The sequence below is a fragment of the Barbatula barbatula genome (assembly GCF_947034865.1).
Source record: "Barbatula barbatula genome assembly, chromosome: 1".
NCBI lineage: Eukaryota > Metazoa > Chordata > Actinopteri > Cypriniformes > Nemacheilidae > Barbatula > Barbatula barbatula.
In genome coordinates this window covers 6,759,973-6,904,151 of record NC_136766.1, presented here as the reverse complement: position 1 = coordinate 6,904,151, position 144,179 = coordinate 6,759,973, and the positions used below count along the sequence as shown (strand labels likewise).

The 144,179-nt window shown below is 38.7% G+C and overlaps 4 protein-coding genes across 7 annotated transcripts in view; 1 reads left to right on the top strand and 3 right to left on the bottom strand.

Annotated features, from left to right (window-relative positions):
- btbd10b (BTB (POZ) domain containing 10b) overlaps window positions 1-3,441 on the bottom strand; it is a 6,526-nt gene extending 3,085 nt beyond the window's left edge. The window contains exons 1-3 of one of the 3 annotated variants that reach the window (XM_079464118.1): window positions 3,267-3,441; window positions 278-474; window positions 1-85 (exon numbers count right to left, since the gene is read on the bottom strand). The exon at window positions 1-85 is cut by the window's left edge and continues 195 nt beyond it. In XM_079464118.1, coding sequence (XP_079320244.1) covers window positions 1-85; window positions 278-431 — 239 coding nt within the window. In that variant the 5' untranslated portion in view covers window positions 432-474; window positions 3,267-3,441. Of the gene's footprint in view, window positions 86-277; window positions 559-3,266 lie in introns of those variants that run through there. The other 2 variants (XM_079464119.1, XM_079464120.1) reach the window with 2 other exon arrangements.
- A 572-nt stretch (window positions 3,442-4,013) lies between these two features.
- Window positions 4,014-4,398, bottom strand: pth1b (parathyroid hormone 1b; the record flags this gene model as incomplete). Its single annotated transcript, XM_079463386.1, has 2 exons — window positions 4,014-4,215; window positions 4,307-4,398. 2 exons carry the CDS (start codon window positions 4,396-4,398, stop codon window positions 4,014-4,016), a joined length of 294 nt encoding a protein of 97 aa, XP_079319512.1.
- A 35,037-nt stretch (window positions 4,399-39,435) lies between these two features.
- On the bottom strand, window positions 39,436-119,527 carry galnt18b (UDP-N-acetyl-alpha-D-galactosamine:polypeptide N-acetylgalactosaminyltransferase 18b). 2 transcript variants are annotated; one of them, XM_079473023.1, is made up of 11 exons: window positions 119,414-119,527; window positions 75,874-76,069; window positions 74,283-74,449; window positions 68,731-68,914; window positions 67,991-68,188; window positions 67,267-67,381; window positions 58,578-58,763; window positions 55,588-55,725; window positions 53,586-53,681; window positions 43,719-43,883; window positions 39,436-40,067 (listed from the first exon to the last, which is right to left on the bottom strand). In XM_079473023.1, exons 1-11 carry the CDS (start codon window positions 119,493-119,495, stop codon window positions 39,921-39,923), a joined length of 1,674 nt encoding a protein of 557 aa, XP_079329149.1. In that variant the 5' UTR covers window positions 119,496-119,527; the 3' UTR covers window positions 39,436-39,920. The 2 variants fall into 2 exon arrangements, with proteins under 2 accessions (XP_079329149.1, XP_079329148.1); XM_079473022.1 differs by lacking the exon at window positions 119,414-119,527 and adding an exon at window positions 104,522-105,043.
- Window positions 119,528-134,776: 15,249 nt separating this feature from the next.
- LOC306902454 (uncharacterized protein) lies at window positions 134,777-138,533 on the top strand. Its single transcript, XM_079471017.1, has 7 exons — window positions 134,777-134,905; window positions 135,149-135,323; window positions 135,544-135,657; window positions 135,750-135,806; window positions 135,915-136,079; window positions 136,821-136,928; window positions 137,037-138,533. The coding sequence occupies exons 2-7, from the start codon at window positions 135,150-135,152 to the stop codon at window positions 137,094-137,096; spliced, it is 678 nt and encodes a 225-aa protein (XP_079327143.1). The 5' UTR covers window positions 134,777-134,905; window position 135,149; the 3' UTR covers window positions 137,097-138,533.
- The last annotated feature ends 5,646 nt before the right edge of the window (window positions 138,534-144,179 follow it).

Here is a 144,179-nt window from a genome sequence, read left to right as displayed (position 1 = left end):
CGACTGCTAGCAACCCCACTGCTACTGCTGGGAGAAACCCTCTGAGGCCTAGGGCTGCTGGGCCGCGATGAGCAGCCTCCACGATCTGTCAAACATGAAGAACATAATGGCAAACCTCAGAGAGCTGTGTTTAAAATTCATTCAGACTAGGCATATCAATTCTGAACACCTATAATGTACACATAGTCTACTTTATAACAATAATTTACTTCAAGTATACTTTAAGTATAACTGATTGTAGTTGTTATTATCTGACTTGAGTAATGTTCTTTCTCACCACCGTTCTGTTGACGTGTTGGTGAAGTCACGTTGCGAATGCAGGGCGTGAGCTGTCCTTCTACACGCTCATGAGAGGAGTCTCTAGAGCGGTCGCTAGAGCGTCGTCGATCTCTGGATCGGTCACATCCTCCGCTGGCACCGTGCATGTTCATTTTCACCTAGTCAGACTTAAGTCCAGACTAACACATCTGGATACTGCAGAGAACAAAAACGAGAGATCTAAAGTAACATTAGAAAGCAGCTTTGAATCAGCATTCAAAATCAGGCATATACTGTAACACACACTCTCAGTGTAAATTAAAGAAACACGCTTCCCAAGACACCACAGAGAGCTAATGTCAGGACTGTTCATATGTCTGAATAGGAAAATTAAAACAAGACACTTTAAGGTTAAAAGCGAACTAACGTGGTTACCTTGTTTTCTGCAGTCAATATTTTCAATTAAAAGCAGTTTCAACTTTTTGCCTTTGGTTTCAGTCTTAGGAAATGTTATATTAATATCTAGATACTGTATATTGGCCAATACATCGGTCATCGGCTTCCAATGTTAAAGAATCATCGGTTAAGATTTCAGCCAAAATGTACATCGGTACATACCACATTTTTTCTGCTATAGTGGTCAATGGTAGGGCTGGGCAAAAAAAATCTATCAATCGTTTTTAAAACTATTGAACTGTCGGTTCAATATCGATTCTCGAAAGCTCTATATTGAAACAGCGGAAGTGAGCACACTGATGACATATGATGTCTGCGTGGACTGGGTGCGCAATGGGATGCAAAAGACGTTGGATTAATATGTAAACAGGACCAGTCTCAACCAATGGCTATCGTCAAAACGTTCGGCCAGAATGTTTTCATTGGTCGAAAGAATTTTGGTCGTACGTCTTTCACAGACGACACACAAATCCAAAAAAGCATTTGACCACTAAACTTCTTGATTGCTATCAGGTTGTGAAGAGATTTCCAACCAGCATGACTAAAAACATTTCTGAACAGAATCATTCATTCTGCCTTTAATAAACATGGTGGATGTAGAATGTAACATCACCTTCACACAAAGGCAGCGGTTCATATGATTACAGCAAGTTTTGTGAACAGTGTTTCATTTTTGGGATGAAATCCAATATAAAGAAGAGCTTACACAATAAAGCGTTATGTTTTTAATACTATAGAATGGGGAGGGGTGGATTGAGTGGTTGGTTGCACTTCACAACCTTGCCACTAGATGTTACCGACTGGACCTTTAAATGTTAAACAACCTGTTCTCTTCAATATACCCAAGTGTGTTTAAAATTTGATATACAGGTTCTTGGCTCTTAATTTCATTTTTTAATTCACCACTGTAATGTGATATTCACTGATCCTTTTTAGAAATATCTATTTTGTACTAAATCTATAATCATTTATTCAAATCGAGCGCTTGTGAATCGGAGTCGAATCGGAACATCAGAATCGATACCTAGTCCTAGTCAATTGGGGGGCAAAATCTGTCTGGTCATAAGCGTTCTTCCAAAAATATTTCTCTGCGTTCACCAGAAAAAAGAAATGTATACAGATTTGCAACAACTCAAGAGGATGACAGAATTGTCATTTTGGCTGAAGTATTCCTTTAAGTAAAGTGAATATATGGGGCAGTAGAGTAGACTGGAATGATGCGAGGTGTGTCGGATTCAGTTCCAGTAAATCAGGAAGTGCCCGGGGTAAAATCAGCTTGATGTCATGAGTGTTATGCACAAAGACACGGGCTGTGGCCTCATGTTGTGTCTTTATACCCTTATACTCCATCCAAAAGAAACTAGCAAAGTCATACAATGATATTCTTGGGGTAGGGTATTCCAAGTACCTTGGGAAGACAACGTAAACAACAGGACCTGTGAATATAATCAAACAATACCACGGTGCACACATCACCTATGATCAAATGTCTTACGAACTACTAGAAAACCTTCAGATTGATCAATTGGATTTGAATAAAACATTTGTCTACCACCACAACTCCCTCTATGGGCCGATATTACGCGCTCAGTTTTTTTCGGAAAGCTCTGGAAATTCCAAAGATAGTTGTCCATTTAGACCAACTCCTTAAAATAACACAACAAATACAGAAAGAGCCCACCACTTCCTCTCAACCCCCCCCCCCTCTCTCCCGCACACACAATAAAATAACTCAAATTTTCGTGTTTTGACTATGAAAACTCACTTCTATCATGCAAATGACCAACTGCCAACAAATGAAAAAGAGCCATTCCCATATAATTTGTAAAACATGTAAATTATCCTAGTTTTATACACCCACATAATTTAATACATGAAATAACTACATAACTGCAAATAAGTTTGAGTGCAGCTTTTAGTTCAAAACTGGACTTTTGGAGCGTGTAAAAAGACTCAGGGGGTGATAAATGGTTCATTTGGTAAACAAGGAAGTGAATTGCTACATCTCTCATCCTGTGTAAGTAATCTGCAGTGTTTACACATGAAGAGTTACACAAAACACTCGCACTATGCCCGCATAACACAACATCAATTCAAGCGACATCATTGCTTTTATTCCAGTTTAAACTATTTGCATAAAACCCCAACTCACGTATCGGTTCACTGCTTTTAAACAGTGCGTGTGCGCCATTGTGTTTCATAACATAGATCATTTAATATGCTTCGAGATCTTCTCTCAATCTGACGTTTTAAATTAGGGCTTGACATCCATCTAGCCGATCAATGACTCCTTAAAGTCAAGCAGATGGCGTGTCGTCCCGGCAGCCAGCCTCGACACAATAGGCAAAGAAAAAATATTATTCACTTATGAATTATTAACGCTGCACGTAAAGAGGGACTCTTTAAATAAACGTGTGTAGTAAACCAAGCTCGCGTCTGTACACACACACACCCTAAGCGAACGTTACAAAATGATTAGCTAAGTTAAGTTAGCCACCGAGGCTAAACAACACAACAACAAACGTTTGAACCGAAATAAACCAAATTCTTACCTTTTTACAACGTGATGAGCATTGTTCGTGAAATAATGAGTGCTCTGTATTAACCCGTGTGGCTCACAACAACCGAGACACGTCCAAATTGAAAATCAACCTCAGCCTTTTCTGAAAAAGCAAATTTGAGTGCCAACGGCTGATGGGAAACGAGACTTTCGCGTCTGTTCGCAGTATCGCGAGAGTTGCGGTATGCCGCGTATAACGCACGGGTTGAGTCACGAACCACAAAATTATAGTAAAAATGGACACGAGAAGGAAAGGAAGAAAGAAAGAAGTCTGCACAAAGTGAAACAGATACGTTGGTCCACATTTTAGTATTTTAGTACAATTGTTGGTTGTCCAAAAATGTAATTAAAAAAGGTACATTATTTAAAATACATTTTAAGTTTCTGAAAATCTGAAACTGGATCTCATGAAAATACATTTTGAGAAAGAATGCTCAAGTACGTTGTCCACACAAAAGAAAATGAGTGACAAGGCAACTACAAGGTTAAGACACTGTCCTTTTTACAGTATGTCCTAAACATGATTTGCACATAGAATATTTTTATATTAAAATAAATAATTGAGAAAATAAATAAAATGTTGAAAATAAATAGAAAAGACAGCGTGCTTTCCGAATACAGCACTATTTTTAATTGACACTTACTGTGTCCTCTTCCTGCACTGACGTTGAACACGTTTCATAATTTACTTTTAATTATAATAATAATTATTTGACGTTTTTTAAAGTGCACGGTTCCGTTAGATCCACGAGGCACTGTCCCCCTTTCTTAAATGTCTGATGGATGAGCCGTCGTTTTTTCCTTTTTGCTCCTTTTGGGAGTCGTTCAGCGAAGGTATGAGAATGTTGTTGAGTTTCAGCTGAAGCCAGTCTTGTCTGTTTAACACCTGCTTGTGCTCACGAACATTGTGCATGAGCTGAACTTCACTGATTGACCTCTTGCTGTTACAGATAGAGAAATAGGGGTATCAACGATCATATCATAAAGCCAAAAGGAATACCAGTGTATTGTGTAAAATTGACTATCTCTTACCTTAATGGCAAACCCTCCAGATATATCAAGCTGCAAAGCCCCCACAGCACAAAGATCAGAATCATTTTCTCCAAAAAACGTATGGGTGACATAATGATACCTGTAGGAATAGTAAAATAATGTTTTTTAAGCTTTTATACATACATTCTTGGTGACAGAGAGTCAACGGTTACTAATGCATCAACTTACCAAGTCGTGTTGTCTTTCAGTTGATCAGTTTGATATTTTGTAGCGAGTGGGTCCATGTGTTTTTCAGTGGTGTATTTGCGCTTTGGGGCTATTCTTCTTCTCTTTATACGCACAAGCCCCCTCCTGTTGGTCATTGATGAGCTATCTTCATTATTGATGGTGATGTCATCCAAGCTTTGATGGAGACTGGCATGCACAAGATGACACATGACTACCAACACCCCCCACTAACTTTGTTTTCAACACCTTGGTCAAGACCCCTGTGATCAGAGTGCTGTAGAACCAGTGCCATGTACGGCAATGATGTCTAACAGCTTTAACAATGCCAATGCTTATTGTATTATATTATCTTTAGAGACTCATTGCATAGTATCACAAATTTAAAGATATATAATATCATAACATGCTATATTATTCCAAGGTATACAGATTGAAATTATTATACCAAAAACAACTAATCGTGTTTTATTTTTTAAAAGCAGTATTTGAAGTATAGTTTTTTGATAAATAAACGGTCTAGAACTGACCCATAGAAAGGCACTGTTAAGAAAAGCCAAATAAACAAAACTGTCCAATGAAGAAATGTATAACCACAGTTTCTTGCATGTGCAACATTTCAGAAAACAGAATAGGAGACCTTAAAGTTAATTCTGTAACTCATAATACCATCCCAGGATGTCAGATCACACGCCAAATGTTTTTTTGTTTTATGTTTAACTGCACTGTTATATGAGATTTGTTCCTGCAGTTATACCAGTTCAGTTCACCCGAGGCATAAAGAGTGCAGTTCTGTGCCAAACATCGTGGCGCAAACAAGGTCCACCTGAAGCTTTTGTGATCTACGGGAAGAATATAACCTTGTCATTGTCTCATGGGACACATTAGGTAACCATGAGAGAAGTTTTCTAAATGCGGACGAGGAATGGCTGTCACGACACATGCAGTAAGTCCTAGTAAGGAACCAAAATGATGTGTGGTGACAAATCTCTGTTATAGCGGTCAGAAACTTCATTAGGGATGTTATACTGCTCAGCAAACGCTTATTATCCAAAGTTCCTCGCTGATAGACTATATGGGATTTCAATAAATCCCCACTATCTACACCATCATAATTCATAAACTTAATAAACCACAAATGATCAAACCAAAATAATTATATTGATAATAACAATTTGTATGATTATTATTATTGTATTTAAATACCACATTTTAAGAAGTATAATTCAAAGTGCTTTACACAACCTTATGTACAGTAATTAACAGATGCATATAAATAAAAAATAAAACTACAAAAGAAATGATAGTGTTGTATATTCTAAATTTAGGCAATGCCAAAGACAATTATATGTACAGTTTACTGGATATGATATTTTAGAGTAGCCTACCATATGTTCCCTATGTGATCTTTAGGACTTTTCTTTTGCAGTTCTATAGAGAGCATGAAACAGAGAGCAGTTCATCCAAGAGGTTCCGTTGTTTGGTGATATAAACTATTCAAACATTTTTCAATGATTTGTATATTTAAAAATGTATTAATTCATTACACAACTTTAAATAGCAAATAGTATAAAGTAATGTGACCTAAGAGCTTTGTTACTATGAGGCAATTTTTATTATAAAATTTAAAATGAGATGTAAAAGCATGAAGTTTTATCTATTTTTACTGTACTCGGCGCAATTTTAACCTCAGCTTTGATTAATGTCCCATTTCCTTCACTGGGTACTTAAAAGCATGATAAACCAAGAGTTATATGCAGATCTTATATTTATATGTTTTTGCATTGCAGTAATTTGTAATGACATTTTTCAACTAAATTACTTGTTTATATAGAAAAAACTTTGATATATCAAATTTTTTTTAAATTTACTATTGAAAATGTGATTTTGAGTAAGCAGTTGGTGGGAAGATATTTTTCTTCAAACCTACATTTTGAGCAATCTGACCTCAAACATCATCTGAGCACTGTAAAAGGAATAGAAAAACCTTTATTTTATACTTTTATCATCAAATTGCTTCATCTTTAATAAAATATCATTAAAGCGCATATCTATTTGGGTTTAATTTAAAAGCACATTACATATGAAGCCTGGTTTTGTTCAGAGAAGGCTTGTGATCTCAGAAACTTGACAGGTGTGATGGATGAAATGTAGGCTACTGTTGAAAAACGTACCATTATGTAAGCTGTTTTATTCTATGAAAATATAGAAATATGAGCTGTACGAACACAGGATTAATTGTAGCACACCAATGACTTAATTAAACTTAAGGCTTTATTAAGACATGTCTGACATTTAAAAATCTGACTTACTAGATCCGTTGCATGCTGATACAAATGGTTCAACGCATTAAAATGGCAACAAGCATAAACAACTTACCTCATGTCATGCATTAATAAGTTATGTGTTTGTGCACCTGAGAGAGGATCGGTATGAAGCACAGCCTTAACTCACTGCTGTGCATGTTGAGTCAACCCAAGCAAGCTGTTCTCATTACCTCATGTGGTCACAATGTTTGTCATGTCACCAATGGCATGTTGCAGCAGCAGCGTGCAGGGGAACCGCTTAGAATTAAGGTGAAGAATTGCTTACAAACCATTTCCAGGGGTCACCCCCATGTAACAATGTCAGACATGCCCCATGAAAACAATACAGGTCTTCTTTAAAATGGGGTTTAGACAGACGTTTAACCTTTGGCTGGAGCCAGTGCTTTGTTCAGCATGTCAATAATTGGGGAGTTATTTTTAGCCTGGCATGTGTGAGAAATTGAAATGATGAATACGCAACCTTGCATGCATTTCAGCTATTCCTTAAAAGACATAAATAATGAACGGCTGGAGATGAAACGTATTGCTCTGTGTGTGCTTCATACAGCTTAAAGAGATTTTACGACCTTGTACTGCTCCACGGGAGCAAGTACAACGGTAAAATATGAAGCCCTCCACCTGTTTCTATATGAATGAACTATCATCTGGATGGATAGTTTATGTCTGTTTTGATCAAAGATCTCTTATTGCATTAACAACTCAAAAGAAACATCTCGGAGCGCTGCTTGCTGAAAGGACCTCCATTTTTTTGTCACATGCTCTTTGGTCGGGTTCAAAATGAAATAAAATTAAGTTCCAAAATGTTAAAAAGCCTTTATTCAAACATGGCGCATGTATTATATTTACACCTGTGACTCATTTTGTACTTGACACACTCTGCATGATCATGGCAGAAATGCATCAGTGTTTTAGTCATTTTTTTATGTTCTAGAATGAGCCATGTTTGAATAAAGGCTTTTTAACATTTTGGAACTGGAAGAAGTACCTTGGATTAGCATTGTATTTTTATAATCTTTATTATTTATCTTAAATTTATAACAGCACCCCTAAAAAGGTGAAAAGATGCTACATCAGGTTCAGAATAAAATAGTTTGGTTCCCCAAATCACCTTCACTCAAGGACCATTTATATAACTTACAAGAACTGTTTCTTTCCCACCTTTTATAGTCTAAACTTTTTTAACTTTTGTGGTTCTTTCGATGTTATAGGTTCTTTATGAAATCAATATAGAGATATGTTGTTTAAAGATGAATACCACTTTAAATACTTATATCTCAGATAACAAATCATTTTAAAGGGTGACAGTAGGAATAAGATCTTCACATGTGCAAATAAACAAGCAAGTAACTTGTGTCATGAAGTGTTGTCATGCCATTTTTTCATATATTCCTGTCTTTTAATATTTTTTAATGCTGCTGTGTAATGTAGAGATAAAATATATACAGCTGCAGAAAACATCAAGAGACCATTTTTTTGATCCAAATCTTAAAATATTTATATTTGCATTTATTTGCAGAAAATGAAAACTGAAGAAACAGGTCAGAATAACAGAAAAGATTCTTTGACTTCAGATACTACAAAGAAAACATAAAAAAATCACATTCAAGAAAACAGTTCATATTAATGACCAATACAACAGCAATATTTGTACATGTATTTAGGAAAATATCCAATGTCACTCCTGAGGTTCGATTTTGTTGAAATTCAACAGACACTGGACTGGAATGGCCACAAAACATCAGGAAATGTTGATTATTTGGAATGATCTCTTATTTTGTTCTGCAGCTGCCTATAAAAAATGCCACAAGGTGTCAGTATGATATGTAAAAAATGTCCGCCCTACAAGTGAATTTCAGTGCAAAGATTTAACCAGTGGTGATATGTGTGTTTCTCATCTCTTCCTTTTAAAATATTGTGTGTGATGAGGACAAACATAAAATCATGTCGAAAGTCAAATCCAGCGTCTTTCATTCTAAAACAGGAGCCTGTCAGACACAAAATCACAAAATCTTCCACTTACACTTTTCTGACTACTGAGCATGACCTGTTCTGCTACAGAGCCGGACTGTGTCCATGCATATGGTATTAAACAGATTCCTGAGGCAGTCGAGCTCCACGCTCTGTCCACTAATCCCCAGGCAGAAATGGAGAATGTCTACAACCCTTCATGCTTTCCCCCTCAAAGAACGCAGTGTCTACAGCGTAATGCTTAGACTTCAGATAATGAGCCGTTGCAGCCAGGCATTTTACTTGAAGTAAAAACGAGTCCTGGATACTGTAACTGGATTAAACTCAACACAGGCACTCGGATTAAGGCATGGAACGGAAGGGAGAGGAAACTCTCCGTCTTTAATACATCTGCTCTTATTCAATTTCCTCCGTTCATAAAATAATTATGCATACGCTGCTCATTTTACGCACATGCATTTGTATTACCTCTTTGTCATAAAGCAGGCTTATGACTAATCACATCCAGTGCTGCCACTTGAAGAGATCTGTCTGAATACCAACAATGAGAGTTACAAGTCCCCTGACATCGCTTTCATTTTCACATATGTATTAGTTAAATCAGCCTAGAACAAATCCTCATCAGCATTTCGTCTTTTGGCGGTGGGTTGTAATAACTTGAAGAGATTATGTTGTACTAGATTCCGTACAGATGGAAAACAGAGGAAAGTGTGTGTAATGAGGCAACAGTTTGGTTGCATTGACAGGAACTAGCCACCATTCCAGTCGCTTTCACAGTCGAGAGGTTTTTACTGTGGGGAAAATATATTTCTATTCTTTTGAAGCTCATTATATTGTCACGTGAGATTGCGCTGAGCTCTTACTTTTGATCACAACAAAGCAAAGAAAAATCACAAAAGAGTTTTCTAAAACATCTCCGTTGTTTCTCCCCAGACGGCAATGGGATTGAATGAAGAGCGAACAGACTCTTGTAAGAGTCTTCTGTGTCTCAGGTATTTAAGATGGAAAAATGGTAATCTCACATGTGTCCTCGAGAGGTTTAGAGGAGACATCAAGAATGTTGCAAACTGTTATTTGATTTGCCAAGATATCAAAGTGTGCAGTCAAAGTTTCACAATGTAATATGTAAAATATAAGGCAATGCACATTTATTTAATGACATTTATACTTAAATAACTCACCGTAAGAGCTACTACTGAGCAACTGAACCTTTCTCTGGGAATTTTTGCTTTTTAATATGTTTGTAAATAATGTTACACAAGATCATTAGACGTTGTTGTTTCAACTCTCTTACAGTCTTGCTCTTTGCTTAACTTTCATAAAAGAAGCCACATTAAGATAAATTACATACAAATTTAGCTTCATGAAGGGTGAAGAGCCACACGTGCAGTGTTTGAAGAGAAGATACTAACTCGATGTTGTTACTACAGGGATTTTGGAGATGTAGATCAGCCCCATCAAACATTTTATCTGTTAGCCTGCAGGTAACTTTAAGAGAGAGAAATCATTTTCACTTATATTAGATCAATGAAAAGATCATTACATGGCAACCAGCAGTGAGCAATTCATGCAATAAAAAAATGGGATACTGCGTGCTGATATTAAATAGGCGCGTCAAATAATTTTCAAAAATATTCGGAAGTGGCATTCAGATTATAGTGCTGCAATTTCATGCACAAAAACAAGCATCTTTCAAATATACACTGTCAAATTTGTGCTTCACAGGGTGGGACCCTTAAGGGCTCATTTTTGACTGTTGTACATTTCTGGGTACATGATTGAACCCCTAAGGACCTATGGGTACAGTTACCTGCAGAGGTACAAACAAAAACTCTTAATGGAACACTTAAAGGGAAAGGTCACCTGGTTGAACACAAAGAAAGACATCAGGAAGAATGACTATAGTGAAAAAATGTAAATGGTAGTCAAAGGTGCCAAAGAACCCTTTCCTTTCCTAAATTCCTCAAAGAATCTTCTGTTGTTTTTAACAGAACAAAAATGTATAAATACAATTACTTTTCCTACTATGGTAGTCAATGGTGCCCCAGAAATGGTATTTGCTAACATTTTCCCATACATCTTTCTTTGTGTTCAACAGAACAAAGGAATTAATACAGGCTTGGAACAGCTTGAGGGAAAGTAATTCATGACAGAATATTTGGGTCCCTTTTAAGGGTCCCAACCCAGTGACGATGGCACTAAAGACCCCCCACTAAAGACCCCCAAAACCTGCAGAAATACAATAAATCCCAATTCCACATACTCGTATTTCACAACAAGCCATTTTAACACCCAGAAATGTATGATATTAGGAATTACAATAATCTAATAACAGTAAATTACATGTTATTATGCAACACAAGTACAATATGTTGGGGTTTTATTGTTGTGACACCCAAAATTAAAGCACAAAGGGACTAGTAACATGAAGCAGCTTCACACCACATAAAATGCCTTAGAGCCCAGACAAACTCAAACACAGTTCTGCCACAGCCTGTACAAATCAACAACAGATTTTGTGCAATACATGACCTCTAATTTCCTCTCTGGGGTATCAGTATTTGCTAGCATCTCTGAGTTTCCTGACTGTCCCTGCATCACCGACTAATCATCACCATGGCACCAGCACGCCATGTTCCATCATTCAGTGATGTTCCACAGATTTAATCAAATGCAGCGTGATTTCTAGTGGAAATTAGGACATGCTCACCAAAGGGTCTGTGACAAACAAAGCATTAATGTTTAAACACTGATTCCTCTGTGTGAGTCTTATTTATGTCGTTGTCCTATTTTAAATTCTCATGGAACATAGTTGAATATTTATAGATATGTTTCCTCAAAAAAATTATATAAATCTAACACCTCGTATACCGGTGAACAGATTGTGTGAACGTGTGTAGAAGTGTGTGTCACTGAGTGGGTGATAAAAGAGAGTGTGAGCGGCGTGTTACTTCTCCTCGCAGCAAACTTGTGAAGTATACACACTGCAGTCTGATGTGACAGGCTTCCTTAATCAGCACCTTATGTGTTGTACTACACCAAACCATTGTAAATACTATCCCACACGCAGAATACTCCAATGCGTTTTGCTTCAAAACTCTAGTATTATTAATGTGAGCACGGTGAATCTGGCAAATTTACAGAGATTATGAAAGATATTTCTATATCTGTTTGTGTATCCTTCTTTTGTTGCTATTTCTACATCTGTTTGTGTATCATTCTTGTTGCTATTTCTTTATCCGTATCATTCAACTAACTCAACCTATGGTGTGATGTTGTGGCGGAGCTAGGAAGGATTTTGGGGAATCATTATTTCTGTGAGCGTGTTTGGTGCTGCTAGTGACCTTGACACACAAGACTTGAATCTTTACTGCCATGAAGCTATGTTTGGATGTAACTGGACCTGACAGTGTTTCCAGAAGGGTGTAGCTTCATCCTTCTTCCGAAAGATGTCACTTTAGCTCTAAATGCTCTTCATTTCAAAATTCTTATTGCCGTTTCTTTTTTTAATAGATCATCAATCACACTTTGCTTGTTGTATTGTTCACTGTTTATAATCCGAGTCAACAGGAATATATCATAATTGACTCTTTAAGTTTAAGTTCATCCATTTGACATCATTGATGCGTTTTGCAAACATCAATAGTTTTCATGGTTATCATTGATAAATTCTGCTCAGGCGCAAAATAATCAGTCACTCTTTACTAGTTGTATTGTATCACTGTTTATAATCCAAGTCAACAGGCATATCATAATGTGTAATAGTACATCTTATTCATGCATTTGACATCATTCATGCATTTTGCACAGCCTACATCAATCGTTTTTATAATTATCATTGATCAATTTTGTCAGCTATAGCCAATCAGGCTAAATGATATGTGTTTACGTAGATAAATAATTTTTAGCACAGTTAGGCCTGTTTTCTTACACTGCATGCAAACTGTACCGTTATTAAATATTTATACTGTATACACTATATACACTGTGTGCATTACTGGCAACCTCTTTGTAATGACAACAAAGAAACATAGATCCTTAAAGGATTTAGTGGAATTTGAGATGCAGAGCAACAGTTTGCCTGTCAAAGCACCGTCCAGTTGAGACATGCAGAGCACAATGGAAATACCAAAGGACAGGAAAATAATAGCGAGGGGAGCAAGCCTCAGAAATGAATAAATCTCCTTTGCGTATGCGCTTGCAGGATGTTTTCTGTGCAGTGAGCCATGCAAGAATCCAGCAAGTAAAGAAAGAACGAGGAGGCACTAACTAACTCGCTGCAGGATTTTTATCTGTCTGACAGTTGACTGATGGAAAGCGTGACTGACAGCAATGTCGCATCAACAGTATTTGTCCATTCATTCAAAGCTCATAATAAACCTGACCTTTGAATTTGAAATGCTGTTAGAAATCAAAACAGACGAGAAACCGATGAATCATGAACACTACACTACATGTGTAAATTCATGCATGCATATGCGTTCGCACACTAACATTTGCGTACACGTCTACACACACCAGCAGATGCTCAGGAGAATTTAAATTCAGCGCTCAGACAAATCTATTAAGCAAAGAATGCAAAAAAGGTCGAAAGAAATCCTTTGAATGCAAATTTAATTGAGAAAACATGCAGCCTGAGTAAAATAAATTAGAGTTGGTACAAAGGTTAGCGGACTTGAATTATTCATTCCCATTAGCTTGCTGAACCAAAATAAACCTGACTCTGATCTCTCGCGATAAAGCAAATTCACTCTGACGGAAATATCCTCAGCCTTACCAAATATTAATTTTTGTCTTTCACCAAACACTTCAGATATATCTGAATTAAACCTCAGACCCCATTTTATTTAATTGCGCTGACTTACTGTACATGTTCAGACTTGTACTACTTTTGTTAAGAACAAAGCTGACTGTATTTAAAAGGAAGATATTAATGAAGATAGATAATGTACTGTAGATCAAATCACAAAAGCAGCTTTATTTGACCACTATAGCTTAATTCATTGTGCCGGGTCTCCTATTTGAATTATAGATATGTGGATATGAGGACACAGCACAGCAGCAATAACGTTTTAAAACTTTGTTTCTATGTGAGGTCTCGACTTCGACAAACAGCAGAAAGTGGGCTTTACAAATTGGGAAAGCGATATGGGACTATTTAAATAATTTCTTGACATTATTTGCATATATACTTGTATAGACCCCTTTACGCTGATCGTCCAACAAATGGCAAATCTTTGTATATAATACATTAGATTATACATACACTGTGGTTTTTAAAACAACTCAATTGCTATGCATGCTAATGTCAACAGCATCACTGCACAGACACTTTAATCACATCAAGTACATTTCAATAAGTCGCTGATCCTAATATGCAAAAGTAACATTTGTCCCTGTGAAGCTGAAGCGTAAAGGTCACCATCAGTCCAGTCTGTGATTAATTATGAGCGGTCTCTAGCAGGTTTATTCGCCAGAGCCTCGCGCAGCCAAAGTAAATAAAGCACAACTCACATCTGACGTCCCATCAGACTTTTAAATAGCATTGTGATCAATAGCAGCGGTCCTCAAGGGCCATCTTCAAGGGCCCCACCTGACATCCCACCCCACTGGGGAATGCAGAATACAGAGGTGGTAGCAGTGACTGATCGTCCTCATCTTTATTCATGTGTTTTTATAATAAAACTGATTTTTCAGCTCAGCATTCAATTATTGATATTGACTGAAAAGCTGGACCGCAGTACAAACGTTTCCCAAATCAAATATCACAGCGTTAAAGGTTTGAGCAGTGAGGGACTTTAGTTCTTTTATCTATTTATAAAGACAAAAACTGTCTAGACGGTGTAGCTCACAGGGGTGTGTAACATCTGTTGTTTTTCACAGATCACAATACTATAAATCTTTTCCAAAATCTACTGAGCTGTTTTGCATCTTTAGAGGAAAACTCCATTGTACATCTATTGTCGTGTTTTAACCCAGATGGTTCTTGTGAGGTGGAAATGTTTTACACCAACAGCAATTTTACACCACACAGGTGACTATCCATAAAAAGTGCATGCATGGGACACTCGACTTTAACATGTGGCTAATAATATGTTATTCTCATAAAAAACTGTTAAATAATTTAATTAGAGGGTAGTACACTTCATTTGATAAACTATAAATATAATGTGTACATATACTTGTAAATATACTTTCATATATTCATAATTTATTCACAGTTATGTCATTGCAGACCTGTAACACTTTCTTTCTTCCGTGGAACACAAAAATAGATATTTTGAAGAACGTCTCAGTGGTTTTGTGCCCATACAATGTTGTTTGGTTATCAACGTTGTTCAGGAACATCTTCTTTTGTGTTCTGCAAAAAAAGTCATACAGGTTTGGAATGACACGAGTAAAAAATTGTATCCTTTTAATTTTTGTATGAACTATATCCTTTTATCATTGCCTTTAAATAGGTTGCTAGGTTTTGGAGCAGATCTGGCCCTTGTCAGCTAATGAAAGCAAGCAGCTCAGCTCGCCTGAAAGCCTTCTTTCTAAGCCAGGTATCCAGTTCTGTTAAAAAGACAAACAAGCTGATTTGTACTGTACTATCTTACCCTTCCAAAACAGCAGGAACATAATGAAGCCATTTGTCAAATCCACTCTTTGGGAACAGCAACAAAATACAAATCCTACACAGCTGGCCAACGTTCCCAGAACAAAGCAATAGAGGAAATAGAAGTGTCCTTCTAAATGTTATGAAATAAATTGTTATTGCTTTCAGCTATTATTCCCTGAGCATTCCTGGAGTGTTATCAAAAGCATTCGGACAAATAGACAAAACAAAGCTTTTCTTTCAAGATGAGTTTGGAATGCAACAGCTTTTCAGATGGTGTTTTGTGTTTGGGCTCCCGGTGCACTTGGTGATTGAATATGATATGCCAAGGGGTTACATTGGGTTTTGGATAAACCCCTAAAGGATAATTAACTGTTGATAGATTATACAAAAAATACGATTCATTTTGATCTCACAAATTAACTAAATACAAGCCATTTATGCATAAAATAACTAAATAATAAAAATATAATAGAAGCATGCACCACCTGTGATACTTTTACAGTCAAGGGTTCAAAAAGAGTTACAGATTGGGCACTTTGACATTGAATGCATTGTCTTCCAAACATTTTTAACTGCCAATGTTTTATTTCTGCTTGAACGCAACCCAACTCAATTTGATTCACAATTGGGTGCTGTCACCACAATTAACGTAAATGCGCTTTAGGTATGCGTGCACCATAACGCTTTTAAATCATTTAAGCTAACTCTCTCCGTGCTGCGTTGTAATTCATGCACCACGATTCTAACCATTCAACATTGACAGTGTGATAATGAAATAGCACGGCACACTCTGTAGCACTCAGCAAATAAACCAACCAGCAGGTGTTTCCAAATCTCTTCCAACACTTTGTCAGACACCTAACGGTGTCGTTGGATGATAATGTGCAAATGAAGTTTGTTAAGCACCCATTATATTGAAATTAATGCCGTTGCTCTGGGGAAGAACCAATTCAAAGTTGGTTAATTATCAAAGTCATCTCTGAGACAATGACACAAGTACTTATGAGAACAACCCCCACGTATTTTACCCATCCGTGCTTTTTGCAGAACACACCTCTGGGTTATTCCTCTTGATGAACGAGCTCTCTGAGGAGAGTCAGCAATATCCTCTGAAGCCAATCGATCGGCATGCTTTCTCTAGTGGAAAGCAAGACGTTCCGTGTTTCCTGACGATTATATCGTACTGGGGTTTATGGCAAGTCAAGCTGAACTAATCTATATTGGCCTGTAGTTTTTCATCTGCAATGGAAATATTTTTTCCTCATACCTTTGGTAGCAAACTCTTGCATTTCTTCAGACTGTATATACTACACTCATCTCATGATACGTTATATATAATACCGGGTTAACTATTAAGATTGTTTCACTATATTTCGAACAAAATGTAAAAAATAAAACTGGACAGAATTATTTTCAATAAAATTTGTTGTTTTGTTAAAGAATCAACAATATTCAAGGACTAATTGAACCGTATGTAAATTAACTTAAATATGGTCATATTTTAAAATAAAACTGCCTAATTCTTTGACATATTTATAACTTTTCTTCATATCTGCCTGCATCCAATACTTCCGTATAAAGACTCATGGACTGATTAAAATGATCTCATTATGCACAGACATATTAAGAACATTTGAATGGCCAGCCTCTCAAAATCTGAGTTCAGTATTGGTGCCCAACACCATCAATTTCTGTAATGAGCTACAATCCCTTCGCAGACACCTTTCCCCGAACCAAATTACTGTAAATTAAAGACCGACCCCTCGGGGTAACCTGACGTGTTACACTCAAGGGCACAATGTTGGCGCAGCGAGTGTGATCACAGTTATTGTGCCATTGTGCCAATTCCCGGACCTCGGAAATCAGACTTGCACTCTTTGTCTGCAACCCAGATTTCTTGAGACCAAAAATAAAAACAGAGGGAAAGGCACAGGGTAAACAAATTGATATTACATTTATGCATTCGGCACATGTTTTTATTCTAAGCAACATTTTTATCAGTGGGTGCATTCCCCGGGAATCAAACCCGCTGCGTTGCTAATTTAACCCCATTACCAACTGATCTACATGATGATGATGAAATAATAATTCTCATATTTATTATTCTTGTATACAATGATGATGAAAAGAGGATGAAATACTTTTAATTTGAGCAAACTGTGTCTTTAGTCATTAAGCTAAAGTTTAATTATTTCACACAGATTGCATCCAGGAATATGTGTCTAAGAGATTTTCTTTTCTTGACAATGCAAAAACTCTGAGTGCAAGATAGCGCAGGCGAAGCTTTTCCTCCTGTTTGCCATAAATCATTCTCAGCCGTCTCATTCATAATGTCACACTGTCTCCGTGCAGTCCTAACATGTGACCCTCACCGTTGTTCATCAAAAAGTAATCACCACATTACAGAACCGAGTGTGTTATGTGACCATGTCTTCTCTTTTTTGCTTTTCAAGTCGTTTACGTACAATGACAACAGTACTCGAATGGCCATATCCAAGGTTTATTTCCAAAGTACATGCTGTGACACATGTCATACAGCATCACTAGAGACGCAAGCCACTTTCAGTAGTGAGAAGTGCTACACCATTTGACCGCTTGCTTGTGTAACGCAACAAAGATCTGCCCCGCTCTGAATGGGAGGAGTCACCTCGTGTTAGTCTTCAGCTCACTGCTGAAGTGGAGGCCGGGCCCAATCCTGTAGTGTGTCGGCAGACATCAGGCTCACAGCTGACAGCAGACTCACTCAAGCACCAGCTGACTGCAGCCTTGCAGGGATCGCCTGCCTGCTGCACATTAGTCTAGTCAAGTCTGTTTCACGTCCACTGAGCCACTGGTGAAATGACAGAGATGCCTGGTGAAAGATGGGGCGTTTTTGGCAGGATTGTTTCATTTTTGCTGTGGTAGAGTTGAGACCCACGCCACATAATGATTATTTGCTACATCCTTGCAGTTAGCTCATGGAAAAGTATTGTTAATGGTAGGTAGATTTACGCATCTGGCCTAAAATTTACTCCAAGTGATTTTTTTAAAATCAGTTTGTGTTCTCTGGTGATCAAAGCCACCAACCTCACCAAACGAACTCCAAGAACATTAACACCAGCAACATTTTCAGTTATTGAGATTCAGTTAGCTGTAATTTTACTGTTATTTTTTATATATACGTATAGTGTAAAAAACATTTTACATTAAAAAATAAAAGATGTATTTTTTAAATACAGTAAATTACAAAAAAAGACTGCAAATTTACAATAAAAACATGAATGACGTGTCATTTTCTGTGAACTTTTCTGGAGCCCCAGCTGCCAGAATTTTTTACGGGATTGTTTACCTTGAAATATGGAAAAAATAATGTCAAATTACAAAAAGACTGCAAGTTTACAGGTAAACCGTGTAATTTTAAGTAAAAAATATTTTACATTTAGTCATTTAGCAGGAGCTTTCTTCCAAAGCGACTTACAGAGAGTTCAGGGAGCAATAAGCGATATGTCATACAGGAGCAATAATACAAAAGGTGCTAATACAAAGTTACTAGTTTCAACAAAAGCTAGACCACTACCTGTTGAGAGAGAGAGGGTTCGTTTTTTTTTCATTTGTCTGTCAAGTATTCGCCGAAGAGGTGGGTTTTAAGTAGTGCTTTGAAGGTTGTGAGAGATGTGGTTGACCGGACCGAGTTAGGAAGAATGTTCCACCAGGAAGGAGTTGTGAAGGAGAATGAGCGAGAAAGGGATTTAGTGCCCTTATGAGAAGGCAATACAACGCTCGTTTGCTGAAAGCAGGGTTCTTGATGGGGTGTAGGAGGGTGTGAAAGTATACCGCCGCAGATCCAGTGATAGTCCTGTAGGCAAACATCAGTGACTTGAATCTGATACGGGCATCAACCAGCAACCAGTTGAGATTTATTAGAAGGGGTGTCACATGAGCCCTTTTGGGCACTTGGAAAATGAGGCTTGCTGCTGCATTCTGAACCAGCTGGAGTGGTTTGATAGCCTTTGTAGGAAGACCAGCAAGGAGAGCATTGCACCTTGGTATTTTGTAGTAAAACTATGGTAATACATATGGTAATTGATATATGCCAAATTATCAGGTTTCCCTTAAAAAATGACTTGCCGACAAACACTTCGGTGAAAAACTTTGGCTAATTTAAATGAAAGTAGAATGAAATAAAAAGTGCACTGAAAATCAAAGCTCTCTGGCTGGTTGTGTGTAATGCCACAATGTAAATGAGTTTTGAGCTGATAATTCCCCATCATGTAGACAATGCCAGCATTGTACCAACTCACAGTCCATCTTAATCAGATGGCTAAAGCTTCAGGGCCAGATGCACTGAGCATATGGGATGTAATCAGAAAGTCAGGGTGGCTCTGAAAATCATTGAAACCTGTCCACATACATTCTTTTATATCTGATGAGACCTATAAGTAGGATGAATGGACGACCTCATAATACCACAACTAAATGTAGCAGGGTGACGCAGGGCCCTGGTGGCTCATTGGCCGAGGTCATGGGGATTGGTGAGCCAATCAGAGCACTGGTCACCGTGTTTAAAAGACTGGTGTTGTAGTATCGGGAAGCGTCATTTACGGGGACCGCCCCTTTCTGCAGGGCAACAGTGTTGTGAATGAGTGGTGAGTGTTTGGCCGCATTGTCGTTATATCTGCCTTTAATATGAGTAACTGAGGTGATCGTATGTGTTGACACAGGATGGGTTTAACGGATTGATGTTCGGGCTGCTGTGCATTGCAGGGCTTCTAAACAGGTGGGTTTTGTGGTGATGCGGAAAAGCAGTTATTATTAAAGGAGCGACTGACTGTTTGCGTTGTTTTAGTGGCACTCGTATGTGATTAGGACCTCCCGGGACGAGTGACGTTATTTAGGATGACTCTGTGACTTGTTCACGGTAGGTATTAGGAATTATTTTAATTAAGTAGCTTACCGTTTCTCGTATTTAATTCTGTGTCATGTCTGGCAGGTCCAAGGGTTTCAGCACTTGGAGTTCTGTTGCGGGAGACGTGAAAACGCGTTGATATGATTATACTGCTGCTTTGCCCAGGCTTTATTTCAACGATTTAAATATGTTTATTTAAAAAGACGCTTGCTACGCATTTTATGCCTGTTTCGTTCCCTCGCTCGGGAAGTCTGCAGCCGAGAGCAAGTTTGCTGTTCTCAGCAGCGTGGCATATTGCTTATTGTCATTTTCCCTTTTTTTGTTTGATTATTGTTTTGTGTATTTATTTTCTGGTTGTCTACATTTGTATTCTTTGGTTTATGTCTGCATGCCCTAGTTCCACTCCTTCCGCGGGTTTGCCAACGGAAGCGCGGATTACCCGAAGTTTGGTGATTTAAAAGGAGTGCGGAAATCTCATTGTTACAAATACACTTTTGTCTAAACTATCTTATGGTTACTGGTTTGTGTCTTTTATTTTCTTTGATTTCTTTCTGTAAGTTGAGTTGTATTTTGTTATTATCTGTATCGGTGTGGAGAGACGCTGGCTGGTGGTGAATGTTCCCTAATCACGTTGTGTGAAATATTGCCGTGGTCTACGAGAGGTGTGTATTGAGTGGGGTGTGAAGAACTAGCGGCCCTTGCTGGCATTCTCTCTCCAGCCCGGTCTTATGTAATGTTTGTTTCATTGTTCATTGTTTCGATCTTATTCAGGTTTGCTTTTTAGACCTGGAGTAATTTATTTGTGTCTATTGTAATAAATGATTATATTTTTCTATTTAAATTTTCTCTATTCATTACTTGCTCACTCCACTACGATCACGAACCTGTGTGCTTATTTTTGTTTTCCCGGCATGTACCGGGTGGCGTAGTCGAGCAATTCTATTCATAAGTCTCATAACACCCTTGCTAAGAGCTCTCCTTGCCACATTTGGCGTAGTCGGCAGGGTCGTAGTATTTTGGAGTGAGCTTAGTTTTTTTTGTTTGTTTGTTTTTCTTTTCTCTTATTTTTTTCATTAAGGGGCAAAGCAGCAGTGTGTCAGTTTGGATAAATCTCCCGGTTGGTGTTTCCCCCCCCTTCCTCGGTGAGTGGTTGTAGAAATGGAGGGTGAGTTACAAGAATTAAGGGATTTGGTGGCACAGCTGAAAGCTGATAATGAGAAATTACGCCAAGAGTTTACATCTGCACCGTCTACTGCTAGGGCGGATTCTAGAAGTATTGCAGAGAATTCTACGTCTTTACCCATAGGGGCAGGTACCACCCCGGCCGAACGGTTTGTGTTTATACCACGAGACAGGCGTTGTCCAAAATTTAATGGCCGGGCGGGTATCAGCATTGACGAGTGGGTTGAGGAAGTACAAGCGTGTATGCAGGTGCGGCACCTTTCTATTGTAGATCAAGCCTTCTTTATATTTGACCACTTGGAGGGGGAAGCTCGGGAGGAGATCCGTTATCGTCCTACTGTAGAAAGGGGAGATCCTGATAAAATTTTTGCAGCTTTACGTGAATTGTATGGCTGCTCTCAGTCGTATGTTGCTCTGCAGGAGGCATTTTTCTCCCGTAAGCAGCGGGAGGGAGAGACCTTGCTGGAGTTTTCGCTTTCATTGATGGGTCTTTGGGAGCGTGTTGCACAACGTTTGCCTTATGCCATGCCAAATTCTGAAACCCTCGTACGTGATCAGTTTGTTGAACATGTAGCCGATAGCTCTTTACGCCGTGAATTAAAACAATTAGTACGTCGTTTGCCCTCTTCAACTTTGTTGGATGTTCGTAGCGAGGCCCTTAGATGGGAGCGGGAAGGGTTGCCAGGGGGTGCTCGGGGTCGAAGTCAATCTGTTCCCCTAGTTCCTGCCCTGCAATATGGTGTACAAGGTGGCCAATTGTCAGAGCCAGTGGGTAGGACTTCAACTTCTGAATTAAACGTGATTAAAGATCTATTAAAATCCCAACAAGTTCAACTAGATCAGCTTGCTAAAAATGTCGCTCAACTACAAGTGATTCCAGAACGTGGCCTAGCTCCTCGGGCACGGAGTCATTCCCCATACCCAAGAAACCCACCCCCTCGGGGTAACATTGTTATTTGTAGAAGATGCCAACGGCCTGGCCATTTTGCCAGGGACTGTGAGGGGGAGCGCGTTTACCCTCATCCTTCTAATACGGTACCTCTTGTGACTGGTGGCAGGCAGCCATTTGCACAGCAACCGGAAAACTAATACCCACCGGGCTGCAGAGCCACAGCTCGGTTGGGGTAGAGGAAGGCTCTGAAATTTCTCAGGGAGGTAATTCGGTTTCATCGTTGATGTCGTCGTGCCCATATTTGGTAGTCGGTATAGGGGGGGTTCGGGTACCCTGTCTTATAGACACTGGGTCTATGGTTTCCACCATAACTGAAAGTTGTTTTCTGCAGAATTTTGAACCCTGGGATCAGGATCGTCTAAGGTCGTGCCAATGGTTGCAGTTGCGGGCTGCCAACGGCTTGGACATCCCTTATATTGGCTATATGGAGCTGGATGTCGAGCTTGGTGGCAGGTTAGTAGCGAACTGTGGTGTGCTTGTTGTCCGAGACCCTCCTGGTGGCATACGGTCCCAGGTGCCAGGAGTGTTGGGAATGAATGTTTTGCGCCGTTGCTACCAGGAGCTTTTTGGGCAGCATGGTAACGCTCTTTTTGAATCTCCCTCGTTGCTTAAGGTTCCAGATATTATAACACAGGCACTTCAACATTGTCACGAGGCGAGTTCTCAATCTTATTCCAATTGTGGGTATTCTGTAAAAGTCCGCGGTCGAAGGGTGTGGTGTGTCCCAGGCGGCACTTTACAATTAATAACAGCTACTTGCTCTGAGCAGTTTTTGCATGACACAGTGCTTTTTGAGCCTCCTGATTCTGGCCTGCCCGCTGGATTGCTGGCATCACCGGCATTGGTGCGTGTCAGTAGAGGCACAGTTTTGGTGCCAGTGGTGAATGTTGGTACTACTGATATTGTGTTGTACCCACGGACACAGCTGGGAACTTTAACTAGCGTACACGTTGTTAGTTTACCCTCAGGGGTTACAGAGGTTAAAACTGTAGCAGCTACTGTTAGTGCACAGGTATCACAAGTGGCACCTTCGGTTGCAGAGCAGGTGAAGGCTATAGATTTGTCTCAGCTATCGCTGGAAGAACAAGAGCAGGCTAGGGTACTATTGGGTCAGTATCAAACAGTGTTTTCTGCATACGAGGGAGATCTGGGATGTACCAGTTTAATTTCGCATGAAATACCATTGTTGGACGACATCCCGGTTAGACAGCGACATCGTCGAATTCCTCCGTCGGAATATGAGGTAGTGAAGGCCCATATTAATACTCTGTTAGAGGCTAAAGTTATACGTGAAAGTTGTAGCCCTTTTGCATCCCCCATAGTTCTTGTTAAGAAGAAGGATGGTAGTCTGCGTATGTGTGTAGACTATCGTCGATTGAATGCAAAAACTAGGAAGGATGCCTTTCCGCTTCCCCGTATAGAGGAGTCATTGGATTCACTGACGGGGGCCCGTTGGTTTTCAACGTTGGATTTAACCAGCGGGTACAATCAGGTCCCAGTCAGTGAACCGGATCGATCAAAAACGGCTTTTTGCACACCATTTGGGCTGTTTGAATGGAACCGCATGCCATTTGGTTTATGTAATGCACCTAGCACATTCCAGCGGCTAATGCAGCGTCTGTTTGGTGATCAGCAGGGCCAATCATTATTGTTGTATCTCGATGATATAGTAATCTTTTCATCCTCAGTGGCACAACATTTGCAACGTCTCGAACTGGTTCTGAATCGATTGCACCGTGAGGGGCTTAAGGCAAAGTTAGGAAAGTGCGACTTCTTTCAGACCAAGGTGTCTTACTTGGGGCATGTGATCTCAGCAGAGGGGGTCTCCACTGACCCGAGAAAGATAGAGGCAGTTGCTCAATGGCCCCAGCCTAACAGCGTATCTGCATTGCGCTCATTTCTCGGTTTTGCAAGTTATTATCGCCGTTTTGTAGAGGGGTTTGCAAAGTTGGCAGCCCCTCTGCATCGGTTGGTTGCACAACTAGGAGCTGTAAAGTTTAGGCAGCGAACAGACTTGAGCGTTGCTAACGGTTGGACTGCAGAATGTCAGGGAAGCTTTGAGGCCCTGAAAGGTAAGCTTACTACTGCGCCTGTGCTTGCATATGCAGACTTTAGCCTTCCTTTTATTCTTGAGGTAGATGCCAGTTTTGGCGGACTAGGAGCAGTCCTCTCACAGAATCAGGCTGGGCGAGTGAGACCTGTTGCTTATGCGAGTCGTGGCCTTAGGCCTACGGAACGCAATATGACGAACTACAGTTCCATGAAATTGGAGTTTTTAGCGTTAAAATGGGCAATGGCAGAGAAGTTCAGAGAATACCTGTTAGGCCAAAAGTGTGTGGTATATACTGATAATAATCCCCTCAGCCACTTGACCTCAGCTAAATTGGGCGCTACGGAACAGCGTTGGGCATCTCAGTTGTCTAGCTTTGATTTTGAAATCAAGTATCGACCCGGGAGGGGTAATAGAAATGCAGATTCATTATCTCGACAAGGTTCCTTTAGGCCAGAGGAAGAAAATGGCCTGTTCCCAGGCACTGCAGTACCAGCGGCTGTACAGCAGGCTGTGGATGCAGTACCGGTTCCCTTGGCCGTTCAGGCAATTACCACTGTTTTGCCTGGTTGTTCTGTTGTAGATTTGGGATGCCTACAGGAAGCTGACCCAGTTATTGGGGAGATTTTGGGGTTCTGGAAAAAGCAAGACTTTCCCGACCCTCAGATAAGGCGTAAGCTCTCGAAGTCAGCATTAATTCTTTTACGGCAGTGGGATCGTTTAGTGGAACAACAGGGGGTTATATATCGCCGCATCCAGCGCCCCGACGGGGGTGATGAGGTGTTACAGGTTGTTTTACCCTTTGTGTTGCGGTCTGATATTATGAAGGGACTGCACCAAGAACATGGGCATCAGGGCATTGAACGCACCACCGAGTTGGTGCGTCAGCGATGCTACTGGCCAGGAATGACGGCAGAGGTGGCTCGATGGTGCCAGGAGTGTGAGCGGTGCCAGAGGGCCAAGAACACGGAACCAGCGGCCAGTAGTTTCATGGGGCACCTATTGGCATCTCGTCCAAATGAAATTTTGGCGGTAGACTTTACGCTGCTAGAAGCTTCCCGGTCAGGGTTAGAGAATGTCCTAGTAATGACAGATGTCTTCACCAAGTTCACCCTTGCTGTTCCCACTCGAGATCAGCGGGCAGAAACGGTAGCACAAGTGCTTGTGAACGAATGGTTTTATAAGTTTGGTGTCCCTGGAAGGGTCCACTCTGATCAGGGCCGTAATTTTGAGTCCTTGCTAATCCAACAACTTTGCCTGCTTTATGGGGTAGAGAAGTCCCGCACCACGCCATACCATCCAGCTGGAAATGGTCAGTGTGAGCGTTTTAATAGAACCTTACATAATCTGCTTCGTACCTTGCCAGTTTCTAAGAAAAGGGATTGGGTCTCGTGTCTCCCTCAGGTGCTATTTTCGTACAACACCACTCCGCATCAGGCTACAGGAGAATCACCCCATTTTCTGATGTTTGGTCAGGAGCCACGGCTCCCTGTAGACTTCTTGTTAGGTAAAGTCTCGAACCCAACCCAAGGGGAAGTGCACGATTGGATTGTGGAACATCAGTTAAGGCTGCAGGTAGCATTCGATGGTGCACAAGAGCGATTGAGAACAGTGGCTGAACGGCGGAAGGGATATTTTGATTCCAGAGTCCGTGATGTACCACTTGAGGTCAACCAGGTAGTTTTACTGCGGGAATGTGGTCTGAGGGGTCGCCAGAAGATTCAGGACGCTTGGAGTTCGGTACTCTATAAAGTAATTGGGACCCCAAATCTAGGCGGCTCAGTATACACTATTGCACCAGTAGATGATGCGTCTAAAGTAAAGCGGGTCCATCGCTCCCTTTTAAAGCCAAAGGTTTTGGGCAATCAAGTTGTTGGCCCCTGTACAGGACTGGTAACGGGTACAGAGTCTGTGGTAGGGAGCGAAGGGGGGCCTTCGAGAGACTCTGAAATAGGAGTAGAAGATAGTATGGAAGAGGTAGACTTGTGTCTCGTTCAGTTAGAGCCAGGACATGAGACGAGCATTTCTGCCCCCATAATTGAGCTGGCCCCACGTACAGTGGAGAGTGTTAGTCATTCTTCTAACCGGGAGGTAAACCTGAGACAACACCTAGAGTCTTTGAGTAGTTGGCCACAAGAAAATGAGTCATTACTTCGGCGGTCCAGACGGCCTACTGCCGGCCAACATTCAAATGTGCATCGGTTGCCAAGACCAGTTGGGGAGGCTGTAGAGGAGGTTCAACTAGTTCCTGAGGTGAGGTCTAATACCATAAGGGCTAGCTTTAGGCCTTGGACTTAATATTTGAGGTCTTATCGTCGGGACGACGATATATAAAGTGGGGTGAAATGTAGCAGGGTGACGCAGGGCCCTGGTGGCTCATTGGCCGAGGTCATGGGGATTGGTGAGCCAATCAGAGCACTGGTCACCGTGTTTAAAAGACTGGTGTTGTAGTATCGGGAAAGCGTCATTTACGGGGACCGCCCCTTTCTGCAGGGCAACAGTGTTGTGAATGAGTGGTGAGTGTTTGGCCGCATTGTCGTTATATCTGCCTTTAATATGAGTAACTGAGGTGATCGTATGTGTTGACACAGGATGGGTTTAACGGATTGATGTTCGGGCTGCTGTGCATTGCAGGGCTTCTAAACAGGTGGGTTTTGTGGTGATGCGGAAAAGCAGTTATTATTAAAGGAGCGACTGACTGTTTGCGTTGTTTTAGTGGCACTCGTATGTGATTAGGACCTCCCGGGACGAGTGACGTTATTTAGGATGACTCTGTGACTTGTTCACGGTATGTATTAGGAATTATTTTAATTAAGTAGCTTACCGTTTCTCGTATTTAATTCTGTGTCATGTCTGGCAGGTCCAAGGGTTTCAGCACTTGGAGTTCTGTTGCGGGAGACGTGAAAACGCGTTGATATGATTATACTGCTGCTTTGCCCAGGCTTTATTTCAACGATTTAAATATGTTTATTTAAAAAGACGCTTGCTACGCATTTTATGCCTGTTTCGTTCCCTCGCTCGGGAAGTCTGCAGCCGAGAGCAAGTTTGCTGTTCTCAGCAGCGTGGCATATTGCTTATTGTCATTTTCCCTTTTTTTGTTTGATTATTGTTTTGTGTATTTATTTTCTGGTTGTCTACATTTGTATTCTTTGGTTTATGTCTGCATGCCCTAGTTCCACTCCTTCCGCGGGTTTGCCAACGGAAGCGCGGATTACCCGAAGTTTGGTGATTTAAAAGGAGTGCGGAAATCTCATTGTTACAAATACACTTTTGTCTAAACTATCTTATGGTTACTGGTTTGTGTCTTTTATTTTCTTTGATTTCTTTCTGTAAGTTGAGTTGTATTTTGTTATTATCTGTATCGGTGTGGAGAGACGCTGGCTGGTGGTGAATGTTCCCTAATCACGTTGTGTGAAATATTGCCGTGGTCTACGAGAGGTGTGTATTGAGTGGGGTGTGAAGAACTAGCGGCCCTTGCTGGCATTCTCTCTCCAGCCCGGTCTTATGTAATGTTTGTTTCATTGTTCATTGTTTCGATCTTATTCAGGTTTGCTTTTTAGACCTGGAGTAATTTATTTGTGTCTATTGTAATAAATGATTATATTTTTCTATTTAAATTTTCTCTATTCATTACTTGCTCACTCCACTACGATCACGAACCTGTGTGCTTATTTTTGTTTTCCCGGCATGTACCGGGTGGCGTAGTCGAGCAATTCTATTCATAAGTCTCATAACACCCTTGCTAAGAGCTCTCCTTGCCACATAAAGATAACCGAAAAAACAATCGAAGTTAATTTTTAGTCGTCATTTTAATGCAGAACAGAAGTTCGCAAGAAGTTGACCGTGAGGCACGTTTAATTGTTTCTGTGGGATTTCTCGAATGTCACTCAGCAGGAGACCGGTGGAGATGGATCTCTAATGAGACTGCAGATCGCTCGTGCCCCTCCATTTTGTCAGACGCCCACAGTGACAACTTCCTCTGCTCGTTGGACATGCATCTTTTTTTGCTGAAAATATGTTTCTCACAACCCATAGAGATTAACTGCAAGAAATATATTGGTGCATGCTATATTGAAATGCAAGGAGTTTTAAGGAATAATGGATTTGTATTATTCTTATTTATTATTTGCTATTTCTGTTCATATGTGGGTTACATGCTCTGAATGAACACTAACCTCATGAGTTTCATGTTAAGCCGAACAATCAATCAGGAACGCCACTGTTGAGTGAAAAAGTAAAAAAAACTGTTTAAAACAGTAAAAAACAGTGCTGCCTGGTAATGGACGGGTAACTGAGAAAACCAAACATAATCGATATTAGAAAGATGCACAACTGCCATTACTGTTGATCCACCGACAGACAGAGCTAGGAACAGAGAGCTGGGTTAGTTTGGTCTGGAGGAGAGTTGGGGCGATGGTGCTAAAGGATGAAATGAAGTCCACAAAGAGGATCCTTGCATAATTCCCTGGTCTGTCCAGATGTTGTAGGATATAACGCAGTCCCATGTTGACTGCATCATAACCCGTTTGCTCAGTAAGAAAACTGCAGGGGGTCCACTAAAGATCTCGTGATGTCTGTAGGCATCCTATTCTCCCTCTGCTTCGTTGGTCCATCTCTTTAAAGTCCTAACTACTTTACAGTCCTTTTAGCACACTTTAAGCTTAGAAGAAAGCTATGGTTGAGTGATGCCAAGTTTAATTATTGATCTGCAATGTGCTTATTTAATTGTGATTTTTGTCAGTGATTTCAGAAATTTCTGTCTTCCACCATTTAAGATAGGACTTGCCATGACTGAAATATGCAAACATTTACATCTGTAAACAGACATTGGATAATATTAGGCTGGGCATGTCATCTTAACAGGGTAAGCACTATGATCGGGGCCCTCCTATACTGTACATACAAAGCCCTTTTCCAGGCCTCTGACCGACATGTTCGTTTAAAGATTTTTGTTGAAAGTACTGTTTACTTTTGTAGTTATAAAACTTTTCAAATGGAAATAAGCTTTTCGTTGAAGTGGAATTAGCATCTCCATTTATCAAACTCAACAGCACAGAAGGCCCGATCCTTTGAGATCGAAACTCTGGCTATGTTCCCAAAGCCGAAAGGGAAAGTGAATTGATCGGGTGCAGACAATTTATTTGGCTGTTACATTGGGAATGTTTCTCTTTTTGAACAATACATTTTTTTTCTGAGCACTGAGCCAGCGCTTCTTAAAAGTCATTAAGAATGTTGTCCATCGACTTTATTTTGACGTTTGGAGGTTGGTGGGTCATGTGGAAAAGTTTGGAAAGTTTCTGGACTTCAATTTTCCAGTGGGATGTTTCTTTGCCTTTTTACGTGATTTTGTTCAGTCACTGTATAATTGATTTTGCTGTGTCTTTGCTCCAGGAAACAATTAACAGCAGATTAAGGCCTTTCCTCTGTGCAATTTCTCCCGAGTCATTATAAAATCCATCAAAACAGAAAAGGCATGTAAACACTGACATGAAAAATACAGTTTTGGGGAGGAAGAAGGAAGATAAGAGTAAATTGAATGCATGGTGAAATATCGGTCGATCTGCTCCAATTTACTTTTAATAAGCGTTGCAGACAAAGGTAATGCTGAATGTCACGTTAATATTTCCCTGAAAATAAAGCAGAAAAGACACACACCAGCTGGCATTTAGAGATAATGTCTTTGTGGAGATAGTCTCTCCGTCATGTGTGACTTAATACATCAAATTGTTATGTTACTCATGTGACCTTCACCGCAGGTATCTCCAAATGCTCTTGCAGATGTTTTGGTTTTCACACACCCCCAAAGACGTTAAAATGGCACATGGAATTGACACACTTCAAGTCTCATTCTAAGGCTGAATCTGTGTGCTTTGATTCCTCAGACAGGCAGAGTGGGAGGTGTGAGAGATCCTTAGAGAACTCTGACTGTCTACAGACAAGCAAACAGTAGAATAGAGCAAGGCCAACAATGCTTATCAGATCCTCGAACGCTGAAAACAGCCAGAGGCATTTATAAAAACAACGAGAGGGAAGAAAACATTTACACAGATATGTAACAAATTTGTGGGTGTTTCTTTCACTCGGTACACTTTTGACCTTGTGAACTTTTAGAAAATACTTGAAGAATTAAAGTATGTCCAACAGATGATATCCACAAAAAAAACTATTTTATGATGTGGCAAATTTTGGCAAATTCGTATTAATTCACCCAAGTGACCAGGGGTATGGCTTCAGTATTGCTTTTTTTCTAGAAATCATAAATTTTTGTACGATTCACAGCAAACAAATTAATTCGAATAACCCACCTCGTAAAATAGTTACAAATTCTATTTTAGTTAAATGTAAAAGGTAAATGTACTTAAGGTAAAATACACGCACATTTTGTTCTATCATCATCATCATCATCAAAAAAGATTTACAGTTATCGGCTATAGGAAATGTCTCAGTGGTTTTGTTTCCATCCAGTGAAAGTCAATGGGTTCCAATGTCGTTTGGTTATCAACATTCTTCAAAATATCTTCATTTGTGTTCTGCTGAAGAAAAAAGTCATACAGGTCTTGATGACATGCAGGTGAATTACACGTAAATGATGAAAGAATTTTCTTTTTTGGGGGAGAAATAAGCCTTTTAGTAATATTTTAACACATTATAAGTTCTAGTTTGTAAATTGCGTGAAACAGGAAGTATTGAAATGTCTTAAGGTCTTTGATGTTTAGAATTTTACAGTGTTCAATATTCAAATCAGTGCTGTCAGGTGATTCAGGTTAATCCAAGAATAGGTTTGTGTTTCCACAAGAAATATCTGTGTACTGTTCATATCATTTTTTTATTTATGAACACAAAAACATACACATACATGTTTATACATTTAGGAAATATTCTGAGGTATTTATTTATATTCACCAATAATTGAAATGATATGTGAATGTTTATTAGTTTTTGTATGTTGTATTTTTCTTAAATATATGCATGTATGTGTTTGTTTTTAATGTGGCCAAAATGAATATGTGCAGTGCACAGACATATACTATGTAAACACAAACCTTTATCCTGGATGCGTTCAATCGCGATTAATCGTTCGACAGCCCTTATTCAAATATGTACTGTATTTTTTTATATAGTTGTTATAGTTTAGAATTGAAAGTCTGGGTCTATGTAAAAATATATGGTCTGTATAGAAAAATACATACTATAATGCGAACAAGGCATTTAAGAAGTATAAAAAAATAAGACATTATATATTTACAGATATGAAATGTTACCTTCATCTAACTTAAAACATTTAAATCTGTTAGTTTTAATTGAATTGAAAAGTGCCTGAAGTTGAAGAAACGCTCATGTATAAGTGTATTTGATCATATGCAGTACACTTACAGAACCCCACACTGACTTCCTTTGCTCCAACAGATGTGATTAGCACTTCAAAAGGACTCAACATCTGTCACAGCTCTTTCTTGAGACATTCACAGGCTAACCCTTCATATTTTATGCTATTTGGGTCACTCCAGTGTTGTTCTCAGAGGAAGGTGGCATCACAGACTTGGGAGTCAGATAAAAGTTGACATAGTTGGCGGAGATCGTGCTTTTGATGGACAAAGTTGTAAATCGTGATGAGCTTGAAGAACACAATCCACACATCAACATCTGTGACAAGAAAGTGAAGAAATAGACTATGTCTTGTGTTCTTAGCAAAAGGTTCTGAATGATGTTACATCCTCGGGTTGCAATTTTAATAAATGTTACTTCTTTATGTGTGATGGGAAAATGTCTATTGTTTGTTCAGAATGTAGTGGTGTATTTTGTGTGTATTTTAAGTGAATTTAATACTGTATCAGTTCAACAAATAATTGTTTAATGGTTTTATATATTACAAACAGTTAGAAAGTTATACTGCATTTATATTTTATAAAGAGCGAGAGAAAGACACCATATACTGTATGTTGGTGGGGTGGTGGAGTGTGCTGTGTGGGACTTCATTGCTGCGGGCGTACACAGAAATGTAAGCCGAAACTGAGCTTAAGCTGAGATTTGTGTTTGGAAGAATACCAATCTCTCTTGCTGTGTGCATACGGACTCCAGATATGTCATTTATAAGACTTACATCGCACATAATATAATGCGGCTGCATTTGTCCTCCCACATGCAGCATGAGTGTTTTTGTAGGGATGTGTATAGCTGGCAGGCAGGAGAAAGCGATCAGAGACAGCAATCCGGCGACGGGACAGATCCGCAGGCATTGTAACTCCTACCAGAGCCCTGTCAAATCACAGGCGAGAAGATAAGGACTGCAATGCAGGGGCTTATATCATCATAGAGCTTATGAGCTGCATTCACACAGATCTACCGGTATGGAAACGCACCGGGAATATTTACCTTAATTTACGTGCGGTTTCATTTGAATAATACACTCAAGTGTTCAGACTTCAATAAATTAAGGAAAGGTTCCACAAAATGTACACACGTACACAAAAGCACTCGTTTCAATAGATTTTGATCTACAGAATTTAGCAGTATGTGCCAACACACAAACAACCAAGTGTTTCGAGAGTGTATTACTATCAAAATCGCTAAATCGGAAAAAATATTATTTTATTTAAGTGTAGTCTGTTTTTTAAACAGTTTTATTGGACGTACGCGAGTGGCCCGAAGTTAACTTCCAGTCTGTGTTTGGTTATCGGTGTGGCAAGCAATACACCAATTTTTATATTTGATTTGTTATAATATTCATTTATATAACCATTTTATTGTATATTAATTTTTTTAAATTAAGTTTAAACCACTCAACAGTTATACATTTTTTGCGGAGGTCTACAGGAAATTAAGTTTCGGCCATATGACGTTTGTTTATGTTGTTGCTGCCAAAAGCATCCTTTGGTCAGACAGAGTCAAGCAAAAACTCATGTTATTGATTTACATAAAGAAATATCCTCAAGCTTTATGTAAATATACCCTATTATTATTACTAAATATACCCTAAGATATACCCTTAACACCATGAGACCAACCCTCAAATTTGTCATATGTGGTCTATTCTGGTAAATGGACGTCACATGCACACCTGATTTCCTGCAGTCCAAGTGCAAATCATCGTTTTACAAATCTAAATGGATTGAATACAATGAAATTACATGGTGACAAGAATATTCATTCACTCTAGCATGAAACAAAGATGAAACTTGGCAGGTTAAACCAGCAGTGCTCCAATCACCCTCCTATTTCAGGATTGTTAGAAAGGATCGTACAATTACATTAGAGAAATTGAGAGCCAAAAACTTTTCCTGATACATTCAACTTTTTTTTAGCATTGAAGGCCCCACGGCTGTTGTGCGGCGTAATGGAGATGGAGTCTGACTTTCAGCAATGTGAGACTGAGGCCCATCAGTGTTGAAGATCTACCAGGATCCTCTGGAAACGTTGCAGTCTTTGTCTGTTAATGATGCTCTCAGCCATTCTCTGTCAATATGATGAAGCTATATGACACACCCAATGGACCCGTTTTCAAGCCATTTGTCTAGCCATGGCTTGGTTTTGTTTATTGAAGGCAGCATATACCAAAATATACTAACTTCATTTCAGAAAAACTAAGCCTTATTAATCAGAGATTTGAAAACAGTCAAACCTTTCCATGACTCGAGGTAATGGAAATAATTGTCTTATTTGTGAGTGTCTCGTGCTGTTTTAATGTGTAGCATTCTTGGTGCTGATTTCCCTATGCCCAAGAGACTTCGTGTGTTTCCAATATTAATGAATCTAGACAAAAAAGATAAACAACTTATGCTTATGAAACAGCTTTTTTTGTCAAATATGATAATACAACTCATCACATAGCCGGGTTCCTCAAAACAAACAAAACCCAAACAGGGTAAAACTTGCATTCACATCCAGCATATTAATAAACCCACAACATTTCTGAAAGATATTCAACGTGTTTTTGTTGTTACAACCATCACTAGCTTCTAATATGTAGAAAGAATGACTGTTCCATAATTAATATTAAAATAGTCTAATATAATCAAATGTATGCTGAAATGCAGGAGATATAAAGAAATAATTTAATTGATTAATATAGTTTTATTTTTATGTGTATAATTTCAGTTTATTTTAAGATTTAGTTAATTTTAGTAACATTTATGTGTTTAGGTTTCTATTTATTCCTAGTTAATAATTACAACTAATAGTTACTATAGTTAACTTAGTTCACTTTATTGCTAAGGCAACATTTCTAATTTCCATTTAGTTAACATTTTTAATCAAATGATTAATTTCAGTATTTTATTTGATTTTGACATCCAGAAATCTTTTAATACTTTTAGTTTTAGTCAATATGTTTTAAGTAAATTCAGTCAGTTCAGGCCATAAAAACAACCTCAAACTCTTAGAAAGAATCTAGCAAATTAAAAGGTCTGTACCTTCTTAGGAAACCATAAAACGAAATGACCGCATCCACGTGGTTTAAAACACATTTTGTATCAGACAAGCCTGAGAGTTTGTGTTAAAACAGTTTTCCCTAGTCTCAAGAGCGTTGAGAGTGTTTTCTATAGCCAGACAGGACGTGACTCCCTCACAAGATAAACTCAGGTGATTGAAGAAAACCTAGTGAAATGTCCTCCTGAAGTGAAGACTTTTAAATTACGGAGGGAAAGTAAGATTAATGTGCCAGTCTGTTTTAAATGTCTTATCTCCCCAGAGCATGTTTGGGCAGACTGTGTACTCAGACCCAAACTTGTAATATGTTTTTTAATTATCACCTGATGATGATAATGAAGCTCGACAAGAGTCCCTGTAAAATAACAGGATGATTAATGAGATGAATTCTGCGGGGAGAAATATTGTTGCTGTGGTTGCCGAGCTGTGGTGTTCATGTGGATGACATGAGTCTTCATTACTCGAACCCGGGTTCTTGCGACCCAACAGCTCAAACACTGTACATGGCTTGAGCATGTGAACCGACTTCTATGCCAAAGCTCCAACTATTATAAAAAATGTAGCATACACTCTAAAATATTTTGTTTTCCCAACCCAGCTTTTGGTCAAGAAGGGACAACCCCAGCTGTTTGGGTTAAATTAACCTATTAACATTTGACCCAACAATGGGTTAAAACATCTCAGCATTTTGAGTAGGAACAACACAGAGGTCAATTTACAACTGGATGGTTGGGTCTGTCCCTTTTTGACCGAAGGGTGAGTTGAACATAACCCCCAGTTTCTACAATATACGTTAGGCTAAATTTAAGTTTCATATCAGGGAAATGAAAGAAAACATGAATCAGAAATAAAATAAACAGTGTACTTACCTTTATATAGCTGTATATGCTGGAATCTGTGGAGCACAAAGGTAGAAATTTCAACAACAAAATATGTTTTTAATTGACATGCTTGCAATTAATATGACAGAATCTTCATGTTTGGGTGAACTTTGCAATGACTTACACTTTTTGTGATAAATACGGTTAGTGACTAATCCAGAGTATGTTAAGACTCTCCCCTGATCTTAATCTTAAATCAATGCATTTAATAACACTCTGTATGCATCCCGAGTCTATCCTCTTCAAACCACACAGAGCTCTGCAGCTGCAGCATCTCAACTCTCTCATAGCAACAGCATATGTTTTTGCACTGCAGTTTATACTTGAACACATTTGTGAAGTGTGATTATGGACTGTGAGTTTGCTCATAAAACTAAGACAACTAAATCCAGCTCTGCGCGGATTTTGTAGGAATACATCATATCTTATTGATAACTGTGCTTTGATAGAGGGAAAAGTGTCAGTGTGACCATTTTACTAATGCTGGACTCAGTAATATATATATATATATATTTCTGCTCTTATATTTTATTTATTATGTGATATTTCTGCTTGCGGGAGGGGGGCTGTCTGAAAGTTGGTGAAAGGACATTCCTGTTTTTACCTTATCATTATCCACTGTAGGGCATGGAGGCACATATTAAGCACAAGATACATCACTGTACAATATCAAACGCTATCTAATGTATATTCATGTGTTACATTTTAAGCCCTGAGCCTCCACTATTCAGTACTTGGCTAAACATCAGAACCGCAAGCCTGTAATTTATCCTGCTGACTTACATAACAATTGAAATGCAAATGAGGGTACAGGAACATACAATAATAAAGCAACGATGTAAGTATAAAAGTAAATTGTGTAACATTTAAATGTTAAAGGTTCAAAATGAAAAAAGCATCAGACTGTAACAGAGCGAGGGAAAACAGAGACAGGTGCTGTTGAAGCAGGTAAAAAGTAAACGCATATATAATCCTAAAGGTCAGTGCTCAATAAGAAAGGTAAATTAGGTTTTATCTAGTTTGATAAAGAGCTATTGCATTCCCTGGGATATTTACAAATCTACAAAATGAGTAGCCAGGAGCATATTTTACACCAGTCCTCACCTCCACCTGCCAGTGGAGCACAATACAGTTCACATTTCATTTACGCATTTGGCAGCCGCTTAATCCAAAGCAATTTACAGTGCATTTAAGGTATATATTTCATCATGTGCGTTCCCTGATTTAAACCCTCAACCTCTGGGATGCCAACGAAATGCTTATTGAGCTAAAGAAACATGGTACACATTTGCACCTTTGCACCTATAGGTGCATAACCAACAGCCATGTGAAAGACTGACAGCACGACAAGACTAATATTTAAATGTAATAAACTAATAAAAGGTCATAAGCAATATGAATATCAATATAATATTTAAATAACATCAAAATAAAAGATTTTTTAAATTGCAGTAATGATAATGCTATTTTTATTTAATAATAAAGATTATTGCATCATTTTCTCTATATAAAAATGATTTTCTTTTCAAACACGGGGTACCCGAACATGTGACCCTGCTGTTTTGCAGGTTTTCTGACCCTGTGCCTACATAATGGTTTAAAACAAATTGAGACCCTAAACTGTTAGTGCTGCAATATTGTGATGTTTTTCACTGAGCATATGTTTACCTCCTTAAAGCTGTAGTCTCAGGTGCACTCAGACTCGAACCTGGCCCACAGCTCCCCGCCGCACCTGTGACATACCTGCAGAACGAAAAACAAAGACCGTCTCTTGTGCCCCCGTGGCTTTGACATCCACCGGGAATGATGCCAGTTCTCAGCTCAGATTATTCCCTGATTCTCTCCCTATGTTAACCTCAACTCTCTTATTCCCTGTTGTCACATTGCACTAATTCCATGCCAGAAACATCTCTTCACCTTTTTCTCCTTTTATCTAGGAGCTAGTACTGTATGTGTGTGTGTCTGATTACAAACATCCACTGTTGTTTTATTGGTCTCGCCCCCAAGAAGAGATACCTGAATAATAGATATGGGCAAGGGCAGTAAAACTGTTTCCCTTAGCGGATTTGAGAAAAGCTGCTCGCAGTATTGCTGAAAGCAAACCCCACAAATTTTCTAAGAAATGTAAGTGTACAGGACCTCCCATGAGTTAAAAATATATAAATACTTCATGATACTCACCCACGCTGACCTCTCACCCACACAAATCACACTACCTCCAGAAAATTCACAACTGGGGTTCATCTTTCCAAGACACGTCTCCTGAGTCCTGAGAGTGAGCACAGAGCTAGTAAGAGGATGAGAAAAGTTTCTCACAGTGGTAAAACTCATAGTTTTTCGTTTATTTGGCCAAAGCAGGTGCTCTTATCTAAAGCGGGTGGTGCTCAAATGTGATACTAAAAATCAAAATTGCATCTTTATCAAAATATGCAAAAACACTGCAATAAATGTCCAACTATGCAGTGGATGCTTTAAGCAACAGTTCAGTGGCTTTGCGCACTTTGGGAAGTTCAAGTAACTTCATTGCTTTTGTCCTCATGAAAGACAATGGGTTTAAATGTCGATCAACTGCAAATGAGGACGAGGACACATTCAGGCAGAACACTTAAAGCTCAAGGGCTGAACGAAATATTGATCCGCCAGTCTTCTAATAAACCATTAGATATAAGAGGACTATGAATTTTGTGCTCCGTCGCCCCGTATTTACAATGAAAGTGCATGCATGAATCTTTCACCAGGATGCCTAAGTGGGCATGAATGTGGCGTTCTTGACTTTTCTCTAACAAGGTATCAAGTGGTATGTTTTAAAAGCTTGCAGGTGGCATTTTCCTGCATAATTTACAATACACGGATTTGAACCTTTCAGGTTGTATTTAAACTTGTGTTCATATATGCAAAAATGTTGAAGACTTTTGAGTTAATGTGAGGGGGGTTAAAGCGGATGTGCATTTATATTTAATGGCAAACATCCCTGTGGCTCAGCAGGACTAGATGCTAATGAGGACTGGCAAGCTGAGAACAAAAAGTGCCACTCTGCTGTTCCCTTGATACACGAGGATGAGGGGGGATTTTGTCCAAAAAAAGATATCCATGGTGCTTCAAAAGCAGTCAGTGACCAGGAGCTGTCAAGTAACAGTATGTTTTGCACCAGGTCTGACATTCGTGATGTACAAAACTTGCTTTTAATGTACCTCTTGAACAGTCATAATGAGCCAAGCTTGAATATAAGGATGCACACATGGCATTTAAAGAGGAATGCATTATTCTGTTCTTCATGCAAATCATATGAACCATATAAACTACTGCTGTGATAGTGATAGATGATACTGTCTGTTTTGTTTTATAGAAACGCAGCTTTAACATTTGGCAACTTCTTTTGAGCATACGATGACAAGATTTTTACCAAACCCTTGATGTCAAAGCAGTTTGACAGTTCACTTTTCAATTCGTATATGTTCCTACAAAATACAGTGTGAAATTCCAACCATATGTCATGTTCCTGAAGCTGCAAACAATGTAGAGAGAGAGAGAGTATCTGCTAAACCAAAGCCCTGAAGGAATTATCCAACCTGTCATAACAGCTACACCTCTGCCTCAGTTTACACAAGGATTACAGTAAAAGCGAAGTCACAGGTAGTCAAATCAGAACAGCAGAGCCCACATTTTCTTAACAGTTGTCCTTTTACTTCCATGAGTTATAAATATTGAGAATATTCACTATACATGTAGCTATAAAACAGTTGAATGTATCTAGATAGGTTTCACCATACTGGCATGTCCCAAAAATGTACAGTGTTATTTCAAAATAATCTCAACCTACAAACCTGAGACACTAGATTGAAAGAAATACAGCAAGAACATTGCCAAAGCTTTGCTACACAGTAGCAATTACATCCCCAGCGTGTGCACTGGAGTCCATACAACCTTCAATTCAAGACGCGGCCAAGTATACCTCGCACATAATAAATCTTGTTACAGTGTAGAACCTCATAATACACAACGCAATATCTGCCAAATGTTGCTGATCAATATGCACAGGTACAGTAGAAATGTTTAACATTTATCATACGATGTCATCGTCAAAAAAAGACATCCTGGTGCTTAGGCTTAAAGGTCCCCAAGTTCCTTTCTCATTGCTGTTCCTGGATGTACCATCATAAGGTGCTAGCATGCAACAGATTGGTGACGGTCCATGTCTGGCCCGTGCATTTTTGGAGGGTCAGCTGATATCCAAACTCATTGTCGTTGTTCTCCATGAGTTCAAGGCATCGCTTTGACTTGGTGTTCTGGATGGAGCCTCCCTGGAGAAAGGAAAAAAAATTGTATATCAGACATTCAAACAAAATGAATTGAATGAATGAAAGTATAAATTTGTTGTAAAGGAGGTAAAAACGTTGGTATTGATCATATTTTAAATGCATTGCAGTTTAACAAAGTAAAACAATGATTTACATAATTTAATAAAATATTTTTAATATTGCAATATTACTTAATTTTTAGTACGACACATTTTTACAATATCCAGCATAGTAAAAGTAAATAGCAAACAAGTGACGTTTTCTAAAGATTTCTAATAATAGGCTTAATTTTCATTAAGCAAAATATATTTTTTCAGTTTCTTCTGTCATGATATCAAATTATTATTATTGAATAACAATACTATTGCAAAATCTGTGTTTTTTTTTAAACAAATAAATAAAATATTTGTATTTATATTTATAAATTGTTAAAGTGTAATAATCATATTTTGTATTAATACATGTTTATTATAAAGAAATACAAATGTTATTTAGTTAATTTGTGGGGGATTTCCGCCAATAAACGTCAGGCAAAATTTGAAATGTGTGCTAAATAATTATGATGTTATCATACCTGTACTATAGTATTAGCACAATATCAATAATCATGCATTTTTATGATAATCATTTAAATATCATGGTTATTGTCAATAGCTATGAGGAAGAAAAAGAAAGATAAAGTAGTGGATCTTTGCAGTCTGGGTCAAAATATTCATAACAAGAGAGACAAATCGAAACCACTTTCATCAACTCGTCTAGACGGGTCTGGAAGAACCCCAGCTGGTGTATCTGTAAGAAACAGCAGCGCTTCAGGCTTAGACATGATGAGCTAGGGGGAGAGAGTCCACACTGATCTCAAGTCAAGGAGGAAAGGACTGCAGGAATGAGATAGGGTGGCTGATTTTGTTCCTGCCAGGAACGGCTTCCCAGAGACAGAATGCCTGTGGCTTTAAGATCCGGGTTTATGAAGCCTCAGTACAACCTCATGCTCTTTCTTTGAGAGGCGCTCAAGCCATCCCACAGATGGTCTACACACATACTGTTCCTTTAAGAAAGGTGTTATCTGCAGGCTGTAATGTGCACTGTACCGCACTGAAGTTTTGAGAACCGCAGAAGACACAGCATCGAGAATCACATTTTAACAGGTGTCACACCTGCACGTTTCAACAATGTTTTACAGTATAATCTTTTATACGATGTTTACCGATCACTCAAGTGTGAATGATATCAAACATTTGTCTTTGTGTTTGGTGTAAATAATATTACACAAGTTATAATTAATGTTATTAGAGCCACTGTCTTTTGCCAAAGCAATTTATGTCTTTTGCCAAACCAATATAATCTCTGTGAACAGAAGGATGCGACAAGGATGTATTTTATGCGATATACTTGAAGGTTGAAATATAATTGATCATAAAGTGTTACTAAAGAATTATTATGTTGCTTTGACAAAGCCTCTTTACTGAATCATACATAACTACATTAACATATACCTTCAGAGCCTCGTATGCCAAGTATTCCCATTGGATTGGGTTCTCTGAAATGGATTTGTCAGAAAGAAGATGTTATCTGTGGGCGGATATACCAATTAAATGGCTGAATCTGTTTGAATAGGTTGACATTATGATATTGTTTGCTTCAGCTTAAGTTCACGTTTAAATTCTGTGCAAGACTTTCACTTTGAAGTGTCAAAATGCTTTTCCTTTTGAAGAGTGCCAACAGCTTAGTTATTTCTTTTGTACTTTTCTATTATAATGTTTTACAATGCAATTAACACTGGTAAGATAAAACCCGAGAAACTTCAATGTCAGCGTCAATTCCTGCGCCTGTCTTCTGACTAGTCTTTACAGTCACAGTGTCTTTTGATTAAACATTTGCAGGACTACGAATAATTCATAAATCTTGACATGAAGCGTCTGACTATAATAACAAAAGTTTCTCTTCCGACTTTATTGATGCTGCTGACTCTTCCTGAGACGCGAAAAGTTTTCAAAGACATTCATTTCAAAGTATGCTGAACCTTGCGCTAGCTGCGAGAATCATGAAACTTATTGCATTTAATTTATTAATGGAAACGTATTGCTGGAATGTGGAAGCTGCTTTTATTACAGGTTTTCATTAGAATTCATATAGACCGGTAGGATCCCAAAACACCCATCAGACCTCCTTCGTCAATGGGCCTGTTCCTGGTTGTCCCCATTGACAACAGTCCTGTTTCATAATTTTATGTACAATACAGTGTTTAAGTGAGTTGAAGGATTTAAAGACAAATAAAGGCGTTATGTAAAACAAACAAAATAAAAGAAATACCAAAACAAGATTAAACAAGATCTGTTATCGATTTTGGTTCTCTAAATACATGGTTTTTCTCACCTGTAATGTACTGTGTACACGACTATATCCTCATTCTAACCTTAATCATTAAGTACTTATGTTAATGCGCTTGCTAAAAGGACCCCAGGCACAAATGATCCACCTGTACTCGTAATGCTGCAAAAGAACTGCGGTAAAGCTTAAAGTATTCCCAAGTCTTTAAACCAATTCATTCAAGCATGTGAACTATCTAACATGGCATGTGCATTCATCTATGCACCCAGACTGTACATAAAGGGCAAAAGTAAATGCGTGCACATTGTTCAGCATCACTGGCTACCCGACCTGTCTGCCACAGTTGGCTATATGATAATGGTCCAACAGGTTTAGGAAGGGGATCTTGGGATTTTGTTTAAAACGACATGATCTGTGTTGACGTGTGCGCTTGCATGGCTGGGGTTGCACTGGCTGCAATCATGCGTAAAGCGTATACATAACCAGTTTGTTTAAAGGAAGGGTATGTCATATAAAAAAGTTATATAAATTGGTAACTAAAGCAAACTAAAACATTTCAATGAGTAACATCTATAAATAAAATAAACTAAAACTACTCGGAAATATTAAACGATGAGAAACTAACCCCCAGGTATTAACCTTTTCCGCTTGGATTAAATCTGTTTAGCCTGTATGTCATTACTTGTTTCCATTATGTGAAAACGAAAGTTCATGTTTTGGGACTTTATGTATGAATGGAGCTCAGGAATATGCCCTTTCACAAGACGTCACGCAACTTCTGTTCTGCCGCGAAGCGGTGTATGGTTACTTCCGCTAGCACCTCATAATGGAGTTTACCAAGTCCCTTGCACAGTGATGTACGTCGTCTTGCAGACAAATGTTTGCTCACAACAAGATCAAAGCTAGATAAAGGATACAAATTCTTCTTTGAACAGTACTCGATTATGAAGGTAAGCGTTTTGTTTCCTTTTTGTGTTAGCGAAGGTGCTAGGAAAAGTACTTGAGTAAGTGTTATGTCAGTCAATAACATTACGAAATATGAAAATGCTTGATACCAAACACGATAATAAACTTACAGATGCCTTAACCGCTCGTATTTTCAGTCACTGTTGTTAAATTCAAGCGCGACGGCAAAACAGAAGTTCTTCTTCTTCTTGTTTGTTGCAAAATGGAAGTTATGATACACTGCTTTGCGAAAAGGCGGAAGTTGACTGACGTCATTGTGAAAGGGCCTATTCATGACTCTGTCTGACCCTTGGCTCCGATTAAAGTTCTGGAAAAGAAGTCTAGCAGTGAACAAATGACCAAACTATGATTGAATCTTACCTGAGTAAAGCGCCAGTGGAGCTTCATGCGTTTGGAAACAGCATAGCTGCACTCAATGAGTCGAGGTCGGCCATTCACATCCACCAGGCACTTGTTATCGTCATCATCGATGGTGGGGCTCAAGATGCCCACGTATAACTGCTGAGTGCTGGTGTAGTATACATTCTGAAACGGGAGAAAAAGAAGACCAAAAAGAGGTACGTGTTATGGAATCAAACAAAACGATTCGGAACTGAACAAAGCTAACAGAAATTATTCAGAAATTTACACCGTGGATAATGTGTAAGAGACTTGCTGGCTGACAGAATCTGAGAATTTTAATCATGATTTTTTATATTCATTTCATGCATAGAAGACACAGGATTTTTTCTTTTTATTCCTTGATATATACATAATACATTTGTCTTTAAATAATTATAAAAATATTCTAGATTTTTGTTTTTAATATAAATACTCAAATAAATATTTTTATGAAAAGAAAGTTAGCTAATTAAGCTATATCCGGTCTGTGTTTGTTGATCGTTAATACAATCCGAATTCCGGAAAAGATGGGATGTTTTTTTTTATTTGATGAAAACCAAAGGAATTTCAAATCACATGAGCCAATATTTTATTCACAATAGAACATAGATAACAATTTACTTATTGATAGAATTTGCATTTGGAATCATTAATATCTCAAATGTCAAATGCCTAATGATATGCTAAAACTTATCATGCTAAGGTGTATAGGACTTTTCTGTTTCAATTTTCCCTTTTAATTTCCACACTTGTACACCTCTCTTGGTTTCCTGAGCAGTGCGTTTCCCATAATATAAACATGTTAATGTAGCTTATTGCAGCGGAGGCAGTCATGCAAAACCTCTTCTGTAAATAAGTAACACTTGAGCAGATGGTCGTACTTAACCTTTACTGAAAGGGAACTTTTCTGACGTTTGTAAAACACCTCTATTGGCTAATTTGCTAATTTCAAGACTTCCATTAAATAATTACAAATAAATGAATAAAAACATGACCAGCATATCTCCAAACTTTATAATCACGATCTGATTCGACAGGAAATGACTAACATGTCACATGACATGTGTCAAACGAGTCAAAAGGAAACTTTGTTACTTATGTCATTTCCTGTGAGAGAAGGGTCTTTGCGTGACACATTCTATGAGCCAGCAGCACCAGTCCCGGTTGCTGGGATTGAGCAAAATCACCAGCAGTCAATCCAGATTGTTCCTGAGTTCGTGTTGACTGACATGTAGGATAAGTCGACATGGAGTTTGTGCATGTTTGTGAGTGAAGAGTAAAGGTGTGTATAAGGGATGCAAAAGGCAAAAGAACATCTTGCAGACGTGAAAGTTTCTTCGGAGACACCCTGGCCGAGGCACATTATGCCAGATTATGTCCGAAATTTAGCATTGCTTGCTTTCTCATGCATATAAAGCTCACTCATGGATGAACGCTTCAAATGTGACTTCTAATTGACGCTTTCAAGCAAAAAACTGAGTTGAAGGGTTGTTTGCCATTTGTTGTTGGTAAAGAAAATTGAACACTGGGTTTGCGTGGCATGCTTTTTGAAGGAGTTCCTCCTGAGAGTCTTCTAAAAGAGATATTACTGATGTACTGTAATGCAAAATATGTTAAATCATATTTAAGAGTATTGTACTTTAACCTGTCATGGCAGTCCCCAGGCGGGTATACACATCGTTACAGTATAAAATATAGTTGGACGTACTGTAAAAGAAAGTAGGTTAATGTTATGCATCTTATTCACACCTTAGAGAAAAATATATCTCTTTAGGGAAATAGAGCCATATGTAATCATAAAGTAACTTTTTGTACTTTTAGACAAATTCCTTGCATGTTTGTACATTGTTCCAAAAGAGAAAATGAAATAACTTTGCCTCTAAAAATTACTTTTCAATTTGGCTACAAATCTATAGACCCGTTTCATTGGACGCGCGCGCCTTACCGCAGTTAGCTTTTAGTTTGTGCTTTGCTAGTGACTAATAATATAACTATTTATATACAATTTAATTTATGTTAATAATTATCAGGGCTGTCAACGTTAACACGTTACCGCATGTGACAATTTTATTCCGATTAACGTGTTAAAATATTTGTCAGAATTAACGCAGCATCAGTTTATTTTGTCATGCTTTGTCTAGTGGTACATTATATAATCACGCTCGTATTCATGTAAAAAGGACCCATGGGTATAGAGCGATGTATGGCTTTATATATGAACAATGGCATTGACTTTATAATTGTGAAATAAAAAAAATGTTTACTGTCACAGAATTCATAAACTTTGAGTCTTACTCGTACTTAAAGGCCACCATTGTTTTGCGTAATAATCCATGATGTCAAATGGTTGCAACCTAAACCTGTTCTCTTTCACAACAGCGAAACACACACGTTTTCCATATATAACAGTGTAGGGAGGTAGACGGTACGAGTGCTGGGATTCGAGGCCGGTGCGTAAGTGATAATGACCGTCAGCTGTACGTCTCATATCACGGAGGAGATCGGGAGCATAAGAGGACGAGCGACCGGACCTTCAGCGAGAGAGGACCAGGCCTGGCTTTTAATTATGGTTTGTGTGTGTGTTGCCGGCAGTCACCCGTGAGGGAGCTGCTGGCATTTTATGTTGTTTTATGTTCGCCGGTTCCCGCCTCCTTCCTCCCGGGTTTCGGCACCAATGTAACAAGGTTCAATAAAAGGAAGCAAGGATCAAAACAAACAATAAAACGAACTTAAAATTCACACAAACCATAACTAAAAGCCAGGCCTGGTCCTCTCTCGCTGACGGTCCGGTCGCTCATTCTCTTATGCTCCCGATCTCCTCCGTGATACGAGACCAGTGCGTGAGTAATAACGAGCGTCAGCTGTATGCACACCGGTCTCGTATCCCGGCTCTCGTACTGCCTACCTCACTAAAAACAGTACAATATGACACGTAAGATCAGATATATAAACACACATGGACAGTAGGTGGCGGTATGTCCTCTTGACACAAGCCAGCCTGCCTGCCATAAAAGAAGAACGTGTTCAGTATCAGTAAGCATCTGTTCAACGAGTGCATTAAATCATAGCTTTAAACTACTGCCTTTAAGACATTTAAGACTATTTAAGACATCAACATCCACCATAATTGTATACTTTATACATTATGATAATATACTGATAAACACAATAATAAGATGCTTGCGGTTTGGTTATTTATTCTGTATTAGAGCACACGTGAATATTAGCCCCCGTCCGCTAATGACCGAGGGAGAAAAGACAATAATGTTAGGCTACTGATGTTGATAAATCAATATCAAAAAGTGCGATAATATTCGATAAAATGCATTGTATAATGGCTTAAACATTTTGTATAATAAATCTGAAATGATATATATTATCCTACAGAACCTTATATGTACTGAATAACTGAGTAGTGTGTCTGTGTTTAGTTTGGGGGCCTAGCTGTGCGTGCAAACATTTTACATTTTATTTTATTGTGAATGTGTACTGGACGTTCAGTTGGGGTCACAAAGGTGCGCATGCGCAGTAATGTTTGTATATTTTGGTACGATGAAAACACCTATAGGCCACACAAGCAGGGAACATGTTAGGAAACTGTATAGCCAAACTATATTACTTTATTACCTAATAGCGGTTGTAGGTCATTCCAAAATATTGCCTCTTGTTATTGCAGTAATTAAATAAATGTTAAAATCTGAGGGTTTACTGACACAAGATGCTCTTGAGAAATTCTTAAAACGCCCAAAAGTGGATATTTGTTGCCCTCCACAGTCCACTGCGAACTTACATATAGCTCTGACTCTATTCTAATATGAAACATCCACTTTTCACTTTTTAGTCCATACAACATAAATACAAGTCCTGCTCTACATGCTCTACGTTTGCGTATTATGATCCACTTAGAATTTTCACTTTTAACAAGACTGATGTTCCACTTTTTATAAATGGCCATTAAACTATTATTAAAAGAGAATAAAAGCCACACAGGCACAAACTGTAAATAGGCCAGTATAATACTGAGGCACGGAGCAGTCAATGGAAAACTACAGCGTATCATGAAGATTAATGAAGAACATGGCGGTCTGTGAAGAAGCCGTGGCCTGAACCACAACACAGAGAGAAAAACAAGAACAGGACAGCCATTAGCCTGCTGATTGGACTGCTAATAGGAAAGCATCAAATATCTTAAGGCTCAATAAGGAGTCAGACTGTAATCTCAAAGCTCCGTACAAGGGCACAGGGACGATATTAAAACGTTATCACACTGTTACAGGAATATTGGTGGGTGATGTAACATTAAATTATGTTCTTGTTCAAATAAGATTTGTGTTATTACAGGAACTCTCTAATAACTCAACTCTTTAATGTTTATGCTTAATCTTTTATGATTTTATTATAGAAAAACTTGAGTAAACGTTTTTGCCAGATGATTAAAATTTGTTTTACAATAGTTTTATTACAAATACAGTATCACAGTATCAAAGTGTGGTTATTATGTAAGACTATAGTAAATTTGAGGTTACTATGGTTTTACCACAAATAGAAGCAAAACTCAACGGATAGTTGAAGGGAAGATTAAGAGAATCTCAGTTTTACCCTTTAACCATGGTTAAATGTGTAGTGACATCACATAGCAGGTCACATGAGTCTAGCTTCCATCAGCCGATCACATCAGGTGCAGCTTATCAACGTTAACCAATAGTCATACATACTAGACTTCCACAAGTTTTAGATGTTAATGGACCCTAAACAATACACACCTTCCACAAGCATTTCTTAATTTTGATCAAAAAGTGGTGGGGTACCACACGTAAAATACACCTATGAGTGTCCCCGTCACTATACTGGGACATTAGGACCCACGCAGGCCACAGGGTGAGGACCACCAAACACCTCTTCCGTGAACAACCTAATTTTCACAGCAGGTCACCCATCCAGGTACTGACCAGGCTGAGCCCTGCTTAGTTTCAGTGGGCAACGAGTCTTGGGCTACAGGGTGATATGACTGCTTATCATCTGCTTAATCTTGCCGCACTAAAAACCCACCTCCAACCCCATCCATATCTGCGTATCTTTTTAATTTAATTCTGTCACGCATCATGAACTGTTCTAGTTCCCCAGGGGGGGACATATATTGCCGCGAGCCCACTCTGGGTGCATGGACAGGCGGAGAGTTTGTCCAGAACAGTTTCATTCCGCCAACCTTAAATATTGCTATTGTTTAAATATGTTTATTGGTGGATTGATCATGAGAATTTGTTTTACAATATCTTAACTACAGATATGAAACTAGACTGTTATTATAATCTTGATTTAACTAGGAAAGTACTCTCTTTTACAGGTGTGTACAGGCCTAAATGAGCACCTCTGAGGGCATAAACAGTACAATTATATAGCATGATTTCAACATAAAATATTAAAGGTCCAGTGTATGAAATTTAGCAGCCTCTAGCGGTGAGGTTGAGAATGGCAACCAACGGCTCACTCCACCCTCCCTTTCGAAGCACTACCTAATTATGTATCTTAAACTAGGATTATTATAGTAAGAAAATTGTTAACCACAAATAAACTACGGTTACTGTGGTGGAACCATTGTAAATTCTCACAAGGGATGTCAATGTTTCAAACTATGCTCATATTTTTTACATTTTGGAAGCCAGAACTGCAATCATCTAAATATTAATGTATAGATGGTTTTAGCAGGAACAACATAAACAAACTTGTGCGTAATACACTTGATATACAATAAAATATGAATGTAAAATAATATTATTATAAATTAAATATCAAATCAATTGTTATATTATTACCGAACCAAGAACGTTTTTTAACTTCGGGCCAGGCATGTGCGTCGGATGAAACCGTTGTTTTATTTAGGTTCATAAGTTATGAACAACCATCCTCTGACAACTAAATGAGTGCTTCCTGTAGAGCTGCTTCAGGGGTCAATCTTGCGTAGCACAAACATTGGCAAAAATGCAATGCACTGTAAGTTTCTTTGGATCAAATCTGCCGAATGCATAAATGTAATATGAACGTTTCCTGTGTAATGTCCTCCATAAAAAACAACAACAAGGTGCATTCCAGTGGCTGTTGCTCACCATTTGCAGCTTCACGAATCTGTTCTAAACACGCTACCGCTGGCTTCTCATGCTTCTGCACAAACTGCTTCGAAAGGAGGGAGCGGAGAGTCTGAGCTAATCTCCTTGGGAACAACTCTGTCTCACCGCATTCTACTTGCTCAGTAGCGTGTTCATGTGTGCACAGCTTTGAGATTTGTTTGCCAAGCATTTCCCAGGCATGTTTTTGCATGAGTGAAAAAAAACCTCTAATCCCTGCCGTTCTAAAGGAAACAAATACTTTCCCAACTTCAAACTTTACGAAGGAAACACATCCGGAGAGGACCAGATGCTGTTTTCTGAGCAACGTGGTGTTCCGCCGTGAAGATCACAAGTAGGGAACAAATGCTGAAATTGTTGTTGCAGGACCAACCTATTTCTTTCATGATCGAATCTTTCATTCGTTATTTAAGGTTTCTGAAGTCATTAAAAATGTAATATCATATGCTGTTGGCATAGATGTGGTCTATTTTGGTGAATGCCCCTTCAAAAGGACCCCCGTGAGTAGAGTCCTGATTATAAACTCTAGAGGTGCCGTTGATGGTTGTAGTTTAATCCTCAGATCCACTCACAAGCTAAATCACAGTCCGTTCACTTAACACATCTGATGCATAGCTGTTACACTGAATTCTAGAAAAAGAATCGCTGTACATGTCTATCATATTATTGTAAGTAGGTGCTTCGTTGCTACTCCAAGCTGCCCAAAGCACCAGACCATTTCTGCAGTAAGTTGAATAAATAAATCAGCTATTTTAAAGATCCTACAATGATCTTAAAGTGATAGTTCACCCTAAAAAGGAAATTCTGTCATCATTTACTAACCCTCATGTCATGTCAAACATTCAGATTTCTGGAGTGAAGTTCTAACCAACGGAGGAACCTATTTGCTTGCATTGGTTTTGTGTCCATACAATAGAAATGACAAGAGGATGAGTACACGATGACATTTAAGTTTGGTCTACAAAGTACAGTATTACATTTTCTACCTAAACTTATGTTCATGAAGACTTGAATATTAGGTCGTATTGCTTTTGAAATGTTTTTTTTTGTGCATTTCGTCTTCTCTTATGAGGTAAATTCTTCATTCTTACTTGGGCTTTTGATAAATGTTACTTCCATTAGTTTTGTGATATCTCAAACGGAAACAAAACTGGTCTCCGTTTTACCACAATCAATACAATAATAAAACCATGTGTCCCCTGAGAACAAAATGTTCACGTTCGAATTATTCTGGGCTAAAACAAGGACACAAATGTTTAGACGGTGCAGTCACTTACCAAACTCTACATGTTTGGTCAAAAGCAGTTCGAAAAAGTCATATACATAATATTTCTGTGTTGGTGTAATGAGGAAAACACTCAAGAATACAATACAATATATGAAGGAGGCGTGCTCACGTGGTGTTCACGTGGTAAAGTGACGACACATCCATACTCTCTACCCTTGATCACAATTTCCTTTTTTTAACTTTTGATAAAGGTAGTAAATCATTATATCACAACAATATGTTTAAAAGGAGATTGATAACCCTTCGTAGCAGATATGAGCTCCTCTAACATCTAAGCTGATGAAAACACAACACAATCTAATGTCATTGACCATTCATATTTGATGTTTAAGGGACTTGGATAATTCATATTAGTGTGTATATGTGCTTTCATACAATCTGCTTGCTCCTCAGTGATGGTTGTTTTTAGCAGTGAGGTTAGGGGTTGGCCCCTTATCGTACAGTTTTGTATGATCCACATTGTTCGATGCATAAAAAACGGCGAAGTGGTAAAATACACCTATTTTCGGTAAGGTTGGAATAAAGCACCAGAAGAACCTCTTTCCACATCATGATTCTGCCTCTTTTTGACCATGTTTTCTTAGTCTTGTGGCAGGGTCATGACAGACCCACGTGTTTAGTGCGAGAGATACATGGCATTGTTTGTTGTGGCATGTCATGCGCTCTCTCTGGTCTCGTCTTTGTCCCCGCCCTCCCGTTTGCTCATTAGTGATTGTTTATGATTTCATGCCCCGCACCTGTTCCCCTATTTTATGCCCTCGTGTTTTCTGTCCTGTGCTGCTGCGTCATGCTTGATTGGTGTTTTGTTCCAGTCTGCCTTGTTGCCTTGCGTATATGCTGTTTCCCTGCCTGAATGGGTTATGCCCAGTGTTTTGTTTTTGGATTTTGTTTTGCCCTTCGTGACAGGTGTTATGTTTATTCCTTGTTTGAGTTCCCGTTTCCCCATCGCGGGCTTATTATTAAAAAATATATATTTTTGTCTACCTGGTGCCTGCAATTGGTATCTCCCCTCCTCTACCCTGACACATCCTCTGCCAATTTTCAAAGCAACTATTTTCCTTCAACACTTTCAATATCTTAAAGCACTCATAATAAAGAAGCCATTTGGAAAACATAGAACCTCAAGGACGTGATTGATGTTCCAGGTGTTCACACGTTTCTTGTTCGACAAAAACGAGCCCAATTGTTAGGTTGATAAGTGTGAACCATGCAAACAGTAAAGCTCCCATTAAACGCACCCAGGAATACTCCAGAAAATCCTTGAAATAATGAGCGGTGGAAGATTTTCCAAATACATTTCCATGTTTGTTTAATGCTGTGAAAAGCTCTTCAAGGACCAGAGTGTTAAACATTTCCATGCATTGGTGAACATCTAAAGTGCCATTAGAGATAGTCTGTATGCACAAGCTTAAAGTTTCTGAAAGACACAAATGATTTAGATTCTATAAATGTCTGATTCAAAGCAGTAAATAGATTTCTACTTGACTTGTCCGATGCATCCTGCACTTATCATCTGACCCATCAGTACTGTTAAAATGCCATTATATGTAAAGTGGTCCATTTAGAGAGATGTGGCATGACACTAAAATATGTGAAAAGCAATTAAATATATCAAGCTTTGCAAAGGAGACACAGCTGTAACAGTGTGACGATGTCTACATTAATCAAATAATACAAAGTTGATGCATCTCAGCAAGATGCAGTCTATGCGGTATCTTTCTGAAAATGTACAGTTAACATCATCACCAAGAAAAGCTCTACAGTACATTGCCACTAGAAAGCATTGAAATGTATCACCTCTTACATTTTCGTATTTTACTGTGATGTTAGGCAGCATCCTTCATCCTCTACAGACCTGGCAGAAAGCACATATGACCACTATATTTCATTCTTGTGTACTGTTTTTGTGCATTAAGCTAGTTTCTTGTCATTCGTTCACGAACATGATTTTAATAGCTCATAGTACAGAAAAAAATCAATAAACTTCCAAACGTATATGTGCTCAGTTGTTTCTTCTTCTATGGATGCAAAGTTTCAACTCGGCTTCATTAGATCTCATATGATCTCAAAAAGCATTTTAGGAGACAGAAATATGATCAAATAAGATTTGTTGTCATGTTGAAAGTATAACGATATTGCATTAATGAAACAAAAGTCAATTTGCTGTTCGATGGGGCATGTTTGAGGTCATATTTAAGTTTCTAATTCGATTGGAATTGAACGGCACGTGATCAACAGGACAAAGATATTTGAGATAAGGGGCACCAACACGTCATGGTGTTTCCTTTTGTAAATCTAGTTGTGTGTTCTTTTTATGCTGCCATTCTGGCCGGATACATTTACAACTAAAGATTTAATTGAAACACCATTGAGAAGAAACCATGTTACAGCCACAGCTGATGCAAATACACACAGGAGCGGAGGAAATAGACTCACCTGAGGTGTCATCCCGTGACAGAGGTAAAGGATTGGAATGTTGTCTGTGTCGGGCCCTTGGTCGAGACACAAGTCACTTTTTAAAGAGTTCTTCAACTGAGAAGAAAAAAGCGTAACTGTTTTTTAGAATTAGGTTTACAATTTCAACCAAATGCATTATGGCATATTGTTGTCTTTGTGTTAAAACCTTGTACAATGTTTAATAGTCGGAACATGAGTGTATTCTGTCGGTCTGCGTGGAGCTTCTCTGTGGAAAATGTACTGTTAAGCCTTAAATTTCAATTGAGTGTCAAAGTCATCCAACAGCAACGTGAAAGACATGACAAGACACAGGAAAACTGTGATAAAATCAAGGTTATCACATAAAATATATATTTAAACTTTTACAAATATCACTGTTTTTGTCTCAGCATATTTTTTCTGAAAACCGAACCATTCCAATTTTACAGACTGTGCATTCTTTTGGGGGACTAATTTATCAACCACTCGTGACTCTTTCCACACCTGTGTCCCTTGATGTCGCCATCAAGACTACTTGTGAGATGTAAAAGGGAAGTTAAACCCGCTCACTATTATTTCAGCATATCATCCAGCCCTATGTCACATTCATGTGTCTGTGCTAAAAACAGGTAAAGGTCTATGTTTACGTCTGGCGTGGTGCTGATATTCAGTACAGCTGTGGCTTCATTACAAGCATACATCACAGATAGCAGGTGAAACTCAAGGCTGTTTCTCAGTTGCATCCTAATGTGAATCAATTTTCATTTTTTAATTACACTTTCTAATTATAAAATTCAGTTTCCATAAGTGTATGCGAACGCACGCATCCTCCAAATCCTTTTCTTGCCAAGTCCTCTGTGAAGTTACAGAGGTTTACCGCCGTGCACTATTTTCCGCTAAATTTACCGCCCAAATTCATTTTGCGTCATAATCATACTTTTTCTACGAACGTTTAGCGGTTGACTGCGACGGTTATTTCTAGTGAAAATAATGTTTAAACACAGGCCCGTATCTGTGACAAAAGTATTCCTAGCGGGGAAAATCAATGTATCTTATTTGGTTTTAGGATTTTCCTTAGGACTTAGCTGAACACCGCTGTGCTTTTTATCACAGCGTGCTGAATTTCCAGCCAATGTGATTGACAGGCTCATCAAATGCAGTCACTCGGAGTAAAGTAATGAGGGCGAGAGCTATTTCTGAGCCCTTTACTCCCAGAATTCATTTCAATAAGGCTGACCTATTTTCCACAGTTTCTCCTTCTTAAATTTGCTCCTAGGGAAACGAAATTAGGCGCAGGATAAACGTTGCACCTTAACCAGACAACCTGTTTGAGAATCAATAGAGTCAAGAATATTGTCTAGTAGGAAATAAAAAGCAAATGAATTGTTTGCACTTGACCTGCGCGGTTACGCTTCAGTGGCTACTGGGGTATTTTGCAGGCATCATTTTATCAAGCAATTTGGGAAATCCTGTTGAACCGATGAATAGGTGAGCGTGAGACTCAGGTGGCAGCCTCGGTGGTATAATATCTAGCCATTTACAAAGGGCTGTTACTTATTCAGCACTCATAGGAGCTGATTCCAGATACACACTACTTTGGGAAACAAATCAATTTAGCCACATTTAAAAAAAAGTTGTGCCCTTTAAGCACAATATTTACATCAAATGATCAATGATTTTCTCAGCCGACATGTTGAGACAGATGCAGGCGATAACATGCACTCAGACGCCTTTTCCCCCACCTTACAACTTGTTATCAAGAAATAAGCATTGTACACACTAAATATTTCATCAATTTTCTCTAAAGGTCACTTGAATTTGTTTTAGATCATCACATTTTAAGCCACGGTGCATTGGAGGCGTCCCTGTTCACAAACACTGACTGTAAAGTTGTTGTTTTCATTTCCGGACGCAGACTTTATTTGCTTTATTGTTTTATTTTATTTTATGGGCATTTACAATCACTCTTCAACGGCAGAGTTTAAAATATGAAAATACTCACCACTCCATATGCAATGGTGTCTGTGTACATTCTCATCTCAGGATAAATGTTCACTAGATACCAGCGGAATGTCTTACACTGAAGCTTTTTCCTCAACGCTTTCCTTTCCGAGATGTCCCCAATGTCAATCCCTGAGTCCTGATGATGCAAACACACACAAACATAAATACAGAGGTAGAGATACAGGTGGACTTCCTTTCTCCTTTGGGTGTCTTTAACCAATCCCCGACAATGAGAGCTTGGCCTCTAACAAGGAGTTAGCAAGGGACTTGGGCTGTCAGTCGATTGTAAATTCATGTTAATGAATTCAGTTTCTTTTTTAGGAACGAAAACTAAATAATAGGCTGTAATAATAATTAGATTTGGCAATTTGTGTGGATGACACTCTTGTTGTGCACAACTGGTCTCATCCGTGTGAAAAACAACGCATCCTTTTATTTATAAATTGCATGCAAAACTCCGAAAACCCAACTTTCTGCACTTCACAACTGGACTTCTGAACAACTCGAAGGTGAGTAAACAGAATAAAGTATTTTTTGCTTTTGGCCTATACTTCCCCGGTATAACTGACCGTAAAAGTGACATTTACCAGGTACATTTCTTTGTTCTGTTGAACACAAAAGAAGATATTTTGAAGAATGTAGGGAAGCAAACTCTTGTGGGACCTTTTGACTACCATTTACATTTTTCCTACTAGTCAATGGTGGCCAAGAACTGTTTGATAGCAAGCATTCTTCCAAATATCTTTCTCTGTGTAACAGATTTGGATCAACTCAAGGGTGCGTTTTTTTGGGTGAACTGTCCCTTTAAAGAACCCATCTGGGTTTGACTTACAAATCAATTACCCATAAATTGGGTGTTTCTCCATCATTTACCCACAAACAGTTCAAAGTATTTTTAGGAAATTACACAGAACAAAATTAAACGGCTACGATAACAAATTCAATATCATATTTTACAAGTTAGTACTGACAACCAGGGTTGCACCGATACCATTTTTATAGCCAGAGTATTTTCTGGTACTCAATGCCTGTATCTTTTCACAACACAGAGAAAAACACATATGAAAAAGTAAACAATTTGATGTGCTTTTCACAAACTTTCAAAGCAAATTTCACAACAAACTTCTGTCAATTATGTCGCATGAGGTTATCGGTGCATTTTTATGAGTACGAGTACATGAGCTTAGCATCGGGCCCGATACCGATACTGGTATCGGTGCATCGCTGACAACCCTACAAAAATAAATAAATAAAATCAGCAATAAATCACAGACAATAAAATATCTTTCCATATTTCATAGTACACATTTATTGTAATCAGTGGTACTGGCTATGACAAACAATGGCAGATCCCAGCGTTGCACAACGCGTTAGAATCACGTCTTTGTTCCTGCATCAACTCTAATTTCCCTCTTCCTCCTCAACGTTGGGAGTCTGCTGCAATCTCACAATGCCCTTCGCTCTTCCGATCTTAATTGCCGTCTCGCTGATGAATGCATGAACAGGGCCAAACCTCTCTAAATAAATGGAGCACTGTAACATATGCTCGGAGGCAAAGCCGAGGGCTGGAGAACTATAAATGAGGTAATGGTTGTTTAATAGACAGTAACAATAACAGCTGTATTTCTCTATGCATTCAGAATCACTTTTCGACTGCCTTTGTAATCAGATCTATTTTGCATAAGCTCATGCTGTGCACGACAATACGGTTAACAAGAGCTAGAGAGAAAACTAAAGAACGTTTTTATTTCAAACAACAGAAAGAGAATATTTACGTATAGCATTTCAGAAGATCTGAGATGATGTTATATAGCATCTTCTGATCTGAGAAACGGGCTCACGGGCATCTGCTCACGCAAGACCTGAATCCATTCATCATATGGCTCGCTTTCCTGCTGAAGAAAACTGAAAACTGCTCATACTGATATGTGCATCAATAAATAATAAGTAAATAACGTGATGGCTGCCTCCAGGTAATCCGTCTTCATTCTGTTATATTACATACAGCGAGTCACCAGAAATTTCTATTTATCTGTTTATTCCTTCTGCAATGGGCATCATGGATGTCACATCCCCTATCCACTATGGTACCTGGCTGTCACTATGGCTGTCGAGATCGAGTCATCGCCAGGATAACTCAGGCATATTTGTTTCTCCATCGTGTCAACATCAGGGTAACTATGCAAACCTAGTAGATATCTCGGCTAAGAACAAACAAGACCATCTTCGACTCACCATCTTCCAACTTGGCAATTTCAGCTAAATTTCACCACAGAGCTAGGAACAACACTTATGGCAACAAGTTAAGCCAAAATGTTTTAATATAGTGTTGAGCCGCTGTTGCATTTACTTGTAATGTTAGGCTATGTTCACATTTGACTTCTTTTTTGAAGAAAAAAAAACGAATTAGCAGCCGGCAATGTTCATTTTATGACATATTTGAAAACTACAATGCTAATTTCTCGCTAGAAATGCAATCAAAAGGTTATTGGAAGATTGGAAAATTAAACTTGCATTTATACAAAACGTACAAACTACGTATGCTGCAGCCGGCGTTTCGGCAAGCATTTTTTTTTTAGCTTGATCCTGTTCGACCAATCACCTTCCTTGCATGTTGTTATCGAATGGACAGGTCCCCCTACTCGCTTGTCATTGGTTAGCTTTGAAAAAGTATTTTTTTTCTCAGAAACTTTTTTCAACTTCCAAAGATGCTCTGAGCTGCAGAAAAAGAAGCCGGAAATCAGGAGCACGGTTTACTACATAGGATAGATATATAAATAGATTTTAAAACAGACGCCAGCAGCTTAAAAAAAAGCTGTCAATTGTGAACATAACCTTACACGTCTAAACGCATTTGTATGAGAGCATCAGACAAGCACATCAATTAAGAAAACGTAAAATGAACTGATTTAAAAATGAATAGATGTCTGTTACACGAGTAAATGTCAACATGACTTTCATTGGTTGGAAGCCAGCACATATCCTCACCTCCTGTGGAATGTTCCAGGCCATGTAGACGTGGCTCTTAAATTCATCCATCCACACTTCAGCCACCCTCAGGGCATTCCTGCGCACATGCGCAGTGAGATCCTCCGTGTAGGGTTTGTGAGCACGCTCGATATGAGCGATACGAGCACAGGGCAGCACCTCCACACTTCCACCACACTGCCACACCTACACACATACAAATACAGTGAAAACCGAAATCATTTTCATGTTCATGCTGAGAAATGAGCAAAATCATTATTGGCAAGATAGTTCTGATGACTTTCCCAAAAATAGACAACACTAACAAATTAAAAACTGGACCAGTTTGGTCAACATAACAAAAAAGTTGTACTGTTGTCAGACCTTGAATACTTATATGAAATTAAGTTCATTTCTTAAATTATTCTTATTAAACACAATACTATTCTTTTACATGTATTTAAGAAGAGTAAATGCATTGACAAGTATTTAAGAATGAAGAAAATCAAAGCTTTCATGTGTCTTGTCTTTTACTTTGCAGTTGGATAACTTTATGGCAATCCTGAAGTTTGCCGCCCTTCCAAATACATTTAATAATATGTGATAAACATAATTCAAAATTTCAATCTCATTTTGAAGAGAAGAGCTTAATACCATTATACTTGGTTAGCACATACTGTACGTGTCATGATTCTGCCTACTCTTGTCTTGATTTTCTGGTCTAGGGGCAGAATCATGACAAACCCACGTGTTTTATGTGGAGAGAGACATATTATTGTCAATCAGGACATAATATGTGTTCTCTCCAGTCTCGTCATTTGGTCCCGCCCCTCTCGTTTCTAGTATAGCTTTCCTCCTGTGTCTCATTACCCACACCTGCCCTTCGTTATCTCCTTTGTTAGTCTACCTATATATTGCCCTCTTGTCTATTGTCTTGTGCTCATTCGTTGTACATGTTCCCTGCCACGTTCCCTGCCACGTTCCCTGCCACGTTCCCTGCCACGTTCCCTGCCACGTTCCCTGCCACGTTCCCTGCCACGTTCCCTGCCACGTTCCCTGCCACGTTCCCTGCCACGTTCCCTGCCACGTTCCCTGCCACGTTCCCTGCCACGTTCCCTGCCATGTTCCCTGGCATGTTCCCTGGTAAAGGTCATGTTCTTGTACCCTGTTTGTATAGTTCTTAGTGTTATTCCTTGTTGTTTCTTTTTGCCCCCCTTGTGAGAAGTCTTTGTTTTCAGTTTTGGATTTTAGTTTGGTCAGTGTTTTTCCCATCGTGGGTGTTTTTGTTCTTGTGTGATTATTAAAGTCTTGTGTTAACTCCTTCATCCCCGTGTCTGCCTGCACTTGGGTTCTTCCACCACGTCCACCCTCCACGTTCACGACAGTACGAGAGGTCAGGACTTTATTTTAAAGTCAGAGAAAATATATGAAGAAACTGTAAAGTGTGTTATGGGGCTTTTTTTAGGTGGCATCTGCCTTCACAGTAAGCCGTTGCATGAAGCTGTCACGATACCTCAAACAGGACTGTTTATCAATGTATAGCTCACTGTTAAGGGGCGTTTACACGGCAAGCAATTTGTCGTGACAAAGTGACCTGAAGTAATTCATTTTCAACGAGAGTTGGCAACTGCAGTGACATGTGCAGCAGCGACTGTTGGCGACGTGTCAAAACGTACAGTAACCGCAATCTGCAGCATCAAAGTATTTCAAAGTCATTGAGCAACAGCGAACATAAGGAGCTCAGTAACATCTATGGAGGAGACTGAGGTCTTCATATAACATGCCGCCTACAGTGGCTGTATATGCAGTAACAAAATGTGAAATGTGAAAAAATGTGTGTGCGCATAATGGGAATATTCTTTAATAACATCTTCATGGCAATGAAAACATAATCTCATTCATAGTAAACATAGATTTTTGGACAAAGTGTGATGTACATTTCCATACGATTCCATAAACACTGAATCCTATTAACATTTTGACGACGTCTATAGCAAATATATCTCTTCACATAAATATCTTTTGATATTCCTACAATATAAAATACACAGGATAAGTTGTATTTATCGTAGTTTAGCTGTTATACTGTAGTGTTTGAGTTTCTTTACAAAAATGATTAATTATTAAGATTATTAAGTACACAAACATACATGTATACATTTAAGAAATGTGTAATACTTTATATATTTATACATAATATAAATTCAAAATTTCAAATGTAAATTCATACATATTTAAGTAAATATTTTGTTATATATACACATTTAGGTGTGTGTATTTTTTTTAAACATATACAGTAAATATAAAAGGCGCACGCACGCGCACACTATATAAGCACAAAAATGTATTTTGGAATCAATCAGCGCTTTGATAACTCAAATCACATTTATCACACGTTTAATGGTTAAAGTATATATTTTGACTTTACCATATAATATATATTTCTATGATAAATCCATAGAATTGATCTATACATACAAGAATTGTACCTATGAATGTTCCTCAAGAATCCCTACGAAAACTAATCCCCCTGAACATTCCCAGGAAACAACGTATAAGACAAAGGTGAAGATAAAAATACGCTGAGGTTGGACGCTTTCCCAGATCATTGGGACTGCAATTAAAAGCACTTACTAGCATGTACTTAACTGGCAGTTGTTAAATAAAAAGAAACAAAGAAAACAAACATTCTCTGTGTGGGTGGAATTGCTGTTGTCACAGATTATTGTTGTTGTTGTTGACCACAGCGTGCATTAGAAGTCGCGCAGCCCGATATTTACTCGGTTATAATTTACCCTTGTCAAAAACAATGTAAGACAGTCTATGGTGTACTGTAAGTAAAATGTGCAATGAACTGAGTAGTGGGCGGTTTAAAAATGTCTGTTTCTGGACTGTTTGTGTGTGCGCGCTTGTGTCACCGCTTGCTTTCAGCCCTTCTGTCTGTCTGCCAGTTCTCATACGGACACGCAGTTCCTCTAAAGTGAGAGAAGCACTGGAGTTTGTCGGAGATAACTTGCCACTTTTTCTCCAGTGTGGTAACATTCGTTTCCAGTGATCTTCCCCGTGCTTGAATTGATTCTTCCGTGATGACACTGATTGCAAAGTGCACTGGTTCAAATGAGCCCAAATGTCATTCACTTCCTGACGCAAACATTTGTTCGAGAGCGCTTCATTTCTCTGGAGTGTAGTGTACTCCGCTGTACATCACAGAGAAGTGGAAGAATCAACTGCCAGGAAAACAATGGCTATATGGAACATTTGTGGCATTGGCTTGCCGCCTACTTCACAGAATACAGTAAATACAGCCTACGCTTTCTTTTAGAAATAGCATGTGAAACAAGTACATATTATGTAAGGGATAATACACAGTCAGCTGGTTATAATTGTAAAAAAGACTCTATTACGCCCTGAAGGGATTTATTTCGTCAATACATTATCTCGCGTAAAGGTCCGGCGTGTCATTTTCTGGAGGATCTATTGACAGAAATGCAATATAATATACATAACTATGTCTTCAGGGGTGTATAAAGACCTTGCACAATGATGCCTTATGTTTTTATTACCTGCATGGTCCTCCTGCGTGTTGTTTGTACAGTAAACGGACAAACTGCTCTACAGAGCGTGTTTTATAAATAGTTATCTCCTTTGGCAAAGAAGCGAAAACGTGACGACATCTTGGTCCTGTGTCAGCCACCGTAGTGCTTCGAAAGGGAGGGCTGGGGTGTGACACGAGTGAGATAATTAACATATACACCCGGATCAGAGAGATCTGTACATTTTCCAAAGGTGTGTAACAGCGCCACCTGCTGTACAACAGTACAAACGATTGCCGTACTAACTCGTCTTTGGCAGCGAACGGTTGAGTTTTTAAATGACGTCAATGGCAGGGAAAGAGTTAAAAATAAACACTGTAGTTTCAGCGACTACATACTTTTCAGAGTTTACGTACCACACAGTGAAGAATCAGTAACTATAGTCACATTACATACTACATAGTGCAGAAAGATTAAGAGTAGTACACCAGTCTGTCATTCTGAACACAGCCAATCGTCTCCTTCCTTGATCTTTGTTAAGTCAGAGGAGACAGAGGTGGATCTGGCACCAGCATACTGCGATCTGTGTGTTTTGTGCGAGGTGTTTCTAATTTGCAATCCTGCAAAGCTCTAATGAAAAAGACTGGTAAGGATGACATCTCTATAAATACCAGCTTATGAGTTCCGTTCACCTTGCAATATTGAGTTTTCTACGCTTAACTAACTGTATAGCAAGTCGACACACCGCATTGAACCTGAGCCGCAGTAATAAAGGATGCTGAAAACGAGAATGTATGTAAAGTAGCATTGATCAATTATGCTCCAGCAGTCCCATCTCTGAGGACAAAGAAGTGTGCTGAGGAGACTCTTTTTTCTAGATAACAGTAGTTATGTTCTATCACTGACTAGAAAAAGGCCATCTGTTTCAACTCCTGAGGTGCTTCATCAGCAAACCCACATTCCCTTTTGGATACAGAGAGATTTCAAACAATGATCTTCGGTGTCCTTTAGACCTTGGCCTGCTGCAAAAACACTAGCACCAAGCTCTAATGTTTCTTTATCCTTTACTCAAACCCCTCCCAAAGGAGAGAAGAATGCTACACTTGTTATGAGTTTACTTCACAATCACGCAGATAAGTTCTCGAATTGATCAACATCATTTGTTTTAGCGATGGTTGCAGATGTCACAAACAAAAGTTAAGACCGTTCACTGAACGATCACACTACTTCACGATGACCCATTTATTTTTATCTCTGGCATGCATTAATTTGCTAACACGTTCCACATAATGTCCTTTATTTTTTCACGAGATTGAGGAGGCATTTCATTTGCATATTATATAAATGCTTCATGAGCTTCATCACACTGTGCTACAATTTCCGTTTGTCATTTCAGAAGGTTTCAGACAGCATGTGATTCATGTCCTTCTCGCCCACTTTCAGCATTTAACACAAATTAAAAATATAACACTTATGGCTGTCCTGTAGCTCGACTGGTGCTTGAAAGGTCATGGGTCGGTCTGAATCCTAAGGAATGTAATGCACCCCTGCAGGTCAATTTTTTATATGTGAAAACATAAAATGTTTTAGCGTAACACTACATCAACGTTTGAACATATACAACCAACAGAACATTTATAACAGTATTGAAATGTGAAACAAATACCTGAAAAATGTAATTACATATGAAAGATTTCAAAATTAAAACAAAACCGGAAGTGCTTCTGGAACAGTGTTTCATTTTGACATCATTTGACTTTAAGCCTCACACAAAAACTGCATAGAAAGATTGACTTGACCATTAAGAGTGAGTTTTTCTCATTTTAAAATGGACTATTTATCCAGGTACGTGATTAGGTAAAATTATCAATTTGCTATTCTGTGAACTTCTAATAATGCTTCTACCGAAACTCCTATATTTGCAGAAAATGAAAACTGGAGAAACCGGTCAAAATAACAGAAAGAATGTTATTTACTGTTTAGAATAAAAGTTAATTTATTTTTTAAATGCGATAACCTTTATTTTTCTGTCAGTCTTTCACATTGCTGTTGGATGACTTTATGTCACTCCACTGGACTGGAATGGCCACATACATCTAGAAATCATGATTAAATTAAAATGTTCAATGGTCTTCACATTTGACGTTTCTCTGTTGGTTTCAGAGTCAGAGTTCATCTTCTCTTGAGAAGTAATGAGACCACCTTGACCACCTCTGTCGCTTCATAGCTCATCCTCTGATTGTAAGTGTGTATAAGAAACTTCATATAGTTCAGACACATGAAACCTACTAATCGTATTAAAGCATAAAGTGTAGGTGGCATTGGCTCTGACTAAAGCATCTCTTCCTTCTCGCAGCATCATGTCTTTTCATTGCTTTTACCATAACCTAGTATAAACAGTGTTTGAGCGCATGTAAAAATGCAACACACTGTGTCTCTGTGGATAAATGTAAAGTGAATCATTTTGATTGCGCTGAAAGTCACACAAAGCAGTGAGGGACAGTGAAAAATTGTGTCTCCGGGGAAAATTGCATGTGCTTTCACAAAAAAGCAATCAGCGGCCCATTATCACGCATAAAAATCTTGAAAGCATGCCATTCGAGGGAAAATTACCAGGGAGGCTAATGCCCTCCCAATCTGTCCTTTACTGTGACTGATGATTATATTTTTCCGTGCCTGGTCAGGCTGGTCGATGCATTGAAAGTCAACCCGTTTCAGGGCCGTGCTGATTCACAGAGATGACAAGCAGAGAGCTTGTCCTCTTGTATTGGGATGTTATTCATGGATTTACTGCGTGACTCAGTGTGGATTTTCCAAGCCTGAACTTGTATATAAAGTGGTATTAAACAAACACTTAAGCCACATGTAAGAATGTAAGAATTTCATTGCATCAGGTACTGAAAGTGGCATTTATTTAAAAGAATGACACACATTGTATAGGGACCTAAAGTCGCTCTTAATATTAATGAATATTCATGAAAATAAAATATAGATTGGAAATATACCCTGGCCAAAGTACACAAATTTATCTAACGCTGGCTTCTATCTACGATCAATAACAATAATAACCCGACCACATGTTCTCGACAAAATCCTCACTGGGCTTTGGGCTTTACAATTCATAATGGATTTTTATGCATGTTGTGAATTTAAAGGACAGCTAAATAATGAAAACTGTATAAAGTCAAAGATAAAATTAGACACATTTATTAAAAATAGTAAGAGGAGATGGGTCAGTATTTTCAATACATTTTGTGTTACTTTTAACTCAACTTGTGTTGTCCCTTGTTTATATTTAACACATGTTAAATGACACAAAATGTGTTAAAAACATCCCTTTTCACCCATATATCGATATAATATCGTATTGCTGGGTGCCTGGTTATTTCAACCCTGCAAATAGTACAAAATAATATCCAAGCATTCCAATTATAAAGAAATGAAAACATGAAACCACCCAGACATTGGCTAGAAAGGGTCGTCCTTCAGACATCTCTACACGAACTGCACATTTGAGTGCAGTCACAGAGAGGACACTGTTCCCTTTGAATGAGCTAGAGTTCAGTGCTTAAAAACGAAGTAAAGGTGGTCCCGCCAACTCTGAATAACTCTAGTCTGTAGGGCAGGCCGGCACAAAAGAAGCCATTACTTAAAAAAAGAAATCTGTGAAGTCATGTGAAGCGAAATCCAACACGGCTCGAATCTAACACCTCACAAAAACAGGTTACCTTGAGTGAAAGTGGTAGTTTGTGGGTTTGTAGTCATGCTGTGGGGCTGCTTTTCATCAGCAGGGACTTGACTTGGGCGTCTTGTTAAAATAGAAGAACGAATGGATGTTGCGAAATAATGTGCAATACTGCAAGCGAACTTGTTCAAAAAAAGCGTAATGGAAATTTTTTAGCACTGCAATGATCACACAGCAGAAAAACAACATATCCATGTGGGATTTGTAATTCAATTAAATAGAAAAGTGTTATTTGCAAAGCGAAACGTCGCCCAAGGGTTCATCAAATGCTAGTAATAAGACATTAGTAGAATCTGAGCTATACTTTGATCATGGCAGGGCAGCGTTGGTCCCTGAAATGTCTCAAAAGTCCACATGATATCACAATTGGCCCTACAGTATTTCTTTGCTAGCGAGAATGACCATTTCTGCGGTGGTCAATTCGTCCATCAAGTCAAATCCACCTTATGTCTTTACCGGTCGGTAACTTGTGTACTTCAGACTCGGATCGGACAGTTTAACAGTAGCCCAGCCGCTCACGCCATCCTTTGACATCTTACAGTCGCAAGCACACTGTTCCCTGTACTAAACAACTTGTCAAAGTATGTTCTGTGCATCCCAGCCACGAGTGCACCTTCTCATTTTGCAGCCTATAGTACATTTACATTTAGCAGACGCTTTTATCCAAAGAGACTTACAAAGAGTTCAGGGAGCAATAAGCGATATGTCATACAAGAGCAGTAGTACGATAGGTGCTAATAATAATCCACCAGTTTTCATTAATTCATATTTTTGAACTACACTCTATATGCTGTAATAGAAACTATGGTAGTCAATGGTGGCAAAGAAAGGTTTGGTTAAAAGCATTGTTACAAATATCTTTGTGTCCATCAGAACAAAGACATTTATGCAGCTTTAGAACAACAAGGGTAAGTAAATGATGACAGAGTTTTCATCTTTGTGTGAACTATCCCTTTAAGCACCCAGATGATGAACGAATTCAACCAAAAAATATTGTGTGTACAACGCCGGACACTTCACATACTCAAAGGTCACAGTTTTGGTATACAAGTAGCAAGGCAAAGCATGTTTAGAAGCTGGTAGTGTAGCATTGTTCTTCTGGAGCTCATAACTTTTTACATTTAAAAAAATCTAAAATCTAAAACAATATAAAAACTGAAATAAATATGCTGATTTAGCTAAAGTGTTGATTAAACCCTCGTCAACCCTATTTAGCAAAATAGTGAGTGGAAATACTGTGGTGCATCTCACTCTTAGAAAGTCTTGGAAATGCACAGTTACAACCACACGAAAAAGTTTTTGACAAGGTCTAAAGTAAATGGTATCAGTCTGAACTATCCTGCCAAGAGTGAGACATTACAGCCGTTAATCTTTCAAGAGTAAATCCATTATTCTTATTAGCTCACAGCCTGTGGAGAATGACATTTCTCACCCTCACACCCAGCTCCACGTTCTCTCCTCCATAAATCTCCATGCCTTCATCCAGCAGGCCAATCTCCGCAAAGTACTGCCGGTCCACCACAAAGCAGCCGATCAGGGCAGGACTCCTAGAGAGCCAAACACGTAAAAGGTCAAAGAAAAATGACACCAATGGTTCTTTAGCATTTAGCATCAGAATACAATTATATTAACGTTTTCCCTCCAAACACCAAGTCTCCAATCTAGAATTAAACATGGATCATGTAGGGTACCTCTGAAATTAAATGTTTTTAATATTAGATCTGACAAAAGTAAACAAATGAACAAATATATTGCATTATACATGTGTGCATTCAAACCCGCTTTTTAGTCATTATTTTAATTTCTATATTATTATTTATTTCAGTTAGTGCATTCCAACCTACTTTTTATTCTTTATTTTGTATTTGATTTTATTATATAGTGTATTTAAACCTGGTTTACATTATTTATTTGTATTTTTTTTATTGAATGCATTCCAACCTACTTTTTATTCTTTAAGTTGTTACGTGTATATTATATGTATAACACGGCATATAGAGTGTATTCAAATCTTTATATATAGTGCTGCAAACCTAATTTACATTGTTTATATGTATTTGATAGTATTTCTTGTTAAGATGGTTTAACCATTGAATAGTGAAGTAGAACGGTGACTACTGAATTACAGAATATTCATAATTCATTGAACAGATCACCTGATGGGCGCAGTGCTGTTATTCAAGTTCCACCAGGATTTTGTTGGGTTCAGATACCGACACCACAACTCCCAGTCGAAGCCCTGAGCTGACAGCGGGTACTCCTCGATCTCAAACGTGTCGTATTTGATATTGTCAAAAGATGGAGATATAATCCTGGTTCTGTCTTCTTTGATTCTCTGGAGGATTGGCTCAGCCCTGCAAACATCAAAACAATCAAATCAGTTCATGCCCAGTGAACATGGTGTAAAAATGTCTATGCTTTTGTTTGTTTTGAACATATAATAAAACCTTAATAGTTAGATTCCTGGCATAAAATTTTTTAAAACAGGAAACACAGTACAAATACAAGCGATACTTTCTCAATAATAAAACAGAACCTTTTCAGTCATATCCACAGCACGGGTTCAGGACAGGATTAACATCAAAGCAGATTAAAAGCAGGAATTTGTGGGTGTTTAAACTGCACATATCTGGGTCATGAGCCCGACTCCGAACCTCTTTAAAAAAAGAGTTCATTGAAACCTTTAATATCATTATCCACCTAAAAATAAAAGTCATACAGGGTTGGATCACTTTTTCGGAGTAAACTGGCGCTTTAAGAAATGAAAGGCTGCGTTTCTTTTCAGGCCTCTAAGGGAAAAATATCTTTCATGTCATCCCATGAACAACGGGAATGCTTTAGACCATTTGAATAGAAAGAAGCAGTAATTACAGCCTAGAGTTCTCATATCACCCACCAGCCAGTGTTGAACTCGACGTGGGCGTCAAACAGGGCCACCACCGGGGCAGAGGAGGCTCTCCAGCCACTCACACGCGCACGGATCAACCCCTCCTGCTTACTGTGCCGCACCACTTTAATGAAACCGGGCTTATTGGCATTGGTCTCCATGACAAAGTCCTGTAATTTCTCCTTTAACTCATCTGGGAGGAAAGCGAGAGAGAAAGAAAGAAGAAAGAAAGAGAGAGAACATTACAATGTCTCCTGGAGGAATTATCCTCATCATCCCTGGTCAAAGAAAGAGGATGTTGCTGTTTCTCTGTGTGTCAATATGAACTCCCAGGCCTGTCTATTCTATCTGTGTCGCTGGAACCAGGATGTTGAGCTGCATGCGGTGCCTGAGTCAGACATTGTTGTGCTCTCAAAGCTAACAATGCGAACTTCATGAAGTTAATTCGTCACGCGTGACCTGACTTAAACAGCGTAGAGTGCCCCACTGAAAAAAAACACCAGATTCGGTGTGTAAAGTAAGTCTTATGTTTAGTGTATAAATAGGGTCATTCATTTTGTTTGTCTTTTTTATTTATTGGAAAAGCCTGGATATTTACACTTAATATACACAGAATATAAACTTGGCAACCTGGCACCAATGTGAACTATGGATTTTCCCTGTTTTTTAAAAACCTCTTTTGTATAATGTATAAACTAGGTAAGTTTAGTATATTAAATTAGTCTTACCATCTAGTACCACAGTACAGTATGTTGCTTTTTTGTAAGGGCTTGAATTGCACAGCCTTAACCTTTTACAATATCATACACCACCTAAAAATACACCGTATGACCAACTTCCTAAGATTGTGTTAGTGCCACTTTTGCAGCCCCGTACGCATCGATGCGCTGTGTATTCTGACACCTTTCAATCGGATGAGCTGCATGGACCAGTATTCTCTCCCCATGTGCATCGATGAGCCTAGGCCGCCCATGACCCTGTAGCCGGACCACCACTGTTCCTTTCTTGAAGCACTTTTGGTAGATACTGACCACTGCAGACTGGGATCACACAACAAGAGCTGCCGTTTTGGAGATGATCGGACTCAGTCATCTTGCCAGCACAATTCGGTCAAACTCTTGTCAAACTCGCGCTAAAACTTTCGCTTGATCGTTTTCATGCTTCTAACACGTCAAAATGTAAAAAAAAAAGATTTTGAATCACAAAATGATTTTTGTATTACAGATAGTTTAGGTGCAGGTGAGACAGGGAATGTTTGGCAAATAGTTACTTGTAAATGATATTGATTGACATACCGTTTGCCTTCTTTGATTGACCATTTATTTTACATTGACACTACAATATATAACATTCACTGTTCGCACACTAAACTGTGTACTTTATTATTGTTTTTGCCTTTAAGAAATACACAAACTTGTCTGTTTTGTTGGACTTTAATGAAAAAAATTGGTCACCTATGGGTACATGTACCCAAGTTTGGGGACCACGGGTTTGGCAACCAAAAGGATAATTTTCCTACCGGATTTCTTCTTTGGTGGGACTAAAACAACAGATGGTGCCACCACGACAGAGAGAATTAATTGAATACAAACTCTATCTGTCGTAGTTAATCGTGGTAGTTCAATTAAACCCTCAAAATATGAGGAGCATGATACAACATCGAGGAAACACTGAACAAGATATTTATATGACAAAGTTATTTGGCAAAAAGAGAAACTACACCACATCAAGGAATATTTAAAAAATCCATAGAAAAGGTCACAGCATACACTCTCCACACTTTTAACAGCATAAAATGGTCAATGGATGGTGCATAGAAACCATTTACCATCTTTGCCTTTAAGCAAATGAGGTATGACTACAAAACAGACATCACATGGCTAATATTCCCAAGCTAGGCTGATACGTTTGATAAATTGTCCCTTATGGACACAGCTTTAAATGAATGAAATCTATTACACTGTATGCACCAGTATACATAAACTTCACAGAATGACTCCAGTATGGGGATGACTGAGTGAAATACAGCGTTCACCACCTTACAGGTATTTTTTCTGACTTTCCTGTCATTAATGATCATAGCACAGGCCACAGGCATTGCAGAAGCAAAAGGTTACTTTTTTTACCACATTGCAATCGACATTGCCCTTGAGTGGGATGTTGTGCTCAGGCTGGCTCATGCCTATAGAATTTATCCTTGAGCGAACAGCATCCCTGATCGATCACTGAGATTGTGGAGTTGTACTGGCGAACGTGAAGAGAATGTCTTTTCTAAAAGCCAGACAATGTTGGATATCAACAGCTTTTAGCTCTAGAAATTGCTCTAGTACATTTCCCCTCCTACAAATATGAGATTTATGATGGAACTGGAAGACGCCAAATAAAATCTGTCTTCTGAAAGTGCACCAAAGCAAAACCTCTATCCTTCCTCTCCATCTCTATCTCTGGCTAAATGAATAATTTAAATATACAAACAAATAACAATTGATCGGAATGGCGATGACTCATTGTAAGGCTAGAAATAATTTATAGTCAAATCAATAACATGGCCATTATGACTGAAAGCATTCATCTTTTATCAGCATTAGCCAATTTAAAATATCCCTAAAAATGCCCGTCCTTCACTGAAAACTCCAAGGCTAGTTCTGAGATCGTGTTTAATATAAGACCGAGGAAAGGTGTCAAATCTCAGAGTAGCCATTTTAACTAAATCCATGGTGTTAAACTCACTTCGATGCTCTGGTTTTTCCCCTCCATTGAGGTTTGCATCCATTATTTGGCCATATCAGAAGTTGGGAAGTCATGAAAACTGGGTGAGAGGTATACACGCACATCTCCATTTAATCTATCTGTCAATCTGTCAGTCTAAGTGATATATGACTGCTTGCTCAATTGCTCAGGGAGGAAAGTTTGGATTCCTACTGGAATATATCCTGGTACCTGATGTTCAGGTACAAAATGTCATTTTGATGTCATCTCTCACACACGTAAGATAAGTGCCTAGAATGACCTGCAATTTTAGGTTTTAAACAAAGATGGCGATAGAGGGGAAAAGTTACAGATTGCAGCATTCAAAATCACAATAGCCTACCATTGTTCAGAAAATCAGAAATCCGTTTAAACCAACCATGTTTGTGTCGCCTTCTTCCTGTCAATTATAATAGATTATATACGTTTTATTCAATTCCTATTGAAACGCTGAAAACTTGACTTTTAGATAATCTTAAACAATGAAGTAGCTGTTCATTTATCTCAGCTTGTTCTCAGGTCCCTGGTACAGCGAAATGAAATTTTACTTGTTATATTCTTGAGAGATTGACTGTCAGTCTGTTAACACAAAGTCTCATGTCGAGTGACCCTTGTGTTTGTATGTAAAGACATAGCTGTCAGAATTCAGGGGATGATACACCGTGCCAGCCGAACAAGTGGGCCGCTGGTCCTCCAAATTGTGCAATTAATGGAGAGTCATTTGGGTCACTTTACCCTCGTTCTCCTCGTATTCGTCATGGTGACTTCGGCACCATAATGAAGTGTGAGCTGAACCCGGCAATGACTCGCATTAGGGAATGATGTCCGTAGATAATACTCACAATTGAAAGGACCTAATGTGCTCCGCAGAGCCGATGAAGTCACGACAGTTAGCGGCGATAAAATAACACATGCCAGTCGTAATAATTCGGGTAAATCAGTAGCGCAATGCTCACTGGCACACACGATGACATTAAAACAAAATGTCAAAGACTGAAGAATTTTTGTGCGATACCAAAACATTCAGGTGTGGACCGATAATCTGTGAAATGGTACAGTGAAGGCTTTTCTTGTGAAATCTCCCCTATGTTAGCTTGCTTTCTGCCATACATGCCATTTGAAATATGTTAGTATGCTATAGTGTAAGTACGATGATCCTTCAGCACTTGCTTTACAGTTACGTGCCAACATCTCTAAACATGGTTTTATTATAGCGAAGTGTATTAACCGTGTTGTTTTGTCCGACTGACCACCATTTGCATTGCCATAGTTTTTCCACATTCCACCTTTTTCGCAATGTCTTGCGTATGCGCTTAAAGCCAATGCTTAAGACTTCCGGTTCGCCGCTTGAGCCCATTAGTTACAAAGGCATTACAAAGTTAGCTTCATAGCTTTAAAAGGGACTTAATAATACTTTTATGACATTTAAAACAGCGGAATGTCTAAGAGCAGTGTATACATTCACAGGGGCCGCACTGGCATGAGAAATGTAATATTAAATAATGAAATAAACGAAATAATTAATAAATTATTATAATGTCACTTAGCTCTGGATGAAGCTTCACGTGTAGTAATGTACTATGCAATAACAATAATGTAAATAACGAAGTAAACAATATATTGTGATGTTTTTGAGAGATGCAGAATGCAGTAGTCAGAGCTAAGACCGAGCTGTCTTTACATGTTATGTACTTTACGCTCTTGTTGTGTCACGTGGTAACACTCGTTCGTAAGGTTTTCTGAGCTTTCTGTGGCTGTTGTGACAGCCTTTTACCTCATTTTATTCGAGAAACTTTATTTTTAACCATTAACAGAAATGTCCTCTAACATGGTAACAAATACAAAACGGAAATGCAGAGCATCAAACAGGAAGTTACTCGCGGTAATGGCGCCCTCCATGGAGACATCAAGAAGAAGGTGGATACTGTGGTCCTTATATGTAGGATTTTTTTATATTGTGGTTGTACTACAAATAGGGCTGTCACAATATCCGACACGATTACCAATTTCACTATAACACTATTATCACAAGATCTACTGTAATGTTTTTACAAATAAATAAATAATGCAATATGTCAAATTCATCTTTCACTTTGTTTCGTTTTCTCTTTTCAGTCCAATGAATCACTTAAAATAGTTTTTCTGAGTAAACTTTGCGTAGCTATATCATAGGCTACCGTTTACAGTATCTTAAGTGTAGTATTAACACAATAACGATAATCATATTTGTAATATCACGGATATTGACAATACTAGGATAATGTGACAGTCCTACTACGAATAAAATTAAAACTTTAGTTACTTCAGTTAAACCATAGTTCATACCGTACGTTCGGTTCTTGCAATTATAAAGTTTGTGTTTCAGCAACTCTCGTGTTGCCGATAACCGAGAACAAATTGGTTTTGTTGTCGTATTCTTCATTTGTAAGTCGCTCTGGATAAAGACAAAACCATTTAATGCAACAGTAATCCAGAGCGCGAGGCACACGGTGAGAGAGACTTCATCACCATATATTAGGATTATCTTTCTAGGGCAAATATTTCTTCTTTATTTAGCTGATTAGGATTCTTTCACCAACCATTTTAATCCAATGAGCAGCGCTGCTCATTAAATCCACTGAAGGGCTAGATTAAAGAAAGAATGTTGTTAGGCCATACAGGGTTATTATTCAAACCGAAGACGCACACAGAGAAAATGCGGCTTACACACTAGGACAAGAGGCATGTGGTTGCTGCTGCACTGCTTTATATAAACTGGAATTTATGGACATTCATTTTCATTAACACTTGTGTTGATCGTAGTGTAAACGTACCGTTATTGCTGTTGTCATCTACCAGTATGATCTCTTTTAGCAGGTGGCTCGGGGTCCGGTTCATGGCTGAATGGATGGAACGCAGAATGACTGAGAGCGCCTCGTTCACAAAGATGAAGACTATACTGACCTGGGGCAGGTTGGAGGAATAAGTGATGTTTTTGCATCTGCAGAGAAAGATGCAAAAAAAGCAATGGATCTATTACTGTATGTACATAATAAAGAAAAAATGGCAATGGTATACATGGAAATAATGTAATTCTGCTTTACAGTTAAAAAAGCCAACCTGCAATATCAAATACCTGATCTGAAGCCGGTGTCGCCGGAAAATGTAATCTAGACCTACAGGTATGGAAATGTCTTTCCCCCTTTATGCAGATAGAAAGTACCCTTGCATGACTGAACGTAGCTGCCTGGGGGCGTTTTTTAATGTGGCCGCTGAGTGAACTGACTCGACTTAAAAGGATTTTGGGCAATTAGAAAAACAGGAGCATTTTGGCAAACTCTGGGACCCTTTTACGATAATAGGTAATGTTGTGATGTTCTTGCGAGACTGGAGTTTATAACAAGCTTTCAGGTACACAACACGAGTTTCGCTCCGCTTGGGGAGAAGAACAGATGTGATCAAATGTGAAGGAGTTCTTTATGTTGCTGCCAGCAAGACACATCCTGTAATTACGGAGTATGGAGTTATAATGTTTTTCACACATTTCGCTCTTAAACCTTGTCAAAATAGAGTGGGTCGGCGTAAACTGTATGTTGTCGCATAAGTTCAATCAATAAAAGACTGTAAACAATTACAACGCTGGGAAAAGCTGAGTACATTATCTGTAAAATGTATAGATATTTTATGTCAAAACACAATGCCATGCAGTGTAATATTCTAAATACAGCTGGAACACCTTTAAATAAATCTATATGGAAAAACACTACATATTAATATATTAATAGAGAGTATTTTATGCCAAATATGTATAAATTATATAAACTATTAATATTTAGACATTTATAAATAATATTTATAAATTATATAAAATATTTGTTAAAAATAATGATTTTACTTTTTATAATTTGTTTAGAAAAAGAATCTCATAATTAATTCTAAATTATGTTGTGACTAAAATCCAAAATAAATCAACGTTTTATTTTAGCATCTTAAAAGTAGTCACGTCTGCCTAGAATTTGCTAAAATTTATATAGATAGTACGCTTTACATTACTGAAGGACTTCTTACGTAGGCTACACTGGTCTCTTATTAGCTGTTTGTCTTCATTATTCAAATCATCAATTTCAATGATTGATCAATGTTGGCACTTAGCCAAACTACATTTTGACTACAAAACTTATTTAAATTTTTTTTAGCATAGACCTTCAGATAAAAAGATTATGAGAAATGTTCAAGTGACCCAACTTCTGAATGAAAGTAAATAATACCACATAGAATAAAGAATACGAGTTTAAAATAAACATAATAGACCCTTTTCATAATGTCCCTGGATGTGGGTACTTCCCTTAGCACGAAAGGTGTGACCAACAGTGGATTTTAGACCACCAATAGTGGATTGTACCATCAATGATGAAAAGCACTTACCCATCAGGTCTGTAGTCAGGGATCAGTCGGTCCATGGCGAGGCGATCGCTGAGGTAACCGTTGTAGCCGTAATACTGGAACATCTTAAGGGCCACCCTGCGATTCTCTGGCCCCAGATCCTGACCCCAGTGGTTGAACAAGGACGAGTCCGAAAAAGATCGATCTACCTGATTGTCGTCTCCTTTCAGTGGGGACTCTGTAAGGGTCATACAGACAGAACGCTGTCAGTCTTCTGATAAATGTCAAGACGGAGTCTACAAAAAGCAAAATGCCTGACTTAGGGGAAACGGGGACTAGTTATGAGTAGTTCTCACAAGGGCTAGTTATTCCGATCAATACAACTGGGTCAGGTGGAATCAGTCACTTATTTATGTTAGCTTGAATAAAATCAGAAATTGTCACGAGGGCTATATTTCAATAACTACACTGTTTTAAGCAGTTAACAGTGAACAGCTTTAATATAAACAGTCAAAAAACTCAATTGGGACTAGAATTGAATTCAGAGCAACCCAACAGAAAACCAGACTGAGAAAAGAAACACATCACAGCTTTCAAGGAGGTTCATTATTCTTTACTCATGAAAACAATATCCTTACATAAAACTCTCATTCTGTATAAATCCCTCTGCCGCTATTTGCACTAACAATGTCACTTTGATAGACCTTTCTGCTTGACTGTCTGTTCTGACCTTTCCATATCTTGCAGCCACCACACACACATGCAAGCATGAAGCGGTGATATCAAATGGATTTCGAAGCTTCACTGATGTTATTTTCCATAACTAAACCGGCTTCATTAACAGTATAAAGAAAGTAAACCGAATTAAGGATTAATGAACTGTTTAATTAAATATCATAGAAATCCACGAAAGAAAATCATTATGGTTCTAGACAGTCAGCATTTCACTAGAGATAAACTGTAATAAGTTGCTTTGAGATCTGAGCAGATCTTTTCAAGCGGTCCAAAAAACCACATAAATACAGATTTTACAAAGTTATACATTTTCGCGGTTGGACTGAATGCTCGCATCTCTAAAACCGCCACTTTACTTTTTACTGGTTGAATATTTGCATAGAACACCCACAAACGTGAAGTGTGCCCAATAGTAATGATTTAAAATATATAAATCTGGAAAAATGGAAACAGCGACAAGTTTAATATTGACTCAAATCATATATTTGTCTCGGGACAACAATAAGACTAATAGACCAAATACAATATCAATCCACTGTCTCTTGAGGAAAAAAACCCTAATATTTTCATGAACATCTCAACAATGTTTCAAACTTTGCTCAAAAATTTCCAAGTTGCAAACTCGGTGGTTTCAACGTAAATTCAAACATTTCTCATATCCAGTCCACAATAGCTAATACATGCTATCACTGTCCAGTATGTCAATAATTGGGTCATTTTATCCATTTTATCCGTTCTTCTAAACACAAAGAAAGATTTTGTAAGAATGTTAGCAACTTTCAGATCTGTGACATCATCCTCTACCATAGTAAAAATATTGTTTCACGATTTTGGTCTGTTGAACATAATGAGACATTTTGAAGGAGAATTTAGGGGAAAACAAAGCGTTTAGGGCACCAAAGCATTACATTTTTCCTACTATGGCAGTCAATGATGTCACAGAATTGAAAATTGCTCACATTCTTACGAATATCTCTCTCTGTACATGAGGCTGAATAAATGTTGACAGAATTTTCATTTTTGGGTGAACTATCACTTTAAACCACAGCCTTTATAAGAAAAAGCACACTTGATATCTAGCTGGCTATGGGAACATATCACTAGAGGACGGATTGAGTGGGGAAGTGGCATTGTATGTGAGCCACATGACTGCAGCATTGCCGCTGAGTCTCCAGTCAGAAAACTGATACTGACGGGGTCAGTCTGGATCACTGACTGAATCAAACGCGGCTCTGTTGGATACCGGCTACCTGGAGAACACACACCCGAACACGAGTGCTGAATAAACATCCGGCTCCTGCAGCTCAAACAAGGAGTCCTCGGGTCTGGACTGCAACGTTCTTTAAACATTGATGCAGGCATGTTTTATTGAACCTGTGCACAAACACGCAACGTATACACCACTGAGATGAAATGTCGATAGATAAAGGATTATGTCGTCTTGGTAGTAGACAATGAATTGCGTTTGAAGTGCAAACGTGTTTACTTGTGTGCAGAAATCATTTTTATACATTTCAGTTAAATTCACAACTAGTAAATGTACACATCTTATGCACATACAGGAAATTTGTTTTGGTGGTAATTCTGTATAAATGTGCAATGAGTAAATGTTTTATTGCCATTCATACCTGTAAAGTAATTCCTTTTGACAAAACAATTGAACAAAAAGGATCGGCCTTGTTCAGAGAAATCTGCTCCCTGCAACGTGCATTATCACAATGGTTTAATTTACCTGCACTACACTCTTCATTTGACAGCAGTCAAGTGAACTGAGTTTCATTTCTTTATTTCACCTTGATTTCCAAGTTACAAGGTGGAAGCCCTTCACCCATTTGAGTCGTGACATGAGCTAAAATCCCCTAAACAGGTATCTAAAGGGCGACTGACGTGATCGTATGTTTGGCTATTAATTAAACCCCTCCCTGAGGACAGAACGGAAACATGCTGGTTTAGTCCGGGTTCGCTTTTGCAGACTTTGTAACCTAGGCAACATGTAGTCTCTTACTCAGTACAGCATGTCGTCCCAAAGGCTCTTTGTTGATCGAGGAATTGAGTCGAAGAGCATGTAGGCCAGCTATCAGAGCCGTTCAGTTAAACAAAAGAGACCTGGGGCTTCGAGTAACGGAGGTACTTACACAGACGCTTAAATGCAGAAAGAGCAGAATTTCATAAGTGGTCTGAGAATGACCCTGCGTGTGCCGACTACATTGGAGTATGGGCATGAAAAGGTCAGAGGTTTGACCACTGCCAAAATAAAGTATTAAACATTCTTGAATTGAGATTAGATTACGTAAACATGAAGTCAATTTTGCTTGTAACAATAGGAAAGACATTGATAATGTTGCATTGTTTCCTTGGAATATAATTCTTTTCAAAATGGTGATATTTATATTGCTTAAAGGGCTAATGTGCTTTAAAGTGGACCGTAATGCATCATCTTAATTTACTGATGCATCCTACAGTGCAAAAAGTGAATCACAAAACAGAAAATTTTATAAAAATAAAAATAGCCTACAGTTGCCCAATACAAAATTTGTCTTTTAATGTTTTTGTTGTGGTCACTTATTGTAAATGGATAACAACATTCTTTTACACCCATATATGTTTCCTGTATACTGCTATACAGAGAAAACGAGACAGATAGAGGTAAGATCACAGTACTGTACATTATCAAATTACTGCAAGGGAGAAAATATAGCAATTGAGAACTCTGACACAATGAGCACATCCTGACACCAGCTACAACATCTACCCGTACTGCTGAACCCATTAAACAGACTTTAAAATCAACCTGCTAAGCAGTACAGGTGCTGACAGTGAGATGCTGGGTCAGTCTGGTGGAGGAAACGGCGTACAAGGGATAACGTCAGGTTGATCGGGTCACCAACCACTCACTTACTATTGCTATTCAAACTGATCTAGGAATCAGGTAAGACTGTAACAGTTATATACTGTAGACCAGGCTTGGGTCAAGGTGGCCTGCCGGCCAAATGCGGCCCGCCAATCATCTTTACTTGGCCCGCCTCAACATTTCAAATAAGTGGAGAGACTTTAAGAACGGTGTGATTTAAGAAATGCACGACCTGAGACACGTCTTTAATAGTCCAAAACACTGCTACATTCAATACGAAAGTAATTCCCGTGGCTCGTAAGGATTGACGTCTTATAAAGCGATTTGATCGGTTTGTCCAAGAAACATTTACAACGTTATAATCAGCTAGCCACAGTCGGTCGGTTTGCGCACGCAATAGGTCCCGTTCCAAAACGGGTCTTCTAAGTAACTGCGGTACTACAGGGTACTACACCACGTGAACTGTTAGGGATTAGGGAAACAGATTAGGGAAACACTTTGTTGTTTTTATTACTGCCTTTATTGTGTATGATTTAAACAGCTATATTTATGAAAACAGCTGTTCATTTCAATCCCGAATTTGCACTTCAAAGGATCTGCCCTTTTAAGTTCCTGAATGCGATTGGAATTCACCCGAAGATGCGATCATAGCCATATCTATGATAATAGCAATTTCTTGACCAGACCAATTGATTCTCTTTATAAATTGCATCTTAACGTCAAGGGGTAGGGATTACTTTTATGCTGCATGTAGGCCTACAAGCGTTTTTGACACTTACTAATTCGAATTTCATAAATTCAACCATCTTCTTGAAAAAATGCCACATCTTGGATGTACTGGGGGTTGAGTAAACTAACGCATTAAGGAATATGAAATACAATTAAAAAGACAATATCCGTTTTAATTAAATATCATGAATAGGCACAAATACTGGATAAATAACAATAAATAATAAATAAACAACAGAAAAACAAAATGAGAGAAGAAATGATGATATGATGGCCCGCATCCTATTTATACTTTTGGATTCTGGCCCTGAAAGAAAAGTAGTTGAAGACCCCTGCTGTAGACACTTTTTGGGAAACAGCCCCGTAAACACCGGTCCTGCAGCACTTCCGCATTCATATAATTAAATATGCGTTTAACATTTTGATTCGGTTATAAATGTTCTGTTTGTTGTATCGTGTTTAAACACATGCGACAGGGGAGAACGTGGCACAAAGTCACAACAAAGGCCACGTGCTGCCGCACAGAACACAAAAGACATGATACTGTCACGACGCTGTCCACGGAACAAGAAAACACCGGACAAGGACAGGATCATGACAGGTTTGTCCATATAGGGCTACTCTAGAAATAATATGGTGAATTCGAACAGATAGAAATAGCTCATTCTAAGGTAATAAAAACAATGTTATGTAAGCGATTTATACATCTCTGAAGACATAACGATGTATATTATAATAAATTTCTGTCATTAGAAAAAATCACACATTGGACCTTTAAACAGAGATGACAATAGAGAGGCAAACGTTACAGATTTCCTTTTAAAATGATGTTCGGTACGCTTGACTGCATTAATATCAAAGCTCTGCACTCAGACTGTTTGTCGATGATTTTCTCCGTCAGGTTTTGAAATGTCACTGAGATTTCCATTAGGTCTTGTGAGTTATTGAGGGGAACTTCTGAGCAATACCACTTGCCTCAAAGTGTGCTGAATGTTATACAAAGCTGTATTTTTAAATACATGACCAGAGCCCGGCCCTTCCTGAAGAAGGTGTGCTGGACACATACAAGCATTGAAAGAGGCCCAGAGGAAGCCAATGTAACGTGACTTCCTGGAACGTGGAAACAATAAGAACAGTTTAACAGAAGGAGGAAGAAAGTGTGAGACGTATAATCTAGCATACACTAGATTTACAGAAAGCTTGAGACTGGATTGAGAATGATTATGACAGGATGAAATTATGTTACATTGAAAGAGACGCACATGTTTCATCCTATCGCCTGTGACTTCTCTGTGGTGTCAATCAGATTTTCATGCTGATCATTTCTCTTGTTCTAGCAGGTTGTTATCGCATGCTCACAGTGCGGTCCTTTTTCAGAGTGAGGTGTGCTGAAACACAATGGACTTTAACAAAAGACCACCTGCATAAAGAGATGTCTGATGAGTCGCAAGACCATGTGCCCAAAAAACCTTTAAAGCCAGGCATACACTGTCCAATTTCAGCAATGGTTTTGTTAAAGGGATGTTTCACTGGCAAATACAAATTTCCCCGACTTCCATATGATTTACTAAGCTCACGTTGTGTGTGTACAGTCTGATCGGCGAGATTCCAATTGACTGCTTCAACTGTGCAATACCCTCACAAGGGGCAACCAAAATATCCGTCAGAAATTAGTTCAATGCGCCTCCGGGCAGTTATCACGTAACTCAAACAAGAATTTAAAAACAACATTTAAAAATGATGTAAACTGGACCGTAACTTTGTTTCCTATGATCAAATTGCGCTTAAAAACATAATTTTTTCATGTTGCTTTAGATACTACACATGCGCAAAGCATCGCTAGGGCGTCCATATTGAGTGTTGCGTTCCTTCCAATAAATTTCAATGGCATTGACGCGATCTTGTTTATATTAATGTCTTTGGCCTTGCTTAAAGGAACAGTTCACCCAAAAAAAAAAAAATTCTTCATTAACCCTAAAACTGTATAAAGATATTAAGAAGAATCCTTGCTACCAAACAGTTATTTTTAAAGGATTGACCGAAATGCAATATGCAAATGCAATTTCGGTCTACATACACTTCGGGTCCTCTTGCAAGGAATTCTACAGTATCCCTAAACGGACAAACTGCTCTACGGAGAGCGTTTCATAAATACTCGACATGGCAGAACGTGGCGCAAACTCGATGTGACAACATCTTAGTCCTGTGTCGGCCACAGTATTGCTTCGAAAGGGACTGGTGAGCAGTGAAGTGAGCCGTCGGTTGAAATATGCAACCTCACCACAAGATTCCGCTAAATTTCATTCACTGGACCTTAAAAATAAAGCATGCCAGTTTTGGAGCCTGTCTAGTGCCGGCATATTTAATTTAGAAAAATAATGAAAGATATTAGAAAAGAAAAACATTGTGAGGTGAATTTAGCACTTAAGCGTGTGGTGTTCAGCACCTGTATTTTAAAAAACGTTTTATATTTTAAAGATTTGTGTATATTGTGTATCGATCATGGTTAAAGCTTTTCTTATATATATCCAGACACGGGGTGTAGTAGAGCACACTTTCAGCCTTTTAAAAGAGTCAATACAGGCTCCTGGATTGCAGTCGTCGAGCAATTCTACTGTATTTTGAGGTACGGTAGATTTTGGAAGCCTGCTGCATCCTCCACAACCGGCCTACAAGACAGGCAATAACTCACATCGGAAATTGGAATAAGATAAATGGGCTTTCTTATAACCTGCTTTAGAAATAAATATTTTGTTTAGACGCATTTAAATGAATAAACAACTATGTCTCTTAAGGGCCTTTTTTATGGCTCATTAAATATGCTTAATATTTTTCTTGGGTTAACAAATACATAATTTTGTCAGACGATGTTATAAACGCATCACTGTATTTCTGTGAGGCATAAAACATTTGGGATAAATATAACAGTGTGATTTCTCTTTTGAAATACTTAGTTTAGCGCACCATTTTTGCTATTTTGTTTGGAGACACTGGCGGCATGAAAATGACAAAGTTCACTTAAGAGCTACAGTAAGAATATGAAAGCGCGAAACATTTGGAGAAGTGCACGGAAAGTGCATTTGCTTAATGTTTCACGCTGGCAAACACAATAGCAGGCAGGTGTTTTAAGAGGCGGACGGTGCAGGTGTGACTGGCACGGGTTCAGAGCTCACAGCAGCTGCTACAGGCAAACTGGTGCAAAAAACATGCAGGAACTGTATTGCTATTAAACGTATTACGTATTAAATGAATGTGTCAAATTGACATGACTAAGAAAAAAGACAAATCAGCATGTGTCAGTGTTGTAACATGTTCATCATACATGTTGACAGAGAAGCATGAGAAGAATGCGAGCCCACCCCCGACGCTGTCTAACCCATTTGCATTATCTTTCTCATTTTCTCCCCTCTCCAACAGACAGCACATGTGCGGGCAAAAGTCTGTTTAGTTCAACTGAACCTCTCAGCATTGTGATGCATACAAAAAAAGACTAAATAAATCTCGTTCAGACATCAATCCCGCATTTAATGAGTTCATTTATCTCATTAAATGACAGCTAGGTGACCGAATGCACTTCATAAACTCTTCATCGAGGCTGTTGTGAGAGGAGGGCATTTAAAGAACGGAAAGCTTCAGTCCTTTTGTCTCCCAGCATGTAAACAGGTTTAAAAAAGCCAGCAGACAACTACTGCAAGACTTAAATTAGGATCATTACTTGTTTCTAAATGAAGGGTTGCTGTATACCAGCACACACATGCATGACAGCACATGCTTTGTTATAATTTATAAGTCGATTAGTGTTTCAAGGACTGAATGTGTGAATTTATTAACTCTGATGCCAAGCGGTGAGAGATGGTGTAGTGCCACGAGGTCTTAAACCGTTCAACATATGTCGGTATTAATATTCCCTCATATTCTCTCAGCAGTGTATACTGCTGCTCTGTTCGTGAAATGCAAAATGACAATTTTCACAAAGTTACTGTATATATTTCATACACAGCTGTCAAACTATAAAATGAAATAAACACTGCCTGTGTGATATCACAGTGAAAGAAGAAAATATGACTTGTGCACTATATTGTCTATTTTTTATGTCTATACGCTGTATTTTTAAGACGCACAATCTGTCCCGCTTTACTGCATTGTAAAAAATATATTAGAATATACATTTTTATATAAGAATACATTATATACATTTTGGTGTGTTTTCACATATACAGTAAGTAGCACATTGCTTGGGGACCCTCAGATTTAATGGTCCCTTTAAACCGAAAAGAACTACATAAAAAAATCCTAGAGCTTTTCAACGAAAAAATAACCTGCAACTGGTAAACAATGAGACGAATCAAATTATTGGGCAAATGATTAGAAGCAGGAAGCACACGTCTGTGAAATAATGCAACAGAAATGGAAACACTGGACGGCGATGTTTTGTGTGAGAAATAGGAAGTGTGGGTGTAACGCACAACCCTTCATTTTTCCCTTTTAAAATAAAATCGGAATAAAACCAGTCCCTAGAAATCCACTCCCTTTGTTTTCTAAAAATACTCCTTGGGTCAGTTCATTCTCTAGCTTGGATCAGAAAGGACAAAGTATAGGGCAGATCTGGGTGGCTTTCGGGGTCTATTTTCTCCTCTGTCCAGCGGCAAACCGCCCACTTCAAACCAGGTTTTGTGCTGGTACTCACTGCTACGTTTCTTTATCACCATGGACCATTGTTTTTTAAAGATCTTTGAAACACTATAATCGCCTGCAGCTCGTGTAAGGGGTAAACTCTCTGGGAGGTTGTTAAAAGGTTACGGTTTTCTGTCTTTCTCGTGCATGAATTTTCCTTGAGGGTTCCTGATATCTTTGAAAGCAGGGCCAAAGATACGGGCAGTTTGTGCGGCAGAGACTATAAGATGTAAATCAAAATATCTCAGCAGTGCCCTGGAGGGAAATCGTCCTCACATGTTCTCTTCTACTGGCAGACAAGATATCACAATGACATCGGCCGAACTCATTAGCTTAAAGAGAAACGCATCTCTCATCTGCACGGTTAAAACGTTAACAAACACGGTTGTCATGCTATTAAAACCCGATTACTAAAGCAGATGATCGCTGAGATTATATAATGTACAGAGAGTATTACTGCTTATGCATTTTTGTGTGACCATAAAATGCAATAAATACATTTGAACGTACATCGAAATATTTCTATAACTTAAACTGTGAAAGTGACAAATGCAAATAAAGACTAGAAATAAAAAGTATACACTAAACGATAAAAGCGTGTAGCTATTAATGAATATTATCTTACATAAAACAAATCTGGACATTTTTTTGTTTCGTAATATTTAGTTTTCCCACATAAAGACAAAAAACTATCAAAACACTATTTGAAGTTTTGATTAAAGTGCCTTTGGGCCACTAGAAATGTTGTGTTTGTTTGTATCTTCATTGAAAGAATCAGAGTTCTGAGGGTTTAAACGTAATGAGCTACCGAGTAACAAATCAATCTCAACAAGACAGAAGTAATAGAGAATTATGTAAATGTAACGTAACTTAGCCTGCAGCTCAGTCTTTCACAGCTGCGGAATTGTGTCTTAATCATGGACCAACTTGCACAATTGCTCTGTTATGCTACTGTACTTCCCCTTAATCCTTTAATGGATACACCCTACACCCAACAAAAGACAAAAAATATTTTAAAAAGCTGCTATTATATCAAAACAAGAATATGATTAAAAAATATGACTCTTTAGAATACAATTAAACTAAATGTAGGGTAACTACAGTATCTGCCAATCTACTGCAGACCCTAATATGATAATAAAACTATTTTAAACGTCTGTAATGTATGTATATATTCATTTAATACATGTATTAACTGCATTTACTCATCTTTTGGACTGCAACTTATTAACCGCATTGACTCATATACTGCTCCGTCCCTTTAATAGCTGCATAACTCATCCACTGCACTGTAACTTCAACAACTGCATTAACACACCTATTGCACTGCAACTTTAATAGCTAATGTCTATAATTTATGCACACATAAGTCACTTGGACTATTGTTTATTATCTGTTCATAGCCACCTGTACATTAATGTTCATAGTATATAGCCATCTGTATATATTGTTCATAGTACATACCTACTGTCGTATCTTCATAGAACATACCTACTGTAAAACATTTTCATAGTCCATGCCCACTGTATAATATTTTCCTAATATTGTATTCTGTAAATCCTGCACTTGCTAATTGCACGTCTGGTTAGACTACATTTCGTTGTATATGTACTACACTGTACTTGTATATGTGTAATGACAATAAAGTTGAATCATCATCATCATATATTTACATGTAAATCATTGCTATAAATGCAAAATTTTAAATGCACCTTAACCATTCCTAAATATGTTTTGTTATGTACACTCACTGAAGAAATCTAAATCAAAAATAACTTTTTATGCTGTACACGGCCTGGAAGAATGTGACCAGTAAACAGATTAAAAGAACACTATAAAATATCTCCGGGTACCAGTGCAGGCTGGAAAAGAGGCCAGCGGAGAGCCAATTGTAGACATGACAAGTATCTGATGGTTTTAAAACAGGCATGATGGGCTAAATTAAAAATGTCTTATACATTATTCAACTAGGACTTACATGTTTTGAATTTTTGTCTTTTAAAAAGATATCACTTATGTGAAACAATTTTTTACAAGACAATTTATTTTAAATTCAATTGTCGCACAAGTTTGCACCTGTGTAAAATGTATTGGCTAATGGACTTCATTGAAATTCACAGCAAATTGAAAGGCACAGATTGCCATTTTATCAAACATGACAAACTCATAATGGGCCCTCTGTACACCCGGCGCAATGCAACGCAAGGCGCAATGCAAGTGTTTTTGCTAGTTTCAGCACGACGTAGATCTCATCTTCCCTTCATGTGCCGCGTTGTTTAAATAGCAAATGCAGTTGCACTCATTTGTTCGTCCATGGGCGTGTTGGTCTAAAAAAGAGGTGTGCTCAGACGCGTTGTTTTGCGGAACTGAAAATACACTGCGCCATAGACCAGATCTATGCCAGATCTATGCGCAATATGTTTTTAGTTATTTAAATAGTGCGTTAGGAATATGCGCCTATAGGCGGGTGCACAGTGCTTGTACATGCGCTTAGTTCGCGAAAATCTGGCCCAAAAAGTGTGGCAAGCAACAAATTAAATATTTGGATCGTGCAAGCAGATGTCATGTTGCTTTCATAAGAGAACTGTGATGGAAAGCAGGGTGAAGTATAGAATCTCTCATCAGACCCCCTAACCCTGAACGCATAAATAATGCAAAAGCAGAGACCGTTCCAACCTTTATGAGCTAGAGCTAGAGCTAGCAAAATTCTGGCACAGGTCACCTGGTGCTCAAGACACAAGCGGCACATCAATGAAATAACCCTCCAAGCGCTCAGTCATGAATCGTTTCAAATGCATTCGATAAAACAAAAGATGTGCCCAGTGGAACTCTTGAACCTGCAGCTTTAGAGGAGCACAGCAAAACCAGCCATTTATTTCTTTACCTGAGAAGGCGTTTTACCTCATTCCGTTCCTATAATCGAGTGCTTATCAGTACTAAAGCCACCGTGAAAGACATGGTTAGACATAGTCAAACTGAGCTACCACATGATGCATCTACCCAAATTGAATCTCTCTTGTTTTACCTGACTGTGCCAAAGAGGCCCTCTAAACAACCTTGAACAGGTATGAAGTTCGTAATCGTGTAGATCTAATTTCTCCGCTTGAGCCCTTAGAACCTGTCGAAATCCACTGAATGGATCCTGAGGAGAGGATAAAACCTTAAATGAGCTTTCCACCCTCCCACTGTCAAGATGAGCTTAAGCGAAACGCTCGGATGGCTCTGGATAGTCCCTCGGGAGGCAGCATGAGCACTTCCATTTTCCCAGATGAAACCTCATGCCTTCTCAATAAGTCCAGTTTCTCGTCTGCGAGAGGCCATTAACTGTGATCAGGCACGGTGGGCTGTTGTTAAGGACGGACAGAAGTTTAATGCAGGTGTTAGGGCGCATGCTCAGTGCTGCAGGACCTCAAAAGCATAGCATTACACACCACTACACATGCCAGCAGGTTGCACCTTTGATTTAAAAAACATAAATTCTCTTTGCTCTTGAATGGTGTAGTTACTCAGAAATGTATGACAAGCTTTGGCGTGTGATATATCGGCCTCTTTTCAACCTTTTTGACAGTTTCAGAGACATATGCGTACTGTATGTATCAAAATGCTGATACTGCTGATGATATATTAGATAAATAGTCTATCAGCACTTATGATAAAGCACTGGGTTGAGTAAAGAGATGAATAAAAACAATAGATTATGAGAGATTGACAGATGTATCCTGCTAATATAGAGTCATTCCTTCTTGGCGGAAGAAACATTCTTTTTACAGAAATAAAAAATATGTTATTCTCTATAGCTAGAAATTGAAAAACAAAATGCCCACAACTGTGGATATAAAATGTCAATGTGACATAGATTTGACAGATTACAATCGACATGTGGAAAGTGGATTGGTAGTACATCAGTGTGCCAACAACTGGACAGGGAGTAAATAAATGTTATAGATTTTGTGGCTCAAATTCAAGATGCTGGCACCAATGACAGTGCACAGGGTTCAGAAATAATCAGAAACACATCAGTGTGGATGCACTATACCGTTGACTTTAACCTCTATAATCATACACTTCCCTGCAAATCATTACAATCCCAAACTAGCAATCTATAACTTCAAGTTTAGCAAAAGTCACTTGAAGGAATAGTTCACGTAAAATTTCTCCAAAGCGACTTACAAATGAGGTAAGCAATGGAAGCAATTGGAACAACATACGTTCAACAAAAATCATAAGTGCATTAAAACTGGTCTCATACAGTATAGCCTACAACATTCTACAAAACATTTTTAGTTTTTTAATAGAAAGAGTAGAAAAGAGATAGAAGTCAGAACTGACCAGTCCGTTGCTGACTGAAGATTCTTAAAGATTGCTAAAGAATCTGCTGATCTTGTAGCAGCGAGCAGATCATTCCACACATGTGGAACCGATCCAGAGAAGACCCGTGAGAGTGATTTTTTACCTTTTTTGGGATGGCACTACAAGACATTGGAAGTCCAGCCAGTAGCGCAATGCAATAGTCCAGTCTGGACTTCACAAGAGTCTGGACTAGGACTTGCATAGCATGCACAGATCGGAAAGGTCTAATTTTCCTAATATTGTAGAGGATGAATCTACAGGGGCGGGTGGTGCTGGCAACATGATCTGTGAAGTGAGGCTGATCATCGATCACCACTCCCAGGTTCTTGGCCGTTCTGGAAGATGTGATGGTTGATGAGCCCAGTTAAGTGGAGAGGTTGCGATGAATCTTTGGGTCGGCCGGGATTACAAGCAGTTCTGTTTTTGCAAGGTTCAGCTGCAGGTGATGGTCCTTCATTCAGAGTGAAATGTCGCTTAGGCATAATGAAATGCATGCAGAAACAGTCAGATCGTCATGCTGAAATGACAGGTGGAATGATCTGCATAGAAGTGATAGGAAATGCCATTTTTCCAAATGACAAAACCCAGGGATGTCATGTATATGGAAAAAGAGCAATGGTCCAAACTCTGAGCCCTGAGGCACCCCTGTATTGAGATGTTGGGACCTGAACCATTGTAGTACCATTCCAGAGACACCCATAGCCTTGAGGGTCGACAGGAGGATGTGGTGGTTAAGGGTATCAAAGACAGCAGAGAGATCCAGTTGGATGAGTACAGAGGAGTTTGAGGCCACTCTTTTCAGTCTACAGGCTTCAATGACTGAGAGCAGCACAGTCTCGGTGGGATGGCCGCTCTTGAAACCAGACTGGTTGCTGTCCAGAAGGTTGTTCTGCGTGAGAAAGGAGGAGAGCTGGTAACACACAACACGCTCCAGAGTTTTGGCAATGAAGGGGAGGAGAAATACCAGTCAGTAGTTATCTAACAGTGCAGGATTAATTGTGGGTTTTGTCAGTAGCGGGGTAATACAGGCCTCTTTGAAGACTGTGGGAAATGTACCAATGGTGAGAGACGAGTTGATAATGTGTGTCAGAGCAGGAACAACCGATGGAGAGATGGCCCGGAGGAGATGAGTGAGGATGGGATCTAGCAGGCAGGTAGTCGGATGGTTAGAAGAAATTACCTTGGAAACGCCATCTTAAGATAGGAGAGAGAAAGAGGGGAGGCGGCATGTTTCAGGTGTTTGGGCCTGATCCAGAGCGGGCAACATCATTTACTCACCCAGGTTGTTTCAAACCTGTATAAATGTCTTTGTTCCGTTGAACACAAAGAACGATATTTGGAAGAATGTTAGCAATTTTCAGTTGTCGGACATCATCCACTACCATAGTAGAAATAAAATATTGTATATTATTTGGTCTGTTTTGCTAAATAAAGGAAAACAAACAGTTCTGGGGCACCTTTGACTACCATTGACTTTTTCCTACTATGGTGTCCCAGAAGTGAAAATTACAAAACAATTCCCAAATATGTGTTCTCTTTGTTCATATTTGAACAATTGTTTCAATTGTCAAAAATTGTTCTTTGTAGAACCAAAGACGGTTCTTTCTATATCATCGATGTGATGAACCTTTTGAGCACCTTTATGTTTTTATGGGTGCAAAAGTGCCATCTACTTTGTTTGTGTGCCAAACAGATAATGGCGCTGAATTATTTTTCTTTTTTATCATATATACTTCATTAACACAATATTTATTTTACAAAATAATGTGGTGCATGTCCTGATGATATTTAGCGAAGCAAGTTCTCCCATTAACATTGTTTCCTGTGTTTTCTCACTCTGTTTTATACAAACAACGGGAGTGATATCATTTGATTTAACCCGTGGTGTCAAATTCTTTGCATTCGGCTTAACAAACTATTTGTCTAAACACAAAAGTGATATATGTTGTGACACAACAACATAACTGAAGTTTGCTCATGACAAAAAGAGAAACCTTCGATGTAATGTGGTGCCTGGTTTTGACAGCCTAAACCTAATAAAACAAATCTGATAAAAATGTTGTTACAGGACAAAAACAAGAACGTTGATGGAGGAACATTTCCATTTGTGTAAATGACATTTAGAAGGCTGGATCTAATATCGTTGTGTTTTGTGTTGTGGTTCCTTTCACAGGCAGATTTTTGTGTTTTGAGGTTCAGATCTGTCTAATCTTTACAGATACGTGGTCAGCCGTTTCAACGAAAGTAATACAAAATTAGGCCAATTTTCTGAACAAAAATGCAAGCACTGACATGATCCCAAATGCAAAAGCTGTTTATTTCGCATTTCGCCTCCATGTTTTAGACAAACAAACTGCATTTTAGCACCTTTTCGAGTGAATAAAAAACTCCATCTAACAGCATCAGCAACATAAGACGTCTATGTTTACGTTTCGATTTGCATTCAAAGGTTAGAAAGGACCGCTGGAGGCGTGGGTTCCACCAGCACTCGCTGCCTGACTCCTCTTTCCACTTTCACTGTTCTGGTCCTCTAAATCTCACTGGCTTCATCTCATGTAGCTTGTACCTTTGACAGACAACAAATGCACTTCAAAATCAATACTTAAGTGGCATCTGCGCTGGGTCCAGGAATCGAGCTTTCAACAAAGCCTCGGCAACGGAAAAAGAAAAGCGAGGAGGAAAAATGCAGAAAAGAGAGGGCATTGAAAATAAGGCTTCAAAGGTTGTCTTGCTGTGGGTGTATTGGTTTGCTAAGATGATCTTTTACTGTATATGCACTTAAAGAAATAAACAAGACATTTCGAAACAGTGAGCTGTATGTGGGCAGCAGCCTTCTAGAAACCTTCTAGACTTCTAACTGAAATGAAACCTCATTATATTAGTGATATTTCACCCAAAAAATTGCATTCTGTCATCGTTGTCATGGCTTTCAATTAGGAGACTTAAAGAGATTAAAGAGAGATGATGAAAATGTGTCGTGACCTCCTGTGAATATGTTAGTATAAGTGATGTCAATCGATAAATTAATCAATCGATTAATCTGATTAATCACGGTAAATCGCACATAACATTATTTATTTTTATAAATACTCTTACTTTCTAATAATTTCACATTTAATCTTCAAATTAATGTAGAAACAACAGATTTCTTTACGCAGATAGGACGCCCTTTCCCATTTTCACAACTCTTTGCATTCATTTAGGATTTTATTTAACACGTTGAAATCTCGCTTACGAAAATGCAAGACAAAACAGGCTTTCTGACATAATCGTGTTTGGTTTAGTTCATTCAAGCACGAAACAGAACTGCTGATGCGCTGTCTGACAAAGATTCACTGACGCGGCCTTTAGCCCATGACTGTTTACACCAGACGGGACCCCTGTCGCGTTTATCTATACTTAACGCGGCAAAGTAACTGTTTCAAATCGTGCTCAAATGGTTTAAAGGCCTTTACATGAATAAGTGGGCGATCATAAAATATAACGCTAAAAAAGGATGACAAAATAAACGGATGCTGCGATAAATATTTTAACGTGTTAATCTGAATTTTGTAATCAAATGCGTTAACGCCTTACCGTTTACAGCCCTAGTAAGTAAATCTCTTTAAAGTCCACCCATAACTGGCAACTTTGTCACTATTTGCTAGAGCTGGAAAAACATGTCGACCTTGATAGATGCAATGTTACATTGCAATATACTGGAAAGGCATCTTTTCTTTGTTATTTATAGTTTTGGTTCTAACCAACCGTGCAGGTTATATGCAGTAGGCTACAAAAGATTATATATACGAAAGTGCTCTGTATGCTCTCATATCTTCTCGCAAATTGGCGCATAACACCAGAACAGCTGGTTGGGACCAACACTATAAATAACATGAAAAATATCTCATGACTCATGTCATTCTAAACTTTTGGACACATCTTCACATACGGTATATATTCTATATGACAACAGTTCATAGTGACCAAAAGCTGAAAACCTACAAAAACACAACAAAAAAACAAACACCACTACATTAGTCAATACAACCATCGTCCGGCTCCTGGAGGTCCAGGAGTTCCAGAATCGCATAGTCAAGTCTTTCACATTACTTGACATTTGTTTTGTTTTTTTGCAATAATGCTGACAATACACGCACTACATTCCAAACAGTCAGAAGACATTCAATAGCTTTGTGTGAGGAACGGGTACAATTTATTAAATTAATTTCTAGTAAAGTTTGACATCATTATGTTTGGTTTGACACAAGAGAACCAGTGGAAAAACAATAGCATACATGAGTGAAGAAGTAAGTGAGATTTCATTTTAGGGTGAACTTCTCTTCAACACTTAACATCTCACAAAACATGATATGGACAAAATTAAAACCGTGAGCCGTATTTTTAGCTGTTCTCAGCAAATAGCTCCAGTAAGACTCGGTAACAATCATGCAATATTTCACACTTATACATGTGTTTATGCATACTCGTTCACAATCCAAGTGGAACTGATGCAACTAAAGCGTAACCCTAAGACTTCAAACGGCGGTTTATCATTTCTCTGCTCGGCGGGTTTGCACTCGTAAACCCATTAAATAATTGCCTTTTTTGATAACATGTTTTCGGCCGTTCCACATCACGCTCACTCTCACACAGCAAGTATCTTTCTTAAAAAGATAGATCACTTGAAATTGAAAATCTGTCATCATTTACCAAGCCATTTACAGTAAACCTGTGTGGTCATTTTTGCTTTAGGATTCAAAAGTAGACTTTTCAAGCATAAAGTCATATGAACTACTGTTGAAGTCCTATTTTCATTTGACAATTTTTGAATCCGTGCCATTATGTTAAAGAGCTAAAATTTTACCAAAACAACCGGCATTCATTCATCATACAACCTCAATATTAAGCAGCTTTCAGGCTTTTCTATGTAAAACTCTCGAATGCTGTTATACTGTAGCCAAAACCAGTATAGCACACTTATACCCAACAGCCTTCTGGATATCTAATCACAAACCGCTGTAATGAGGTTGGAAAATGTTCAATGAAGCAATTCCCCCTTGGACTCACAAAACAGACATTCAGAGAGATTGGCATCATTCTGTTTGTTGAATACACGGTGTGCAAAGACTGATAAGACATTTCAAGTGATTAGGTTGTATTCTTTGTAGCTGAACGTCCCCACCCCGACGTCTATTTGTCTGGTTAGGAGCTTTTCTGAAGAAAGATTTAAATAGACATTAAGTGGTGCAGATGTTTGCCTTCAGTCTCAGAGGAACTCTTATCAGCCACAAAGATCATTCAACAGATTTTGATGGAGAAAAGTGAGGTTACAAGAGAAACATGGTCATGGTCTTTACTTAGCACTGTCTCTTTAACCTTCATACCATCTGAAGCTTTATCGCAGTTCGTCTACTACTTTTCCATGAGGAACATACAAGAGAAACGTGCAGTTATAAAACTGTATTCAAGGTGATCCACTGAAAGATATTTGGATATATGTCCTTATTTAGACGCACACATGCACGCACATACGGTATTGTATAATCAAAATTTTTTATTTTAAATATTTTTGTGGAAAAGCAATTCATAGGAATTCATCTATTTAATTTATTATTTTTTTTATTTTATTTAAATATAATCTATAATATACAATGTATACATTTGTTAAAATATTTTTGTTTCTTGTTATTAGTTGCATGCTTTTGATAACCTGTTATTTAATAAGCTGCACCTGACATCTAATCCTGTGGACTTTATGAAATGTGTATACTTGAGAAAATGTCAAGCTCTATGTTTAACATCCTCACGTAACTGTTGAATCATCATCAAACAGTGTAAAATGTTATATTGCATTAACCGAAAGGTCCATTACCCAGCCAACATTACACCATGATCGGATACTTGGATTTCATACACCATCACTGTAGATATGATAAAACTACCCCAAACAGAAAATCATTTTTAATGTACATTAAAACAATGACGCTAGAACAAAGCTGTCAGTAAATGAGGCACCGAATGCAACAGGTTTTCTGTAGACTCTTTTATTTGCTCATCAAAATGTTAATAGCGGTCAAGTGGAGGGTTTCTAAAACTAATAAAACAAAACCAATAACATACACATCTACAGTGCGGCACAGCACGTGCATAAATACAGTATTAGACCAAATAACACCATATAGCTATCTGCCTTGTACAAACACATTTTGCATATTTATATCATAGCACACTCGCATAACACGCAAATAGCATAAATAACAGAAAATGAGTGTGACACTGTCCCTATGGTGTGTGTGTGTGTATTTATAGAGCCATGTTATGCTTCATTCACGTTTAGCATCTAAAAAATGATGCATATTTTCTACACACAAAGGTGACAGTCAGATTTAATCCAGCACATGACAAACAAAAGCATGTGGCACGTTTAAGCAGCAGTCGGTTACAATCAATAAATCACTTGCTAAAAATAATAAAGAGAGACAAACCGATAATCAAGCGACTGTAAACAAGTGCATTTCATCTCCTCCAGCTGCACAACATCGAAGAGCACGGTATGATTCTGTGGAGAAGACGCCGATTCATGCGCCTCTTTTTTTACGTTCGACTCTTCTTCGCTGTGCTTACTCACACATACAGGCCTCCGCTTGGCTCTGTCTTAATTAATGACTAATTACATCCTATTGCTTCTAATTAGAATCACAAATTCAAGAGTGGTAGAAAAGGGAGTGTGTCGCTAGCTCCTGCCTCTCATCTCCTCTCAAATATTCTCTCTCATACCGAAATAAGACGCAGAAAACACGTTCCATTGTGTTTTCTTGTAGGGTTTGAGTATCTGGTGGTAAAATGTACAAAAGGGCTGCCAATTGTCTAAATCATAAAATAATGTGAATGCTAAGCTTTTTGGGCCTCTATTCTTTATATATATATATATAAATGATATTATATATATATAAAACAGCTTTCCTGTAGCTCAGTGGAACATGGCCTTAGCAACGGCAAGGTCACGGGTTCAATCCCAGGGATTGCACATACTCCGATACAAATGTATAGTAGGATGCAATGCAAGTCGCTTTTGACAAAGGCGGCTGCCAAATGTGTAAATCCAAATCTAGAAATATAGACTACTTTGGAAAACATAACCAAGGCTGGTCAAATCTCTCTCCTTACCTTATCCCGGTTAACAGTGGTAATTGCTTAATCTATAGTTCGGTATATTCCAAATGTATATTCAAATTATAAAAAAAATTCAGCTGTCAGATACAGTTTTGCCATTTATAGCGATTTTACTTCAACCTACAGTTTATAAATTACCCTGCAATTTTCAAACAGAGATAGTGATAGAGAGGCAAGAGTTACAGCTTGTAACATAAAATATTTCAATTATAATAAATAGTAATCATAGTAAGTCAATCTATTGCAAAATAGTAAATAATACTATAAATGTGGGAATTTTTATCCGTGTATGCTACAAAAACTAAAAGAACAGGAGCCACACACTGTTAAATCTACAATAATACTCGGTCTGAGTGCTACGCCTTAAAAATATTTTCTTTTGATGTCTTTACTAGAAGAACCCTACAGGTTCCTCCAGCGCTCTTAAAGTCAAGGGGTGACTGTGCTATTTGGATGAAGCATGACCTCAATTTGCACCATCTTGCCAACAGTCCCTTCTGTGCCAATAGGAGTTCAAATAAAAATGCCTAAGAAAGAAAATCTGCACTTTTCTCTGTGCGGCGGACCCCTGTATCAGCAGGATCCTCTCTCTATTAGAGATTCAGTCAACGTTGCTGTGGTGAGGAAGGCGGGACGAGAGCCGTGACGCGGGGCCGGTGGCGTGAGTGATAAGTGCAATCAGCTGTGCGCGCACCGGTCCCGCATCTTATCACGGAGGAGATTGGGAGCTTAAATGGATGTTCGGCAGGACTGTTGACGAGAGAGGACCGGGCCCGGACATATGTTTAGTGTGTGTATGTTGTTTTATGGCCGGCAGTCGACCGTGAGGTGGCTGTCGGTCAGTTACGTTATTGTTTATTTAATTAAAGTTTTATTATTGAATGTTCGCCGGTTCCCGCCTCCTTCCTTCCCTTCTTACGAACTTTGCTACATTGGTGCCGAAACCCGGGAGGAAGGAGGGACATGCTGTCAAAGAGCCCTCGCTGCCGAGGGTGATCGCGGTGCTGAGGAGTTCGGGCAGCGCGGACGAGGAAAGTCCGCGAGTGGCTGCCCGAGGCGGTGGTGCTGGATCAAGAAGTCGGATGGGACGAGGACCTCGCTTCCGTGCTCCTGGGTCGAGGTGGGGTGGCTGCCGTCCAGGAGGGAGCCAAGGCCCGTTCGCCGTGGGCCGAGCCTGCTGCCAGCCGCCATGATGGGGAGGAGCAGGGAACGGATGACCAGCTGCCCTCAGCTGGAGGGCCATCGCCGGCCGCCAGGGGGCGGAGGAGGATCGAGCCGTCCACCGAGCGTCCAGTACCATCGCATGGCACCGCGAGGAAGAGTTTCTCGGCTGGCTGAGGACCGAGCGACAGCGTGTCAGGGAACCGGACAATTTTTTTTCTTTTCCTCTCTCCCCTCTCTCGTCCCTGTCGCTCCGGGGGCTCCCGTCTCCGTTCTTTCGTCTCGCCGGTGCATACCCCCAGGCGCTGCCGACTCCGAGACTGGCTCCCCGGGGGGGGAGTAGGTACAGTCTCGGGGGTGCCCCCCGGCCTGTAAGGGGTGATGGGGGTATGTGGTGAGGAAGGCGGGACGAGAGCCGTGACGCGGGGCCGGTGGCGTGAGTGATAAGTGCAATCAGCTGTGCGCGCACCGGTCCCGCATCTTATCACGGAGGAGATTGGGAGCTTAAATGGATGTTCGGCAGGACTGTTGACGAGAGAGGACCGGGCCCGGACATATGTTTAGTGTGTGTATGTTGTTTTATGGCCGGCAGTCGACCGTGAGGTGGCTGTCGGTCAGTTACGTTATTGTTTATTTAATTAAAGTTTTATTATTGAATGTTCGCCGGTTCCCGCCTCCTTCCTTCCCTTCTTACGAACTTTGCTACAGTTGCAAAATAAGGTTGACTATGGTGATGCCATGTTTCGACTCCCCTTAAACTTTCCATGCACCACATGAAAAAAAGGTTTTGAAAATGGATGAATTTTTGATGAGCTGGATTTCTTAGTTCACACAAACCGCTCTATCTGGGTTGAACAGACACGCTTCCGAATCCTTAAATTAATGCAAATTTAGATTTTGTTTACATCACCTTGTTTTTACACTGTCCTATTTTTGTAGTGATTTCAAATAGTTCATTCAAAAAATAAAGGCATGTAGACATCTGTTCAACAGAACGAATGCAGAACGAGATGTTTCTGCTTTAATTCTGACACATTTATATCATATCTCAGCATAAAAGCCTGGTAATTTGACTGTACTATAACCTTCTATTGTGCGTGAGTGAGTGTGCACTCAACATGAGTGAAAGGAACACACAAGAAAAGTGACTAGTCTTTATAATGCTACAAATGTCAAAATTAAGTTCAGACAGTCAACAAGAAAAAAGGCCCCACTAAAAAGAGTTAAGTCTCAAACAAAACAATAGAAACCAACCATACGCAGATGCTATTTCTACAAATGGATTCATCAATTCAATTCTAATTCATTTATATAGCTCTTTTTACCTGTTTGTGTTGTTTCAAAGCTGATTGAAATCACCGGATTTATGAATATACCCCAAATGTATGAATTCTATAAGAAGAATAGTTTTGTGAGCATATATACTGTATGGCCAGTGGGACTTTTATTGTCCAAGGCAATGAAAAGATTGTTGGTCATGTGCTTTATCCAATCACATATCAAAGCTGAAAATATCGATATCAGAATTATCAGCATAAATCAGACCAGTGCTAACATTCGGCAGAAATGCACTCTTCCTCGTGCTTAAAAGACGTCCATGCAACGGCGACATTTCCGCAGGTTTCTTTAGTTTTATGGCACTATAAATACGGGCACCTTGCTGTGTGATTAAAAGCCTGTCTTTCTGGATAAGAGGCTTTGCAGCGTCTTTGTTTAACAGACCTGATAGTGATTATCACAGGATAAACCTTCTGGCACGGCCGTAAATCTGCGCTGGAGAGACTCTTCACTCACTCCGTCATCTGTCAGTCAAAAGGGCACTTAAGGGCAACCTATAAACTTTGAGCCTCTTCCAAGAAGTACAGCATCCTCGCTGTATTTCCACTCCATTCTGTTGAAGTAATTAACCCCAACCCGCTGCTTATTAGAGGAGACTCATGGGGGAGCGGAGGATGAGAGGAAATGAGAAATCACAGCTTCCCAAAGAAGCAAATTCACTCCTTGGAGACAGTGACATTTGTTCGGTTCTTCATAGACAACATGTTCTGCCATCAAAGTAAATATTCTCTTTGACTACACGATGTACATCAACAGTCAGGTCCCATTTAAAAATAGGTCGTATCCACAGAATTTCTGTGTATCACTAAAAAACATTTAAATAAAATACTGACTGCATCAAAGAAGCCTTTAGAGGAAAATGTGAAGATTCTACAACGTAAAGTGAAACAGGGCTGTCAAAATGTCTGATTTACATTACACGATAATCAAAGCCACATGCATTGACAATAACAGCATTAGCTCCATATCTGTTAATACTGAATGTTTAATCTTTCTTTGGCCAGGAATTTACACTACATAAACAAGTGCTGGAGAATACGTTTTCAATCATTGTGGATATTGGGGATACTCACTCTCTTGTCATTTCAAACCTTTATGACTTTCTTTCTTCTCCAGAACACAAAAACAATTATTTCGAAGAAAGTTGGTAATAGAACAGTGATTGTACCTTTTCACGTCTATTGTATGGACACAAAACCAATCCAATGGGTACCATCGCTGTTTTAAAATGTCTTCCTTTGTGTCTCAAGAGAGTGAGTAAATAATGGCAGAATTTTCATTTTTGGATGAATTGTCACTTTAAGGTAAAACTTTACAAAGATGCGTTATAATTTACAATATTATTGTGTGTGTTGGCTCAACACAATTTTGATAAACGTGATTTTTTATATATCAAAACTTGTGTCTCGCAGTATGTCGCCCCAACCTTCCAAACCGTCACCCATCCAAATAAGCTATTTAAAACTGTTATTAACAATTTTTCATCAACTTTGTGAAGGCATGTGCATTACAGCACAAACAAAATGAGTTAGTATTATATACAAGGGACTATTGTTTTACTGTTTCTATTATCGTTATTCTCACCAATGGATCAGATTATAGTGTGATTATAGTGTGATGAAGGTCTATGGGTACCAACTACTGCTTTTAATACGTTTTCTCTCATTCAACTTGATGTCCTGACAAACTGAAACAAGAAAGACAGATTTTTAAAATAACCCGTTTCTCAAACTTATTTAGTTCATAAGTTTAATATCTATAAGAGTGATGTCGTCATATCAAAGCAGTATGTAAGCTGCAGCCAAACTATCTCCATATACTTGCACAACATTTACTTGAAAAATATACAATGGGGGAATTCATCTAGCTGACAATTGCCTGAAGCAAACTGGAGTACACCATAATTGCTAGAAGTATGCTAGGAATTTTACTTGGTATAGCTGTTGATATAAAAACCAATGAACTGAAACTATGTTGATATAAAAGATTCATATTTTTAGAGTCTATTAATACATAAATTAATACTTTGATACTCTAAGATTCAAATAATAAATTATTTTGAACAATAAAAGCTTGGGCTGAAATTGTGTTGAATTGAGTTGTTTCCAACCATCAATAAAAATCTAAACCAACCCATTTTCAAGTTTACTATCCCAGTACATATATATATATATATATATATATATATAAAAATTCAAAGTAATTGTTAATGTATTGCAAAAGTGCAAAAAATCTAAATGCAAATGGTACATCTAAAATTAGACATAAACAGATATGATGTGTAAATCCATCCCCGCCACTCCACTTTAACTAAACAGAACAAGGGATTAGTGTCTAAAATGATTTTGTTGCTCACTCTCTTTGGCTTTCAGCAGAAAATCCACAACAGTGCTAAAGAGCCGCTGCGCTGACGCCTGCTGCATTTTCATCAACTCGAGGATGACAGAGAGATCAAGCAGACCCTCCTCCAGGCTGTTTGTACCAGCTGTTGGAGTCACATCTGGCATGTACCTCTTCCACATAAATCATTCATTCTGGAAAATACTTGCAGGTAAGAGAGAGAGAGAACCTGTGTAGAATGTTTAGACTGCACTTCTCACTTCATTGTAACATACAGGTATGTTACCTGTAACCATGGGTCATTCTTAAAATAATCCTGGGTTATCTCTTTCCATCTTTCACAGTGTTTATACTGTAGTTTCTCGTGGTTTAGAAATGATGCTGGCATTGGAAGTTCACAACGTCACATAACTGGACTTAAATGTCGCATTTACCACTGTGAAATGTGGAGCTAACTTGACTCACAATTGGGAAACCGACTGCAGCAGTGACTGACCTTTTAATTCATTTTTCTCAACAAAAGTATCTCGTGTTCATTTGGACTTGTCATCCATGACTGTTTATGACAATAATGCACTTAAATACCGGATAAATTCCAGATTTCACCCAACAAATGTAATGTACTGTTCTTGTTTTTAGTGTAAAACATTATTGGACAAACGGAGCATGCTACAAGTAGCAACCTGTTTTAGAAATGCTTGTCCATATGTGGACCATGTCGCTCTGGCTGTCTTTCAGCAAGTCTATAATAGCACAAATAATAAGTGTCTCTAGTCAACAAGTTTGCACCCCAGCATTAAACTATAAACACAGCGTGAACATCCTGTGATTGTACAAAGCTCATGAATTTTTAATAAGGTAAGCATTGAGGCCATTTACCATTGGTTGTCTGCTGGTAAACAACTTGCCGTAAAATTGTAACGCTATGTATAATTTCACACCGTAGACTTATGGTAACGCAAAAGTGTGGCTAACCCTGCTATAAAACAGCATCTTATTCCCGAGATAAAACAATGCTAGTCTTTGAGAAAGTAAAATTCATTCGGACGGTGCTGCAAAAAAGGGCGGGAGAGATTCCTCCGTCTTTTACATTTCTGTACCGAGAGGTCACGCTGTGATGTTTTGATCAAGTGTGACTGTGGCTTTATAAGTGTGAAACGTTGATTAACCCTGGATTATAACCCAGGATTGACCCAGGGTTAAGTGGAGCTAGCTTTCCTGTAGCTCAGTGGTTAGTGCATGGCGTTAGCTCATGGGCTTGATCCGAGGGATTGCACATACTCGGATACAAAAGTATAATGGAATGCAATGTAAGTCGCTTCGGATAAAAGCGTGTGCTAAATGCATAAATGTGAATGTAAGAAAAACCCTAAGTTATCAGCTTGCAAATGTCATCCTGCCCTTTTGAAATTACACTTAGATATTGTAAAACCTTCCTTAGACTACAGAAAATTGCAGCATCAGCGCCAGCCTTTTTCAATGTGTGGGTTCAAGTTCCAGAAATTGGATAAAGCCTATATCATAAATCAACAAAGAGAAAATCTGTGAAAAATGACACCCAAAACAGTAACACAAAGCTACAGCTATTTCTACCGAAAGGAACCTGTTGTAACTACAGATCTGCAACCACAGGTAAAACCCCAACAATCCATGCATCATGTAAAAACAGTTACAAGTGTTCAAAGTAAAGAATGCTCTGTAATGCACTGCTCTCCAGGACCATTCCTGAAGCCCACATTCACTGGCAAACAGTAAAACATGTCTGTGGCAGCATCGAGGGAATGTTTGCTCAAGTAATCGTCTGTAGAAGCCTCACAGCTCTGTGATGTTTGTTTGTGCCCTTGAGTACTGAGTGCCACACTGTCTGTCTGCATCCCATCACCAGATCCAGTTAGTAATAATGATGGAATCAACACTGTTACAAACAAAACTTTACCGTGGCTGTCACTAAAACATATAAAAGGAGACCATTACTAGCTACTGCAGGAATGCCACCAGACATCCTTGAGCTACAGCAGGATATTCAGGGAGGCAAATAAATCCTTGCCCTTGTAAACCAATAACTGCAAACTGATATGTTCTTCTCAGGTTTGCTACAAATTAATATTTCCTCCTCGTGTTTCGAATTCAAAAACAAAGCGTCTGCAAGAGTGAGAAAATACAGTCGCTTGGATCGCAGGCCATTTGGAAGGCAGTCTTCTTTTGAAAGCAAGTTTTACTAACTGGAGGGAAGCCACGGCCCTCTTGTGGGAAAATAGATATATGTACGAATGGCTTTCTAAACAAAGAAATGCATTCATAATACATGACAAAAACAGAAAACGTGTTGAGTGCAATGTACTGCTGAAAGATCTAAAACTACAGACAGAAGCTATCAGCCACTTTTCATAATTAATGTTCAGGCTAGAGCCAAGTTCACTAAACAAGAGATCCTGAAGAGTGAAGATGAGGAGCATAAATGGCCTTTGTGAAGCTGTCAGGTCTCCGAATGGAGGTCATACCTGCATAACAGTCCCATTAACAAGAAGGTGAGATGCAAGTCTGGCAGAATTCAGGTTAGCATCGTGAAGTTCTGCATCTGCTCTGTTGGTTTTGTTTTGTTTTACGTGAGAGGCAGACACTTCCAATGAAGGTCTACTATTTCAGAGCAAACTCACCCCGGGTCAGGTTCGTCCTTAGCTATGCAACACTACAGACAAATATTTACCATAGTAACCAAAATACTGTAACTAGGGATATAGCAAGTAAACTTTGGAATTCATTACAAAAAGAATTAGAATCATAGTATAGCAAAACAGATTTGTTACTATTGTAAAATTGAAATAATCATTTTAAATGTTGTCTCTTTCTGTTTTCATGAATATTTCTGTTTTCATTTATTTATGACACTGGCAACTATACACAGTTACGTTATGGTGTTGCAACAGTGCTCAGGTGGAAAAAAATGAAAACTCTTTGGAGGAGACCCTGTAATAATTTTACAATATTGTTACAGTAGTACAGTAGTAACAATAAATATATTATTAATAGAATTATAAAGTGAAAGACTTTTGTAAAGGAGTTTTCCCGACTAACAGCAAAGTTTCTGGTCGGAAACATGCAACAATCTGCTAATGCATAACACTGAAAAATATTAGTTACATAATCCAAATTGTGCTTAGTTTCTGCTTCTCGGCTACGTTACGACCTTATTCGTAGCTGGCAAAATAAATCCGCAAGACTTAATGCACCTCGAGTGTTTTAAAAGCCCACCACTAACTCCAAAGCCCCCACAGAACAGACGCTCAAGGTAGAGCACTGGTACAGATTTATAGCCACGTTACTGCAATAACAACGTCAAATACATCAAGCTTTTACCTTGTATGTGCTGGTTAACTACATTCTCCAGTCGATCCAGTCTCTCTATAATCCGCAGAGTTTCTCCTTTCCTATCGCCCTCCAACTTTTTGGCCGGGACGGGCATCGGCACTTTGATGTACATGTTAGCAATATAATTAGTCACCCATCCGACATACAAAAGACACACAATGTTGGTCATGCCACTTAGTATCACACACGTAGACACCAAAGTTTTGGTTCTCCTGGTGCAAGCCATCCCGACACCCCTCCATATAGAGTCCGAGCGGACAAGTGCGCCTGTCCCTGTGAACCCGCTTGGAGAATTACGCGTTAGTTCAATCCTTGCAATTGTGTAACGAGCCTTACGCAAAGATTATTCTGGGTTAGTATTGTCCGTGCTTTATCATTCTGACTCTATGGTGTTCAGATTTAACAGATCCCAGCCTGCTGAAATGTGTAACCAGCGTCTTGTTCTAACACGAAGCGCCGCGTCCTCCATCGGTAGCGGTGCGCAGCGTAAGAGGAGAAGCGAAGGTGTGTGCCAGTGAGTGAGTGTGTGTGTGGTTTGATCCTCAGCCTATTGACCAATGAGATGCGACGGAGCAGTAATATTTGCCGAACGACGAAATGATATGAGGAGGTGTGCTCTATAAAACTCAAATATTGGGTTTTATAACATACAAAGTATTCCCTACCGTTTCATAAAAAAACAGGACTCGGAGAAAATAAGCAAACATATTAAAGGAGGATGTTTTATCACTTCAGAAATCATTTTAAAATATTACAAATATACTGCATGCAATAGCTGCTCGTGTAAAATCCAAACAGACGGACCATACTCGCAAAGCAAACAGGATTCTGGCTCTTAGGAAGTGTTCGGGTGGAGGAAATCATTATTTGTAAAAGAAGACAAGCAAGTACAAACAAGCACATTCGTTCCGTATTTTAATGCCTGTTATTGACTCAGTTTTTACGTGTGTTCATTCAATACATTTTACGTTCTAATAGGCAAAATGCATTTTCATGCCTCAAATTATTTTTTGCAATATTTCGGTATTTTTAGTCAATAATAATAGCATAATAATAATAATAATATGAATCATGATAATAATAATAATAAACAGCTGCTATGAGGAAACTAAGAAAGTGTAGAATGAAATTAGATTCACCCGCAAAGGAAACAATGTGGATGCATTGGCGCAAAGTCCGTTCACACAATGCACGCACTGACAGGGCCCAAATTTGGCACACCATTTGCGCATGCTCATAAAATGCCACCAAAATATAGCTATTCTGACATGTAGGCGGAACACGTACATTAATTCACCACAACCATTAACAATATTTGACGGCCGTTTCAGAACCAACAAGTGTGAATGTCCTCTCCATTGTCGGGCGGTGACTTCCATGCGAAAAGGCTGTCCTTATCGTCATATACTACACCTGTGACATTTACTATCTGCATCTCTGGTAATCTGTCTGGTCACAAGCCTATACAGGTACAGTATATACAGTTCATATTCCGTTTACAGAACACCTGTTATATTTTGAATCTGAATAGTAGAGATCTGTCTGACGTCTGTCTGCCATATACATGTATAGCATTCACCGGTCACACTTATATACTGCTTCTCTATAGGGATACTTCTCTTGTTGCTTGTTTGTGTGTACTGTATATTGACTCATTCCCCACCAGCGTTTACATTAAAGATGATACAAACAGTTATTTTCTGATCGTGGGTCCGTATGCTGTAGCTTTGAAAAGGGGGGCTTACGCCCCACCTTCTGCATGATATATGTTTAAATAATATTAAGCATACATTAATGTTATATAGGCTACTCTACTATATGTAGTATATATGTTTCTGACAAGAAATCTGTCAAATCAAAGTTTGTCTGACATTTCACGAGGAAGAGTCGTTTATTAAATCTACAGTTAGAGTCTAGAGTTATAGTGTGGCAGTGGCTGCACTCGACGTCTCAAAATGGTTTGTTTAATAAGCTTTTTCCGAGAGTATCTAAATGGCCTTGTAAAGAGTGAATGAAAGAGAAAAATTGGGTTCTATATGTATCTCTATAAATATGCATTTTACAGGGAAACTCACACATAAATGGATCCTTATTATTTTTTTCCAGCCAAATAAGCCATATCACTTCATATCAGGTGTGTTTTAGAATGTAAAAAAGTTATATGCATAATAAACAACTGTGAATTGTACACTTCCTTTACAAGCAATGGTAAAGAGTAGTCTACATATAGAGCTTTCACACAATACTGTATTTAATAAAGTATGACTTTGTTTTATATTCCCACAAGAATGAGTTGAGGTAATAAATGTAACTTGACAATTTGTTTAAAATTGCAAAAAGATTTAGAAATTACCAAGTACTTTTCCTACCATTCACACAAAATTGGAGGATGCTGGACTTTTATGTATTGCTCAGAAACCATAATTGGGCATTTCTCTGTCAAATCTGCTTTTAATTATTAATTATTATCTCAGGGTTTGGTGGGAGTCATCTTATGTGGTGGGTGGTAACTCAAGAATAATTTTGGTATTCTTTTAACAGTCCAGCTGCAATAAAATTAATATAATAAATTACTATACAATAAAATGGCATCGTCCGAGTCATAAAAATCAAGTTGTGAGTTTAATATTGTATCCAAAACATGAGGTCATGGGGTCACGACCAAGATTGTTATGTCTGAGCACATGTAGCTCCCCTTTGAACCACAAGAAAGTTACAGAGGTACCGAAGTTCATTTCTTCATTTTATGCAGAAATTATGAGTGATTCAATATGGAAAAACCTGCCACCACAATCATTGCAAGTGTATTGCTATTAAGTTGGGCATTGTTTAACATGTTGCTAGATGTTTACCTCCCGGTTAAAGTCAAAAGAGCTTCATAGTCTCTATATTGGTCTCTAGATATGGCACAAGTCCCTCCTTCAAACCTATTGCATTTATAATTCACAAGATAAAAACCATTAAATTACACAAAGTAATAACGTACCGTTCCTTAAAAAGCCAGATGATTTGAGGGGTAATTCATATGCGGCACAACTTACATTTCAACGTTTACTTCTTATAATTTAGCAGATGCTTTTATCCAAAGAATTTGACAAATGGGAAGCATCACAAGCCATTAATCATACATGAGAACAATACTCATAGTACCACAGAGCCACGAATAAGGTAGAACAGAAGCTGCAGAAAAAGCAACTCCAAAGGTTAAAAACAGAAAAGTACAGAGAGCAAGAGTAATAAAACTTCTGAGGCAATGTTGAAGCAAAGATGACTTGTGTGAAATCACAGCGAACATCTTTTTGTCAGATGTTGTGACACTGATTCAGGTTGATATTGATCTCTCTCTTCTTTGTTTGGAGCTGAAATGTGGCGCTCCGAAGCATCATGTGTACGTGTTGGCGTCCCCCCATCGCTGTGGAAATGCAGACCATGCCTATTGCCTCGATGTGGGTGGCTCGAAAGATTAATGGCAGTAAATGTGCTGTGAGGTGGAGTATTCTCCTGAAATACTACTATAATAAGCCCTAAACGGGGTTGAGACTCAAAGGTGCATCACCACTTATAATCTTTTAGCTCTGCCTCCGCTTACATGCGTGCTAAACCATCATGTCAGTTCTGTGCTTTTTTTTATAATGAAACATTGAAGCGTGGCGCTTTGACAGTAGATTTGTTTGGTAGGATAGTTCACCTTCAATGAAAAGTCAAAGAAATGTTTGTCTCAACGTTTTATTCACTTCAATTGTTTTGAATTTCATCGCAGTGTTTTTCAAATTTCTCCTTGTGCTTTAAGGAGGTCTGGGTGGATAAACAATGACGCATTGCTTTGTTTAAACTAATGTGCCACAGAAAGATAAAAAATTCATAAGGTACTCAAGTTCTTCTTGTTTGTCTAATAGGAAGTTGTTGTCGTAGTATCGATTCCCAATGCTTGTTGTGCATTCTGTATTTCCAATCACTTGTAACACGAGCATGCCGACAGGAGCAGGAATTACATCACACCCTCATAAACATTTGATAATGGGCAGGATCGCGTGCCATTCCTATTATTAACAGCATTTCTTATGTTTAATTGAACCATGACCATAATGTCTGTTTTCAGTGCCAGCTTCTTTTCTCCAGAAGCTCCAGTGGAGCAGAAATTGTAACCGGAGCCGACGTGCAGCGGCGGGTGTCCCCCTGTGCACCGAGCCATTCTAATCTCATTTGAGAGACACTGGGAGGTTTATGGAGCCCTGCTTCATCATAACCCTCACACAAAGGTAGCGGCAGAGAGGCCAAAAATATGATGAATGCTCGAGGAAAATGAAAAATGCGGAGCTGCGGAGCCAAGAGAAAGAAAGCGATGTCCCAAAAGACTGGTTATGTTCTCTGTGTGGAATTTAACAAGCTTAATTGTGACAAATTTTTCTGTCTTAAAGATGCACCACTGTGCTTTAGAATATGACGGTGTGTATTTATAGCGCTGTATGGTGGAAACGTCTGCCTCTTGCCATCTTTCTCTGCAGGATGCCCGCAAACCCTTATTCTAACAAACTGGATGAATTTAAACTTCCTGTGACACTTAATTTCCATGAGCACACGGAATGGACCAGTCAGTGGACATTTGGGTAGCTCTCAAGCAAAACATTTAAGAACCCTGCCCTAAACACAACATTTAATGGTTATAATAGGAATTGTATTGGTTTTAATGGAAACTAACGGTGTTTATTGGCATGTGATGGATTCTATGGGTGGCATGTTTTTGGAGTAAAAAATCTGTTATTTTATTGGAAACCATCAGAAGTGGTGGTTTCTATTGGTTTTCTATTTTTTTTATTACATAAAATTGCAGGTTACTTCATCTACTTTACATTGGTTGAAGTCAGATGATGTCCAATTGACACTTCCTGTCAAATCATTTACATGTATCATACAATGAGTCATCATTTTAAGCTTATATTTGAATCGTAGTATGGTATGGAGACAGTTTTGCTTATTTTTAACAAAGTAAACGTATAGATTGCAGCTTTTATAAAACATATTGTACATACAAAATATATGAATCCACGTTGGATTTCAATACCTGTGTGTTGGTGTTACAGCCATTTTCCATACTAATAGGCTAAACAATGGTTGCAGGTATTTAACAGTAATGTCATTCTGTTATTAAATTGAAAAAAAAATCAATTCATGTACAATAGTGAAGATGTATAAAAAGGTTAAAAACACCGAGGCGTTCCCAGGCCAGCCGGGAGACATAGTCCCACCAGCATGTCCTAGGTCACCCTGCGGAGGAAGCTCATTTCAGCCGCCTGTATCCGGGATCTTGTCCTCTCGGTCATGACCCAAAGCTCATGACCATAGGTGAGAGTAGGAACGTAGATTCTGGTAAATTCTTCACCACGACGGACCGGTACATCGACCGCATTACTGCAGAAGCTGCACCGATCCGTTTGTCAATCTCCCGTTCCATCCTTCCCTCACTCGTGAACAAGACCCCGAGATACTTAAACTCCTCCACTTGAGGAAGGAACTCTCCACCAACCTGAAGTGGGCAGGCCACCCTTTTCCGACTGAGGACCATGGCCTCGGATTTGGAGGTACTGATTTTCATTCCAGCCGCTTCACACTCTGCTGTACAGACACATGTGGATTGGTTGAGCAAACTCCCATGAACCCTCCAGCACCCTGTAGAGGGTGTAGAGCTGGTCCAGCGTTCCACGGCCTGGACGAAAACCACACTGTTCCTCCTGAATCCGAGGTTCTACCATCGGCCGTATTCTCCTCTCCAGTACCCTGGCATAGACTTTCCCGGGAAGGCTGAGAAGTGTGATCCCCCTGAAGTTGGATCACACCCTCCGGTCCCTCTTCTTAAAAAGAGGGACCACCACCCCGGTCTGCCATCCCAGAGGCACTGTCCACGACCTCCACGCGATGCTGCAGAGGCGTGTCAGCCAAGACAGCCCCACAACATCCAGAGACTTGAGTTACTCAGGGCGAATCTCATCCACCCCCGGTGCCTTGCCACTGAGGAGTTTCTTGACTACCTCAGAGACTTCGGCTTGGGTGATGGACGAGTCCACCTCTGAGCCCTCAGCCTCTGCTTCCTCAATGGAGGACGTGACTGTGGGATTGAGGAGATCCTCGAAGTACTCCTTCCACCGTCCGACGACATCACCAGTTGAGGTCAACAGCCTCCCACCTCCACTGTAAACAGCGTTGGTAGGGCACTGTTTCCCTCTCCTGAGGCGCCGGACGGTTTGCCAGAATCTCTTCGAGGCCAGTCGATAGTCCTTCTCCATGGCCTCACCAAACTCCTCCCAGGCCCGAGTTTTTGCCTCCACAATCACCCGGGCAGCAGTCCGCTTGGCCTGCCGGTACCTGTCAGCTGCCTCAGGAGTCCCACAAGCCAACCAGGCCCGATAAGACTCCTTCTTCAGCTTGACGGTTTCCCTTACTTCCGGGGTCCACCACCGGGTTCAGGGATTCCCGCCTCGACAGGCACCGGAGACCTTACAGCCACAGCTCCGAGTTGCCGCTTCGACAATGGAAAACTCATCTATACCCATTCAAATAGCATGTGAATATGTAAAAGTTCCTGGGATCATTTCTTACTCTACACCCTTGCTTCATTTAGTATTCGCGAATTCATGAATATGCAAATACGTCTCCACCTCCATTTAATCGCGTGAGCTGGGACCATTGATTAAATGCCTCATTTGACGAATAAGGAGGGCGTGTTGCACAAGCAGAGCTGAAACAGCAGCAATCGTTTCAGTGTCGAGTCTATGCGCCATCTTTACATACTCTATACATCTACACCGGACAGGAAGCGAAACGATAAAAGACAACAGAATGCATTAGAAAATATTATAATTATACATTTTGTCCACATTTTATGCGGTGTGACGTGACACGACAAACCCATTAAGAACCCATTGTTTTGTCACGTTGCGCCGGTCGCGTCCGGTGTTATATGAATTTGCACATGGTTTATCTTAAAGCATAATAAAAACGCACATAGACATATAAACCACATGCAAAACTTGATTTTCACCACAGCATCAGCAGCCCAATTATAAATACATTGCAAACACAATGAAACGTTGATATGAACTAGCGATTTCAGTCCTTGAAGTAATGAGAAATGGTTGTCCAAGAAGAGAAATGAAGTGCCTGACCATCTCTCCAGGTCTCCTCTCAACATGATCTCCACTTTCTGGAAGACAAATGTCCACGGGCTTTATCAGTCAGTCCATCTCTTTTCCTCTCTCAGCAGCGAGTGGGAGAATGATTCAGACTCTCGTGATCGATGTAGACCAGGTCAGTTCATTCCTCGCGGCGAGATGGCTCGACCGTTGTACCGGTGGACTGATTTACGCTGTGGGTTGGCAGCTGGGGTCACATTAGAGTGCAAATAGCTATTTGTTTTGAATAAATGGATTGGGGAATTAAATGATGCTACACGGTTGATATATATTACAATGTTTTATTCAATGTATTTATTTAATGAATACTGGTTTGTTCAACCCTAAGCAAATGTTATATTCCGTGGGGATTTTTTTATTAATATCTGGCAGTCATAACAGAATTTAATCATTTGGTGAGATTACAAGTGGGTGTAGAATGATTCACGTCCGGAAATTGATTTCAAAATAATCAGGTTCGACTCAAGTGCACTTCAGTGAATTTGTGAATGACAAATTCTGCACCACAGGGAAAATTATAAAAAAAAAAAGTGGGCTTACGATTGTGCCATGGGGAATTAAGAAACACAAAACAGTTTCAACACACCACTTTGGAATTCATTCCTATTCAACTATTACGAGATCCTGGATGTTCTCAGAATAAGCACAGGTAGCTAATACTATTCCAGACAAAGTTGTTTGTTTGTTTCCACGGCTTTATCAACAAGATATAACTCTGGCTCAAATATGAAAACAAAAACAGATGGGGAAGTCAAACTTCACAAACTTAGACCCCTGCTGTGGACTATGTGGACAGAAAATGAAATTGTGCCCAGTGTCTCTCTACAAAGCCAGATGGTCATAACATTCTAATGCCTCATGGGTTTGTGCAGAGAGAAGTCGGACACCCTCGTGAGCCACCTGACCACTGTTATTTGATAAGACTGGTGCAATATTCCCGATGAGTGTGTTGTTTGTGTTTTGGATGCTGGTTCAGTCTCTTTTGATTAGCTTGTAGTGTACTCTGCGGTTTTCATAAAACATCACTGCATGTCAGATATGATGGATGTGGCAGTCGCCGCATGGAGCTGTCTGATTTTAATCTGATTTAATGCGTCATAAATCACACAAATATTTTTTTTTTACAAATTCAAGTAAAAAACATATGCCTATAACTCATTTTCAAACTCAATTACACTTCATATGGAGTGTTAAATGTGGGAAGAATTATACTTAATGTAACATTTGCATTAATAATGAAAATATTTATATGCATAAATAATTTGCATTTGGCAGAACATTTCACCCTCAGTGACATAAAGTGCATTTAGGGTAGGCCTATAAACATTTCATCAAACCTGCGACCTTGGGGTTGCCAGCACCATGTTTTACAAGCTTATTTACCATAACACTGACTTGCAATATATAGCTGCGGAAAAAAATAAGAGATTACTATTTGTAGGTAGGCTATGTGTTTAGGGAAAATTATCTTTTTTGTTTCATTCTGTGTAGGGAAGCACCCAATGTTCGGCAACCGAAAAATAGCCAAATTAGTGAAATGGGCAAATACATGTGCATTTTATTTTAAGTTATATTGTGTTATATTGAAAAGCAAGATATAAAACGAACATTTTGACCATTTAGTTGGAATAGTGACAAAAATGGCTAAATAAATAGAAGCCATGTTGGGAATGGCTTTGGCCAAAAATTTTCATTTCTGTGCATCCCTAATTCTGTGAACTAATAACAATGTTTCTCCCAAATTTATTATAAAAATATTTTTTTTCTTTGCATTTGTTTGGCTAAAATGAAAACCAGAGAAACAGGTCAAATTAACAGAAAAGATGTTCTGTATTTGTTCAGACCTCAAATACTGTAAAGAAAACAACTCCGTATTCACTTTCAAGTAATACAACAGTAATATTTGTATAGTTTAAAAGTTGTTTTTTTATTATGCGATAACCTTGACTTTTGTCATGTGTCTTGTGATTCTGTCAGTCTTTCACATCTCTGTTGGTTGACTCCTGAGGAAATTCAACTCTGGACTGGAATGGCCACACAATGAATCTAAAATGCTGAATAAATCTTAAATGCTTAAATAATTTAAATAATAATAGTTTTCCTCCCAGAGAGTAAAACATGTCTAAAGATGTACAGTGTGTAACACACCTTATAGTAAGAAACCTAATAAACTCGACAATATCCGTCTTAACATGAGCCCTGCACGCATTATAGGAAACTCTCACAGGAGCCATTTTACTAAATATTTCATTCTAATGGAGTCATAGATGATCTTGCCATAGCAGGAACTGATGCTGTGTCTGCTCTGACTGTGTGCCATTGGATTACAGTACAGACACGAGGCAGACAGACATTACTAAAGTAAAACATTTCCAATCCCTGCCAACACCCTAAAAAAGAGATTTTTGAGGTAGGCCAAAGGGGCTAACCAGCTTCATGGTTGCTTAGTGACAGTCTTTGGAGGACACCGAGTCGGATACAATGTTTAAAAGTTGAAGTTGGTGATGTTTTTACCCTAAGGGACTTTTTCTACCCGATATGAACCTTTCTAAATACATTTGCTGGTTTAACCGCATTGGAATTCCTCGAGGGGTCTGAGGATCCTTTTAATGTCTTCAACTCACTTTCCAAAACCTCAGACGGCAAAAAATGACTTAAAATACCGATTTAAGTATACAAGAAGTAGTGCTTGTTGGTCCTAAACCTGTTAACAAAAAACTGGATAAAGATGCCATCCTTAAACATCGCTGATGTCAATCACCGTTTATCTTCTTTTTGTCTGTTATGAGAATAAGTAAGCATCATGAGCGTTCAACACTGCTGCATCATACATTGTAAATATGCCAATTCTGTACTACTCTTACAGTGTAAAGATGACTACAGAATAAATAGATTTTATTCCAGAACTACTAATGTTTATCAATGTTGTGTATTTACATGATTCATTATTAGGAGGAAAAATATCTTAACACGTAAATGTCTTAGTTCTGTTGAACACAAAAGAAGATATTTCGAAGAATGTAGGAAAGCAAACCGTTCTGTGGCACTTTTGACAACCATACGCAGAAGTCAATGGTGGCCAAGAACTGATCATATAAAATACACAGAAATATACATTTTGGGGTGAGTTGTCCCTTTAAGGGCTTTAAATCTGAAAATCTACAAATGATTATAAACATATAAGTGCAGGTAATAAGCTAATAAATGATATAATAAAGTAAGTTTAATAATTTAAACACTGCTGTGTATAACATGAATACACTTAGCGACGTTAAAGGTTTAGCTACGACCCCCTCTGACTCCATATTTGAAACTCTCCAAAGGCCCATTGAGAACCATTAAATTATACATTAGCATCTTTATTTAAATAAGATGGAGTGGTGATTGGTTTTTAAAAGAAGTTATGCTGAAAATGTTTGAGCAGAATGACAGGAAGTGTAGTGTTTAACTGGATGAATGGGATTCAAGGTTGTTAAAGCTGTACTGCTGCTCTCTGTGGTCATGTCATGGCTTGTGTACTCAAGGGAGGCAGAAACTCCTTATTTATTCTGGATTCTTTTATGTGGTGTTGTTGGCATATATTCTTGAAACTAAAACAAATCATAACTGATTACTAAAGGAAACCAAAGAAGACGTTCTCACCCTGAAGCTTTCACGAGTTACCATGGAAAGCAAGAGTCATAAATAGTGTAAAATTAAGATTCTCTTACTTTTACATGCTCTTTTGTAAGTATTCACCTTTAAAACTGGTTGCGAGCTTTTTAATGCCGCATAGACTAAAACCATATGCCTGTTTAAGAAGGCTTATTCAAATGTCTTTTGAAAAAAAATTATATTTCTATTCATTAGAATCCTTGGGCATTCTGCTTCAGTATGATACAAGGCTCACAGAGGATGTGAAAACGCTCCTTATTACATTTTTCACTCATCACATTAAAAGAGACCAGGCAAAAAACGAAGTGGATGAAAGTGAATGTGATTTGCCCGTGTTACAAAAACAGCCTTTGAACAGAGAATAGGTGAATGCTTATCTGTCAAAACACTGCTGGAAATAAGACAGACAGTCAATGAGAAGTGACTCGTGAAGCTCAAATAAATTCCCGTGCGATTGAAAGTCCACCAAATACCTCTCAAAAAGACAGGCTTAGTCAATAGCCTTGGCTATTCCTCAGGATTAGTGTAAACTGCTGTGTTATGTCATCGAGGCAGAGCTTAAAAATCAGGATTTCAACATCCGAACTCAATTTTTTCCACTACAGGTTAAGACCCCGAAACCTTCAGGTGGTTCTAATGGGTGTGTCCTCCGTTCTGATAAGCACATGTATAAATAGTACCCTGTACATCCTGTGACCAAGAGTAAGTCATTTTATATTTTATGTCCTTCTCTGAGGAGAATTCTTAAGAAGAGCGCTGTAGATTTCATAACAGAGGAATATCAGATATTTCTTTGTGTTAAAAATGAACATTTTCTCATTTACACACCCTTATATCATTACAAACCTCATATGACTTTCCTTCTTCTCTTGTCAGCCCCTGCATCCCAATTTGCCTACAAAACATTTCATTTATTAAATCTGTGTAGTGCAACTAAACTCCACTCTCGGGTAATAACGGTTTCATCCTGACCCGAAGAGAACTTCTGGCGTGTGTTTGGATATAATAAGTATTTATTCTATATATTAAATGTATAATAATATAAATTGATATGAATATTTTACAGTAAATACATTTTATTAAATTCAATTAAATCTACTCAAGAGTGATTCCTTGTGGAGGTCTACCGGAAGTTAAATCTGGACCATGTATTTTTGTCGCCGCTGAAACCATCTGTACTTAAAATTTTCACCAAAAACAGTGGACTATTCAGGAATTTTATAACATACTATAATTTGGGACATATCAATATGCATTTTTGAATACTATTTAGGACGAATAGTATGCAAATTGGGACGCAGGGATAGACACCACATTGGCCAATGAATCGTATACCAAACAGCACTGCCATATTAAAGGGATAGTTCATCCAAAAATGAAAAATCTGTCATCATTTATTCACCCTCGGGTTGTTTCAAACCAGTATACATTTCTTTGTTCCACTGAGCACAGAGAAAGATATTTGGAAGAACGTTAGCAATTTTCAGTTCTGGAACATCACACGCTACCATAGTAGGAAAAATAAATCTTGTATTTCTTTTGTTCTGTTGAACACATAATAAGATATTTGAGATATTTTGAAGAATTTAGGAAAACAAAGAGTTCTCGGGCACCTTTGACTACTATTTAATTCTTCCTAAGGTCAATGTCTCGGAACGGAAAATTACTAACATTCTTCCACATATTGTTCTTTGTGTAGAACAATTTGTAGTGGTATGAAGTTACATGAGCGTCAGTAAAGAATGACAGAATTATCAGATGAAAACTATCCCTTTAAGGAGGGCAACACCCATCCCCTTGTTCAGTCTGATGTCACACACCAGCCAAACACAGTTCCCATAGGCAACAACAAAAAATGCTTCTATACACTCGCGGCTGTAAAACTACCAAAAAGAACCCAATTCGAACCTTTCTCTCCACAAAAAAATCCCAGATGGCCTACTGTTCATTTTTGATGAATTGTTAAAATATTAATGTGGAGATTCCGTGAGCCTAGAGAGCGTGGTGTACGTCATCTGTTTTTGAAAGTTATGCTTAAATATGGCATATGAACAAATAGTGCTCACACTGTACATGGCTATTTAAATAGTATCCTTACTTTTTTATTGTAAGTAAATAATTTATTGTCATGTGGAAAACTCGTGCTTGTCAAACATTTAAAATTGGATTAGAAATGTGATTGTTACTTTTTATCTGGGATAAACTACGTTTTCATCCTGTTCTATGCAGCCTTTCAGATAACTTGCTCTCAAAATCTCTGCCGGTTTCCTTATTTGCTATTTTGTATTATGTCTTGCCTGGTGTGTTAGTACGATCGTGCGTCTGTTTAACCCCATTAAACTCTGCAGATAGATCTTACTTCTGCCTCGGATTTGTTACATAATTAACTTGACAGCTTTGTGTGAGAAACAGAATCTAAATTATTATTTGAAGACAATCCGTCACATCTCTCAGACCTCATTCACAATCATGTATATTCATATAACACCGTGTCTGACAGCTCCTTTAATGATTTTCTGATTGTGAGTCTGTCTCGCTTCATTCTGCTTTGACCTGTAAACTCTTCTTCTGTTCGTTCTGAATAGTGTGTCTTTGTAATAAGATCCTGACCCAAAAAAGAAAAGACGAAAGAGAGCTACACCCACCCTCCATACCTCGACGACCAGCACACTTTATTTCAAGTTAAAGTGAATGAAATGAAAGACAAAGGCTATCAAAAAATGACTTCACATTGACTTAAGTCATTGAATGAAACAATGCGCCGCGATGGTGTAAGATAACTGAATAGGATCCAAGGGGTAGCTGCAGCAAGGCAAGAAAAAGTAAATGACCGGAGAGGTGCAAGACTTCTGACTCTATACTTTAATAATGCAGTCTTTGACCTCAGCGCTCATGGACACCCTTAATTATTCACACCTGAAGAATGACCCTCTGAAGACTTAAATATTGTTTTTTACATGATAAAAAAAAACATTTGGTCTCCAGTTGAATTTAATGTATACCAAGTTTAATACAGACAGCTGCACAGTGTGATCAAGATGACCGCTGACTTCTATGACTTGAGCCCTGAAGGGACTGAATTCACCAAGCAATATCGCTCATCAAAAAGTCAAGATCCTCTCCGTGCAATGGAAATGGAGACCTAATAAAGATGCCTTTACGGCACTGATTGATGTCAGAGAGGTAGTTTGTATGAGAGTGGAATGGACTCATTCAAAATTCAATATCGTATCACCTGTTAAAGGGATAGTTCACCCAAGAAGAACAGTACATCCATAATTTACTCACCTTCAGATTGTTTAAACCCGTATGCATTTCTTTGTTCTGCTAAACAAAAAAGATGATATTTTGAATTTTTATGTTAGTAAATGGGGGATGACATGTTTGATTACTGACATTCTTCAAAATATCTTCCTTTGTGTTCAGCGGCACAAATAAATGTATACATTTAGTTTGGAACAATCTGAAGGTTAGCTATTGATGACAGAACTTTCAGTTTTGGGGGAAATATCCCTTTAAGGACAAGCCCTTTGCCATGACAAAATGCTGTGTTATTGGAATTTGTTCAAACGTGTTCAGATGCACTGACACTAAAGCGAATACTCAACGCAAGGTTTGACTGATTCGTGACATTTTATAGACTTCTTTGGGCCTTCCTGTCAATCAAACATTGGAATCTGCCAGTCAAAGCATCAGCAGATGGCTCTTCAGAAAAGGTTAAGTAGGCATGAATTATTAATGCGTTTCTCTTTCCCCAAGGGGCCAGAGATGGGAGGGAAAAGTGCATCTTTAGAGGTTCGTAGTATATGATCTGCTTTGTCATCATCCTTTAGGCAATTCAAATGGGATTTCAACAAATGCGCTTCTTCTCAAATATGATCTACTGGGACACATCAGCCTCAGCTGTAAACTCTCCAGTCTCTAAGCCTCTTTTATAACATTAAGAACACTAAGATAAACGTTACCCTGGAGGCTAATATGAAATTTGTCTTGAGCCAGCCATGAACGTAACATGTCAATAAATGGAAATGCAATATACCTGGAGTTAGATCATTGTTGGTGATCTCATGCCAGTTTCTCGTGTGATCTGGTGCTATCCTTGCTTCAGAGGTTTCAGTCATTTCAGTTTTTTTGACTTTTATTTTGTATTTCCTGGTTTGTCATGTGATCTCATGTGCCTTGTTATGAATACTTACTGGCTAATTTGTCTGATGTGTCTTCGCAAATGTTGTCTTTGTTTATTTATTTGCGTTTTGTTAAAAGAAAACTGCACCTGGGTTCTACCAAACTTGCATTAAGAAGATTAATGTGACAACAAGAGTCCCCTGGTTAAACATCTACTACAATATACTGAAATCCATTTTTTATTTAAAACTGCATTACTTCATGTTTTTTTTTAATAAGACAAGACTAGAATTAAAGTAAGCTAAGACTATAAGAAATGGCTATTTTAACAAAAAAATACATAAAGTCAATAAATGTTTTGCTTCTCTAACAAACCCAGTCAGAACAGTTGCTGAGTAAAACAGGGGGACCGAATCTGTTGTATAAAGAAATATATATTCAATATATTACAATAAATCTTTGCTGTGAACAGTAAAAGCAAAACTATATTTACTGTCAGTCACCTTTGGCATCACTTACTGGCAAATAAAATAAAGCATTACCTGACATCACCAACCCTATAAGTACCTTTAAAAGTCTCTTGAGTGTGATTGGAGCGAGATTTTCTTCTACATCACTAAGATGTGATTTGCACTTCAAAGCACCATAGTAAGAAAATAAAAAGAGGAGACAGAAAACCTCCCAGACTGGGATCTTATTTAATTAAAATCAGACGAAAAGCAGAAATCAATTGGAGTGAAAGGCCTCTTTTCCTGCAACCACAGACCTGCTGGGTACAGATGCACATGTAGTTCGGAGGCTTGTGCTCCGTTGATATCATTTAAGATTGGACTGATATGTTGTGCACCTCCACTCCAAGGTATCATTCTGAACAGAGAACATAAAACAATTTAATGCAGCAATCTTTACTCCGACACCACTACTGTCCCAATACACTGTACAAGAGGAACGTTTTTCATATAGATATGAGCTGGGTTTTAAATCACGCCCTGTATCATCTTCCGCTCTATGTTCAGGGCATTAATGGAAGAATTTCAAGGGGGGACGGAGTTCCTGTTCAAAATGTAGAGGATTTATATTTTTATCCACATTAAAGCCTATAAACAACATAAAAGTAATGAGATTTTCTTCTTCTATGATTTAAACTAATACAAAAATATGTCCCAACTAGGGTCCCCCAGTGAATCTCAGCCATTTCCATGAGTACTTGGGCAAATGTCAACCTTACCATGAAAAATTTTTGACTCAATCAACAAGGATGTAGTAAAATATAAACAGATGGTTCAATATATTCATTCTCTGGGCATTTTTATGTCACGGCCATAACGCAAAATGTCACGTCCATAACGTTAGGATTGTTATTGGAATTATCGTTTTTTTTTTAACTTTGATGAGTTTACTATTCTCAAATGGGAAATAAAATCAGTAAAATAAATGGGAAATAAGTAAGTAAATTTAAATAAGTGACCTTAAAGGAGCAACAGGAGATTTCAGCAGCATCTAGTGATGAGGCTGCTAATTGCAACAAACGGATCACTCAACACCTCCCCCCTCCCTTTCGAAGCACTACAGTGGCGGACACAGGTCAAACATTTCGTTGTGTTTTTGTTTCTTTGCAGACAGAGATAACATATTTACGAAACGTGCTCTGTAGAGCAGTTTGTCCGTTAAGGGCTACAGTAGAAACAGCATGGCAAATTGCATGTAAGGGTATGTATAGATAGTTATATCTCATTCTAAGGTGAATAACGCTTCATTATGTACAGTCTTCATACACCTCTGAAGACATACTTATGTATATTATATTGCATTTCTGTCAATAGATCATCCAAAAAAATCACACACAGCACCTTTAAACTTTTGAACATAACATATAGACTGTTAACACAGAATACCAAATGAAACATGACGTGTTTGTCACTGATGCTTCTTGGCTGGACCAAAGAAAACACCATTAACCAATGAATCAGCGGCCAGTGAGTCTCATCTGTCAGCCAGAGCTTAAGCCCTCAAGCCAAGCGCTGCATCTGTCTTTTCCATTTTCCTGTGACATTTGCAGTCTCGCTAAAACAACTCGGACATCTCATTTAAAAGCCCACACTCTCAGGATTAGAAGCAGCCAAGCAACCAAACTGAGAAAAAGCACCCAGGGGGGATTATTATACATGCAGCTGTGGAAAAAAAAGTATGCGAACCCTTTGGATTCACCTGGATTTCTGCATAAATTGGATGTAAAGTTTGATATAGGTCACAAAAACACACACAAACTATTTATTTTTACTTCTGTTCACATTCCTGTGTGTAAAAATTCACAGTGCGGGGCGGAATAAATTGTGAATCCCTCGGTTTAAAATTTAGATTTAAGACTCTTTAATCTAACCTCATCTGAATGATAACCGTGTCTCAAATGATGCATGCACTGTGTACTTACACTGCAAGCTATGTACTCTACTCGACTATACCACCTCTATTGCATTTCTTGGTGTAAATACACTATTCACAACTACAGCTGAATAACGTCATGTACTATGACTATGAGAGGGAGGGGCTGACAATGATTGACAGATTGCAAACTGGATTACAAATCTGACTCCATTTTGTTGGCGGCACCCAACTTTTACGATCCAATCAGTACTCGACGAACAAAATTAAGTCCCGCCCTACATTTATTTCTCATTTCAAAAGTGGTTTACTTTCGGATATACGTCACGATATGGAAGAACAAACCATCGCTTCTTCCGTTTCTTGCTCATTTTCAGATTAGAAATTGTCTAATTCACATCCACAATGCCCAGTTATGGGAAACATCTGGTAAAGGTTATTGCTCCCAGCGGAGCAATGCACTGCACTGCGAATGTTTACTCGGTGTGTTCAATACAGACCTGAAAACCTATTATTTAGTTATTTAAGCAGACTATTACTGTGACCTTGTTGAAGATCAGATCAAATGTTATGTCCAATTTACGCAGAGAACTTGGTAAATAAAAAAGGTTGTGATACGACATAACCATGTGAATATGCTCAAGGTCCACATGGTGTGAAAGATGTTAAAAGACTTAAATATCAAGGCTCGATATGTACAGTACTGTGCAAAACTCTTGCACACATATGATGCTTCACCAGAAACTAAGATCAGATCTGTTATGTACTGACAACCTGTACATAACATTTGGCTACTACGTTTATGCCAAATAATGTTTGGAAATCTGTATTGTGCTTGTTACTAACACATTGAAAGAAAAAAAATGTCTGTGAAACATCTGAAAGACTTAGGTATTGCATATACTTAAAACATACATAAAGGGTTTATTCACCCCAAAACTAAATTCCTTTCATCATTTACTCAGCCTCTTGTTATTTCAAACCTGTATGACTTTCTTTCTTCTGCAGAACACAAACGGACGATGTAATGAATGAATTTTGTTTCATGTCATCTTAATGAATTAGCTTCAAGAAACGTGGAATGTAATGCTACGTTATCCCGCGAATGCTTTCGGACTTCGCCAGTTGATTTGGTATCGTAATGCTACACAGTTTTACGTGTTTAAAACAGTCATACAGTCGTGGTTTAAAAAGCAAACTACGTTTAGGCTTTTTGTGTTTCCTTTACTCGCCAAAGAGTAATCGTGATCCATAATAACAGAACAACAGATGCTGCGTCCCGGATGCTGTGTAGCCACTTCCGCATTTGCCTGTTGCTGTAGTTTCTCAAACTGCAAACTGAGGATATTGCGGATCACTGGATTTTAAGTCACTGATATGCGACAAATACAAGGGAGACAAGGGACGGGCCAGGAATTTCTCTGGATTTGCACATTCTTGGGAACATTCTGGATAATGCAAGTACACAACTGCATATCACACTGTGCTAGTGATGTTTGGATATTTCACAACAAAATTCTTCCATATTGTGGCTTTAACTTCAACAGATTCAATTTTTTTAATGCAATATCCGTATACTGAAGCTTGTACAGTACCGTATACAATTCCTCTCTTCATATTTTCAATACTGTCATGCCATATGCACATTTTACTCGACCAGTCAAGTCATGACTCACAGATGATGAAAAGATATTGATTACTCGCTTGTGAGTGATTGCGGAGGCCGAACATCCTTTCATTGAAGTGTATGGTGCTTCTGCTCGGTGGCGCACTGAAAGCCCATGTCTCTCACAATTTCTGGATTCTAATACTTTGAAAGCCTCTGTACTGGAAATGGACTGAGTTTGGGGATTTCAGTGCCTTCCCAGCTAACTCCGTAATAATCCAAAGCCCCATTTCTCTTCATTATGAAATGGTTTTGATGTACAGCCGCTCTGTTCATTATCTTTCGCTATTCCCCTACTCTCGGAATAGACCAATTAAAACCCTCCGAGCCCTCTCTGTAGTTTGGTCTTTTACAGCTGAAATTGGGGTCAGACTGTTACTGTGTGACCACTTCATGGTCATTGGCTGTTTCTCTACCGCTGGCTGTCGACAGCTGCTTCTGCTCAGCGGTGGATTTAATGCTCTTCTAGAACCATCAGGACAACAGGGCTTTTAAATGAATCATTTGTAAATGTAATATCACAAAGTGGAGACTACAATGCAACAAGGAATTTTAAGGATAAGAGATGTTTCATTAGTTTTATTTGGGTACTGGGTGAGTGTCGTTCGGATTAAACAACATTTACTTAATGACAAATATGAGAACAATGTGAATCATAACACACCTTTGAAGGGCACTAGTGAATATTTACTTAAAATAATTTACATTTACCTTTCAGATAGAAAGAAATTTCACATCAAATAAACATAAACAGAATTACGTTTGCTTTGTTGGAAGATATATTTTAATTTGACCAACCTATAAACAATAAAGGAAAAAAGAGACATTTTACCACAACATTCATTTATGTTGTTTCTTAATTGGAACTTTCTTATCTTTGCAGACCACACCATAAGATGTTTACTATTATAACATTAAGAAATCTCTGAAGAAATAAATGAAAATGAAATAAAAACCCACTCGTTTATAGGTTAAAGATATGCAAAAAGTTGTCACAAACATCGAAAGGGACAGCTCACCCAAAAATGAAAATTCTGTCTTTGTTTACTCCGCCTCAACTTGTTACAAACCTGTATACATTTCGTTGTTCTGATGAAGACTGAGAAAGATATTTGGAAGAATATCAGTAACCAAACAGTTCTTGGACCCCATTGACTACCATAAAATTGCTTTATACAATTCTTTGTTCTTTGGAACACAAAAGAAGATATTTTGACGAATGCAAACAAATCTGGGCCACTTTTGACTACCATTGCAATTTTTCCTACTATGATAGTCATTGGTGACCAAGAACTGTTTTGTTACAAGCATTCTTCCAAATATCTCTCTCTGTGTTTCTCAGAACAAAGACATTTGAGGGAGAGTAAATGACAACATAATTTTCTTTTGTGAGTGAACTGGCCCTTTATGGGTGACTAATATTGAAATAAACACAAAATATAGAGGTACAAGGTTTCAGAAGGGCAATGTGTAGAGGTTTAAAAACCAAAGAAATTTGTTGTTAAATACCTTAAAAAGGGAGATTTTATTTTGGGGTGGGCTGTACCTTTAAGATATTTCTGAAATGTAATATTACATGATTCAGAAGCTTAAATCAATTTCTATAACAGTATTCTATACAGTATGGCCTAGAGAAAACATGAGATCAATGCAGCCCAGGATCTGACCGCCTGAGCAGTATGGTATGTCTCATGTTCCGGTCAGAGTCGACACCTGCTGAGACATTGAACTCCAGGCTAAACAAAAGGATCTCTCACTGATCTGACAAAACTCATCCCTCCAACTCAAGTGTATAGTGACCCTTACAGTTCAGGTCAGTTCAGGGTCAGACCACTGCCAAAGCCGATGCTTCATCTGAGATAAGCCATAGGGCAGACGGCAAATTTCATTTGACACAATGAAAACAAGTCTGAGGTATAGATTCTGTTATATGGGTAATGTTTTTGTGTACCTATATGTTCTGTGTCGATCGTTTAACTAGAAACATTGACTTTGACATCAATTACTATTAGATATTTAATGATAATGTTAAGCCTATTTTCTACATTTTACCTTATCGACCTGGACAGCGAACAAGGAGATGACGCAGGAGACAAGGTGGCTTGTTGGGCCGGCAGCCTCAACAAACTCAGTCTCCCTAGCCAAGGCCAGGAACTCCCGGGCAAAGACCTGAACGCTGCGATCCCCCTGGCGCAGGCTCAAACAGGATATGGGCCTGGTGGGATCGCAGCGAAGATCGTGCACTGTCCATGCTGCCTGCTGGGTTCATAAAGGGCTGTTGAGTTGTGTCACGGTTCGGGGCAGGAAGAACCCAAGAACAGGCAGCAGTACGTGAACACTCAAACTATTAATAACAATAATAGAAATATAAAACAGAAACAGAAAGACTTCCCATGAGGGGGCAAAAACAAAAGAACAGGATCACTAACTTAGACCACACAAGACTTTGACAGGATAAAGAGTAAGACTAACAGGCATCAAAGACAAGGCAAGGACAAGATACATGGGAAATGAGGGGGCGGGGCCAAGACAAGAGACAGGAGAATGCATGGCCTTCATAAACAAACAATGACCATTCGTTTCCACACAAAACACGTTGGGCTGTCATGACCCTGCCACAAGGCTAGAATTTCAAGACAAGAAGAGACAGGATCATGACACTGTCGAGCTTGTAGAGATGCTGCAGTATTTGCCAGAGGGGAACTGGTTCCCCTGGTAGGACCTGGGTTTTCCGAAGGTTTTTTCTCCATTGGAGTTTTGGATTCCTCACCGTACCGTTTTGCACTGTTTGCCTTACCGGGGGGACTGCTGACATCAGCTTTAAAATTTAAAGTTGTCGTATTTATTAATATAACTGGAAACAAATGGAATGGAACATTCTGCAAAATTTATTTAGTATATAGGAATTTAAAGTCTGTATAATATTGAACCTGTGTTTCTCTGTGATAACCACGCTGAGTGTGCGCGTGCGTGTGTATTTTGTGCTGTGTGTGGATTTGTGTTTTACGCATGTGGATGTGTATTAACGTTTATGCGTGTCTGTTTTCTTTGTGTTTTCACTTTTGTTGTTTATACATGTATAACTTGAATGTTTGCTAATAGTCAATCTGGTTCATGTACAACTGTTTTGTAACAATGAAAACTGTAAATTGCGCTATTTAAACAACGTTGACTTGACTTTTATTTCTACTGCAGAACACTAGAGGAATTTCAAGAATGCTGGAAACTAAGCAACGTTGGCCCCCATTGACTTTCTTGTGTTGATACAAAATCAATGAGACATTTCTCAAAATATCTTCTTTTGAGTTCATATACAGGTTTTAAATGACATGAGGGTAAATAAATGATGACATATTTTCTTTAAGGCCAGAAACAAAAGAGTAAATTGGCTGTATTGTTTATTCTATTGATGTACTAGCAATAAGTGGAAAATCAGGAGGCTGTAGGTACATCTGAAACATTCAAATATTCAACAGATTATTTTAGTGAGACATTAGACTAGATATTTTAACACCACGCTTTATTTTATTATTCATGTATGAGTTAATGGTAATTTGAGGGCGATGAGATTGAAGTCATGAGCATTTTTCTATTTATGACTTTATCACACAAAATCGTATACTGTAGGTGAATTTGACACAAATAAAAATGAAGAACAAATAAGAATGAGCACTACACCGCTATTTACTAATGTGCTTTTTGGCAGCCACATTAACTGCTGCTTGTTATACAGCCATTGTTGAGCTATCATCATTGATCTATGAGGCTTATACGAACATCCATTAGGTAGGCCGGTGAAAATCAAGTCAGTATTTAGTCAATCTTAAAGCCATGTGCAAGTTAAATGCATTACTTTGTGTAGCAAAAATCTCGATATTGTTAGGACTCTGTCCTTCCTGTCTCGAGCTTTCTAGCTCCCTGGGCAGAGTCATGACATTGCCACGTCTTTCGGGTTTCTGTTGTGTTATGTGTGGAGACAGGTGGCTTTATGTTGTTACTTAATGCCACGTGTCTTCCTGTTATGTCTCAGCCCCACCCTCCTATCTCCTGTAGTTTCATTCCCATCGTCTGTTTTGTAATTCACCTCGTTAGGGTTTCATTCCCATCAGCTGTCACCACTCTCCCCATGTAATCACTCCTCGTTAGTGTCTCCCTTTATATGGTCTCAGTTTCTCTCTGTTCAGTGTTGGTGCATTGTCTTTGTCTTTATCATATGTCTTTGTCTAATGTGGATGTCTATGTTGAGCTGTGACTGGGGATTACACGACTCCAGGCAAATAGTTTGTGGACTTATTATTTTATTATTAAGGACTTTGTTTCCTTTTGTCCCCCTCGTTGGAGGTGTTTGTTTTTTCTAGTGTTTTTGTTCATGTTTACCCCCTTGCGGGTGTTTTATTTAATAAACATTTTTTGTTATACCTTCGTCTGCCTGCATCTGGGTTCTGTCCAAAACCATTTCGTGACAGATATATATATAGCGTTGAGATAAATTGAGTAACTCTACCGTGCTGGACTGGACCAAAATGTGTTAATAAAAATTGTCCTTGCAGTCCGCATCAATTAAATGTGTTCAGCATATTGCTGATAAAACAAAGGTTCAAAATATTGAAACAAAATGCTGTTTTGTGCTCTGAATATTTCAAATATGATATACTGTGGGGATTTTAACAGAAATAAAGTTTGTGGTACTTGCAGGACTGTAAAAATCCCATCAAAAAACAGATAAAGTACTTCATTTATTTTGAAGACCGTTAATGCTAAAATTGAATTAAATGCCGTGCAAAATGTAAAATACAGGTAAGACAACTGTAAAGACTTCATATTTAATACAGCATACTGTGCCCTGTTTTCAAGTTTGAGGATACAGCAGATTTTCCAAAAGCCTGTTTATTTTCCCAAACCTTTACAAAGCAAGCGGAATGTACATTTTGTTGGCTTGTATAAAACGCACACCATACCAGAATTTAAAATAGAGACACTGAGTTACATTTTAACTGAGAACAAAAGGTCTTCTTGCTAACAGAGCTATGCCAACAACTCATCAAAATACAGCACTTGAGATTAAACAGGTCTGAGGGCAGTTTATGATCTTATCAGAGGAGTTCAAAGAGGACTAAAAGCATGATCTTTCTCAACAAGGGCATCAATCGTTGTTCAATGAAACAACCCGCAGGACTTTCAAACCTTGACAAACAAGTATACAGCTATATAAATATTCAAATCTGAATGTGTCTGTTATTCTCATATATTAATATGAAATAATCCTTGCTGCTTTGCTTGTCGGTAGATATTAATTGAAAGAAATAGCGTACGACACATGTGTATAGCGTTGTGTCTCTCCCACCTTTGACACCTGTGGTACCTTTTACAAATCAGTGTTGTCTTTTCCAGAACCTACCAACTACCAAAAATAAATAAAAATACAGCTGGTGAAGTTTGCATAGCGGAACAAATGCCATTGAGCTGAGCAGAAATGATAACGGAAAGCTCTCTTCAGGTGTCACAGACCACCACGGCTCTAACAAACAGATGTGATAGACGGGCATTACACACAGCCTGCCTGGTCAAATTGTGTCTGGATTCTCTGCAGGGGCTGGATCTTGCACGCCAGCTCTTTCATTTCTTGATTTCATTCCCTGCTCTTTTTCCTGTCATCTTCTGTGCCCCTTTGCACCTATACATCTATAAATAAATGCAAAAAAAATCATGCATGTTTCCTACATGGCTTTGGGAAAAGCTGCATCTCCTGTGACTCGGCTCCTTTGTCGGACCTCCTAACCTAATGGAAAAGCACCCGAGCTGGATAAAGTCTGAGTGTGGCGTTATGAATAAATAACAGGAAGATGATAAGGGACAGAGAACTGCTCATTACTTACAACCAGAATCAAGTTCTTAGGTTTCAGTGCGGGCCATTGTAGGTCATTCATCATCAAAAAAGTAATAGCAGCAGGATGCATTCTGGATGTAAGCGTGTCATGAAAGCTTATGACCACTTGAGAAGACAGGACAGGATGATTATAAAGACGTCACGCCTTTGATGACATGAAATTCATTTTTTACGTAGAATGTCATTGGGTCATTTTTCATCCGTTTGAGTAGGTGACACTGACAATGGGTCCTGTGGTGATATGACATGAACTTGGATGGGAAAGGACATTTCTTTGTGATAGATAGAAATGTTTTGTTTAACATTACCTAAACATTTTTGTTTCTCTTACAAAGGAGATTCACGAATGGTTTACTGATGAAGAACATTATATTTCAATGATTGATGGAATAAAGGGTAGATTTGTACAGGTATATGTAAAATTGGTCTCACTGTAAATAGCATATTTATTGCAAAATGTGATTGAAGTGTAAACTATAAGTCAAGTCAAGTCAGCTTTATTTATAGCGCTTTTTACAATTTTCATTGTTACAAAGCAGCTGTACAAGAAAACATTGACTATAAGTAAAACATAAAAGGTTATGGAAGTCAAAACACAGGTCAAATATCAGACACACAATAAATTCCTATATGCAGTGTTAATAAAATAGAACTATAAAATTCTGTGAAGAAACACCCCAATGCACGTGGGACAATACAGGTCAAACGATAACAACAATCTAATACAATTTCTAAAAACAACTCCAAAATTTGTTGAAAGATATATTTCAGTCAAATAGCATCTAAACTGTTCAATTGTTGTCCTACATTGATATGCTAGTGTCACGTCTCTTGTACGGCTTCGTCTTGTCTTTCTTCTCAATTTTTCGAAAAGGTAGAAGAAAAATATATAACAATTGTTCCACAGTTTGTTTTAATCGTTGAGCTCATAAACGACACTTCTGCTGTTGTTAACTCATATACATTTATTTTAAGAGCAAATCTTGTTTACTTATTATTTGATAAACGATTTTCACAAAATTCCATTTTTGTCGTATTTTGAGCCACCTTTTTGATGTATAATGTAATGCCTGGCCCCCAACCCAAACCAGCTGAGAAGGACTTCTTAACAGACTTTTTAATTTTCGTGTTGAAAAAATGTTGTGAAGCAAGGCCAGGGCCTTTTGCAAAGACAGTTATTTTCAATAGCTCTTTATGCCTTTCGCTGGTTTCCATGGTGATCTTTTTTCTTGGCTTTCGCTTAATGGAAGACAATTATTGCAGAAAAATCATTGACATGGCAAAGCTAGGGCTTACTGTAATATTAGAGCTACATCATTTTTATGATTGCCGCTTTCTTAGAACCCGGTTCCTATTCACTGAAGTTTTCAAAAGAAAGAATAGAGACAGGCCCTAACTGCACTTTCTCTGGTACTCAAAAGAACACAGAACTGACACACGAACATTTTAATATGACATGTTTGACCGTTTATCCATACATCACTGTATTTTCAATTATGTCATAATGTCTCGAAAGTGTACACACACAGATGTGCAGCGGATGAGAAAAGGATAACAAACTGGGGCTCCATCTGATCCGTCGCTTCAGGGACGTTTCAGGTTAACTGTTTGAACTGTTCAACCTTTTTGTGAATCTAAATGAATACTCCGAAAAAATCCTTTGAGTCTTTAAAGGAACAGTTTACCCCCCAAAAATCTGTCATTGTTTAAATCAAAATAATTTTCCCATGTTATTTAAAACTTGACTCTTTCTTCTGTGGAAAATGGAGAAATGGCTCGGTGGTTTTGTGTCCATACAATGGATGTCAATGGGGCCCAGTGCTGTTTGGTCACCAACCTACTTAAAAATATCTTCTTTTACAGTCTAAAGAAGAAAGAAAGTCATACAAGCTTGCAATGACACGGGGATGATTAAGAAATAAAATCATTTTTGGGTAAACAATCGTTTTAAGGACTAAAAGCCTCGGTTCCCATTTACCTTTAGTGCAGGTCAAAAAATTGCAGAATCATCCTATGATATGATATATTTTTTTAGTTTGTCTTTTTGAATTGCACTTTTGAATGCATGTCCTATAGAAGAGTAATAGACAGTACACAAACAACTCTTTTTTTATATTTCATTGTTAAAAGACCAGACATTTCTGGCCTTTGGAAAGGTTTTGTCCCTTGTACTCTAAAGATAAACTTTGTGAGGCAGAACATTTTCCTCGCTCTTCTGATTCTTTGGCCTAATTGTGCTTGATGATTCATCTGTTGAATTGCTGTGCTTTCATGTATTGCTGGGCACTTATTATAGGCAGAGTCTCCGATCCAATAGCCAGCACAGTACATGCACTATGAATGAGCACATGCGTCTACTTTGGAGAAAAGCTTGTACGGAGGTAATTATCACAAATTGAATATGTTCATTCAGCTCTATATCATATATGTGATGTCTAAGTGTATTTTAAAGCAACTTAAGTATACAGTAGTTGGACAGACTGTATAGTGAGTTTGTGGATCTGTGAAGCAAACTGTTGTTTAGAGTGACAGGTTGATGGTTAATATAGGAACACATTGTGCCGAGGAAGTGAGTCATCACGGAGATGGTAATTTTGTATCTTTTGACTAAGTAGTAGAGATGAACAAATGTACTTTCAATCTGATACGCTTTAGAGCAGATGGTATTTCATGTGTAAAAGCAGGAATTGCAGGACAGAATGACATTGGCGGATTTGCATTACTTAGTATTGGCACAGTGACCACCAGAAAGGCAACAGTCATCTAAGAAATGTAGAGATCCATTACTTCTAATGAGTTTAATGAATCAGCTTAACTAGACACAATGTGCCTCATTCATGAAACACGAGCAGAATACATTTTTGTGTAAATCGTTCGTAAAGTCGTTCTGACATAAATTTTCGTATTCATGGAAACGTTCGTATTTTCAAAATGTTAGTTGGTACGAAAGGAATTTACATGCGCTCCCTAACACGTGTAAAGGGTGTGTAAAATATAGACAAACTGATGTGTCTTTTAGACAAACTGATGGGTTTTGATGCACTATGTATCTTAGTGATATTTCAGAAGTGCTTTTGCCCTGTTTTTCTTTCGTTTTTTGCTCTTTAATTTTGGGTAAAACAGGTCCCTTTTTAAACAGCCGTCCAATCACAGTGGAGGAGGGGCGGGACAAACACTACATTGTCAAACCATCATACACAACAATGGAGTAGTTAATATTGCTATTGTTTTGGTGGACACATGTTAATTTAGTTATTTATTGCTAGGCCATATAGCCTCATATGCATGTATGCAATATAAGGTGGCAATCCCGAGAGGATTCCACAGCATTCCTGTAATTCATAGGCAGGGGTTTATGCTAATATGCACTATTATGAATGTGTGTGTATCCACGTGTTATTTACGAATTATTGGAATTCAGTAACATTAATACACATGGTTTACTATCAAACCTGATGCTGACTAAGTATTTACAAATCCGGAAGAGATTTTTCGAGAAGATCAGTTTAACATACAAATTACTCATTTATTTACGAGTGTTTTGTGAATGAGTCCCAATGGGCAAAAAGTTTAACTTTTATTGGATATATTTTTAACCCTTGAGCAGTTATAAGGTTATTTAAAACCTAGGTTACTGCATATTTGCTCCATGATCTTGCACATGGTCATTGTTTGTTATGATGGCCATGTGCTCTCCTGTCTTAACCCCGCGCCCTCATTTCCTTGTCTAGTGTCCCGCCTGTTAACTGTCCCCTCCACCTGCCTAGTGTAATCATCCCTTGTTTGCTCCCCTATTTAGTGTCCTTGTGTTTGCTGTACTGTGCCATTTCATTTTGGTTGTTTGCTACGTTTACATATTACCTGGTTCCAGTATTCCCAGTCTTGTCAAATTCCTGTGAAGTGTTTAGTTAAGTTTATACTGATCTCTCTAGTTTTTGAGCCCTTGTTGGAAGTCTTTGTTTTGCATTTTATTTGTAGTTTGGATTGATTTGTTATCCTTTTCCCCATTGTGGGTCTTTATTTTGTAAGTAAAGGTTTTACGTTTTTGAACCCGCACTTGGGTTCTATTTCCTGACTGTCATGAACGGTCGTGGTGGAAGAACCCAAGTGCAGGCAACGGTACTGAAACAAGACTTTAATGGAAGAGGAGGAAGAAGAGGAAGACGAGGAAGAGGAGGAAGATGAAGAGGAGGAGGAAGATGGAGAAGAGGGAGAAGATGAAGAAGAAGAGGAAGAAGAAGAAGAATAGGAAGAAGAAGAAAAAGAAGAAGAGGAAGAAGGAAGAAGAAGAAGAAGAATCCTGCCTGATTCTGCCCCAAGATCAAGAAATACCTGACATGAGCAGAATCATGACACCTGACGATCCTGACAGGTATTCTATCCGCGCCAATTAATTGAATATACTCTTAATGTAAGTCAGTAATTATTATTTGACAGTTTATTTCAAGATTTTGAAGCTCAGAAGTAACAGACATGGACCAAAAACCACAAAATTATCATAAGAGGGATCTGTCATTCATTGATGCTTCCACGTAAATTTAGATGTCTTGCAAAATTGTATTTGTATATGATGTTGAACACACATTATATCTGGAGTCAAACACTCAGAGATGGGTGTCAAGAAGCCCACATAAAAGTTACAAGTTAGCACATAATCTGTCACATCTTATTACTGTTGACTGCAACATGCCACAGAGATACCCGAGGCCAGCTAATATTTCCGCAGAGTGGAGCTTGAGTTTAAAAAATGCTTTTAAGTCAGCTCCCCAGGCTTCTTATGTAAGGCCAAATCTGTTTTGTGTATTCGTTCCATTCCAATGACAATGCCGGTTTTTCAAGCCAAGTCTGAATGTCACAAGAAAAAGACAGTCTTCCTCGAAAGGGAAAAAGTCCCATCACTGATCAGAACATTTTTGTAAAACACTTGCCATCGGTAGCAATATCTACCTTTATGTGGTTTTCTGTGTTACAGTGAGAGTATGATGGGTATCATTACCCAATGGATGATGAGGAAAATGCATTTTCACCATTTTAATGTTACATTATACTCCCTTTGAGATGTAGCGATGAACAGAATAGCTCTGTTAACCATCTATCTTCATTCATGCTGCTCTGGTTGTGAGTCTGTTGTGAGATCTGTTGTTATTCATGACAGAATTTAGTCATGTGCCAGAAATGACACCCATTTTTGGGTGGGGTATTCCTTTGTCATTTTTGCGATGATCTATTGATATAAATGCAATGTAATATACGTAGCTATGCCTTCGGATGTGTATAAACTTACACCCCTGGGGAGGGTGGAGATTTCCTTGACTGTACCTTTAATTTAAGGTAACTTCCTTATTCGAACAAGAGGAACAACATTCTTTTTGAGCTTTTGGTAAATCAAACTGTCACTGAACAAAGTTGTGTATATACAGACCCGGAGAGAGTCAAACTTTGCTATTTCATCTAAAGTTATCATACAGAAGGTGAGTTTGATTTAAGTCTTTCACATAAAATCTGCTTTTTTGGTTTGCACCGTATGTATTGAATATCAGCAAAGTCATTACTATATTAGGCTTCACGAACTGCACTTTTGTTAAAGGGATATTTTTTAAACATACTAAGGGAGCGTTTACATTACACTGTTTTCAATGAGAGGGGAAAACCTATACGTTTACATTCTCGTTGTGGTTTTAATGCAATGAACATTGTTCTGTTCCTTGTCACAGGATGCCTGTGAGTGTGTCCCAGGATGAAGGGGTGACCGTAATTACCATCACCTCAAATCCAAAAAGCAATTGGCCCATATTGTGTCAGATTCTGGGTAATCTGTGCCACATGCCAATGTGTTTATTACCTCAAAATGTCAAAAAAGAAACGATGTTCGTCGAAACTACATTAGGGGTGAGCCAGACACCGATACACTGACATGACCGCTGACATTACTGTGACCCTGGCAAGCTGCGGTACAAACAAGCATTCAAACACTTGTTGGGTGCATTTATTAGACAATACTGTATGTAAATTGTCTGACTTTTGGATTGTTCATTGTGACTATTGTCTTACATTATGAGATCCATGCTAATTGGTTGTGTGTAAAATACTTTGTTCTCACTTTCTTCAGATCGTGCAGGTTATAATAGGAATCCTCAATATCATAGCAGGGATCTTGTTTCTACACTGGGGAATAAGTGACTACGTTATGATGTGGAATACCCCCTTTTGGCTTGGTGGGGTGGTAAGAAATGTGTCTCATTCTGCTTACGGTCTTTCTTCAGTTGGTTTGCAAAACCCTATGCACTATTTGAGCTTGTTTTGATTACCTTTTAGTTTCTCACATCTGGAATCCTGACTATTCTTTTACTCTACTTTGGAAGCTATGGTGTGGTAAGTGTGTATTAAATCACATCTTACATTCTGTAGCTTGGTTTGACACCTAAGTTGTTTCGGGTTTTGGTACATGCATTGCAGGCATGTGTTGTTTTTGTATTACAGTGTGCCGTTGCTGTGATTTTGAATGAAGCCAGTGGTTTACTGGCTTTGATAGGTGTTGCACTGTATTCATGGGACTTGGTGATCACAAGCTCTTTCTCAGCAGCGTTTACTCCAGAACAGAGGATGGACACTGAGTCCTTTCTGTGCATTAAGGATGGGATTGCGGTAATGAATATTTTTAATAGGTTATTCAATGGTTCTCAACTGGTGAGTTTCAATTAAAAACTGGTTTTAAGGAGTTTCATTTGTTTTTTGTCATCGAAGGTTGAGGGTTAAACAAAAACTATGAACAAAAACCACAAATTGAACTTCTGAGGTTTTCTCAGATACTGATTTAGACTTCTTACCCTCATACATTTTACACATATACTGTATATTACATTCCCCTTAACACTGATGTTATTCTCCGTTGCTAAATTAATCACAATATTAAAGGAACAGTTCACACAAAAACTGCTGTCTTCATTTACTCACCCTCAAGTTCCCAATCTGTATAAACGTATTTGTTCTGCTTAACACAAAAATATATTTGGAAGAATGCTTGTAGCCGAACAGTTCCTGCATTGACTACCATTGACTGTTTTATTGTTCTGTTAAACACAAAAGAAGATATTTTGAAGAATGTAGGACAGCAAACAGTTCTGGGGCACCTACCATTGTCATTTCTCCTACTATGGTCGTCAATGAGGTCCAAGAACTGTTACAAGCATTCGTCCAAATATCTTTCTCTTTATTCAACCAAACAAAGACATTTACAGACTTGAGGGTGAGAAATTCATGACAGAATGTTCAACTTTTTTTAACAGTGCGTAACATCTAGATCACAAAGCAAAACCAGTTGAGAACCTCTGGTGTAAGACTTCGCTATACAAACTTGCCTTATTCGGGACTCTATTCCACCTCTAGATGACCCGTGGAACTCTAGACATCACGATGATAGTTTTTACCATCCTTCAGTTCTGCGCAAACATCACTATGGTGGTCATGTCAGTGAGAGGATGTGTTCTGAATTATGTGAGTGCAAAAACATAAGATCACTGTCACAAGTAAAACGGATAAACTCACACCATAATGATGTCTAAAATCTTCTTTGAGGACTAAGGTTTGCTTTTGGTTTTGCAGGATGACCCTCAACTTCACAAGCTGCCCCCCGAAGAGATCACTGGAAATCCTGAGTGTTAGAGGAAACAAGATGCACAAACATAAAAGGCTAAATGTTTTTGAAGCTGTTTTTCTTTTGTAGTAGATAGGCAGATCATTTCTATTGCTCGGTGCTGCCTATATCACTAAATTTGACAAAATCGCCTTAATAAAGCGCCTTTTATCGTCTACCCTCACAGCACTTCAAAACAGCAGAAGTTCACATGTATGAATGTCGTGGTCTTGAATTAGTTGAGATATATATATATACACAGTATTTTACGTGGTTGTATACAGGAATTCTAAACTTAAATGTATTGATATGCCAAATACATAAACAAATTATGCAAAATAGCATATCAATTTTTTATCTATAATACGTGTATTATGCCCATCCCTGGATTAAACTGAGAGATTGAACAAGACACAGAAGGGTAAATTGACATGTACAGTCATAGCCGCAGGGAGTGCCGTAACATCTAGATCTCAAAGCTTAACCAGTTGAGAACCTCTGGTGTAAGACTTTGCTATACAAACTTGTATCGACGGCAGGGGGTGATGTCGAGCGAACGCAAAACTGAAACAGTGTGTTCTTTTACATTACAGATCATTAAGGTCTGACTTAAGACTTAACATTTATTTGGTTAGGGGTGTAGGGCTTTAATATCTCAATAAGCTCAAAGTTGCCATAATTAAAAAATATTTATAAATATAATGATTTGCAAAACAATAATGAGCTGAGGTGCAAATAGTAACGTTATCTGCCTCTTTTTATGAGTATAAATACTAACAACTTAGTAGTAAAATAAAATACACTTATTTTTCGGTTCGTGGAAAAAACATTGCTGCCTTGCGTGGGCAATTTGTACTTCATGTATATAGACACTCAGTAAAAGAAAATGTTTAATCAAAAATAAATATAATACATTTGATCAATGTGTCTATTCACTAATATCCATTATAACGGTACTGTTTTTGTTTTAATAACGTTATTGTTACAAAGACAAAACAAGTGTCTCATGACGTCACGGCGTTAGTGAAGGTAAAGTGCCACGAGCAGATTTGTCTAAGTGGCACAAAAACATTTTCTTTATGTTTAATGTCCTCATGCAGCGTCAACCCAGAAAGAAAGGCCCCTTTTGGAGTTTTGCATTCAGGCCAGCAGTAATGTAAGGCACTTATTTCTTTATTTGAGACGGCTTGATTTGAATGATAGTTTGTAACTCAGCAGATTTGGGTCACCATTGACTCCCATACTATTCTTTTGTCCAACTATGGAAGTCAATGGTTACCCGAAATGGCTTAGTTTTTTTCGCAAGACTCAATTTCCCAATAAAGTTTGCTCTATGAATAGAGTATAGGCAAGTTATCAAGAAGTTAACCAATGCAGTGTTTTTGAGTCATTGACACTTACTTTAGTTTATGCTACAGATGTTGTTAAGTTTTGTGTCCCATAATAAAATAAATCTTTAAAAATGTAAGGCAATCACTTTCCTCAATTTTTCAAAGTAATACTAACTAATGACATTTTACAGAACAAGGCCGTGTTCACACTTGACTTCGGTTTTTAGTAAAAAAACACTTGCAGCGTTGTGGTTACAAATAACCGCCGGCGATGTTCAGGCAGCATGATGTAGGGCATTTTTTTCAGAAAAGTTCAACTTTTTTCAACCTCAAAAGATGCTCTGGCATTTAAATATAGCACTCAGGAGTTTTTTGGTAACACGGTTTATTCCATAACATTAGAATGCAAGTCCCCATTTCTACAACTAAATATAACCACATATTTAACATGATTTCATTTCCCTTATTTAAGTACTCTTTTTTCTTTTAAACTCTTCTACATTGATGCTTTCAAGTGTGAGAAACAATTAAAATTTTGAAAAGCACTATAAAAAATAATTTATATTGAAGTTATGCCATTATACTGTATAAACATCAGCACAGGTGTCACGGTGGTGGCAGAAGAACCCAAGCGCAGGACTTTAATAAATACACACAAAAGACCCACAATAGGGAAAACTACAACAAAACACGAACTTGAAAGAAAACAAATTTACACAAAGGGGAAAAATAAGAAAGCAGGATAACTAACTTACTACTTTAACAACAGACACAAGACTAAATACTACAAACAACATCAAGGCATGGGGCAAGGAAATCCAACTGGCAAGGTAGTCCAACAGGGCGATGACACGAACGACAAGGCAACATAGCAAAACGAACAACCACAAGACAGCAAACACAAGGACATTAAATTGGGAAACTAACAAAGGATTATTAACAAGGGACACAAGCTTAAAGTCATCATACATAAACAATGACCATGCGCTGGCACACAAAACACGTGGGACTGTCAGGACCCTGCCACAAGACTAGAAAAGCATGACAAGGAGGGCAGGATCCTGACAAAAGGTTTCTAAATATATAGTACACTCTTAGAAAATGGGGTGGTACCCGTTCCAAAAAATACACTTTTGCACTTAAAGAGTCCATTTTAGTTCCTTTTTGATGCTCGTGATCATAGGAGAACCACTTTTAGTGATATATATATTTCCACCATTATATAACCACCATTTCTTGAGGGTTCTTTGGGGGTGACTAAGGTGGAACTGTATATAGCACCGTTTCCATATAAGAACCCTGTATGGTTCTTCAGCGGTTCTAAATAGCATCACGTCATCCCAAAGAATTGCAGAAGAACACCGAAACACCAAAATATGGTTCTATATTGCACTAAAAGTGGTCCCCCTGTGATCCCCTGTGAGTTTTTTTAGAGTGTAAGAACAGCAAAACATTCAGGTTAAACATTATTTCATACATCTGTACTTTGTTGCAGGATGAAGGGGTGACAATGACCATCATATTAAATCCCAAAAGTGTTACACTTTATATTAAGGTACACAAATTCAACATGAACTACTTGCTTATTAAACCCGTTAACTGTCACCGTTCCATATATGGAACACCTGAGTTTGCTTCAATATTGTGCATGTCATTTCGAATCGAATCACGACAAACTAAATATCTTTGGAAAGGTCTAAGACTCTAGAATAAAAGAAATTATTTAGGAAGAGTAATTGTTTCTTTTTTATGAAGAGTGTGCTTAGATTTTTTTAATGTCCTTTCACTTGTCACCTTTCCGTATACGGAACACTCACGTTTGCTTCCATATTTTTGTGAAAATTCGAATCTAATTATGACAAACTATATATCGTCGGAAAGGTCTGAGATTACATATTTAAATATCTAAAATACATATTTCATCATTGTTTTATAAAATAAAGTATGTAGGAAGTTTAATCGATGCATAAAGACAAAGTGATACATAAATGATTCATAAATTAGTGTGCATCAAAAGTATAGTTTAATACAAATGTATTGTTTTTATGTTGTTTGTGTGCTGGTTTTTAATTGTGTCTGTTAATTGGAAGAGTAAAAAAAGCATCTCAATGTCTTTTGTGGTCAAATTGTTGTTCAAGTGTTAAAACTAATGGAAACCTATGGGCCCCCTAAAGGATTTTGGTGGTATGGCGGCTAAAAAACTTTATGCACATTGGTTGTATATTAGTATGCCTAAAGCACATGTTAATGCCTTATTCCGCATTACCTCATTCTACATCCCTTAATGCTTCCCAATACATAAAAACTACCTTATTAGCAATACTAAGAAGGTCATTAAGGCAAAAGTCTTGGTTAATAGTTAGTAAATTAGTGAGAATTGGTCCCTATTCTAAAGTGTGAGCCCAAAAACTAAATGGCCCGTATTGTGTCAGATTCTGTGTAATGTGTGCTACAGTCCAGCGTGTTTAAAGCTTCAGAATGTCAACCGGAAAATAAACCTACACCCAAAATCAACACTCGGGGTGATCTGAACACCAACATAAACATTATTGAAATATCCATTACTGCATATACAAAAAGTGTAATGTATTGAAATGCTTGTTAGGCCAAAGTGCATTTATAAGACAACACTGTATTTACAATAAATGAGGAACTGTTATACATTTTGATTCATGGCATTACAAACTGATGGTGTATATATTACTTCGTTCCTATATTATTTGAGATTATGCAGATTATAATTGGAATCCTCAACATCATAGCAGGGGTTTTGTATCCAAGGTCGGGCGCTCCATTTGGGCTTGGTGGCATGGTAAGAATTTTGCCTCGTTCTGCTTGTTCCTACGTTCACACTGTCAGATTTTAGGATTGACAACCGCATTTACTCACAGTTCTGTTAGAGAAGGAAAGCTGAGTTGCTATGTTTAAGTCCCTAATCTCCAGTCAGCAAAAAAAGAAAAATCATTTCATAATGAAGAGAAACAAAAACACTTGCTATGGGATGGATTCTTCAATCATGCTTTATTGGGGACAGATGTGCTATTACTTTTCTAAATATTTTGCTATCATGTTGGTTCACATTTTATTTCATCATCGGGAATCACAGCATTGTATCCTACTGTGAAGGTTTTAGTCTGGCAAATGTTTCATTCCTTTGACACTTTCTGGTTTTGAGAAATGGGTTTTTATATGTCAAATATAGCGAATTTCATTGTATTTGTAATGCAATGACAATAAAGAAATCAAAAGTCGCCTTAAACCACAAACTGGTGGTTTTCTTTCTTTCTTTCGTTTTTTTTCATTCTGTGTTTTGTGCATTGTTTTAGGATCTAGTTTTCGTTGTGGTTATGCTTGACAATAAACACTTTTTTTCTGGGCTGTTGTGGCACAGCCATTATTTATTTTCATAAAAGCATCTGTTATCGTCTTCCCTCACATGTTCTTCAAATCAAAGAGCATCACAAAAAGTCTGGAACGCAGCTATTTTGTTTTGTCTATGTGGAACAACACTGCATAGAAGCTCTGTCCCTACAATATACGGGAAACACAAAAACAAGAAGAACAGGTTGTGTTCATTCCGATAACCAACTTAATAGCAAAATGAAAATATTTTTGTTGTTTATTTAAAAAAACGTGTTTTGTTCTTCACTTCTAACTGTGTGTATCTGATAAATGCAATGGCGACCGTGACATACAAGTCAGCGTTCAATCCTACATCCAGGTCAAGCCTACAAACCGGACATGTGTACATGTTTTCATTTTTATTTTACATAAAAAATAAAGCTTTATTTTTACCATTGTGCACTGAGGCTTAAATTGTTGTTAAATATGCTCTAGAAACTGTATTTATTTTAATTTCATATAGATACAAAACATACAATACAAGTGTTCTTTAAAATATCTTCTTTTGTGTTCTGCAGAAGAAACAAAGTCTTACAGGTTTTAAATGTCAAGAGGGCGAGTAAATGATCATTTTGGGGTGATCTTTCACTTCCAACAAACTGCAACATTCTAAATTCTCATTTGCATTGATCCAACACCCGCCAACAGGGGTTCCCTATCGATACTTCACTCGTACTGCGTAGCAGGACGCTATGGGGAAAACTCCTTTTTCTCCGATGACTGAAGCAATTCAAAAGCGCAGTGAAAACTGCACGGTGATTGGTTGGAAAAAAGCAGAGCTTTGAACCAATCGTAGCGGAGCTGCCGGACCAATGGCGATGGCACCCGCCAAAATGGGCGGGGCTTATGGCTATATAAGCGGACACATCGCCGTAGGGTCTTCAGATCTCTTCTCCTTCAGCGACGACTCGTCTTCGCTTCCCGAGACTGACTGCTTCGCCGTCGAGAGAGCACCTGCAGCGGATTCGACCTTCGGCTCAGCGCCTTCGCTCCAGCGGATTCATCAGCGGCTTCGCTCCGGCGGCTTCTGTTGGCGTCTTCGCGTGTGAGCGGCTTAGCGATCCAGCCGGTCTTTTCCCGTTCGGTGGAAACGAACCGGAGGATGACGACGCCATGTCGTTAGCGGCTTCAGACGGGGAGGAGTTAGCGGGCTCGCTGGATGACCCCGCCCCCTCGCCGTCTCCAGAACCCGGCGGACACGCCCCTAGTGCGGACTCCGAGCTCTTCCGGGTCCTCACGAAGGCTGTCAACGAGCTGGGTTTGGAGTGGTCTCCCCCAGAGGAACCCTCTCGCAGCCGCTTGGACGAGTGGTTTTTGCCGGGGCGCCGTCAGGCTCCTCGTCAACGTAACTCACCGTTCTTTCCAGAAGTTCACGGCGAACTCACGAAGTCATGGCGCGCCCCCTACTCGGCCCGTCTTCGACCTTCTTCCTCCTCTGCGCTCACCTCCGTGGACGGCGCAGAGGAAAAAGGATACGAGAAGCTACCCCCCCTCGATGAGTCTGTGGCCGCACATCTGTGTCCGCCCGCCGCCATCGGATGGAGGGCTAAAGCGTCTCATCCTTCCAAGCCGTGCAGGACCACCTCGGCCCTCGCTGGACGCGCATACTCGTCCTCAGGCCAGGCGGCTTCAGCGCTTCACTCCATGGCTGTGCTCCAGGTCTATCAGGCCAAGCTCCTCCAAGGCATGGATGAGTCCGACCCTGACCCTGCGCTCTTCAGAGAGCTACGGAGCGCGACGGATCTTGCTCTACGCGCCACCAAGGCCACGGCCCAGGCGATAGGCAGATCCATGGCCAGCTTGGTGGTGCTTGAGCGTCATCTATGGCTGACGCTCACGGAGATCAAGGATGCGGATAAGGTCCCCTTCCTGGATGCTCCTATTTCCACGACCGGCCTCTTCGGACCGGCGGTGGAGGGTTTCGCAGAACGCTTCACGGCAGCGCAGAAGTCTTCGCAAGCCATGAGGCACTTTCTGCCTAAAAGACCCGGATCTCGGCCGGTGGCGAGCCATCCTAAGCCAGCCTCGACGCAACAGCCGGTAAGAACCCCTGCTGCTCAGAAGGCTTCGGGAGCTGACAACCGTCAGCGCTCCCGATCTGGACGGCGCTTCCCGCATCCTCAGCGACAAGGTCCCCGGCCAAAGATCACGCTGGACCCTGCGCCTCAGGCCCCATCCTGAGCCCCATGCGAGGAAGAGGAAGGCTACAGGGCCCGCTCCAGCCGGCCCTCCTTCAAAGACTGCTCTCATGTCTGCCAGGTCACCCCGTTCAGTTCCGGGTGCCGGCAAAAATGTTTTGTTAAAATGCAATGTTGTAAGTGCGGGGCCTTTTCTAACGCCCACACCACATTCTGCAAAATGTTTAATAAAACACAAACT

Excerpts from the sequence above, each read along its gene's own strand:
- LOC306902454 (XM_079471017.1), top strand. The coding sequence starts at position 135,150 with ATGCCTGTGAGTGTGTCCCAGGATGAAGGGGTGACCGTAATTACCATC. Across the intron at positions 135,658-135,749 it reads CCTTTTGGCTTGGTGGGGTG|TTTCTCACATCTGGAATCCT; the intron begins GTAAGAAATGTG and ends ATTACCTTTTAG. Across the intron at positions 135,807-135,914 it reads ACTTTGGAAGCTATGGTGTG|TGTGCCGTTGCTGTGATTTT; the intron begins GTAAGTGTGTAT and ends TTTGTATTACAG.
- galnt18b (XM_079473022.1), bottom strand. The coding sequence starts at position 104,759 with ATGGCTTGCACCAGGAGAACCAAAACTTTGGTGTCTACGTGTGTGATA. Across the intron at positions 68,915-74,282 it reads AGATGACAACAGCAATAACG|ATGAGTTAAAGGAGAAATTA; the intron begins GTACGTTTACAC and ends CTTTCCTCCCAG. Across the intron at positions 40,068-43,718 it reads TCCACTGGCGCTTTACTCAG|GGAGGCTCCATCCAGAACAC; the intron begins GTAAGATTCAAT and ends TCCTTTCTCCAG.